Genomic DNA, 121,896 nt, shown 5'->3' with positions numbered 1-121,896 from the left:
TCGCCGGGCATCGCTTTTGCGTTAATAATCGCATATGTTACTGCATATGCGATTATTAACTACGCGAATGCCGTCGATGTGCACCGGGGATTATTGGTGAATCTCGCCCCTGGAGAGGGTTATATTGGGAGGTATGCAGTCACCCACTGCCTCTCTGCCCCCATTATCTCTCCTCATGAACTACCCCCTCTCTGCCTATCCCCTGCCCTCTCTGCCGTCGTCATCCTCTGCCTCTCCAAAACACCACCACCTCCAGTCCCATCATATACATTTTGCAATTGCATTGCCCCTCCTTATTACAAGGCCACACCCACCGTAGCAGGAGCGAGAGTACGTCCCCCACCCTCTCCAGTGTGAAACAGCCCCGCCCTAGTACATCCCGCCCTCAGTATTACCAAATAAGCAGGGGCCATAAAGTTGTTTACATCACTGCCATTGGCCAGCACCCGCCCCCTCCTAATACTGGGCTGACTGAGCAGACAATAACAGCGGAGGAGAAGCCGCTCCGGCTGCTGCGGGCACCGAGCACCTGAGAGACAGCGACTGCGTCCCATCCAGCGGGCTCAGGTGACGCTCCTCCCCTGCCGCCCGATCCCGGGGTTATTCTGTCACTGTGTGCATACAATGGCTGCTGTCCCTGTTTTGGGAGGACGTCACCTGAGACGGACAGGAGGGAGCCACCTACTGGTGACGATGCAGTATGTGCTTCACATGGGGATATAGCGCCACCTACTGGTGACGATGCAGTATGCTTCACATGGGAGGGACGGATATATACACAGATGACACGTGTAACACAAGCAGTGAGTAAGAGTTAGTGGGTGGGTGGTCCCGTATGGCGGGATAATTTTCCCGGGTGCAGGGGTAGCTGTAACTATGTCCCAGGCTGCAGGTGAGTGCCGCAGTGTTATACATGTTAGGTTTGCCTGGGTTATCACAACTGACTACTCCAACATTACTAAAGTTACTGTGCCCAATACATGGCCATGCGGATAATAGTCCCAGGGGTACCAGGTTCGGAACTTGCACACATGTTGCATGGCACTGAGCACATGTACCGCTGCCCCCTCCTCATGCTTATACTTCCCCCTCATACTGCCCCTCCTGTGCCCACTGGCCTCTCTTACTGCCTTCCTGTGCCCACTGCCCCTTCTACTCCTTATACTGCCTTCCTGTGCCCACTGCCCCTTCTACTCCTTATACTGCCTCTCCTGTGCCCACTGCCCCTTCTACTCCTTATACTGCCTTCCTGTGCCCACTGCCCCTTCTACTCCTTATACTGCCTTCCTGTGCCCACTGCCCCTTCTACTCCTTATACTGCCTTCCTGTGCCCACTGCCCCTTCTACTCCTTATACTGCCTTCCTGTGCTCACTGCCCCTTCTACTGCCTTCCTGTGCCCACTGCCCCTTCTACTGCCCTCCTGTGCCCACTGCCCCCTCATACTGCCCTCCTGTGCCCACTGCGCTCTCTCACTGCCCTCCTACGCCCACTGCCCCTTCTACTCCCTATACTGCCCTCCTGCACCCACTGCCCCCTCCTACTGCTTGTACTACCCTCCTGCACGCAGCGGTGTAGCTACGTGACCCGATGCCCGGAGCAAGGGCATGTGTCGCCCCCCCCCCCCCAATTACTACGGGTACATTTTGCAGAGGGAGGGGGGAGACCGGGGACCAGCAAGGGCTATCAAGACCAAGACAGGGGTGAGGAGAGCACAAGGGAGAGAGGAAAGTGGATAGAAAGTAAAGACATGGGGCTGGGGACAAAAGAGGGGGAAGGGAGTGTGTAAGAGAAAAAGGAGCGAGATAGAGGTGAGGTGACAGTATAGTTACAGGGGGTGAGGTGACAGTATAGTTACAGGGGGTGAGGTGACAGTATAGTTACAGGGGGTGAGGTGAGAGCTGGAGTGGTGAGGGGATAGAGTGAGGTTTGATGGGGAGCATGGTGAAAGGGAATGAGGTGACAGGGTGAAGTGATAAGGTGAGGGGGGTTGAGGTGATGTGAGAGTGGGTGTTGGGATGGGGTGAGGTGAGGGGAAGCATGATGAGAGGGGGTAGAGTGACAGGAGGCATGGTGACAGGGTGAGGTGATGGGGGTTAAGGTGACAGAGAGAGGGGGTGATGTGACAGGGGAAGTGGCGAGGAGGAGAGGACGCAAGTTTAATTCTCACCAGTGAAGGCTCTCCTGAGTCCTGACATGTGCTGACAGCTGGGTCTCTGCTCCTGCCACCGCAATAAAGGTTCTCTTTGCAAGCGCCGGCAGCCGCTGGGTCACTGTAATTACTAACACGTAATCTCCTAACACGTGCCGTGCTGCTGGCAACCCCATAGTCCCAGGGACTACATCATGCTGCAGCATGAGTGTGTGACCTGACTCCTGCCTGCAGCAGCGTGGGCGCAGCGGCACACAGCGGGCGGCAGCGGGGGCACACAGAGCGGGCGGCAGCGGGGGCACAGGTGCCTTTTGCGGTGCACTGCTCCGGCGCCCTATTAACTCTGCGCCCGGAGCTTGTGCTACGCCCCTGCCTGCACCCACTGCCCCTTTTACTCCCCATACTGCCCTCCTGCACCCACTGCCCCTTCTATTGCCTATACTGCCCTCCTGCCCCTTCTCCCTATACTAATCTCCTGTGCCCACTGCCCCCTCCTGTTTATACTGCCCCCTCCTATTGCTTATACTGCCCTCCTGTGTCCACTGCCCCCTCTTTCTGCTTATCCTGCTCTCCTGCACCTACTGCACCCATCTCTTGCTTAGTGTGCCCACTGCCCCTTCCTACTGCTTATACTTCCCTCCTGTGCCCACTGCCTGCTCTTACTCCCCTCCTGCGCCCACTTACCTAGAAGAATACAAGGTGTGCTGCTTACAGCCTATGGATACATAGGCTGATCCCCAAATGCTGATCCAGAACAGCAGCGTAACCAGTATCACATAGAGAACACCTTGCTAGTCTGCTGCTCATTGTGTACGTCTGTACTAGGTGTATTTGCTGTGCCGTTAATAGGAATTAGGCCTCACAGTGATATAAATACTACTTGGTAATATATATATATATATATAATATATACCACAGATTGTTACCAATATAACTATTGGCTTCCGCAGAAAGTGTTAAATGAATCAGTGATAGGAAATGCAGATGCCGCAAAACCATATTATATAGGAAACGTAGCAGCAGTAACAATGTGTATATACCTGGGGACATACATCCCATATACCTGGCCTATAACCAGCGGCTGATGTATCCCAGGTGTGCGGATAGACTGTCTCCTTACACTGGAACGGTCCCTTCCCGGTGGCCAACTAAATCTCTCGTACAATGTGGCAGATGTATTAAGCCTTAACAAGAGATAAATGCCAGGATGATAAAGAGAGATAAACATCCAGCCAATCACCTGCTAACTGTCATGTTACAGGCTGTGTTTGAAAAAAGTCAGTAAGGAGCTGATTGGCTGGACGTTTATCTCTCCTTATCACCCTTGCATTTATCTCTTGTTAAGGCTTAATACATTTGCCCCAATATTCCAATATAGCGAGGCGTGTGTCATGTATAGGGTGATCTTGTCCTCAGCGATCTTATCAGATACCAGTATAAAAGTGAATCCTTTCCTCTCGTCAGTGAGCGGTCTCCGCTGCCACCCAGGGGACATTGGTCATTTCGTAGAACCACGGCCTGTATTAATCTTCAGTCGTGTCCCTTTTATCGCAGTGCAGCTCTCTGCTCTATCTCGCACAGGTCAGGCTGCTGTCTGCTAGTGACACCCACACAGTCACTAACTACAGTCTCCTACAAGAGGACGGTCTGTGCTGTGGGCTGTCCCATCTGTTCTAATGTAGGAGGAGAGATTGGGGAGGTGAGAGCTGTCTTATTCTTAACCCTTTTCCTGCCCGAGCCACAGCCCAGTGTAACAAATCCTAAAACATTAACCGTTTAGGGCATTCGTTTAAAAAATCCTGTCTTCAAGGCAGATATGGTATAAAGGGTCAACGCTGTCTATGTAGACATGGAAATGACCGACGCATGAAAAGGCTGACATAAGTTTTTCATGATTTTATTTCATGGTGCCATTTGTAGATTTCATCACCTTAGAAATAATCGGACCTTATACATTGTGGGTGCTACTGTGCGCCTGCGATGTGCTGCTTATGGGTCCGATCCGATAAATCTGTAGTGCAGCAGGTTCAATCTGTAGGTGTCGACCCGATGTGCCAGGGACCGTGCATGGGGTCGGATAGGATGTGTCTACGCATGCGATTTGGTCTGATTTATAGGCCCGATCCGTGGGAATCGGGTAAAGTTGGACCGAATCGCAGTATTGTATGGGGCCTACAGACCTACTGATAACTGCTGCACACTGCCATCTCCATACAAGTCTATCAAAATAGCAGCACATTGTTGAATATGAACCGTGGATGTGCGTCCGCTGGAAAATGTATTTTGGATGAAGGATGATCTGAGGTTCTCTACTATAAAGCAGGACCTGGATACTTAATCGCAGCATTTGGCCCATTGATTTACCATCATGTAATATCTATCTGTCCACGCGGTGCGGTGTGAGTTTCAAAGCCCTTTTTCTATCGTTGTCGCCTCTATATTCTTTATATGTCACAGTTTGTCTGACGGAAACTATTTAATTTTATTATAATAAAGGTTAATTTTACATTTTTAACACAAGAAGACAACTCTCTTCCTTCTTCTCCTACATAATCAGGTAAAAGCCGATGACTGCCAGCAAAAAGATGCCGCCCAGAAAAAAGGAATAAACGCCCCATGGAAAATTGTGAATGCAGCGCGAATCCCAGAACTTCGGAGACTGCTTTCCATCTGGGCAAATGTGAGTTGGTCTGAGGCTGATGGTGCTCTGCGATAGTGATTGGCTGGAAGTGGTGACATCACAGACGTCTGGGCACGCCTGGGTTAGTTCTGGCACTCCCAGAAAACGCCATGTTTCTATGCCAGCTTCCTATCACAATGTGTCTGCTTTAATTCGGCATAATCGTTTGCAATATGAGGTTGCGCGGTGTAAACGCTGCGAGGTCACCTGATAAATGACACACATTGCGTATCTGAGGATGCAGATAGGCTGATGAGTTAGGATGCAGCACAACTCCATCACACGGGATGTACCTATTATCGCATGTAAGGAGAGAGCTTGCAATAAATCTGTCCTTGCGATGGGCCTCCGCAGCACTATTGGGGTATGTTGCACAAAAATACCCCAATGCTGTGCTGCCACCATCGATATCGGCACTGCCCGCCACCGGGGATCGTCTCCTGCAGCGCAGCCGGGCCTTCGGGGCTTCCTCCTTCTGTGGCTTCCGGTGCTGTGAAGTGAGCTGCTGCTTCCCCTGGGATGCAGTCCTTAGGTGAACAGTCAAAAGGTCAACGCTTATATTCTTTCTCTATGCCGACATGGATGGTGAAGTAAGAACAAGCCAGTTAAATAGAAAAAAAAAATCACATTGACCTTTTCATGTGTTGACCTTTTAACCCTGGCGGCCTTTTGGGGTTACGCTATTGATTGTCTATCTAGACACTGTAAATATATCAACTGGAACCAGTCGTTAACAAGGACCTCCCTCGTCTGAACATGCAGGATGAGGGAGGGGATCGTTAAGGATGCGTGAGTGCGGATTGTTAACGATGTTCATTGTACACACTAGGCGATATCGTACAGGATATCGGGCAGAAGGGTCCCTCTGAGCGATTTCTTGTACTGTATCGCCTAGTGTGTTTGGTATGTGATTTATGCGGCAACGCTGATATGTGGGTGTGTTTTTGTGTATGCAAGTTCCTCTTAAATGCTGCTAATGTGAGTATCCAATCATCTAATGAGTGTACACTTCCATTCTCTTTGCCATTTGTGTCGCCAAGTCAGTGTGTCTCATGCAAACAGGGTCACCAGGAAAATGAGCAGCACAGAAGTACGAATGACTATTGACCATCAGTGGTGAACATCAATGCGTGAAATCATCAAAAGGGAACCATCGATGCTTGCACCCATCAATAGATGTCCCTGCTCTGGGGTGGGGCTTAATTGGCCACTGTGGCTGGGCTAGCCTATATACCCCTCAGGCACCAAGAAAAAGTAAACCGAGCACCCCACCGCAGCCATTGATGGCGAAGACCTATTGACCATCAGTAGCACTTTTGGGGTGGGGGATAGTAAGTTCCGGGGTTACAAACGATTGGGTATTTATCAGTAATTAAATTGTTGCTCGGATCCATTACACATTAGCTTAAGCTGCCCATACACACCCCGATACGGGCGTGCGTTCCGTGCTTAACAAGCACGGATCACATTGCATTGCCTGTGCACACGTTGTGCATGCAATGCGATGCAATGTGATGAAAACAAAGTACAAAAAGTGGTACTTGTTTCCTAGAAGGGTGCCCATCGCGGGCATCGCATGTACATCGCATGCCATTATAATGGCATGCGATGCGACCGGTGCGATGTCCGCGATTTTACATAGAAATGAATGGTAAAATGTAAATCGCGTCGGTCGCATCGCATGCGGCCAAAAAATCGCATGCGATGCGACCGACGCGATTACCGATTTTTACATAGGGAACAATGTTAAATGGCCCACAGACCCCAAATAGCCGCCCTGAAGTGTGAAATGGCCCCCCCAATTGTTAACGCCACCCCACGATCAACGTCAACCCAAAGCGTGGCGAGCGGCGGCGGTACGCGTCCTCCGACCTTTTCATACCCCCACTATTCACGTCGGTGTGGAGTTGAGAATAGAAAGTGTGGCGAGCCACCGAGCCCGAAGCGCGACGAGCGGACGCGGAATACGAGCCCGAAGCGTGGCGAGCGCACGCGGAATACATGTTAAGTAATCCGTGTCCCCTCACGCCCCTAGCTTCGGGAGTGTGTTCCGCGTCCCCTCGCGGTGTTCACTACGCTCGCCACGCTTCGGGCTCGCTGCGCTCGCCACACTTTCTATTCTCAACTCCACGCCGACGTGGATAGTGGGGGTATGAAAAGGTCGGAGGACGCGTACCGCCGCCCCTCGCGGGCTCGCTGCGATTGCCACGCTTCGGGTTGACATTGATCGTGGGGTGGCGTTAACAATTGGGGGGGCCATTTCACACTTCAGGGTGGGTATTTGGGGTCTGTGGGCCATTTCAAATTGTTCTCTTTCAAATTGTTCCCTATGTAAAATCGAGGTAATCGCGTCGGTCGCATCGCATGCAATTTTTTTTTGCCGCATGCAATGCGACCAACGCGATTTTTTTCCCTTGCGATGCCTAAGATCAAAATCGTGGGCGCCGTTTTAGGAAACAAGTACCCAAAAAGTATGTGCAAGCACATACTTTTTGTACTGTGCGATGAGGTGCCGCGGGAGCGCGCACCGCAAAGCACAGAACGCACAGCCCAGCATCGCAGCGTGTATGGGCTGCTTTAGATAGAAAATGTTTTTGGTACTTGTTTCCTAGCACAGCGCCAACGATTTTTATCTTATGGCATCTTATGAAATCTGATTGCATGCGATTGTATGCCTTAAATATGGCATACAATCCATACAATCATGAGATCCTGTACAATTTGTTATTTTTTGATTGTATGTACAATATCTCAGCGTATCCAATATATCGGATGCGATGCGATGTGATTTTTTTTTTTATTGTATAGGAATCCTATAAGATTTTTAATTGTAAAAGTAGTATGGGTACTTAAAATGTGAAATGAGCCCCCAATACCCCCCCGATATCAACGTCAACCCGAAGCGTGGCGAGGGGCGGCGGTGCGCGCCCTGCAACCTTTTCATAACCCCACTATCCACGTCGGCGTGGAGTTGATTTTACAAAGTGCGGTGAGCCACCGAGTCCGAAGCGTGGCGAGTGCACGTGGAATACATGTGAAGTAATCCGCGTCCCCTCGACACGCTTCGGGCTCGCTGCGCTCGCCACACTATGTAAATTCAACTCCACGCCGATGTGGATAGTGGGGTTATGAAAGGTCGCAGGACGCGCACCGCCGCCCCTCCTGGGCTCGCCACGCTTCGGGTTGACGTTGATATTGGGGGCTCATTTCACATTTTAAGTACCCATAAGGGTACTTTTAAAATTATAAATCTTATAAGATTCCTATACAATAAAAAAATCGCATCGCATCCGATATATCACATCACATCCGATATATCGGATGAGATGCGATATTGTACATACTATCAAAAAATAACAAATTGTACAGGATCTCATGATTGTATGGATTGAATGCCATATTTAAGGCATACAATCGCATGCAATCAGATCCATAAGATAAAAATTGTTGGCGCCGTGCTAGGAAACAAGTACAGTATTTTTATTTTTTTTTCATTCGGCTTCTGGTGATGCAAGAAAGTGTGTGAAACATTTGTCGTTTGTGGGCTAAAGCAAGAAATTTAGACAGGCTACACCCGGTGCATTCAGGTGCGGTAATGCTAATGGCTGCTGCAATGTAGAAAAACTGAAACTGCTCTTTTGGGCGCCCATTCATATAACTGTCCAGCAGGGGGTGCTGTGTAGCGGCATATACTTGAAATTATAAGCATGCACACAGGCCACTACAGTGGACAGATAGTGGTGCAGTGTAAACAAGTAACCCTGTGTTGATAGGACCTGTTCAATGCACTGGAAAATCCGGCAATGGGAGATGCTCTCATTTCCCTTGGTCGGCTCAGGCCCCACCTATGATGGCGTCACCCGCCTGGCATTATGCCGGGTGGGTACGCGGGTGTAAAAGGGGTCAAAAGCCAGGTTGGACCTGGGTCCAAAAACCTTGTGCAACCCAGCTTTTCGGTGTAAAAGGGGTATTACCTGCCTGACCCTTTCCATGTATAAATCACCTATTATAGCATGCCCCCCTCCACCCCTATAACTCCCTACTATGCAGCACCTAGCATGGTCATGTACCAGGACTCTCCCCCCCCCCCCCCCTTACATACCAGCTTGACCTCAATCACTTGTAGCACGCACCCGTCCACACCCCTGTAGGTCCCTATTATACAGCATCCCACTTATATTAGATTCCCTGCCAGCCGGCCTGTGCTAGGGTACTTTACAAAGGGACAGCGAACACCAACAAAAATATGTTTTTAACCTTTTCAGCGTGCGGTCCTGGAAAATTTCCACCAGTTGCCAACAGTAGTAGCGCTGCATAATGCCCCCGCCAGCTGCCGACAGTAGTAGCGCTGTATAACGCCTGCACCAGTTGCTGATAGTAACTCACACTTTATTTACCTTAAAACCAGGCTGGCAGTTCTCCTCATCTTCTCCTCTTCTCTTCCTTTCATCAGCTCTGCTGCTTACATGTAGCACCGCCCCTTTCCCCCTGTCCCATTCTTCCATGTAGCTCCACCTGTGTCTACAGGGACACTGGCTGCGGCACCCCAGGGGACATAGTACATGTTGACGGTATCCATGTCGGCTGTGTTGACATTCGGGACAATAAACCGTGAAAAACTCATGTCATCTGCTTCAGTGTTGACTTTCCAACTATCGACCTTAGCCATGTCTACCTTTTTCGGGTTTCGACCTAAGCCCTGTAGACCTTCAGTGGTACACCCAATGACCCATATTTTCTATTGGTGCCCATTTCTCATTAAATTTTTGTGGCTTATTCACCAGTCACGCCCATTTTCAGGGGTAAAACACAAATATTTATTAATCCCCAGAATGTATGACCGAGGAACCGCAATAGACATCTCAGGTACCTGCTGCGATCACTTCATTCCCGTCGGCAGCCACGCCCCCCACACACACACAATTACCCGGCTGAGGGTAAATGGCATTGGCGGTCAGCATGGTCGTGCTTGCACAGCACACAGCACACAGCACACTTCGCTCCCCCTTTCCCTGAAGGTTCTCCTTAACCCATTCATCTGGAGCAATCTTGTATTGAAACGTGATTCTGGACACTAACCAGATCACATTTCAAATACGATTATTAACCCTTTCAGTGCCAACATCTGAGAGATGTTCAAAATGCCAGCGTCGCTCACATTTGTTATATAAATTCAAATAACAAATGTGTAAAAATAGATTAGATTTCCTATATAAGGTAACATTACAGGTCATTATGGGAAATAAAAATATTTGCTCTGCAATCTTCACACCTATTGTGATAAATTCACTTGGCACTCCAAAGGGTTATAAATGGGCCTCCTAGAAACGGTCTTTTGACATCGCTATTGCATTGCGTTCTATTTTTAGAAGGAATGTCACCAAGTAGCAGTTCATACAAAAACAATAAGGGCCGTTTCACACACTCCGGCTCCTGCCGGACAGCGAAATCCCGCACGGCCAGGAAGCCGTGCAGTGCACAGTAGTGGTGAATGGACACTATTGTGTCCATTCACACGCCACGGCCCGGCTGTCCGGTTGCAGCCGGATCCCGCCACTGGAAGGGACGGCTGCCGGGCTGTGGCCATCCCCTCCATTATATACTGATGTGTGCAGCACGGCTTCCTGGCCGTGCGGGTTTTCGGCGCCTGGCAGGAGCCGGAGTGTGTGAAATAGCCCTAAGGTTATTATTTTACTATACTTTTTTACAAATAGAAGAAAAGTAACGGATAAAATACAGTTCTACGATATAAGGGCAATGTTTTACAGTATGTTGCAGATGCGCGTTGTCCACTGAAGTGGACACGTGGATAATATCTTTAGTTTTAAGCTTATTTGTGTTTTTAAAAGCCCTGAAGACTGACTAAAAAGTTCTCATGATTCAGGCGTGAGCTAATACCCAAAGAGATGACTGTGTATCCAGTGTAACCTCATAACATCTTATTAGCATAACTCCTGTTTCTATGTAAACATACTGTAACCCTGAACGTGTCTTGTGTCTTCCAGGCAGCTGATGCCGATCTACGGACGTGGACACTTTTGGATCACTAGGCTTTACCAATGTTGGAAGGACATGACAATAATTTGCTGCATCACATTACTTCTCCTCCAAACCAGTGAGTTACATAATACTGTACAAATCCCAAATCTCTGCCCTGTTTCCTTTGTGTGGGTCAGGCAATGTGCAGTGGGTTACTGTACCGCTTCCCGTTATGGCTGGGGAAACTTTCAGCTGCTGTAGCTTCGTTTGATGGCATTTGTAACCTCATTGCTGAGGCGCAACACTTTAGAGGGGGAGTTCAATTGTTTTTCACGTGCTTCCTGCTGTGCCCCTGCTAAACAGTCTTAATTAACCCTCCCCCCGAAATCGCACTCTAAGACAAGTTTTGGGATTAAATCATTGGCCACAGTTTTATTCACAATCCTATCAATGCCGATCATTGATTTTGCGCCGGGGCGTGCCACATACCTACATGGTAGGCCCTCAGCAACGCCAGCCCCCACGGATCACTCTCGCTTGGCGTGCAGCCGATGGCCCGCCGTCGAAAGCTGGAGCCTGGTGAATCTGCAACCTCAGCTGGTTCCCCTCCTCCGCCTGCCTTGCACCACTGAGGTTTCCGGGTATTGCCCGGGTACTGAGAAGACCCCTACCCTGCACAACGCCCTTCTCTCATGCCTCCAGCGCGTCCTGGAGTGCCGACAAGTCAATGTCCGACCAATGCACTCCATCCGCCCTATACATGCCCTTGATCTTCTGGTTGATATCCGCATGACGAATGACCCCCCCCCTCCCATTTCTAACACACGTTTGGCTACCGCCACATTTACTTTCTTCCTGTTTTTTTCAATGGCTCCCCCTTTCTTTGCCCCACGCCATAACAATGTGGGGATGAGCTATGCAAAGCCGTCCTGAAAGCCGCTCATCAGCCGGTATATATATATATATATATATATATATATATATATATATATAACCAGCAGATATATGGCTTTCCCGGCGATGATGCGGGAACGATTGAGGTAAAGATGCGGGAAGGGAGGGGGGTATGAGCAGGGGAAGGTCCCCTGTTGCTATTCCCTCCTTCGGTATGCCAGCATCGGTGTTCTGACCCCCGTCATCCCCAGGTCCCTAACAGTGTGTGGCTTGGCATATATTTGCATTTGAAAAAATAAAGAAATACATTGCGCCAATAGGATAACCTTCTGTTAATGAGCAAACTGACATGAATCATTGGCACTTGTGAAGCGTGATTGCTGTGAAGATATGTATGTCCTGCAGAATGATTTGACACTGTACATGCAGTTACATACAGGACACGGTGACAATAGTGCGTTAGATCTAGAACTCATGACAAGCAAGGTTATATTGTATCAGTAATGACCCGTTCACGTTCACAGGTGTATTACACGTAACCTCCTCTGAGTACAGAATAGATGTGTCTGCTACGGTGGGAGAGAATGTGACGCTGAGTGTGCTGGACAGAGAGCATAGAATTGAGGATATAACCTGGGTCACCGCTGATGGGAACCACATTGCTACAACAGAACCAAACAGTGTTGATATTCGGGATGATCGTTATACAGGGAGACTGAACAGTTCTAGTGACGCTTCATTAATCATCATTCATGTAACAGTGGAAGACCAAGGACTCTACAGGGCGAGTATACGCCTGTCCGAAGAGGAGACCTATGGTGTCATATATAATCTCTGTGTCTCAGGTGAGCTGTAGGTAACCTATACGCACTTAGGGGCCCATTTATCAAGTAACATTTGCGGCTAAATCCCCGAAAACACCCGTTTTCGGGGGGTTAACCGCAAATATTATGTATCACTGAAATGTATTAAAGGGGGACCGCAGCAGGGATCTCCGATCCCTGCTGCGAACCCCCCCTGCAGCGCCGTCGGACGCATCCCCCATAGGTTTCTATGGGGGATGCGAAGCTGCCCGATGTATCCACATCGGGCAGCCCGGCATCTCACCCCTGGGCTATCGCCATTATGATATGGCGATAGCCCATTGTAGCCTATGGCTACGGGATCGCAGTGCGGTCACAGGGGTCGGCGGGGGTCAGCGCATAACCGCGCATGAGCAGACCCCCCGGCTTCCGGGTTAGGGCTTCGCAGGGACGGGCTCCTTTCGGAGCCCTGTCCCTGCGCCCTCAAATTGATACATCCAGGCGGTATCAGATGATACCGCAATGCGATGCCCGGGCGGTGTTATCACGCCGGCATCGCAATACAATGATAAATGCGCCCCTTAACAAGAAGAGTTCATTTCCAGTAGCCACAAAAAAAGAAAATGTGTTTTAGGACATATGTAACAATATAGATAAAGAAAAGGAAATATTTAATTATTAATGGTTAAAATAATACACACACACACCTATGATCCTGAGAGTACCCATAATTAGCTGACTGAGGAAGCTAACCATGCGGTGCAGTGTATATATATATATATATATATATATATCACATGTTTGTGCAAAAAGCAACATTTGATTTATTGTTGCTGTTAAGAATTAGTAATAATACACACAATATAAAAAGACACAATATAAAACACAAGTGGCCATCTGTAAAAAATATACACAACACTATATAAACAATGGTATGTATCTCCTAGAGAAAATGTGGATATTCATTGATCAAAGTTCAGTAGTATTGTAAACAAACATTTGATGTCCTTTAGAAATGACTCATCGACAGTTAATATTCCGGCAGTGAAATGACCCACAACTTACAGTAACACAGACACACATGTCTCCGCCGGGGTTCAAACACAACAAATATAATATAGACGAATACAATATATAGACAGGGAAAACGCAGACCACCCCAAATAACCAACACACAAACCCTCCCAACCCCCCTTCCCCGACAGGACAGGCACCAGTTAATCCGACACTCACAACAGCGCATACACACAACACAACACCGACGCACAAAGACAGACAGTACATACATAGACAGTGAAAGTCCCGACAATACTATCATAAGACAAAGCAAGCAGACCGATGCTAAAAAGACGGACAGCACAGGTATAGACTGAAAAGCCAGTTAAAAGGCCGACCAACACAGACCACTTGCAGACATCATTTAAATCGATAATTAAAAAACCGACCTAATTCACATACTCAGTCTTAACTGGACTTATTTTCCACCTGGACACCACGTCGTCGCAGCTCTCAGCCATCCGGCTAAGTTAAGACGTGACAGTGCTCATATCACAAACCCCGCTGCTACTTCTAGCCGTGGAACTACAGGTCCCGCACAACCCTTTCATCCCAGACTAGGCCTATCAGGGACTCAAGCCACAATGCTAGGCACCCTCACACCCTGAAGCGCACCCCCTCTCCTCCCTCACCCCTGCCCTGTCCCCCCACACCTGGACACCTCTTTGCCACAGCAAGAGCCTTCTAGTTTATTCTGTTACACCCCTTAATTCATTGATGTATTGAAATATGATCATCATCCCCCACAAACACTACTTATACAATATCTGATTTTAATCTGCCTTGAACTACACTCTACCACACAGGCACATTTCATCCTGGGTGTGGTATAGGGTTCCAATAGTTGGGATCCCGACAGTCATTAGCTCTATACTACTCTCCCTCTATGGGGGTCGTGGACCCCCACGAGGGAGAATAGCCGGTGGCCGTCTGGAACCCTGTCTGTTTTAACAGTCGGGATTCCGACGTTGGGTAAATGACTGTCGGGACCCCATCCGGCACCCTTTGGTCCCCAGCAACACATTGGAGTCAGGTCACAATTACGATTCAGAATTCAATCAAAGCAAATCCATTTAAGTACCATCATAACAAAACCATTGTTGACATCTTGTCTCTAGACTCCTTTTGGGGCCTATTTATTTAATATTTGCTGCTAAAGAGGTGTTTTCGGGGGTGAGCTTCAAATATAATGTATAAGCTATGCACCGGCCCTGTCTGCAGGAGCCCCAGCACAAATGAGAGTGCTGCCTGTCTGCAGGAGAGCGGCACCTCCCGCGCAGCTTGCAGGAGACCCAGAGATGGGGAGAGCCGATGACACGTGCCAGTGAATAGAGACCCGGCATTGACGAATGGTGAGGATGGGAGGTGGGGAAATGCCTGGTACAACTCTTTTGAGTGCCAGGATACGCGACCTGTTGCACACTAGCCTCTCCGTAGCCGCTCATACTAAACCTGCAACTGGGGAAACAGGGAAGCCACAAACCTACAGACACCCACAGCAGCGCTGACCTCTGACCTGCTGGACTAAGTGCCGGAAGAACACCTATAAAAGCAGCAGGTAGGTGAAACACTTGGGATCCCGTTCCTGTTGAAACCTTTCAGCTGCTGCAGTTACAACACCCTTCTACCACCCACAACCACAACAGCACTGCAACTGTCCCTCACTCACCGCGTACACCCCCGCAACAAACCACCATACACCAGCCACGTGACACAGCCCCACACGTGTTACTACACAACCACCAGGAGCCCCACACCTAACACTACCTCACCCACCACACCCTTGCACAACACCCTCACCCACCCACACCACACACACACACGCTGCACACCCACATGCAGTGGTGAAACAAACACGCCCCAACCCCACACAAACTACACTCACAGCAAACAAAACGCAACCCCATCCACACCACGTCCGTTACCTATGCCACCACTTCTCCCAATCATTATGCAAACAAATGAAACAGTGTTCCCTCTAGAAATTGTGCCGGGCAGGGCGCCGGGGGGCGGGCCATGGCAGCCGACGGCACACTTGGGGGCGGTCCCGGACCGCCGACGTCACTAAAGTGGGCAGGCCCGCCCGGCGGCGTCACTAAAGTGGGCGGGCCGGGCCGCCGGCGTCAAAGTGGGCGGGCCCGGCCGCGCTGAAGATGCTGGGGGAAGGTGCCTTGATGCCGGGCATCGCCGTCTAACGCAGAGCTGGGCTTCCCCGTGCAAGGAGTCGGGCAGGCACCAGGCTGTTTTAGCGGGGCGCTGCTAGAGGGGCAGGGCGCATTTTGCCCTTTAAAAAACTGGCAGGGCGCAGCGCCCCACTAAAACAGCCTAGCGGGAACACTAGAAACACACCCACCCCTACACCACATTCAACACACATGTAAAAACAACGCCCCGACAACTACCTCACCCGCAGTACACACGCAACACACCCTCCCACAACCATTGAACTAACGCACAACCTCCCCTACCTGTGCAAACCCCACACATGCCACACCCACACCCGTGTCATAAAAACAACCGTAGCGAACATTACCAATATTACTCTAACCAAGAAAAACAAAAAACGATGTACCAAATAAGATTTGGTGATGAAAACAATAACTGCGTAAGCGTTACAATATATAAGTATTTGTAGTATGATAAACTGTGGACAACTAACGAACGACAGTAGCGATGCAAAACCATCCAGACTTTAAGCTAGACATACATTACAACGACCAGCTTGCGATCCTGATTGTGGCAGGATTTCTCTTGAACTCCCCAGCATATCCGGACTCAAAATTTGGTGCATTTTTGACACAGGATGCACCAACGATTTGCTTACAATGCATCGTACGATCCAGCTGCCGCATGCTGTCGATCGCCTCATCGCTGTTCTGATTGATCTATGAATTACAAAAACCTTAACGATAGTATTAAAGATCGGAGCTAAATATTAATAGTGGGCTGGCCTTACTAGGGGGTATATAAAGCAGGTGGCAGTTCTGCTCTGTGACTAGAGACACTTGGTTTTTACCCTGCAGAATGTTGGAAATTGCTTGCTATTGTGCATTGCTTTGTTTTGCCTGGCATTACAAAGTGCTTTATACTACTTGCTATTGTGAGCTGTATATTCTGCCGTCTGTGATGTGGATCCCTGTCGCTATAGAGTTATGATGTCCTATGCTGTGGTGGAGGGGGCCCCGCACAGGAGGAGGAGGTCCTGCTGGACCAAGGATTTGCTGTTGGAGAAGGAGGGTCTAGCCTACATGCTCCTGCTGATGGAGATTTATGAGAACAATCCAGAAGACTACCGCAACTTCCAGGAGTTGCTCCTCTGGTGACCTCCTATATTCAGAGGCTGGATACAAAGTTTCGGATGGACCATCACGGCTGAGGTGAGGTTGGGGGCTACGCTGTGGTACCTGCCTACAGAAAGGTCCATGGCAGACCTGAGTTTGGGACCCATATCTCGGCTTAAGCTTTATGGTGTATTATCCCCGAGACCTGCAGTGCAAGGCTGTCGTGAAGGTGCCTGCAATACAAGTATTGCAAGGTAAGATCAAAAGGAAAACGGTTTTACTAAACTGTAGAAAGAAAGAAAGCATGGGCACATACAATTTTTAAGTGTGGCTAGCTCATCCCCTTCTGCTTTACCCCAAGGCAGCCTTAGATTGTACCCTGCAGGAGCTGGTCACATTTTTTTTTTTTTTTTTTTAGCCCTCTGGGTTTTTAGACGTTTTTCAGTATTTTACCCTGAGCGCAGGCAGCTGCTGGGGGTCACCACTGCATGCGGCGCACGTTGGGGTCCTCCGCTTGCTCGGCAGCTGGGCAGCAGTAAGTATATCCTGGTTCCCAGCTAGAAGGGCGTCTAGGCTAAAAAAAAGGCGGGCAATACAAAACAGGCGCCATTGTAAGGGGGTGGGGCCAGCTGCAGGTGTGCTACACTGCACGCTCTGGATCCCAGCTGCCCCAGCGTTTCCTCCTGCGGCGGCCATCTTATAATGCATGCTGCTAAAGGGAGAAGAAAGTGGAGGTGTCCTGTGACATAGCCTTTTCCTTTGTGCTTCTCTCCTGTACAGTTTTCTTACTATCCTACATTAACAGTGTATAGAGTGGTGTATGTGTGTAGTATGGCATGAGGCACTTCTAAGAAGGTGACCTGCAGGAAGGACCTGCTCTGTGGCACGTGCAGTAGCCCCTCCTGTAAATTCACTCCTCATTCTGAGGTAGCCCTGCTCTGTGACACATGTGCAGCCCCTCCACTCCTCATTAAGAGGGAGCCCTGCTCTGTGACACATGTGCATCCCCTCCACTCCTCATTATGAGGGAGCCCTGCTCTGTGACACATATGCAGCCCCTCCACTCCTCATTATGAGGGAGCCCTGCTCTGTAACACATGTGCAGCCCCTCCACTCCTCATTAAGAGGGAGCCCTGCTCTGTGACACATGTGCATCCCCTCCACTCCTCATTATGAGGGAGCCCTGCTCTGTGACACATATGCAGCCCCTCCACTCCTCATTATGAGGGAGCCCTGCTCTGTAACACATGTGCAGCCCCTCCACTCCTCATTATGAGGGAGCCCTGCTCTGTGACACATGTGCAGCCCCTCCACTCCTCATTATGAGGGAGCCCTGCTCTGTGACACATGTGCAGCCCCTCCACTCCTCATTATGAGGGAGCCCTGCTCTGTGACACATGTGCAGCCCCTCCACTCCTCATTATGAGGGAGCCCTGCTCTGTGACACATATGCAGCCCCTCCACTCCTCATTATGATGTAGCCCTGCTCTGTGACACATATGCAGCCCCTCCACTCCTCATTATGATGTAGCCCTGCTCTGTGCAGCCCCTCCACTTCTCAGTGTACACCCTAATAATATATATGTATCATGAGGTGCCATCATGCTAGGACCTGTAGTTCTACAAAGAAAGACATGTGGTGCCTGATGCACACTCTACTACTAAGTTAACCTTAAACCAAACCAAAAAAAGCCAGCTAAAGCCAGTCCCCTCAGGGCAGCACACAAGTGAATTGATAAGGTATTAGTGAGTTAATAAGAAATAAGCAATAGCTCAGGGTTAAGTGTTACATAAGTGAATATACTAGAAAGTATAATTAGTGGGAAAATAGTGCTAAATGTTATGGTGTGCCAACCCAAGGCGTCGCACCCCAAATCCATCTCTTATGTAACACTTTTGAACCCCTAGCTATTGCTTCCTCCTTCTTTATTGCTTTTCTGTGCGCTTGGGAGACCACTTAGTGTAATTGGTAATTATTATTTATCCTCAAAGGCCACAAAAAAATGAAATAACAAAGGACACTGCGCTATGATGGAATATATGTTAATGCTAAAACATGAATATATATAGTACTAAAAAGATATTCACAATTTATAGAATGGACAGACTTCACTGGAATGGACGTTTTATCCTATACAGTAATAATTATATCACCTTGATGGTAGTGATCGGAACTTTCCACTAGATGTCACTATATACAGTTCAATGCACATACATGAACAGAGATAATGCTCTATATAGGAAAATAATACATTTAATCCATTCTTATAAAAATGCACAAAAAAACAATACACCAAATGAGATAAAATGAGTAAATTAATTAAACAACGTATTTAAAATGCAATAGAGCTCAGTCTTGATTCAGGGAAAGTAGGGGTAATCCACTAGATGTTAGTACTTTTTAGGTTATCAGTCAGACCGTGACAGAAATGTCTCTGCAAGCGGTTTAGTGCTTAGGTTAGTGTTTGCAAAGCAGGAAAGCATTCCTGTTAGTAAATTCATGCAGCACCACAATGCACAGCAAAGCAGGAAAGCATTCCTGTTAGTAAATTCATGCAGCACCACAATGCACAGCAAAGCAGGAAAGCATTCCTGTTAGTAAATTCATGCAGCACCACAATGCACAGCAAAGCAGGAAAGCATTCCTGTTAGTAAATTCATGCAGCACCACAATGCACAGCAAAGCAGGAAAGCATTTAATTATCAATGGTGTAATATCGCTACCACAGTGGTTGTCCTTGTTTAACCCCTTACCGACGCAGCATGTTTTTGCCTTCCTGACAGAGGCCTTTTTTTCAAATCTGACAGGTATCACTTAAGTGGGGATAACTTTTTTTTGCTTTTACTTATCCCAGTGATTTTGAGATTGTTTTCTCGTGACACATTGTACTTTAAGTTAGTGCTAAATTTTGGTCGATACAGTTTTGTTTTTTTGTGAAAAATACCAAAATGTCGTAAAAAAATTGAACATTTTGCAAAATGTTACATTTTCTGCTTGTGAGACAAATAATCATACCACTCAAAATAGTTAATAACTAACAAAGACCATATCTATACTTTATTATTACATCATTATTTCAACCTGCTTTAAATTTTTTGGGACACTAGGGGGCAGCAGAGTCAAAATTATGCACATCACACAGTAAACGCTGCTTTTGGCTGTTCACGTTTGAACAGCCAATCGCAGCGATCGCCCATGGCAGGGGGCATCGCTGCCCCCCCTGGGCAATGAGGGAAGATGTCTGCTGTCAGGGACAGCAGACATCGTCCCTCTGTCTCTAGACGCGGTGACACTTTGAAGTCATGACGTACATTTACGTCATGTGTCGGGAAGTACATCCCGACCATGACGTAAATGTACGTCAAATGTCGGGAAGGGGTTAAAGAAGCATATTTGTGGACGGTCAGGTAGCCACCTGGATGAGATTATAACTGCACGGTCCCCGGCCTGGTTAGCACTCCAGTCTTGCCTTTTCAAGGTCCGCACATCAGGAAAACTAGTACAAGAAGACAACAAAACGATATAACTAACGCGTTTCTCCACCTTCCACACACTCGGCGGCTTCCTCATGAATCATATAGATGGATGGTTTAACATTGCACCTTTTATAAAGGCCGGCTAATTGCCAGTTTACGCTGGCGTGAGAGCAACGCTTCCGCGTCTCATGCCTCGCTTGCAAATGCATTTGTATTACACATCTCGGTTTCATTTACACATGCTATTGGTCCTTGGCTGGTCACGTGATCGGCATTCCGGTGACTCTTGTGCCTCAAGCCTCACTTTCATTGAATCCGATCACATTGGCGGAATCCCGGCCCCATTATACTATATACAGAGTCCCATTCCTGACTTTATTATTTGGTTGGTCTTTTATTATTAAATTGTTTATACATTTTAGATATCTTGGTACTTGTATATTATCACGGCGCCCAATTTCATCTAAATCGCATCCGATTTATCGGCCGATTTTACATAGAAACATAGAATTTGACGGCAGATAAGAACCACTTGGCCCATCTAATCTGCCCCTTTTTTTTTAAACCTGTTACCTCAAACCATATTTGATCCTTATTTTTTTTTAAGGATATCAATATGCCTATCCCAAGCATGTTTACATTGTACTACTGTATTTGCGTCTACCACCTCTGATGGGAGGCTATTCCACTTATCTACTACTCTTTCTGTTAAAAAATTATTCCTCACATTTCCCCTGAATCTTCCTCCCCCTAGTTTCAGTGCATATCCTCGTATTCTGCTGCTCCTCTTCCTGTGAAGAATGTCTCCCACCTGTACCTTGTTAAAACCCTTGATATATTTGAAAGTTTCTATCATGTCCCCCCTTTCCCTTCTCTGCTCTAAAGTATACATATTAAGATCTTTTAGTCTTTCCTGGTACGTTTTGTGATGTAGGCCATGCACCATTTTAGTTGCCCTTCTTTGTACAGTCTTTAATGTATTTATATCCTTCTGGAGATATGGCCTCCAGAACTGAACACAATACTCTAGGTGAGGTCGTACCAATGACCTATACAGTGGCATTATTACTTCTTTCTTTCTACTGCTGATACCTCTCCCTATGCAACCAAGCATCTGACTTGCCTTCTTCATTGCTTTGTTACATTACCTACCTGCTTTTAAGTCCCCTGAAATAGTGACACCTAGATCCCTCTCTTCCTCAGTAGTTTCCATTATAGTGCCATTTATACTATATTGAGTCTTTGGATTTCTGAGACCCAAGTGCATAATTTTGCTGTCACAACTGAAGGGCTGGATGAAGTCGTGTGGTGTGTAGCAACCGGAGACGGATCAGAGGAGGAAGGATTAAATCGTGCAGGTTTAATAATAGAATTCATAAATAGAACAATACACGCTTGAATACTTTGTCAAGTGGCAGTTTAGCAGTAATAAGAATTGAGCCGGCACGGCACTTTGTAAAGAAGAAAAAGTTCATTTAAACAATGACAGTTCAAGCACTGCGGACTGCAGGCTGGGATCTTGGGAAATGAAGAAATCCGGAAAGAGAATGTACTTGATGGTAATGAGGGATCCTTGAAGACTGAAAGAAGATGGATGATGACAGAAGAATGGGAAGTTGCTTGGAAGCAGACGACTTGAAGAACTTAGGCCAGGAAGCTCAGGGATGCAGGCAGAGACCAGACTGTGGAGAGATCTGGCAGCGATGGGGTTAAGCTGAATCGAGACCAACACAGAGCACTGAAGCAAGGCACCAAGTCAGGAGAGGTGAGTCAGAGAGCCGGAGTCAGCTGGGAGCTGTGAACGCCTCTGGAGACTCTTTGTACTGACACTGAACAGGCCTAGGCAGATCCCCTATATCCCTAGAGGGCGGCTGCCATTGGCTGTCAGGTCAGTATGGGCGGAAACCTCAGACAAGGACCAATCTGCTATTTGCCCTTAATCAAGATGGCGGCGCCGGCCTCCCGGCGCCCCTACAGCACATACCACTACACTTGCTGGCGTCCCACGCTGCCTGCTGCCCACCAGACTGCCGCTGCCTGCTGCCGCTGACCTGGAGACCACTACACGCTAGCCGACGGCGGGCGCGAACGGGTGAGTAGTAAGCCCGCCGCGCACCGCCGCGGCTGCGTGTGACAGTACCCCTCCCTTTCTGGGTGACCCCAGGGCACCTACGCACCTTGTGTGGATTTCTTTGAAAGAACTGTCTCACCAGACGAGGAGCATGAAGATCTGCAGCATCAACCCAGGAATTCTCTTCAGGACCGAATCCAAGCCACTCTACCAGATACTGAAGATGGGTATTGCGGCAACGTGAGTCGATAATGCGCCTCACCTCGAACTCTGTTTCTCTTTCCGAGCCAATTTTGGGCGGTTTAGGCACCTTCTTCTGATATAAGTTCAAACGCAAAGGTTTCAGAAGAGACACATGGAACGAATTTGATATTCTTAAGGAAGGAGGGAGCTGTAGTCTGTAGGCCACCGGATTAATCACCTGAGTGATCGGGTACGGCCCGATGAACCGAGGAGCCAGCTTCATGGACGGTAACCGAAGGCGTATATGGCGGGTAGACAGCCATACTCGATCTCCAACCTTTAACTTAGGAGCTGCTCTTCTTTTCCTGTCCGCCATCCTTTTATATCGAGCGGATGCTTTGAGGAGAGCTGTATGGACGTCTGACCAGATCTTTGCAAACCGTTGTAGGGAAGAAGCAGCTGCAGGGACTTCGGACAATGATAGATCTGAGAACTCCGGAGATCGGGGATGCTTGCCAAAGACAGTGAAAAAGGGAGTGGTGCCGGAGGAAGAATGATAAGAATTGTTGTGCGCAAATTCCGCCCAAGGCAGAAGGTCTACCCAGTCGTCTTGAGAGGAAGAGACGAACAAACGAATGAAGGCCTCCAAGTCTTGGTTGACTCGTTCTGTCTGCCCGTTGGTTTGTGGGTGGAAAGCAGTGGAGAACTTGAGCTTGACTTGTACAGCAGAACAGAGGGCCCTCCAAAACTTTGCGACGAACTGCACGCCACGGTCCGAAATAATCTCTTTGGGCAACCCATGGAGTTTGAAGATGGTGGAAATGAAGAGCTGAGCCAACACTGGAGCAGATGGAAGACCTTTCAATGGGAAGAAGTGCACCATCTTTGAAAAGCGGTCGACCACCACCCAAATTACTGTATGCCCTTTGGAGGGAGGAAGTTCGCAGATAAAGTCCATAGACAGGTGGGACCATGGTTCTGTTGGTATGGCTAGAGGTAGAAGAGGACCGACAGGAGACGTTCTGGAGGACTTATGCTGAGTGCACTTTACACAGGAAGCGACAAAGGAGTTTACATCACGACGGATGGTAGGCCACCAGTATGACCGCAATAGGAACATTAAGGTCTTCTGTGCCCCGGTATGCCCTGCGAAACGGGAAGCGTGTGCCCAGGACAGCACTCTCTTCCGGAGATTGAGAGGAACGAAGGTCTTGCCTGGTGGAGGTGAAGGCTGGACTGTTACTTGAGCAAAGACCAGAGGATCGAGAATGGGTCGAGGAGGAGTCTCAAGATCAGCGGAAGTTTCAAAAGAGCGTGAAAGGGCATCGGCTTTGGCATTCATCGTCCCGGGTCTGAATTTGATTTGAAAATCAAAGCGTTCGAAGAACATGGCCCAGCGGGCTTGACGAGCTGTAAGACATTGGGCCTGCTTGAGGAATGAGAGGTTCTTATGGTCGGAGTACACCGTAATTTTATGTCGTGCCCCCTCCAGGAGGTACCGCCACTCCTCTAACGCTGATTTGACTGCCAGTAACTCCTGCTCTCCAATGGGGTAATTCTTCTCCGCTGGAAGAAACTTCTTGGAAAAGAAGGCACAGGGATGAAGCACCTGGTCCTCCCCTCTCTGTGACAAGATTGCCCCTACCCCCTCTGAGGATGCGTCCACCTCAAGAATAAAGGGTTTGTCGAGGTTTGGCTGGAGAAGGATTGGGGCGGAGACAAAAGCATCCTTTAGTTGTTGGAAGGCTTGAGAGGCTTCAGGTGACCACTGACTTGGATCAGAGCCCTTACGGGTTAGAGCAGTAAGAGGTGCAGCAAGGGTGGAGAAGTTCCGGATGAAACGACGATAGTAATTTGAAAAGCCCAGGAACCTCTGGATGCCTTTGAGCGTGGTGGGCGCTGTCCAGTCTAAGATGGCTCTTACTTTCTCTGGATCCATCTCTATCCCAGTGCTGGAGAGGATGTGGCCAAGGAATGGAATGGAGGTAACCTCAAAGACGCACTTGTCTAGCTTGCAGAATAATTTATTTTGGCGAAGGCGCCGCAAGACCTCAGCTACTGTTTGCCGATGGAGATGGAGGTTCGATGAGAAGATGAGAATGTCATCGAGATACAACAAATCTCGAAATATGTCATTTACAAATTGTTGGAAGACGGCTGGAGCGTTGCAAAGACCAAAGGGCATCACCAGGTATTCATAGTGGCCGTCTCGGGTGTTGAACGCCGTCTTCCACTCATCTCCAGATCGTATACGGATCAAGTTGTACGCCCCTCTTAAATCCAGTTTAGTAAAGATGGAAGCCCCTCGGATTTTATCGAATAATTCGGTGATCAGAGGCAAAGGATAGCGGTTCTTGATCGTGATATCGTTCAGGCCCCTGTAGTCGATACACGGGCGGAGGGTTCCATCTTTTTTTTTTCACAAAGAAAAACCCCGCTCCGGCTGGCGAAGTGGACGGGCGAATGAACCCCTTATCCAAGTTCTCTCGAATGTAGTCAGACATGACTTTGGTCTCTGGCAGAGACAAGGGGTAGATGCGGCCCCGCGGTGGGAACTTCCCAGGTATCAACTCTATCGGACAGTCCCAGGAACGATGAGGCGGCAGGGTATCGGCACCTCCTTTGCTGAAGACGTCAGAAAAAGAAAGATATGGTGTGGGTAACGACAAGGGTGGAGCTGGTGAAGATGAAAGACTGGAACCTCCTACTTCTTGAGGATTAGTTTGATGGAGAGGAATGACACGAGGCATGCAAGTAGTTAGGCAGTTCGTACCCCAGGCTGTGATCTCCATACTGGTCCAATCAATATGAGGGTTGTGCTTAGTAAGCCATGGTAGGCCCAGGACTACCTGGTGTGAGGACTGAGGAAGGACAAAAAATTCTAGAGTCTCTTGATGTAAGGCACCGACGAGAACTGTCACTGGATCGGTTTGAAGGGTGATTTGCCCGCTGCTGATGCGACTCCCATCTACTGCAGTGAGAGCCAACGGATGGGCCAAAGGTTGCACCGTCAAGGAATGTTGAAGAACGAAAGAGGAAGAAAGGAAGTTCCCGGCTGCTCTGGAATCTAGTAGAGCCTGGACCTTGATTTTTCCCTGAGGGCACACAAGAGTAACAGGAATGGTGGGCACAGTTGAAGAGGGAGATGAAAGCAGAACTCCTAACCTGGCCTCCCTCGGGGAGGTTAGGAGCGGTCGTTTCCCGGACGCAGTGGGCAGGAAGACAACAGATGAGCGGAAGAACCGCAGTACATGCAAAGATTCTCACGACGTCTACGGGATTTTTCTTCAAAGGAAAGCCGAGAGCGATTGATCTGCATGGGTTCGTCTGGTGGTGTGGTTGTGGAGGGCCCAGGTCTAGGAACAGGAACAGCGTTGGTGGTGAGACGAGGGCGGAGACGGTCGGAGCGACTTCTCTCTAGTTGACGCTCCTGCATCCGTAGATCTACTTTGTTGCACAAGGAGATGAGTTCAGCCAAAGTAGCAGGAGAGTCATGGGTAGTTAATTCGTCCTTGATACGACCTGCCAGCCCATTCCAGAAGGCGGAGACGAGAGCCTCTTCGTTCCACTTTAGTTCCGAAGCCAGAGTCTGGAACTGCACAGCATATTGTCCCACTGAGCGACTACCCTGGCGAATTCTCAGGATCTCAGTAGCGGCAGACGACACTCTGCCAGGTTCGTCGAAGATGTGACGGAAAGAGGTAATAAAAGCTTCGTAGTCATTGAGCAGGGAATCAGCACGTTCCCAGAGAGGGGACACCCAGTCCAAAGCTGACCCTGCTAGGAGAGACACAATATAAGCCACCTTTGCCTTGGAAGTAGGAAAGTGAGAAGACTGTAAGGTGAAATGCACATCGCATTGGTTCAGAAACCCACGGCATCCTTTCGGAGAACCATCATATTTGCTGGGGGTTGGTAATTGCATGTGATGAGGAACTATTGGTCCAGGTGTAGGGACAGGGACTGGAACCTCTGGAGCTGGAGCCACAGAAACTGAGGGAGCCGCCGGGGGCGAAGCCAAGACCTGAAGGAATTGAGCCACTTGACGTTGGGTAGCCTCCACTTGCTCCAGACGAGCCATGATGCTGTGAAGTGCGTCCGCCATGGAAGCCTGTTCTTCACCCGACTCCATCGGGTCAGTACAAACTGTCACAACTGAAGGGCTGGATGAAGTCGTGTGGTGTGTAGCAACCGGAGACGGATCAGAGGAGGAAGGATTAAATCGTGCAGGTTTAATAATAGAATTCATAAATAGAACAATACACGCTTGAATACTTTGTCAAGTGGCAGTTTAGCAGTAATAAGAATTGAGCCGGCACGGCACTTTGTAAAGAAGAAAAAGTTCATTTAAACAATGACAGTTCAAGCACTGCGGACTGCAGGCTGGGATCTTGGGAAATGAAGAAATCCGGAAAGAGAATGTACTTGATGGTAATGAGGGATCCTTGAAGACTGAAAGAAGATGGATGATGACAGAAGAATGGGAAGTTGCTTGGAAGCAGACGACTTGAAGAACTTAGGCCAGGAAGCTCAGGGATGCAGGCAGAGACCAGACTGTGGAGAGATCTGGCAGCGATGGGGTTAAGCTGAATCGAGACCAACACAGAGCACTGAAGCAAGGCACCAAGTCAGGAGAGGTGAGTCAGAGAGCCGGAGTCAGCTGGGAGCTGTGAACGCCTCTGGAGACTCTTTGTACTGACACTGAACAGGCCTAGGCAGATCCCCTATATCCCTAGAGGGCGGCTGCCATTGGCTGTCAGGTCAGTATGGGCGGAAACCTCAGACAAGGACCAATCTGCTATTTGCCCTTAATCAAGATGGCGGCGCCGGCCTCCCGGCGCCCCTACAGCACATACCACTACACTTGCTGGCGTCCCACGCTGCCTGCTGCCCACCAGACTGCCGCTGCCTGCTGCCGCTGACCTGGAGACCACTACACGCTAGCCGACGGCGGGCGCGAACGGGTGAGTAGTAAGCCCGCCGCGCACCGCCGCGGCTGCGTGTGACATTTGCATTTTTTGGCATTGAACTGTAGTTGCCATTCTCTTGACCATTTCTCTAATCTACCTAGATCCTCAATCATTGGTTTTACCCCTCCTGGTGTGTCTACCCTGTTGCATACCTTTGTGTCATCTGCAAAAAGGCACATTTTACCCTCAATTCCATTTTGCAATATCACCAATAAAGATATTAAAAAGCACTGGTCCAAGTACAGATCCCTGGGGTACTCCACTTGTAATCTTTCCCTCCTTTGACTGTACTCCGTTTACTACAACTCTCTGTTTTCTGTCCTGCAACCATGCTTTTATTCATTCAACTATCTTAGAATCCAATCCCAAGCTTTCAAGTTTATTTAACAGTCTGCGATGTGGGACAGTGTCAAAAGCTTTACTAAAGTCTAGATAAGCTACATCTACAGCCCCACCTTGATCTTTTACTTGAGTCACAAAGTCAATAAGATTTGTTTGACATGATCTTCCCCCAGTAAACCCATGCTGTTTTGGATCCTGTAAATTGCTGGTTTTGAGATATTCTACAACTCTTTGTTTTAAGAGTGTTTCCATCAATTTCCCTACTACTGATGTAAGGCTCACTGGTCGATAGTTGCTTACCTCTTCCTTGCTTCCACTTTTGTGCAGTGGGACTACATTCGCTGTTTTCCAGTCCTCTGGGATTACTCCAGTAGCTAGTGACTGGTTGAATAATTCTGTTATTGGTTTTACCAGCTCCCCTTTAAGCTCTTTTAGTATCCTTTGATGTATCCCATCTGGCCCCATTGGTTTATCCACTTTCAGTTTTGAGAGTTCTGTGAGGATTTTCTGCAGATTTTTGGCCGATTTGATCTGCGATGCGATTTTGCGGCCGATTTTCGGCCATTTCCTGCTGATTTGCATGTTATTCCATCCTTGCACACCCCCAGGTACTATGCAATGGTATGCGATGTGATTTTCGGGAAAATGCCCCTGATTGTACAATTAAATATCGCATAGCAATGCATGCCAGCAAGTGGCATGCGATGCGATGTGTTTTGCAATGTTAAATGCACCCCCATTGTTAACGCCACCCCCACTATCAACGCCAACCCGAAGCGTGGTGAGCGCAGCGGTACACGTCCTCCGACCTTTTCATACCCTCACGATCGGCGTGGAGTTGATTTTAGACAGTGTGGCGAGCGCAGCGAGCCACCGAGCCTGAAGCGTGGCGAGCGCAGCGGATTACTTTACATGTATTCCGCATCCCCTCGCGTGGCTCGCTGCGCTCGCCACGCTTCGGGCTCGGTGGCTCGCTACACTATCTAAAATCAACTCCACGCTGACGTGGATAGTGGAGTTATGAAAAGGTCGAAAGGACGCGTACCGCCGCCCCTCGCAGGCTCGCTGCGCTCGCCACGCTTCGGGTTGGCGTTGATAGTGAGGGGGGCATTTAACATTGTAAGCACCCATCAGGGTGATTGTACAATTACAAATCGAATCGCTTCACATGCATCGCATGGCATTATATTGCATGCGATGCACTACGATGGAAATCAGGGGTGTGCAATGATGGAACAGCATGCAAATCGGTCAGAAAAAGTGAAAAATCGGCCACAAAATCGCATCCGATTTCGTGGGCGCCGTGATAATACACAAGTACCGATATCTTTCTTTGAGCTTATATGCTGCCACATCTTACATATAATTAAAATCATTTTCATACATCGGCGTGGAGTTGATTTTATAAAGTGTGGCGAAGGGAAGCAGATTACTTTACATGTATTCCGTGTCTGTTTGTCACGCTTCCGGCTCGATGTCTTGCTGCGCTCGCCACACTTTATAAAATCAACTCCACGCCGACGTGGATAGTGGGGGTATGAAAGGGTCGGGAGGACGCGTAGCGCGTCGCCTCGCTGTGCTCGCCACACTAATCAACTCCACACTGACGTGGATAGTGGGGGTATGAAAAGGTTGGGAGGACGTGTAGCGCGTCGCCTCGCTGCGCTCGCCACACTTCGAGCTGGCGTGGATAGTGGGGTTTCATACGTTGATAACGTAGCTTAGGCTGCCACCGTGAGACTACACAAGTAAGGCCGCCGTTGGGCTACGCTGATAACGTAGCTTCAAACGTAGCGTAAGCTGCCGCCGTGAAACTACACCAGTACCATAAATTGAGCTGCCCTCAGCTTGAGTTTGCTCAGCAGCCAGAAACTGACAAAAACACCCTGCTCCATACAGAACCATAGTTACTGTGAATAATAAAACTTGCTGATTACTGGGAGACACCACTCACAGCGGGATCGAATCTCTATTGTTCTCTTCTGCTTCAAGTAAAGTAAAAAAATATATACTGGGGTGGGCGTGGGAGCAGGCTGGTATAAGGAGATAGATGTGGGGGGGGTGCTTGTATAAGGAAGTGGGTGAAGGTGCAGGCTGGTATTAGGAGATAGATGTGGGGGGGGGGGGCTTGTATAAGGAAGTGGGTGTAGGTGCAGGCTGGTATGAGGAGATAGATGTGGGGGGGGTGCTTGTATAAGGAAGTGGGTGAAGGTGCAGGCTGGTATAAGGAGATATATGTGGGGGGGGGGTGCTTGTATAAGGAAGTGGGTGAAGGTGCAGGCTGGTATTAGGAGATAGATGTGGGGGGGGGGGCTTGTATAAGGAAGTGGGTGTAGGTGCAGGCTGGTATGAGGAGATAGATGTGGGGGGGGGCTTGTATAAGGAAGTGGGTGAAGGTGCAGGCTGGTATGAGGAGATAGATGTGGGGGGGGGGGGGGGCTTGTATAAGGAAGTGGGTGAAGGAGCAGGCTGGTATGAGGAGATAGATGTGGGGGGGGGCTTGTATAAGGAAGTGGGTGAAGGTGCAGGCTGGTATGAGGAGATAGATGGGGGGCAGGCTTGTATGAAGAAGTGGATGAAGGAGCAGGCTGGTATGAGGAGGTGGGCGGTGGAGCAGGCTGGTATGAGGAGGTGGGCGGTGGAGTAGGCTGGTATGAGGAGATAGATGTGGGGGGGGCTTGTATAAGGAAGTGGGTGAAGGAGCAGGCTGGTATGAGGAGATAGATGGGGGGGGGGGGACAGGCTGGTATGAAGTGGTGGCTGAAGGGGCAGGCTGGTATGAAGAGGTGAGTGTGGAGCAGGTTGGTATGAGGAAGGTGGGTGGGTGAGCAGCCTCGTATGAGGAGGTGGGTGGGGGAGCAGGCTGGTAGGAGGTGGGTGGGGGAGCAGGCCGGTATGAGTGGAGCGGGTAGTGCACTGTTTGAGGATGGTATTATGTCGGGGAGGAATGGTAGGTGGGTGGCAGAGTGGGATGGGTAGCCTGTGGAGGGCAAGTGGTCAAGGGTGTGAGGCTTGTCTCCACTGTCAGAAGACTGTTTTGTCCTCCTATACAGCATATCTGATGATAGTCTTTCAAAATGCATCATCTGATTGTCTGGCATTTCACGTAGCGCACCACTGACATACGATGCAAACGGTGCAAATTTGGCTGGTGGTTTTGATAATGCCTCCCTGGCTTTGATCAGAAATTGGTCGTCTTCTGTGTTATTTCTTTTTCTTAAAAGGAGGAGCTGGTGGTGTATGTGGTGATGGAGTTTCTGTGGTGGATGTAAATGTTCATGTCAGGGTTCTGTTGAAGAGAGAAAAAACATAATTTTTTTTTTTTTTTTTTTAGTTCCCTACAAGTATGGAGGACTGGATAGCTATTAGTGACGAGCTTGAAAGGCTTTGGCAGTTCCCTAACTGTGGAGGAGCCATAGATGAAGCATAGTCACATTACCCCACCTGCTAACAGCGAATCTTACAAATACAGCTACAGAGGCTACTTCAGCATTGTTCTGATGGCGGTGGCGAGTGCTGACTACGAGTTTGTCTTTGTAGATGTGGAGAATGGGCGTGCTTCAGATGGTGGCTCATTTAAAAATACTACTTTCGGTACTTGTGTATTATCACGGCGCCCGATTTCATCTAAATCGCATTCGATTTTGATTTTGCGGCCCATTTTCGGCCATTTCCTGGTGATTTGCATGTTATTCCATCCTTGCACACCCCCAGGTACTATGCGATGGTATGCGATGTGATTTTCGGGAAAATGCCCCTGATTGTACAATTAAATATCGCATAGCAACGCATGCCAGCAAGTGGCATGCAATGCGATGTGATTCGCAATGTTAAATACACCCCCATTGTTACCGCCACCCCCACTATCAACGCCAGCTTAAGCGTGGCGAGTGCAGCGGTACGCGGCCTCCGACCTTTTTATACCCCCACTATCCACGTCGGCGTGGAGTTGATTTTAGATAGTGTGTCGAGCGCAGCGAGCCACCGAGCCCGAAGCGTGGCGAGTGGACGCGGATTACTTTACATGTATTCCGCGGGGCTCGCTGCGCTTCGGGCTCTAAAATCCACTCCACGCTGACGTGGATAGTGGGGGTATGAAAAGGTCGAAAGGACGTGTACCGCCGCCCCTCGCGGGCTCGCTGCGCTAGCCACGCTTCGGGTTGGCGTTGATAGTGGGGGTGGTGTTGACAATGGGGGTGCATTTAACATTGTAAGCACCCATCAGGGTGCTTGTACAATTACAAATCGAATTGCTTCACATGCATCGCATGGCATGCGTCACATGCCACTATATTGCATGCGATGCACTACGATGGAAAACGGGGGTGTGCAATGATGGAACAGCATGCAAATCGGCTGGAAAAAGTGAAAAATTTCGTGGGCGCCGTGATAATACACAATTACCCTACTTTCTACAACCGGATTACCACCAAGACCCTGCATTTGCCATCTCGTGAGGACACGGTCTAATTTTCGTATTTGTAGCAGATAAGGCCTTTGCGCGTCACGGGAACATTATGACGCCTTATGGACAAAGTGCCCTAACCAAACCTAAGAGGATCTTTAATTACCGGCTGTCTCGAGCACGGCGCATTGTAGAAAATCCCTTCGGGATATTGAGCAACCAATTCCGGATCTTTCACACACCAATCAACTTGAGGGTGGACAAAAGTCCTCACTGCCTGCTGTGTTCTACACAGAAAAGCCACCCAGCAAAGGGCGGAAGAGGTTGCTCAATTTACATTCATTGCGGCACCAGCATTACCAACAACAGGGAGTGCTCTAGCCTAAAAGGTCAGAGGAATATTTGGCCTACTTTAATGGTGCTGTGTCATGGCAGGAGGACAGCATTAGATAAAGTGGACACTCCACACACACACTACATCACACTGCCTCTGTTATATCCCCTCTCTCTGGTGTATCATGCAGATCCTCTGGCTATCCACTAAGACCATTATAAAATAGTTGACTTTTAAGGTGTATAAAACCCTAATTGCACATATGATGCATATAATAAATTAACGTTTACAACACTTAAAACGTTTCTCACCCCCCAATAGTTTCTCACCCCCCACCACCTCCACTTCGGCTCCCCTCGCTGGGAGGAAGCCCGGGAAGAAGGGTAAGTCACCGGCCGAATGTCCGACCAGATTGGCCGGCCCTAGCTCCACTGCCCCTTCTGCGACACCACCACCGGTGCCTGTCCAGGACCACTCCAAAGGTGTTCCAGCCCTGGATGAGGCAGACCGTGGTGATGAAATTAAAGGAGGTAGACGGACAGGTGCCGGACATGATGGTTGAGTACTTCTTCAAGAAGATGGTCCTGGAGCAAGGATTCTCTGCACCTGAAATGCTCAGCGTCCAGAGCTCCTTCAGAGGCATCTTCTATGCCACCTTTGCCTCCCTCACAATCTGCAAGAGGTATTGGGAAGCGGTGAAAGCGGCGAAGCCTGAGTCCCAGCTCTCTCGCTTTGTGGGCAACTGCCCTATCCAAAGAGAGGAGAGGCTGGTGACGGTTTCAATGCGAAGCCCACACACAAATGTCAAGGACATCATCACATTTCTCAGCCGTGCCTGCACCGTAATAAAGGACCCCTCAAGGATCCTTTGAGAATGGACTCTGGACTGGAAAATGGTCGGTGATTGTCAGGCTGCACAAGGACACTTCGTGCCCAGATGGAGTCAAGCACCTCAGACTGTGCTTCTCCCTGGGGGGAAACTGCAGGACTTATCCACTACGTGGACCAGCTACGCACTTGTAAGTGTGATGGAAAGGACCACTTTGGGAAGGAATGCAAGGTCCAGGCTTGCAGGATTTGTCGACTGGCCGGCCATGAGACAAAGGACTGCCCTACGAAGAAGACCTGCATCCTGTGTGGCACAGTGGATCATGTCTACAAGGATTGTCCAAGTAGAGCAAGATCCTACGCCACAGCAGCATCGAGTGTGATCGTCCCTCCCAAGGTGCCACCCACACCTGTGCAGAGGAAGAAGGTCCCACAAAAGCAAGGTGGTAAGAAACCTTCCCTCACCATTCCAAACACTCCTCCCCTCTCTCCCTCTGTGACAGCTACCCCCATCCCAGCTGCTTGCACCACCCCTCCTCCCTGATCCAACCCACCCTTCCTCCCACCGCCCCCTCCCTGTCCCTCTCCTCTCCGAGGAAGAGTATCCACCACTTTCCCACGCAGGAAATGTACAGCCGAGAAGGAAGAGGAAGGAGTTAGACAGCCCAGCTGCTGACCTAGAATCTTCAAAGAAAGCGGCAGTCGAATCGGTCGAGCCAGACCAGGACTCCTTCACCCTCGAGGAGGAGATGGAGGCATATGCAGAGGTCTTTGAGGAGAGTGGGGTGCCTGAGCTTGACCGCCTCAACAACATCGACCAACTGCTCAACAACATCGAGACACCCCAGCAGGGAGACTCGGTGGCCGACCCAGAGGAAGCACCTCCCGATTGGAGTGGTAACGTATACGGATTGTCACCGTAACCTTTTTCTCTTAACAAATGGTAGCTTTTAACCTTTTTACCATTAATGTGAGGAGTATTAAGGATAAGTGCAGATGTCAATCTATTTTTGCTTTTCTTGACATTCAGAAATGTGATGTGTATATGTTGCAGGAATGCTCTCTCCCTTTCTCCAGGTCCTATAGGCATCTGGCCTGGCAGTGGTCTCATGGTCCGTCCTACTGGTCCGGTGGAGGTGAGTGTAAGTCTGCAGGGGTAGCCATTCTGATTAGGGGTAGTCTCTTCACGTTAGATTCTGTTCAGGAGTTTGTCTGCGACAGGTTACTTGTCGTAGATGGCTCCTGGGCAGGCGAGCCTATCAGGCTAATCTGCGTGTATGCTTCTTCTTTTAAGAATGAGCGTTTGGAATTATTCCAGACCCTGCGGACCCAACTCGCCACCACCAGGGCTGTAGTGATGGCCGGGGACTTCAACTGACCGATTTGAAGGGGATGGCCGAAGCACCTGCAACTTTGCGAAGCTGGACACTATGTCCAACCTGCTCAGGGAAATGGTGGCCGAAGCATCACTGCGGGACGCTGTGGGCTCCATGGGGGCTGGCTCCGTGAATTTCACATGGAGCCGCCCCGATGGCTCAGTGCGTTCTCGCATTGACTTTGTGTTCACATCCCGGGCAGTGCAGCAGGTTAGGCATTCTATGGTTCCCTGCTTCTTCTCTGACCACAGGGCCATTCTCTTCCAAGGGGTTCTGGGCCATGGTTTTCCATCTGGCCCAGGCTCCTGGAAGTTGAACTGTGCCCTACTGGAAAGAGAGGAAGTACTGGCTGAGCTTAAGGATGCCTACATCACATGGAAGAATGACAAATGTTATTTTGACTGTATGTCTGATTGGTGGGAATATGCCAAATGTAACATCCGCAGTTTCTTTCAGGTCAAAGGGCGTATCCAGGCATGCGACCGTAAGAGGAACCTCAGAAAACTGCAGCATGAGCTCCAGTCCCTGGTGGACCTCCAGCGGTGCAGCTGGGACGTGAAGGACGACCTGGACGAGACCAAAAAGAGCCTGAGAAGGCACTTTGAGGGGGAGTCCAAATGTATCGTCTTCTGTTCCAAGGTGGAGAATCTGGAGAAGGGTGAGAAGTGTACTTCTTTCTTTTTCAGGAAACTCCACTCTGGCCATACGCCCCTGACCGACCTGCATGATGAGAATGGCATCCCCAGACAGGGGAAGGAGGGCGCGATGAAGGTCGTCCGCGACTACTACAACGACCTCTACTCCCCTAAGACTACAGACACCGATGAGGCGGATGAGTTCCTGTCAGGTATCACTAACTCTTGATCCTGCAGGTAAATCAGCCATGGACGCTCCCTTGGTGTTGGAGGAGGTGCTCTCTGCCGCTAAATCCTTTAGGCAGGGCAGGACTCTGGGCAGTGATGGTCTCCCAGCAGAGCTTTATGTTGCGCTGTGGGATCTCATTGGCCCGGACCTGCTCAAGCTGTACGAGGAGATGGTGGTTGAGGGCAAAATGCCTTTCTTCACTGAGGGAAGGAATGATCACGATCTTGTATAAGCGTAAGGGGGAGAGATGTGACCTGAAAAATTGGCATCCCATCTCTCTTCTGAACGTGGACTACAAAATCCTGGCAAAGGTACTGGCCAACCGGCTGAAGGCTGTCATTGGGCAGATCGTTCATCCAGACCAAACCTGCGCCATTCCCAGCCGCAGAATCGCAGACAGCCTTGCCCTCCTCAGAGACACGGTCCATTACGTGAAAGACCGTAATGTGTGCACGGCCCTGATCAGTCTTGATCAGGAAAAGGCCTTTGACCGTGTTTCCCATGAGCTGATGGGCAAGGTACTGCGTAAATTTGGTCTTGTGAGCTATTCTGTTCGTATGTTAACCTGATGTACCTTGACATTTACAGCTCGGTGTTGGTGAACGGCTGGAAGACTGGCCCCTTCTCGGTTATGTCTAAGGTCAGACAAGGCTGCCCTCTTTCACCTCTTCTTTTTGTTTGTGTTATAGAGCTCTTCGCTGTATCCATCAGGCAAAATCAAGAGATCAAAGGGATCACCGCACCGGGTCCAGACCACCCAGAGGCCAAGTGTTCCCTGTACATGGATGACATCACTGTGTTCTGTGCAGACCAGAGATCGGTGACGGCCCTCGTCCAGACCTGCGAAGACTTCGACCCTGATTCAGGAGCAAAGGTCAACCTTGGGAAGTCAGAGGCTATGCTCTTCGGAAAGTGGCACCTGTCGTCTTTCGCTCCATTCCCATTCACCGTCAAGCCAGACGTCATCAAGATCCTTGGTGTCTGGTTCGGGGGAGATGGAGCGGCCCTGAAGTGCTGGGATGAAAGACTTGCGACAATGCGTCAGAAACTCGGACTGTGGAGGCTCAGAGACCTTACCATCGAAGGGAAAACCATTGTGCTGCGGAATGAGATTCTTCCTTTTCTTCAGTACACTGGCCACGATCTGCAAGGCAATCACATGGGCCATTTTCCACTTCATATGGGGCTCCAAAATGGACAGAGTGAAGCGGATCGTTATGTACAAAGATCCCCTCAAAGGTGGCAAAGGCATTCCAGATATTCCAACTATGCTGAGAGCCTTTTTGCATGTAACTGTATCTGCAGAACTTTGATTGACAATTGTGCCGGCTCTGCGGGGAACTCCATGTCCCGCTTCTTCCTCCTACCAATGTAGAGGACCCTTAAATGGGACAAGTGGGACAGCTCCATCCCATACAACTGGACTACTCGACTACTGGATTGAAACCCGACTTGTGGAAACCCAAAACTGTCCAGAAGCTCATCAGAGCCAAAGACGTAATGGAACCGATTTCTGGGCTCTCTTCAGCAACTGTCAAGTTTGTCTGGGAGTATGTGGCCTCCAAAAGGCTTACAAATAGACACAAGGACATGTCATGGATGGCCATTCAGGGGGGCTTGCCTCACCGGTCATTCATGCACTCCCGAAACTTGTGTAGGTATAGACATTGTCCCTGGTGCTTTGTGCATGAAGAAACCTCCATTCACATCTTCTGGGACTGCACCTACGCACAGTTGTTGTTGGATGCCCTAGAGACTGAATTCAAGGACTCCGTGCCCAGGAACTGTCTTTCATACCTTTCGGTACTGTATGAATTGTTCCCAGGCACCCACACGTATGGGGCGACCCAGGAAGCCTGGCACCTTATAAACTGTGTTAAGGACTCTTTGTGGTTTGCCAGAAAACGTCTCATATTGCGGAGGGAGATAATGTCCGTTCAGGACTGCCGCAGGCTGGTTCACAGCCTGCTCAGAGACCATTCCATTCAGGATAGCCCTGAGGAAGAAGAGGACTAAACCCCCCTTCTTCTGGTCCTTTCCCCTTGTGTGAACTGTTTTATAAGACTTTGGGACCCTGGCCCCTTCCCCCTCACTTCACAATGTCTGTTGTTTTGTTGATGTCTTTCTATTTATTGCCCTCCCCTTATACGTGTCTGTCTGGTCAATAAAGCTTCGGGCATGTGCCTCCCCCTCCCTCACCCCCCTACCCTCCACACCCATAGTCTTGTATACTGTTGTGTAAATGTTACCGTTAGAATGCATAGTATAGTCTATAGTGTGAGTTTATCTTGTGCTGTATTTTATAATATGTACTATACTGTTTGCATGTGTACTGTGTTTTGGCTGTACTGCGACACGGTATACAGATGGGTCTGTTCCCATCTTGGCAGGGGATGGCGCTGGCGTCGCCAGCCGCCATCCCCCGCCAGCGCCATGGCGATCGTGAGAAGGGGACGCGCGCGCACGAGAGGCGCGCGCTCCCCCTTCCGACGGCGCTTCCATACGTTTCCCCGGGTCCCCGCCGGCTTGCGGGTCGCCAGCGCGTACGTTCTGGCGACCCGCCAGCAAGGATGTGCATAGGCACATACTGTATGTGTGATATTTGTTATCGTCTGTTTTTTGCATTCTTTATGTACAATAAAGACCTGCTTTTTCAATAAAAAAAAAGTGGTTCCTCAGGGTTCCAGGGATGCCTTGGGTTGGTGGACTGGGATCAATTCATATTATTAATTGGCAATGTAACAGGCAAAACTAGTGCTGGTGGCTGCCAATCATAATATATGTGGACAAACAGAAGCAAATCCTGTCCCTCATCAGATAACTGTGACATATAAACTCAATGTACTTTATTTTATTTATTTTTTCTGAATTTCTCGATAAGAAACATTCGGCCCAGGGGTGCCTTGAAAACATTTTGATGCTCTAGGGCGCCGTGATTCAAAAAAGTTTGGGAACCACTGACCTAAGGTATCTTCTAAAAGACATCAAATGTTTGTTTACAATACTAATGAACTTTCAATGACTATCCACATTTTCTCTAGGAGATACATACCATTGTTTATATAGTGTTGTGTATATTTTGTGCAGGTGGCCACTTGTTTTCTATTTTGTGTCTTTTATATTGTGTTTAGTATTACTAATTCTTAACCGCAACAATAAATGTCAAACGTTGCTTTTAGCGCCACTGTGTGGTGTATCTTATTCAGTCTTATTGCTGCTAGTCTGAATAAAGAAGCGCAGTCAGTGGCGTAACTAGATGCATGTGGGCCCCATACCAAAAGTTTGTATGGGCCCCTATTCATCAATAAATGTATATAGCACATGATACTTTGACAGGCAATGTGGGCCCCTCTCAGCTCTGGGCCCCATAGCGGCTGCACCTATGGTAGTTATGCCCTTGAGAGCAGTACCTATTTCAGAAGCTGCATATTCTCAAATGCCCCTTTCAATTTCACCTCCCAGAGGAACAGAGTGTAAGCTGCAGATCGCGGCAAATTATTCATTGTGATCCTTTTATTAATGTTCTTATTTCTTCTATGCAGAGAAGACGGCAGCTGCGGAAATACCTGTAGCCGTTACACAAGTGGCTGTCACCGTGTCCATAACCAGTAAGTGTGATGTAACGGATATGTGTGACTCGGGGGATCTGCACCTGTGGTATGGTAGCGATGTGCCACTGAGCGATCTGCCAAGGCCAGTGTTCTCCACTAGATTATCCATTGTGCTGGATATTAACTGCCGGGGCGATGGCAACGCGTAGGCCGCGCATCGCTATGGCTCCTTCACACGCAGCGATGTAGGGGCATCTAGTGAGATCACTTAGAAAATACCCCTTAATCACTACGTGCGTAGGCCCCATGATACTGGATCCTTCAGGACAGATAATAATGAGGAGCTGCCCTGGAGGAAGTAGTAGAATACCTTGGACCCATTGCACTCTCCGAAACTACCATGGGGGCCTATATAATAGTGTCCGAGGTGCAGAATGCCGGTCGAGCTTGGACATTTTTTTATTTAAGGTGGCAACCATTTACAAGGCATGGTTTTGCCTTGTAAATTATTGGCACTTTAACCCCTTCCTGACACAGCCAGTTTTTGCCTTCCTGACCCCTTTTTTTCAAATCTGACATGTATCACTTTATGTGGGGATAACTTTTTTTTGCTTTTACTTATCCCAGTGATTTTGAGATTGTTTTCTCGTGACACATTGTACTTCAAATTAGTGGTAAATTTGGGTCGATACAGTCTGTGTTTTTTTGTGAAAAATACCAAAATGTCGTAAAAAAATGGAAAATTTAGCAATTTGCAAAATGTTAAATTTTCTGCTTGTGAGACAAATAATCATACCACTCAAAATAGTTAATAACTAACATAGACCATATGTCTACTTTATGTTTCCATCATTATTTCAACTTCCTTTTAATTTTTTTGGACACTAGGAGGCTTACAATATGAATAGCAAATTCTCAAATTTTCAAGAAAATTTCAAACACTGATTTTTTTAGGGACCAGTTCAGTTCTGATGTGACTTTGAGGGACTTGTATGTGAGACACCCCCATAAATGATGCCATTTCAAAAACTGCACCCCTCACAGTATTCAAAACAGCATTTTGGAAGTTTGTTAACCCTTTAGGTGTTTCACAGGAATTAAAAAAAGTGTAGGTGAAATTTCAAAATTTCATTTTTTTTGCAGATTTGCAATTTTAATACATTTTTCTAAGGAACACAGTAGATTTTACTAGAGAAATGTGACTAAAAATTGATTCCCCCATTTCTTTTGTTTTCATAAATATCCTATATGTGGCCCTAGTGTGCACGTTGACCAAACCACAGGCTTCATAATAGAAGGAGCACCTACTTGATTTTGGAGCCTCCTTTTTATGAGATTATTTTTTAGGCACCATGTAGGTTTCTAGGCACCATAAGATGCTAAAATTTAGGAACCCCCCCACAAGTGACCCCATTTTGCAAACTACACCCCTCAGGGAATTCATCTAGGGGTATAGTGTACATTTCAAACCCCCAGGGGTTTCACCAATTGTGGTACAACTGGGCAGTGAAAAGGAAAAATTAAATTTTTTACACAAAAATGCAGTTCTGGCTCAAAATTTTTCATTTTCACAAGGAATGAAGGAGACAAAGCACCCCAAAATCTGTGCCCCAATTTCTCCCGAGTACGGCAATGCCTCACATGTGACCAAAAAATACCATTTGGGTGCATGGCAGGACTCAGAAGGGAAGGAGTGATTTTTGGATTTTGCAGCTCAGATTCTGGTGGAATGTTGGTGGGTGCTATGTCGCATTAGCAAGACCCCCCAAGCACCAATACAGTGGAACCCCCCCACAAGTGACCCCATTTTGCAAACTAAACCCCTCAGGGAATTCATCTAGGGGTATAGTGTACATTTCAAACCCCCAGGGGTTTCACCAATTTTGATACAACTGGGCAGTGAAAATGAAAAATTACATTTTTTTACACAAAAATGCAGTTCTGGCTCAAAATTTTTCATTTTCAAAAGGTATGAAGGAGAAAAAGCACCCCAAAATCTGTGCCCCAATTTCTCCCGAGTACGGCAATGCCTCACATGTGACCAAAAAATACCATTTGGGTGCATGGCAGGACTCAGAAGGGAAGGAGTGATTTTTGGATTTTGCAGCTCAGATTCTGGTAGAATGTTGGTGGGTGCTATGTCGCATTAGCAAGACCCCCCAAGCACCAATACAGTGGAACCCCCCCACAAGTGACCCCATTTTGCAAACTACACCCCTCAGGGAATTCATCTAGGGGTATAGTGTACATTTCAAACCCCCAGGGGTTTCACCAATTTTGATACAACTGGGCAGTGAAAATGAAAAATTACATTTTTTTACACAAAAATGCAGTTCTGGCTCAAAATTTTTCATTTTCAGAAGGTATGAAGGAGAAAAAGCACCCCAAAATCTGTGCCCCAATTTCTCCCGAGTACGGCAATGCCTCACATGTGACCAAAAAATACCATTTGGGTGCATGGCAGGACTCAGAAGGGAAGGAGTGATTTTTGGATTTTGCAGCTCAGATTCTGGTGGAATGTTGGTGGGTGCTATGTCGCATTAGCAAGACCCCCCAAGCACCAATACAGTGGAACCCCCCCACAAGTGACCCCATTTTGCAAACTACACCCCTCAGGGAATTCATCTAGGGGTATAGTGTACATTTCAAACCCCCAGGGGTTTTACCAATTTTGATACAACTGGGCTGTGCAAATGAAAAATTACATTTTTTACACAAAAATGCAGTTCTGGCTCAAAATTTTTCATTTTCAGAAGGTATGAAGGAGAAAAAGCACCCCAAAATCTGTGCCCCAATTTCTCCCGAGTACGGCAATGCCTCATGTGTGACCAAAAAGTGGCAGGACTCAGAAGGGAAGGAGTGATATTTGGATTTTGCAGCACAGATTCTGGTGGAATGTTGGTGGGTGCTATGTCGCATTAGCAAGACCCCCAAAGCACCAATACAGTGGAACCCCCCCACAAGTGACCCCATTTTGCAAACTACACCCCTCAGGGAATTCATCTAGGGGTATAGTGTACATTTCAAACCCCCAGGGGTTTCACCAATTTTGATACAACTGGGCAGTGAAAATGAAAAATTACATTTTTTTACACAAAAATGCAGTTCTGGCTCAAAATTTTTCATTTTCAGAAGGTATGAAGGAGAAAAAGCACCCCAAAATCTGTGCCCCAATTTCTCCCGAGTACGGCAATGCCTCATGTGTGACCAAAAAGTGGCAGGACTCAGAAGGGAAGGAGTGATATTTGGATTTTGCAGCACAGATTCTGGTGGAATGTTGGTGGGTGCTATGTCGCATTAGCAAGACCCCCAAAGCACCAATACAGTGGAACCCCCCCACAAGTGACCCCATTTTGCAAACTACACCCCTCAGGGAATTCATCTAGGGGTATAGTGTACATTTCAAACCCCCAGGGGTTTCACCAATTTTGATACAACTGGGCAGTGAAAATGAAAAATTACATTTTTTTACACAAAAATGCAGTTCTGGCTCAAAATTTTTCATTTTCAGAAGGTATGAAGGAGAAAAAGCACCCCAAAATCTGTGCCCCAATTTCTCCCGAGTATGGCAATGCCTCATATGTGACCAAAAAATACCAGTTGGGTGCATGGCAGGACTCAGAAGGGAAGGAGTGATTTTTGGATTTTGCAGCTCAGATTCTGGTGGAATGAATGGTGGGTGCTATGTGGCATTAGCAAGACCCCCGAAGCACGGTGAAATGATGAACCTAATAATCCATAGATGTGTGGTATATTTTAAAACACTCCTTTATACATAGGCTGGGTTTGTCGGGGCAAGTTTCACAGTGGAAAATAGTTTCCTTTCTTATTCCCTTTTTATAGCAAACTTTGCACCTTTTTTGTGTCCTGCCCTTTCTTGCAGTGGAGGGGATTTCGTTAGGAAAATGCTGCCCTGGTACAATACGGGGGCCAGTACTAGAAGTACTGGGGCCCTCTGCCTGCTGGTTCCCAAATATTAGGCCCTTTATGACTTCCTCTTGAAAGTGCATAAATGTCCCCCTCTGGCTGGTAGAACGGAATAGCACGTAAGCGTTATACAGTGCCATCTGGATGATATACACGGCCAGCTTCTTGTACCAGATTTTTGTTTTCCGCAGGGCACTGTACGGCTTCAGTACCTGATCTGAAAGATCCACTCCGCCCATGTACCTATTGTAATCTAGGATACAATTAGGTTTTGAGGTGTGGGTACTGGTACCTCGTACAGGGATGGAGGTGGTACTGTCTCCATGAATTGTTGTCAGTATAAGGACATCCCTCTTGTCCTTATTTTTGACCAACAACATATTTTCGGTGCATATTCCCCTGCTTTCACCCCTTCTCATTACTTGGGCAATGTGCGTTTTTGGGAGGCCTCTTTGGTTCTTACGCACAGTACCGCAAGCTGCTGTACCTCTTGAACCAAGGGCCTTAAACAGGGGGATGCTAGTGTAAAGGTTATCCACATAGAGGTGATAACCTTTATCCAGGAAGGGGTGTACTAAATCCCAGACAATTTTTCCACTAACACCTACGAGGGAGGGGGGGCATTCTGGCGGTTCAATTCTTGAATCCTTCCCTTCATATACCCTAAACCTGTGGGTGTACCCTGAGGTGCTTTCACACAGCTTATACATTTTTATGCCATACCTTGCCCTCTTACTGGGAAGGTACTGGCGGAATTTAACCCTTCCTTTAAAATGTATAAGGGACTCGTCAATACAAATAAATTTTTCAGGGATGTACATCTCTGCAAATTTGGCACTGAAATGATCAATGACCGGCCTGACTTTGAATAGCCGGTCAAAGGTGGGATCATCTCTGGGTGGGCACAGTGTATTATCGGTGTAATGTAAAAATTTAAGGATTATCTCAAAACGAGCCCGAGTCATGGCCATACGGTAAAATGGGGTGCTGTACAGAACATCTGTACTCCAATATTGCCTAATTTCTGGCTTTTTTACTATGCCAATATGTAACACCAGACCCCAAAACGTCATCATCTCTACTGCATCTACAGGGGTCCACCTAGCAAATGATGACGTGGGGTTTTGAGCAATAAACTGCTGGGCATATAAATTACTTTGGTCCACCATTAAATTTATAAAATCATCAGAGAAAAATAATTTGAAAAAGTCAATTTCTCTGAGACCTGCTGAATCAAATTGGATTCCTGGGATGGCCAATAACTCAGGAACCTGGGGCTCAAAATTGTCTGGTGGTGGGGTCCATACGGGATCAATCATTTGGGGGGGGGGTCTCAGCTGCTCTACGGGGGCGTCTTTGAGGGGGTCCCTCATCAGCAGAGGAGGAAGAGGAGCTTAAGGCGAATCCTTCAAATTCCCCGCTTGCATCACTGGCTGTGTCAGAGTCAGAGGCAAGCATGGCATATGCCTCCTCCGCTGAATACATTCTTCTGGATGACTGGGATGACATTTGGGATGCCATTTTTATTTTTGTGTTTCTGTAAGTGTAATGTTTCAACACGTGTATAGTGTAGGGGGGGTACAAACTTTATTTCAACACGGGGGGTGTGTAGTGTGTATGTAGTGCAGAAAAAAAAAATACTTTATACAGGAATTTGATCCCAATAAAAAAAAAAAAAAATTGAAGGGGTTAAAAAAAAAAAAAGGTCCTGCGCCAAAAATTGAGCACAGATGTTGGTCAGTAACGTCCGTCACTGAACAGCGCTCAAAGGCAACAGGACACCCACAAAAACAACGTGGGTGTAAAAACAAAAAAAAAAAACAATTTAAAAAAAACTGCAGAAAAAAAATGATATCAACCTGTGCCAAAAATGCTGTTCAGTGATTGTACGTCACTGATCAGCGGCCACAGGACACCCACAAAAGCAACGTGGGTGTAAAAACAATTTAAAAAAAATTTCCACAGCACTCTCCAAAAAAAAAAAAACAATTTAAAAAAACTGCAGAAAAAAAAATGATATCAACCCTGTGCCAAAAATGCTGTTCAGTGATTGTACGTCACTGATCAGCGCTCAGCGGCCACAGGACACCCACACAAGCAACGTGGGTGTAAAAACAAAACCCCACTGCACTCTCCAAAAAAAAAAAAACTGCAGATCAGTGATGCAGTGATGCACCACTGATTAGCAGTGAGGGGCAGCAGACACACAACCTGACAGGGTATATATATAAAAAAAAAACCTGGACCCCCAAAAAGTTGCTGATTAATTAATTTAAACTGACCAGCACAAAAGGGGGGGCAGCAGTCAGTTGCACACGCAGCACAACCTTTGGTGCAACTGACAGGTATATATATAAAAAAAAAAAACCCTGGACCCCCAAAAAGTTGCTGATCAGTTAATTAATCAGCACAATCAGCACAAAAGGGGGGGCAGCAGTCAGTTGCACAGGCAGCACAACCTTTGCTGCAACTGACAGGTATATATATAAAAAAAAAACCTCTGCACCCCCAAAAAGTTGCTGATCACCTCAGATATAGTGATCAGCACAAAAGGGGGTGCAGCAGACACAAAATATAGCACTCTCTATTACTCTCTGTCACTATCTGTCCCTATCTCTCACGATCTGTGACTCTATGACACTGCTGCAGCAGCAGCACACAGAAGTCACAAGATCCAGGAAGTATCCAGCTGCTGGCAGCACGCTACCAGCGGTGATCAGGTAAGTTTCAGGCAAGGATCAGGTATGTATCACGACAGATTGGCACGGTGACCGCTCTGCACGCAATTCCAGACCGGAATGGCGTCTGCAGTGCAGTCACCGTTAGTTTAAATCACGCGCCTTGGCTTTGATTGGTCCGTGGGTCCCACGGACCAATCACAGCCTTGGGGGCAGGTGGGGTGAGGTGTCGTCGTCACCGATGACCCCCTCATGCCCCCTGACGCCCGGCGGTGATTGACACCTGTGTTACCGAGCGTCTGATTCGCCGGTAACACAGGAAAACGCTGTGAATGGCTGTTCACACTGAACAGCCATTCACAGCGATCGCCGACGGGGGGGGCGGCATCGCAGCCCCCCCTGGGCATGCAGGGACATGTCTGCTGTCAGGGACAGCAGACATCGTCCCTCTGTCCCTGCGTCTATAGACGCGGGGACAGTTTAAAGTCATGACGTATATATACGTCATGTGTCGGGAAGTACATCCCGGCCATGACGTATATATACGTCAAATGTCGGGAAGGGGTTAAAAAAAAAAAATTTGCACTGCTGTCATGATTTGGCACTTTGCCGGCTATTTAATTTTATGTATGATACCCAGTCTGTTACATGTTTTATAAATATATTATACCTGGTGTTCCACCTGTTTAACCCCTTTTGTGTTCCCTTGTCCCTTTTTGTGTATTTCTATTTCCCATGTGAAAAACAATAAAAACTATTATAAAAAAAAAAAAAAAAAATAATTCCGGTATCTTCCAGCGGCCAACTCGGACCCTATTACCCCGTTAGTCTTATTTTCTTTTTGTTTGTCTTATTTCAACAGTTGGAATATATTTTAACCAAAATAGGCACTTTTATTTTTTAATTTATTTTACTGAAATTTTTAGAACGTGACCTAAAAGTAAATGTGATTTAAAATCAATAAATTGCCTCAAAGAATTACATCCGTCTTCTTTAGGCCACCTTGGTCTTTACAGCAAAATTTGCACTTGAAAATAATGATCTCTAGATCCAATGAGGGACTCTGAGGTACAGCTAGTGGTGTGAGGAGTCCGGCACTTTACACTAAAACTGTTTTCCCATGGCACCTCTCCTATACCCCCAGCTAGCATCGAAGCTTCCGTTATCTAAGTGCCTGAAGGAGCCTCTTGCTGTGTGGCAGGCTGCAGATAGCGGGACTGTATTTTTCCCTATTCTTTATTTTTTTTAACCCTTTCAAGTCCAACGTCTAGTCAGGCTCAACAGCCCTAGCGCTAGTAGCCGATACAGCGGTGAGCCACTTTAGAATAAGAACATTAAAATCGTTCAACATTCAGTGTAGACCATTTTTTTAATTAAAAAAATACATAATTTCAGTTAATTTAAACCAGCAAAGAAAAAAAAAATTTGGACTGCAAAAGGTTAATCCATTCCTACTGGCCATCACTGGAGAGAATCCCAGGGTGCTACTAAGGCTGCAGCTGATCTCTGCACATGTCGGAAGTGGTCCGCATCACTCAGGGGGATCCGGGGAGCCAGAGGAGATCTGTTTTGCACTGGTGTAGAAAGGATCCTCATCTACATGGTGGGCACTCAGTGGGCAGACATGCGACCGTGCCAGGAAAGTGGTTAATGAACTAATGGAGGTGCACACGCTAAACACTGGTAATCCGTGTTTGGAGTGTGCACTTGCATGTTCTTTTTTTTCTGTGTGGTCCTACAAGCCTCAGCATGGTAGCAACCTTTTATATTTAGAGTTAGGGGGTGTGTGCACCAGCCGCACCCCCCATATAATCTATAATGCGTAAACGTGAAGGCAGAGAATCCATCATTTTGGGTGGTATGCAATGTCATTCGAGGTCCCGCAGCCATCTCCCGACGGGGGAGATGGCTGCGGGGCCCTATTCAATGCTGTCTTCCCCGACAGCATTGAACAGGGGTTCTGCGCAGAACGAGCCCGACATCACAAGCTGTCAGGCTCATTCTGCCGAGAAAAGCCGGAAATAGGCGAGCTCCCGGCCGGAGCTCATTTATTTCCGTCCTCATCTCGCGGCCACGCCCGCTTCTCGCCGCTCGGCAGCCGGGATATTGAATCCCGACTGCCGAGCTCCAGGCGAGCTGACCGAGAACAGGACAGGGGCACGGCTGCCGCGCTAGCTCGACAGCCGTGCCCCTGACATTGAATACCCCCCTTTGGATTAGAACCCCTCCCACCTGCCATTGGAGGTTTTAATGCATAGGCCGGTGAGTCCTGGATCAATGTATATAATATGTCAGTGTTGGGGTGTGGGGCCCCCTGGTTGGTGTGTGGCTGCTTAGAAACATCATTATTGTAATAATTAAAGCTTTTTAGCAGGCGCGCTGCTTTTTACTAGTATAAAGTTGTGTACACACGGGGCGAATTCGCCAGAAGATTTTCACTAGAATCCTGTGTGTACACTGTGGGCAATGTCCGGCATCACTATCACCTGTCCAAATATACTGTGCAGGCAAGTCCGCCAAAGATTTTGACTAAGCCAAATCGCTTAAATTGCCCATACACGGAGCGTTTTCCCTGTGTGATGCGCGCGCACATCACATCACAAAAAATATGTGCAGCCCAGACTCTTTGTACTAGATCACATTGCATCATATCAAGTACAAAAAGCACTCTGCTGGAGCACATCGCTCCGTGTATGGACACCTTATGTCAACATCTCACCTTCAAACACTTTGGCCGGTTCTCAATTAACCATGGTAATTTACTGAGCCTAATGACTTGCCCACGGCTATCTTATTAGGCACAATACTGGCACTTATCAGGGATCTTGTTGCCTGGGACTCCATTATTGGAAGCCAGGCTTAGGAAGGTCTTCCCCCATATGTGTACTCTGTTATATTACTTCCTGTAATGTAGGAGCTAATCCCAGACATAAGGACACAACTCTGTCAGGAGACATAAAGTTACTCCACCGAACCGTCGCCACATTGTAAATTTTCTTTTATTTAATGAGTGACATAATTGAGTGCAGCAATTACACTTCCTGTTGCCCAGTACTGCGACCTCTCATCCATACAGCCCCCATCATCCGCAATCTTAAAGTAGATATGCAATGTGCACTCGCTGTCTCTGATTGGATAAGCTGCGTGATGACTTCTGTGTGTCTTGAAGAAGAGGCAGAACACGGCGGCTCCTGGTCAGTCTTAAGCTGGGTACAGGCTGGACGACCTTCTGAACGATTTTGCCGAATCTGAATTGTCGGAAATACAAAACAGAATGTCATTCAGTGTATACGCACTATGTCGCTGAATGTGCGCTCCATTGCGGGCTGCTGGAAGCGGTTTTCCGCTACAAATTTAGATGAGCACCGTACTGATTGTCTCATATTTGCACTACAAATGTTCGGACGGAGTCTGTTACATAACAATGTAGAGCTGAGTATTGAATCAAATCATCTTCTGATTGGCCTACAGGGAGCTCCCTATTATTGCACTGTCAAACCTTCTGTATCTGTTCTGTTTATATTTGACGTTCTCCTGCTAATTTGTTGTTAATAAATGTCTGGATTTTTCCTTTTCGTATTTCAGGTGGCCGTAGAGTTCATACCGTTATTCCAGTGGCGATTGTGGTGTCGATAGTGGTGGTGCTAGCAATATTATTCCGGACTAGGCTATATAAGAGACGTAAGTAAAAATTTTATGTCTTCATTTTCACATTCTAAGGGCCTGATTCAGATTCTGTCACAACTCTGGTGTCGTAGTTGAGCGTAAATCGGCAGCATGCGTCGTGGCCGCAGTTCAAACGTCCCAAGGTGCCTTTACGTTGCCATTCACAGAGAGGAATTAGTCGCTGAGTGATTGGAAAAGGCTGTATGGGGGCATAATGGGGAGTATCTGCAAAAACACAGATGTGTCATGAGCATTTTTCAGGGCATGTTTGGACATGCAATTGTGATCTCGTTTGCATAAAACATGGCTCCAGCGTCGTAGCTCCCGCACCCATTCTGCCCGGCTATGCAGAGACAAGGGGAATCCATGTGCCTTGGATTTTTTTTGTTGCATTTGCTGAGCAAGTTGTGATGGCTTCAGGGAGCATCTGTTTACTTGTCAGCGGCTCCTACATTTGCAATGTCTCGCTGTTCCGTCACTACCAAAGATCGTTGCTGTATTGGGATTGCAACTGCAAGTTGCTCGCACACATTTCCTTCCAAGTGCAACTGGAAGGTGCAGCGCACAAACCACTAGATCTATAAGATGAGGTCCCATCTCCACCAAGCCCAGAATTGGGTCCAAATTTGAATCCCTTTTACACATTAATTATAACACTCCTAAAAATGAAAATCTCCATAAGGGGCAGAACTAGAAATGGGTATTCCCCATAGCAAAATTTTGAAAGGACCCCCTGGGTTAAGGCATGGTCCTGTCCAGAGATGTACCAGCAGACCCGCCACCTCCCAGCGTTCCTGCGGATAGATGTAGATCAGTGGTACAGCAGATGTGCCTGCAGCGATACGCTGCCTAGTGAGTAGGACGAGGAGAGACGGAGCCGGCTGGGACAGCAGAAGTGCCTGCAGCAGCACTCTGCCTAGAGAGTAGGACGAGGAGAGACGGAGCTGGCTGGGACAGCAGAAGTGCCTGCAGCGATACGCTGCCTAGTGAGTAGGACGAGGAGAGACGGAGCCGGCTGGGACAGCAGAAGTGCCTGCAGCAGCACTCTGCCTAGTGAGTAGGACGAGGAGAGACGGAGCTGGCTGGGATAGCAGATGTGCCTGCAGCAGCACGCTGCCTAGAGAGTAGGACGAGGAGAGACGGAGCTGGCTGGGATAGCAGATGTGCCTGCAGCAGCACGCTGCCTAGAGAGTAGGACGAGGAGAGACGGAGCTGGCTGGGATAGCAGATGTGCCTGCAGAAACACACTGCCTAGAGAGTAGTACCAGGACAGACAAAGTAATTAGCACTCTTAAAATATGCACAGTCCGCCCCTATTTCGTCTAGTAAATATTGCTCTGCAAAATGAAATCCTGTTTTTTCCACTGGTCCTTCAAACCGGGAGCGACTGGGCACTTACAAAGGAAAGCCTTCATTATACCCAGTCTGTGTAAATGCAGAAGATCAACACTTGCACTTCTAGATGTACATCAGTAAGTCTTGTTAAAAGGTAAACTTTTATTATTTAATTTAAAAAGTAAGAGGGCAGGATCCCACAACCTTTTCACATATACAACATGTAGACATTTAAATTTGTGCTCCAAAAAGTTTGAAATGGTGTAGATAGAACTAAAAATGTAGATGAGTTGGCTGCGACATGTCTCTTTATTGTAGTTTTGTTAGAGGTTATCAAAAGTCTAAGCCAAGTACTAATAAACTTCCCGGCCTATTAAGCACAGAATATTTGGGCATAGAGCCCAGGTGCTAATATTCCCCATGACTTTTGGGAGCATCTAACAAATCTACAATAAAGATACATTTATTTTCTAGGAGGTAGGGGCTAGGACAGTGGTGGGCAACAGGCGGCCTGCGAAAGGCTCATGACTGGCCCGCCACTCAAACCTGTAGCACAATGACAAGTGGCCTGATGGCTGAGCCGCTTGTCATTGTGCCCTATCTGTGCTGCCGCTGAGGAGAGCAGGGACACACGCTGCACTGCGACCTCGGGCAGGGGAGAGCCAAAGACGCTGGAGAACGACACTTCACTTCCGGCGCAAGGCATCTTGGGCAATGTAGTACGGGATCCCGGCCGCTGGGAGAGCACTGTCTGCTGCTCCTTGGATGCGGCTGGCCGGACGTCAAGATGTCACTCCACTTACATTTTGCGCTGCAAAGTGCGGGGGCAGGACGACACCGCCGCGGCCCGCCAACAACATGTGGAGGTGGCCAGTATGCTGCGCAGCAGGAGATATGTTCTTTGGAGCAGGTGGGTGGCTGGAGTCACGGACGGCTACCCCTGCCGCTGCCTGCTTCTAATGAGGTCGGGAGGGGGACTCAGAGTTTTTACATATGAAAGTTGTGCCTTTCCTCTGCTGCCTCTTCCCCAAATCCCTGCCACCACTATCTCAGAGTAAGTGACCTCTGAGACCTGACAGTTTATAAATATAATATCCATCATGGGAGAAGTGGAGGTTATCAATGGCACGGCTTGCAGCTTAATGATTTCTTTATGTGCTTGGGCATGCACATGACATATGGGGACATTGGAGGACTGGATTTTATTTTATGCTTGCAGCTTTCTTTCTGTGTTTGGGCATGCACATGCCATGTGGGAACATCAGGTTTGTTGAGGGGATGGGCATCATTTTCTCTCTGGAAAGAAAATGGTGTCCATCCCCTTAACAAACATGAAATATGTCCCCACATGGCATGTGCATGCCCAAGCACAGAAAGAAAGCTGCAACATAAAATAATATCCAGTCCTCCAATGTCCCCATATGTCATGTGCATGCCCAAGCACGGGTAAGTTGTCCACCACTTTGCCCAGCTGTTGCCGTTATTACCATGCATGGTGGAGAGAGAGAGAGAGAGGGAGGGAGGGAAGAGGCGGAGGTTTAATCCCCAGTGGCAATGGGCATGTAACCCCTGGCAAAGTGCACAAAACCCTTTTCTTGGCATCTAGCAAGAAACCTGTTCGTGTATAGGAGATTGTATTTGTGGAGTGTATTCAATGCTGGAAGTGTGCCTGTATACAGCAATATGTCATACCAGCATGTTCTCAACACTCACTACACTCAAGGACACCCCCCATTTGAGACCACACCCCCTTTTGCATCGCCACACCCCCTTTTCCTGAGTGCAGCCCTCGACCATTTACTGGAAGTGTTAAGCGGCCCCCACACTGAAATTATTGCCCACCCCTGGGCTGGGAGGTGCTTCCCTACTACCGTATTTGTGAGGTTGGGGGATCCTACCCTCAACCTCACATATACGGTAAACGGAAACAGGACAGCAATATAAAATATCGGCTGTACCTGAAGTATCTGTGGACAATGACACCCTCCCCCAGTGCCTGCCATGCTGCTGATTGGTCAGCCCAGCTGTACACGCCAGCCTGCAGCTGCAGGTTATGCATAAACATTCATTCATAGCCTATGGGGAGACGCCCATATCATTTGATGATCGCCATCCATGGAATGATGTGGGGCGTACACGCAAAACTCTCAGGTGTCTTAGTTTTGTGTGTGTCCTGGAGGGGAACATGGCGGGCAGCTGACATCCGGTGATGTCAGCTGCCCGCTCCCGGCACCCACGTCATCTGGCCATTAGTATGAGACAGCCCAGCATTTTCATGGGAACGCCCATGAAACGCTGGGCGTTCCCATTGGCGCATTTCCCTTTCCACCGCCCCATGCCCCCCCCCCCACCCGCAATGTTGTGTGCAAGCGCCCAGCAAACACTCTGTTTGCCGTGGCTGCTTTCACACAGCGCATGCACAAATGAAAAACATTGCGCTCCCGTGTGAATCACCCTCATTAGCAGCGGCTTAGGGAATATAAGCAAGTAGTTATTACCCGTCCTCCCGGCCCCCAGAGGCTACAGGGAGCAGGCGGTAAAACAGTGAAGCTGTGATGTTCCAGTTAAGTGGTTTAAAGAACAAATGTAATTATTCCGTACAGGTTGAGTATCCCGTATCCAAAATGCTCGGGACCAGGAGAATTTTGGATAACGGATTATTCCGTATTTCGGAATATTTTAATATTTCAATGATGTATTTTGAAGTATCTTGCATGTATGCTGTATAAACACATAATATACACACAAATATATTTTATTACCACATAAAATACACACAAATATATTTTAATTGTTCAAAAAACAAGGTTTCAAAACGTGAAACAAAATGTGTGTACTATCTCAGCACTGAATTTGAATGCCAAGCAATCATTGTCTTGCACATATATAGTGCCAGTTACATATCATGTCCCCAGTGATGCTGTTACAAATGTCCCCAGTGAGTTTTTAGCAAAAAAAATTTTTTTTTTTACTTTCTAGAATGTCCGTATTTCGGAATAATTCGGATAACGGATACTCGGATACGGGATACTCGACCTGTATTACTAAATGACTTCCGGTTTTAATAGTTCACTTTCTTGTCTGGACCCTATTGACACAAATACTTATTTTCCCTTTTAATGGATATTTTATAAACTTTGTCAGTCCAGTCCAGGGTGTGGATAAGAACTCTTTCTTTGGGCTGTTCATTATGTACAAAATGTTCAAAAGTCCTGTTGAGGGTGCTTGAGGACTGAAGTTGGGAACCACTGCTCTATATGATGTGTTATCCCTCTAGAGAGGTTATCAAAGTTATGTTTACTTAATTTATTATTTTTCTCTTTTTAGGTTAAAGCCTGATTTTCATGAACCATAGATTCTCTCTGCCTCTCATTGTCACGGAATGCCGCTAAAGAATTTTTGACTTTTTCCTTTTTTGTGTCCAATTTGTAGGTTTGTGCAAGGGGACCACTAGTTAGCTTACATCGTTATTGTTTCCAATTTTATAGTGTTGCTAGTAACGTATGGAGACATTTTTAGAATGTTTTCGGTATATCCATGTGGCCATGGGTGACTTAAAGTAGACTGAGGTACTAATTATCATTTTTGTGCACTTGTGAAAATAGGAGCTTTTTGTGGTAAGTGTGTTGTGGATGCACCACGTTCATAGGACCTTCTTGGAGGGGGAGGGTGGTTGTGCCCAGTTGGTGGGACCTTCTTCATTCCAGCAAAAATATTTATTTGCAAATAAGCTTACTCCTTTTATGCACAGAATTCACTTTTATTTTTTGTGTATTGTAAACAGAATTACACTATGTACATTTAATTTTTGTGTGCCTTTTTTGCATTTTGGTTTCTTAATTAAACTACAGAAAATAACCCTGCTGGAGGACTGTTTGTGGAATTTTTTCAAGTTATCAGACCAGCCTTACATTATTAATTTCCATTATTAATTTTATGTACGGGTCCACATTATTATCATCTGCTCTTTTATCTGTTGTCTATATATTATTACACTAGGAGGCGGCCATTTCTTTGTTTCTCTTCTGTCCATCCTGGAGACACAACTCAACCTTGGGATGTTGGAGGGTCCGCAGGAGCAAGGCACCTATGCTGACTTCTTTGAGAGGCAGGCTCCTCCCTTCTGCATCCCAGAGTTCAGTTTGGGTACTTGTTTCCTATCTGGGCGCCCAGGTTTTCTACGTACGGCACCGTAATGAAATCGGATCGCATCGGATTCGGTACTCGATGATGTACGATGGTATGCGATGCGATTCGATTTCCCATAGGAAACAATGTGAAATGGCTCAATTTAGCCAAATTATCATAGGAACAATAGTAAATGGGCCAAAAACACCCCTGAACATTGAAATGTCCCCCCAAAAGTAGTTGACGCCACCCCGTCATCAATGTGAACCCGAAGCGTGGTGAGCGCAGCGGTACGCGTCCTCCGACCTTTTCATGCCCTACTATCCACTAGGGCGTGGAGTGAGAATAGAATAGTGTGGCGAGCGCACGCGGATACCTTCACAGGTAAACGCTTTCCTTCGCGGGCTTCCCAGGTGTCCATGGCGACGCAGACACCTGGGAAGCCCGCGAAGGGACGCGTTTACCTGTGAAGGTATCCGCGTCCCCTCGCGGGGCTCGCCACGCTTCGGGCTCGGTGGCTCGCTGCGCTCGCCACACTATTCTATTCTCACTCCACGCCCTAGTGGATAGTAGGGCATGAAAAGGTCGGAGGACGCGTACCGCCGCCCCTCGCGGGCTCGCTGCGCTCGCCACGCTTCGGGTTCACGTTGATGGCGGGGTGGCGTCAACTACTTTTGGGGGGACATTCCACTGCTCTGTGGGTTTTTTTGGGGTTTCTGGCCCATTTACCATTCTTCCCTATGCTGATTTGGGTAAATTGATCCATTTAACATTGTTTCCTATGGGAAATCGAATCGGATCGCATCGTTCAATATCGTGTATGTGTATTTGTGGTATCCGATGCGATCCGATTTTTATACGGAGAATAGCATGGTGCGCAATTAACTTAGCGAGCGCCCAGATAGGAAACAAGTACCGTTTTTTATTTTATTAATTCACTAGTTAATACAGGCTTTTCAGTGTGTTACTTCTACTAGAAGTTCACACACACTGAGAGCGCAGCAGGAGCTGACAGAAGCGCGTCCTGTCAGTGTTCTGTGAGCAGAGAGACACAGCGGCGTCTACTACACAGCGCTTCAACCTCTGTTACAGAGAGGTTTTCCTGTGCCCTGGGGGCATCCTGAACCGGCTCCCTGCTTGGGGGGGGGGGGGGGGGGGGGGATCGTAGGGGACAGCGGGCGTCATCTTAAGGGGTTTATAGGCTGAAATCCAGAAATGGAGTAGAGATGTGCAGGTTCTGATTTACTCTGATTTCAGAGCAGGATCTTATTGGCTATCCCAAATCACATGACAGTTGTTGACAGTTGATAGCCAATGAGATCCTGCTTTGAAATCAGAGTTAATCAGAGCCTCCACATCTCTAAAATAGAGGTGAAGCCTATTAATTGGACATCTCCAAGTGGTCCCGGTCTGAGGGGAGACACTTAGTAGGAGCTGCTGATGGAGGAAAGGGCGCCAACAGGCTTCCCTCCCCACTGAAGCAGAGACTGGGTCTCTCCCTACACTCTGTTCTGGCTGAAGTTTGGATTACACTGCAGAACTGAGTGACAGTCTCTCCTGGGCAGCGCCTTCCCTGGTGATCGCTGAGGGACCATTGCAGCAGCGCAGACAGATAAGTACACTGTTACATTATTCTTAGCTAATGCCTGACATCTATTCATGACTAAAAGGTGTAGTGCTGCTACTCATGGGGAGGGAGCGTCTGCCATGTTAATTATTTGCAGATTTTGTAGTGTTAATTAACAGATGAACAGATGGATCAGGGTGATTTGTGCCCCTCATGTGAGTCTGTGCCCAGTTGGGCTCAAGCCCAGAGGTCTGGGCAGCCTGAACCTGCGTGGGCAGCTGCCCTTGAGCAGGCCTATGATTACCATAGCAGAGAGATGACTTAGTAAAATCTCCTAGTCCTTTTTCCTCCTCCCAACATTCTGTGAGCCCTATTACTTTGGCATCCTGGTTTTCTGGTAAGCTACAAGTGTGTCTTTACGAAGTAAAAGTCAGAGCCACAGCTACTGAAATTTCTATGTAGTATACAGATGTAGCGGGATCCATCTTTGCAGGCGATGGCGTCGCCATCCCCTGCCACGAGGTGCGCGCACGTCCCCTTCCGACGGTGCTGCCCTCGACCGCACCCCCCCACAGTGGCCAGAGGTCCCCCCCAGCCCCCTCGAGCGGGAGGCGGACAGTATTGCATCCGCCTCGCCGCCCGGATAGTGAGACACGCGTGCGTGGGGGACGCACGCGCGTCTCAGTCAGATAGAGGCGCCGTGTTGCTGGCGGATCGCCAGCAGCATGCTGCTGGCGATTCGCCAGCAACATGCTGCTGGCGATTCGCCAGCAACACTGAGGCCAGATTCATCTGTACATACCGGCGGCACTCAAGTAAAAATAAGACACAGAGACCAGCCCTTAGGTTGGCAACGTTTCAATAGAGAACCCCATTTTCATCAGGACACAAAAGTTGGTCTCTGTGTCTTATTTTTACTTAAGTTCCGCCAGTACGTATTATATATATATATATATTTATATATACACACACACACACTATATTACCTATTTCAGCTATCTGTTGCATTCCAACTTCAAATCTCCTATCGCTGTCACCCCCCGCGGTCTCTACCTCTCTCCCACCTAACAACAGCTGTTGCCCCCCATGAGCTCTACCTCTCTCCTACCCAGCCACCACTGTTGCCCCTGTGGTCTCTACCACTTAACAGCCTAGCCGCCACTATCACCACCCCATTGTTTTCAGACTGACTACAGTATCTCTCCCCTTCTTCCGCTATCTCATTACCTGTCAGCTACCTCTCTCCCACCCAGCATGGGAACACCCGTCAGATGATTTCGCCCCCACACGCAAGGCTGCGAATGCATGTTTATGCTAAACATCCATTTGCATGTGTCAATCAGCGGGGGGCACCAACAAATATCTTGCCTAGGGCATCAAATTGTGCAAGGCTCCTGAGATAATTTTCCCCAGGTACCCCTTATCTACACCACCTCTGCTGAATTTACATTCGGATAATGAGGTGTGTTTCTTGAGGACACCTTTAAGGGAAGAAATTCTGATATTGAGGATTGATTCTAGCAGTTAAGCAGGCTTTGATTCTCTCAGAGGAGGATAAAAGTACCAGCGCAGAGTATTTTAGAGACTGCGCAGGGATACAGTTACCTTTCCCCTCGGGGAAGCATGGAAGACGCCTGGTATCAGGTTTCTCATGCCCTAAGGGTTTGCAAACATATGCCTAGTGCTAGATGAGCACATAGGGCGGTATTCAATGAGGCTGATTCGCCAGGTTTTTATGGCGATTTTGTGCTGTAAGGCGAATTTCTGACTAAAACGGTGAATCACCCTATTCAATGACCAGATGGCGAATACATTTCAAGGTTTTTTTCGCCATGATTCACCGAGTAGCAATCGCTATCTTTTTATGGAGAAGTGGAATGTGACCTTTTAAAATAAAGTGTTTTGTTTTTTACATTTGGTGTCAAAAAATCAGGAATTTTATTCTGAGGAGGGGCATGCTATTTTTTTTTTACAGCACATGAATATATATTTAATAAAAAAAAAAAAAATATATATATATATATATATATTTTTTTTTTTTTACACTGACCAGCCAGCAGGGGGCGCCGGAGCCGAGCCGCTCATTAGATATTCATTTATTCACTTCACCCGATCATTACATATGCATGATCGGGTGTAGTGAATATACCCGGTCCCCTGCTGGCACCCCGGGGGGCAGCCTGTGCTGCCTGGCACCCGGGGAGCCCACCTCCCCCTCACAATACGCTCTGCGGCAGGCAGGGAGACTTCCATCTCTCTGCCTGCCACCGTCCTCAGGCTCCCTGCGGCGTCCGCCGCAGGAGCTCATATTCGCCGGTCAGGGGCAGCGAGCCCCTGACTCGTTGAATACCGGAGCCGGCGAGGCTCCGGAACGCGGTGACCAGTGGCGAATGTGCAGCGAATCCTAAACAGGATTCGCTGCACGTCGCCGGTATTCACATTGAATACCGCCCATAGAATTGGGGGAAAAGACCCCTCTGGTGGAGGCCCCTGTGACCAGGTTGTCTACTCACTGCTTTACCTGCTTGTTTTTAAGGACCCCGTAGACAAAAAAGATTGAAGGCTGTCTTACTGTTGTGTGAAAGGGTAGCTTTTACCTTATGCCCTATTAAGGCATCTGCTTGGGTTTTGTAAGGCCATGATAAAGTGACACCGTAACTTTTACTTTGACTGGAATCTTAAAGTGAGCTACAGAGTACGTTTGTGTAGCTGGGGAAGATGGCGTAAAGGAGTGACAGCTACCTCAGTGACAGCCAGGAGATCTCTCTGGTTTGAAGAAGTCTCTAGAGGTTTTGGCCTTTTAGGGAGAAATTATTTTTGGAGTGAAACTCTATTCCACCTTTATACAGGCCACAGGGGGAAATAGCTCTTTTCTGCCCACCACCTCTAAGCATCCAGAGCTTTTAGGCAGTCCTTTCACTCCTCCTTTATAGGGAGTGCCTCCAATAGAGGACAAACAGATAGAGGAAAGCTTCCTTCTAGCATAGGAAAGGCTCCCAGATCATGTTTCGGGACCTTTTGCAAAGAAACACCCTTCCGAATGTGAGTATAAGTCCTCAGCAAGACTGGGTGGAGACTCCCCGATTTGGAGTCCGAGTGGGAGGTCGCCTCCGGCAGTTTTCGGGATAGGTAGAATCAGTGTTCCCGCACAGGTTTTCTTCACTACATCCCTATGGCGGAAAGCCCTCTTGGAGGCAGCTCGTCGCTTCTCAAGAGGGGTGTGGTGAACCCGGTGTCTCAGGAGGAAAGAAAGAAGAGATTCTTTTCTTAGTCCCCAAACCAGCTGGTTCCTTCAGACCCATTCTAAATCTGAAGTCTTTAAACCTACATCTGTGGGTGGACCACTTCAGGAAGGAGTCTCTGAGGTCGGTGCTCTTAAGCATAGAACCTGGAGAGTTTCTAGTGTCAGTGGACATCCAGGACGCTTATTTACACGTGCCTATATGCAGAGACCATCAAGCTTTCTTGCATTTTGCAATAGGAGAAACTCATCTGCAATTTCAGGCCCTACCTTTCGGAATAGCCACTGCTCCGAGAGTTTTCACTAAAGTAATGGCAGTCATGGCATTTTGGCCTGTTGGTCAAGGAACCCGAAAACAGTGTTGGACGAATCTGGAGTCTCTGCAAATTGGGCGTTTTCTACGCTCATGGGATTGGCGGGCTGGCACGACCGATGCCAGTCTCAGGGGCTGGGGGGCGGTGATCCTGCACCTCAGATTGCAAGGTCTGTGGTCCAAAGAAAAATCCAATCTACCGAATACAGTCAGAAATGCCACGGCTGTGGCTTACTTAAACCATCAGAGACCATATTGGGACTCATTGGGGGGGCGTGGCCACGGCGGTGCAGGAGTGAGGAGGTAGGCGTGTGAGCTCCCAGGCAGGTGGAACGCATATACCCCCTGATGGTCTGCAGCCGCCTCCAGCAGCCCTAACCCGGCAGTCTCCGCAGCCACGAACCGGTCGCAGCCTCCACTAAAGCTTACCCAGTGCACCGCATATCGGAGACCCGTGCACAGCCGCCGGAGGTGATCACACTGTACAGCCGTGTCCCGGAAAGGTACCAGAAGGCAAAGCGGCTGGCACATTCACTGACAGGATGCCTGGGGGATCCCAGAGTAAGAGAGCCGTGCGGCGTGCACAGCAGAAGCGCGCGAATCCCACCCTGACTCTGGGGGAGCCTAGGAAGCACCAGGTCCCAGAGGGAAAGTCCCACGGCGCCTGTGAATATCTCAGGACACGCAGCGTGTGCATGTGTGGTCCGGACCAGCCCAGCAGTTGGAGCCGGGGAAAGGAACGGTGAGAGCGCTGCCAGTACCTGTAGCCGGTCCTAACAATAACAAGTACTGGCCTTCGCCAAATTGCACAGACAGTGACTGAAGGAGTTATCCTAAAAAGCAGCAAGAATTGGGTGCAGTATTGACTTTTATTTTTTACAATTATATGCAAGTGACTCTGCTATTATTTCTGGATTAATTCGTTGCTCATAAAGATTGCCAAAGTTAAAGCAAATTATGTGATATGAGGGACTGTGCCTTATAGTAGAGGTCTGCAGCTGTGCTGGAATCGTGCAGCCTCCTCTTTCTGCTGGACTGTGTCTCCTTGTGCTCGACTACATGCGGTATTTAAATTGGCTGTAATCTCCCCACGCCATAGATCTGTCCATATGCCTGTCCATTATAATCAGCATATAGAGTCGGTGACCTACAGTGGCGGATTCAGGGGGGCACCCGGGCACGTGCCCCCCCTGTCATTCATTTTGTAGATGAGGACCAGAGCTTTCCAACGAGCCCAGCCCCATGTCTCTAGCCCCCCGGGAACCGGAGATATCGCCTGGTAAAGCTGTAACATTTTTTCCCCATAGGATAATATGGGACCCGTCAATTCCGACCCCCACCCGGTTCCGACAGCTGCCAGTCCAGTCCCCCCCCCCCCCCCCGGCATCACAGGAGCGGATGGTCCATATAGGTCAATCGGTTCCAGAGATATAGCGTGTAAATCGATTTTTTTATTTTTGAAATGTAATTTCATGGCTGTTCATGTTCTTGAGGGCAGATTACTCTGGAACCAAACATTCCAGTTTCACTGGACCAAAATCATTCAAAGCCCACTCAAAAGTTCTTCAATATGATACTTGTCTCATGTAAATAGGTCAGTTAGTTCCGAAGATATAGCCGGTTAAATGAGATAACTGGTTAAAGGGGGAGGGGTGGTTTTCTCTTCCCCTCACACCAGAAAATGCAGGGACTAGGCTGGTGTAAAAGGGGCCAACCTGGGAATGCATTTTCTGGTGTGAAATGGGTATTATTTCAAATAGCTGGGACCTGCAGTGCTCGGAATACAGCCAGGCTCTGCAACTGTCAGTGGCTATCACTTCTGCCTGGTGGTGGCTGTCCCCCATTTACCACGAGCATGTATTCCCTGTTGGCAATGAGCATGTAATCCCACATGGCAACGAGCATGGAACCTCTGGCAATGAGCATGGAACCCTTGGCAATGAGCATGTAGATAAGCAGCACTTACTGTATGTAGCATAATTTTTAATAGGCATTATGGTGTTTGGCATAATACATAATGGACATCATGCCGTGTAACTTAACGTGCAATGGACATTATGGTGTAAATGTTTAATGCAAGCCTTTGGTGGACAATGTCCCTGTTTATAAAGCGAATTGTGAATTTTGTCTTAATCTGTGTGGCATTATGTGAATTCTGGCTCAATCCGTGTGGCATTATGTGAATTCTGGCTCAATCCGTGTGGCATTATGTGAATTTTGGCTCAATCCATGTGGCATTATGTGAATTTTGGCTCAATCCATGTGGCATTGTTTGAATTTTGGCTCATTCCATTTGGCATCATGTGTAAGGGGCAAGTATAATGGCGTCTAGTATTTTGTTGCATAATGTGTAGAAGTTGTATATGGTGTTGTACACTACACTCAAGGACATGCCCCCTGTTGAGTGGCCACACCCCTTTTCCAGAGCACGCCTTTGGCACGCGCACAACTACATCCTTCACTTTTGTCGCCATGGTGGGCCTGCGTACTTTAAATGCCAGGGCCTATTTTTAATCCCATTGCCACCCTCTCTCTGCAGCTCTCTTAGCATGTACACTGGCACCACTAACTCTGGCCCTTCCCCACCTAAACCCTCTTTTATCATGGTGCCCCCCCTGTCATTTTATCCTGGATCCGCCCCTGCGCACAGTGAGAAAGCACTCTACATTCCTGCATCCGGTTTTGAACGGATGGCAGAGCCTTTAGCATGCGCCCGTTTTTAGCCGGGTAAATGTTGTGATTAAAAATATATCTATATCTATTTCTGCCATGCTTGGAAAATTAATTGTGGGACAGGGAAATCTGCGTGATACTGTCGTATTATTGACCACACTTAGGTTGACAGTCATTAGGTCGACACTGTTGGGTCGACAGGTAACTAGGCCGACAGGGTTCTAGGCCGACATGAATGAAGGTCGATAGGTGTCTAGGTCGACAAGTTGACATGGGTTTTTTCACTGCTTTTTGAGCCGACATGTGCCGACAGGCAGTATTTCATGCCCTACCATCCACTAGGGCTTGGTCGGAGAATAAAATAGTGTGCCGCGCGTAGTGAGGCACCGTGCCCGAAGCAATACGAGCGGCTACGGTTGACTTCCAACTGTGTCAATGTGGACTGTGTCGACATTCAGGTCAAAAGACAGTGAAAAAAACAATGTCGACCTCGCAACCTGTCGACCTAACGCATTTGTAAACACACAAGAGAGAGAAAGATGTCCTGTGTAGGTGCACCAAACAGAAATAAAATTTAACTTTTAATAATTCTTTTTAAGAACTGCGAGATAAAATGTTAACAAATAACAACAAACAAAGGTGGGGTTCACACAATTTTTAAAACCAAGGTGGCAGGCAGATGTTGCAGAGATGTTTTACTGTATTTCACTTTATAGGTAGTGTGCGTCTGGTCTGTCCAGAAATATTGGTCTGGCAGATCAGTAGGCGTGTCTGAGCGTAGGTTGAAACAACCTCTTATTATTATCGCTCCAACTGACACGGGGGTCCACCTCTCTTTACTAGAGGTTTTGTGCGACCGACCCAAAAAACCTTGTACTCGACCTAACGCATTTGTGGACCAAAAACCATGTCCCCTGTCGACCTTCATCCATGGCGACCTAGAACCCTGTTGACCTAAGTGGTAGATAATACGATCCACACCCAAAGCTGCAGCGGCACACCAAAAACTGGTGTGCATGTGAAAGGCCCCATCTGCCCAGGGACGGATTTAGAGGGGGGCGATTGGGGCGACTGCCCCCCTAGGCTTCCAGTCAGCCAGGACAAAGTAAACAAACACTCTGAAGTTAAGTCCTGGCTGCGTTCCCTCCTCTGTCTCCCTGGATGTGAGCTGTTGTCAGCGTCCCCCAGCCGCAGCAGGTCACATCTGATTTACTACCGCAGAGGCATCTAATCAACACTGTTTATTCATTGACAGTCAGGCTGCTTTCATCTTCCCCCAGTATAAGGAAGTTGCTGTGTATTAAATGGCAGGCTAGTGGGAAAATATAGAACAATACAGGTTGAGTATCCCGTATCCAAAATGCTCGGGACCAGGAGAATTTTGGATAACGGATTATTCCGTATTTCGGAATATTTTAATATTTCAATGATGTATTTTGAAGTATCTTGCATTTATGCTGTATAAACACATAATATACACACAAATATATTTTATTACCACATAAAATACACACAAACATATTTTAATTGTTCAAAAAACAAGGTTTCAAAACGTGAAACAAAATGTGTGTACTATCTCAGCACTGAATTTGAATGCCAAGCAATCATTGTCTTGCACATATATAGTGCCAGTTACATATCATGTCCCCAGTGATGCTGTTACATATGTCCCCAGTGAGTTTTTAGCAAAAAAAAATTTTTTTTTCACTTTCTGGAATGTCCGTATTTCGGGATAACGGATATTCGGATACGGGATACTCGACCTGTATAGTATTGGGTGGGTGAAACCAACATGTGCTGTGTACACACATTCTTTACACAGGAAGAGGAATCAGTGTGTGTTCCATTTGTGTCTGTACTTTACTACTACTACTACTGTGTGCTACACTTCCACTCAACTTTGCTGCACAGTGAGAAAGCACGCTACATTCCTGCATCCAGAGAACAGCCAGTCAGAGAGATCATCCTCCTTGCCAGTCACTGTCTGAGACCACTGACCCACTAGCCATCCAGCCAGTAAGTGAGATATCTTATTGATAAATTCCCTAGGCAGGGTATTACAGGTTGAGTCTCCTTTGATATATATACTGTACAACACAGAAGAACAAAAGGTGTCTGTAATAGGGGCATGTATAGGTTTTAAAACAATGTATTTCAAATGATTAAAAATGGCATATCACATCCTTATCAGTGAAATACAAAAATTATAGAGATACAGGTATGCATGTAAAGTACAGAGAAGAGATGTATAAATGCTATACAGGTATATAAGGATTGTTATTACCGTGCGACGTCATATGGACCCTACACACGGGGAGATTTGTGCCAGCGAGGTGAGCAATATAGACACCTTCAGCTTTCCGGTGTCTAGATTATACCCCTTTTACACCGCCGAAAAATCCGGGTCAGCGGCGGGTCAGACCCGGATCTTCGGCGGTGTAAATCCCTAACGCCGTGTCCCTTTACACGGGACTTCTACCCAGGTCCTGACCTGGGTAGAGGGCGGTGTAAATGGGAATGCCGGGTTGGATGACCCTGCTCCCATTTACATGAATGGGGAACGTCCAACCTGCGGACCGCAGGTTGGACTGATTGTCAGTCTGACACTGACAGCCGGCGCTGCTGTCTGCTATACTCTGCACACAGCAGCGGGGGAGGGAGGTGAACGGATGCCTGTGTGCGGCATCTATTCACCTCCTGTGCGACGGCGGGGGGAGTGTGTGCGGGGACTGGGGGCAGCCCAGCAGCTTATCTTAGTGCTGGGCTGCCCCCAGCAGCGTTCCGGTCCGGCGGCGGCCGTGATTGGCGCTTGGAGATTACATCATCCTGTCATCTCCAAGCACCGGGGGGGGGGCGCGTTTGCGAGCCGGGCTGTCCGCCCGGTGTAAATTGCACTAAACGCCGGGTCGCACCCGGCTTGAACCTGGGTCTAAAAAAGCCAGGTGCGACCCGGCGTTTTGGTGTAAAAGGGGTATTAGATTGCTCAGCAAACCAAACTGTGTGCATAGAGATCTGTGCTGAGTGATTTGAAGGGAAGTGAAAAAAATAGGTTCTTTTAATAGCAGATTGCACATCGCAGTACACATGATTTGCACCTGGGCTAAGCGATCTGACTAGATTTATACTGCATGCTTGAATGATCTAGCCTGGTGATAGCGACGTGCGAGGCCATGCATCGCTATGCTCCCTAGACACAGAGCGATTTGTGCTTAATTTATAAAGGTGCCCATACAAGGTGCAATAAGGCAGTGCGATGAGATACACGCTCCTGCAACATCCCATCGCACAGCACATAAAGTCTGTGCTGCCTTTGCTTTTAGTACTAGATCGCATCGTATCTAGTACAAAAAAACATGCTGCTGTAGCACACGGTATGCTTTTTTGTACTAGAAGCTATGTAATCTAGTACTAAAAGCACAGAGTTCATTGCACCGTGTATGGGCGAGTATCTATTGTTCTCTGATATATATATATATATATATATGGAACGCAATTATTGTCTGGCATGGTGTATAAGAGGGAATGGATTTTGTTTTGTAAAAAGTTAATTATTTGTGTTTATTTCTTTTGTTATTACTGAATATTTCTTCTATTTCATTATTTGGTGCTTTTATTGTTACGATTTATAGCTGTTTGGTGTTTTGCCTAAAATAAAGCAAATAAACTGACAATATACTTATTTGTATGATGGAGGAGATAGATCTGGGAAGGTGAGATGCCAGGACTGAAGGGGAGGAGTCGGGACTGAAGTACCCTGTGTTGCACTAGGTATTAGGGATGGGACATCGAAAGAAAACATCGGTCAAATGATGTTTTTCAACATTGGTTGCAAAACATCATTTAGACCTAAACATTGGTACTGTGAACCCGATGTTAACCGATGTTAACCGATGTTTCGATATATTTTTCAATAAACTGGTTAACAAAGCATACAATACACTAATAAGCTTTTGAAATGATAAATAATCCCTCTATTAAGTTTATCTTGTTGGAGGCTTACAGTTTATACACTAACAATGGATATATGATTCATGTTTTGTGGTAAATCAAATTTGTTACGGAAGGAAAAAAACATGAAGCATTAACTATCAAAACTATATTGCAACAACTCACAATAAAAAAACATGACAATGCTGGCATTTGTAATAGCAAGCTATTGCTAATTCATAAAAAAAATACTTTCATTTAAATACATTTATCACGATTGTTTTAATATGGAAAAACTTTGGGCCTAATTCAGAGGTGCATGCAGTTGCACTCTCAAATCCACCACTTAAGTATAAAAGATGCAACATTGCCAACATCAAACATCTGAGCAACCCTATTGTTGCTTAGAATAACCATCAGAACAAAGACGCTGGAGCCAGTGCAACTGCAAATTAATGTTTGAAACACGTCTGCATTTGACAAACCAGCCCCCATCCCCTCCCTCAAATAGAAACTACTGTACCTGTCACTCAGTATCTGCAGCCGCTGTTACTAATAAATCATTGCACAGAAATAAACTGTGCAAATGTCTGCATCCACAACTGAATCAGGCCCTTTGTAAGGTGCTGTGATATGCTTGCTGCATAATAATAAATCAATTGATAGATTGTAAGCTTGCGAGCAGGGCCCTCATGCCTTTGACTGACTGTAAATACCCAGTTTGTTGTATCACTGGCTCCTATTGTAAAGCACAAGTGAATATGCTGCGCTATATAAGAAACTATTAATAAATAAATAAATATGAAGGGAGTTCACCACAATGTCACTACTAGTGACTATCGCATTATACTGTTCATTCTAGCATCCGCTATCTCTGAAAACCCATGCAGTTCCTCTTCCCTGCCTGGAGTGTCGCTGTCTGCTGTAGTGCTTCTAGCACAGTGTGGTCTGTATATCAACACTGATATGCAAACCAGACCTGTGCGACAGTGACTCACAAACAGCTCCAGTTGCAGTGAGGCAGGGGTGGGGCTGTCCTGTGTGCTGCTGCTGAATGGCTGGCCAGACTGTCTTTCACTGTCAGCTACCACCCACAGCAGCAGCACACAGCCACACACACATATGAAAGCCCAGCCAGCAGTGATACTGTCATGTTTGTTAATGTTTTTTTTTTTTTTTTATCAGTCTCTTAAGTTTTTAATGAATATAAATCAAGGAGAGAGTGAGCTGGCTGCAAAGCATTGAAAGCACCACACATTGACACACAAAACAAAAAACATTGGAAGATTGAGAAAAACATCGGGGGAGAAATCTAGCGATGTAGATGAAACATTGGATCCTCAACATTGCAGGGTTAAACATCGAACATTGGAACCATAAATCCGATGTTACCGATGAAACATCATATGATTACCCATCCCTACTAGGTATGGCTGGGACAGGAGTCAGCACAGGTGGCTGCAGCATACTTTCAGACACGAGCCTCTCCAGGAGGGGCACAATGCTCTGCTCCTGGACTTCCCTGTTACTGTATGACCACCCTCACCTTCTTATCAAGTACCCTGTACAGGTGCTGGTAATCATACAGAGTGAAGCCCAGGAGCAGGGCAATGTGTACCTCCTGAACTGGGGCGTGTTGGTGGGTATGTTATACATTAAAAGCCCAGCACAGTTTTTTGCCGTCCGGTCAAAATCAGAGGATTTTAAACTCGGTCCTCAGGAACCCACACGGTGCATGTTTTCCAGGTCTCCTCACAGAAACACAAGTGAAATAATTAGCTCCACCTGTAAGTCTTTGAAAATATGACATTGAGTAATGCATGCATCTGTGCAGCTGCCGGGTGACCTGGAAAACGTGAACTGTGTGGGGTCCTGCCTCCTGAGGACCGGGTATGTGAACCAGTGTGAAATAACAGCTACAGAACAGTATACCAAATAAGGAGGGCGCCCCCGCCCCCTCCTATTACTGGCTCAGGAAACAATAACAGCGGAGGAGAAGCCGCTCCGGGCTGCTGCGGGCACCGAGCGCCTGAGAGACAGAGACAGCGTCCCATCCAGCGGGCTCAGGTGACCTCCCGATCCCGGGGTTATTCTGTCACTGTGTAACGTGTGTATACAATGGCGGCTGCCCCTGTTTTGGGAGGACGTCACCTGAGACGGACAGGAGGGAGCCACCTACTGGTGACGCTGTGGTAGGTGCGTCACATGGGAGGGGCGGATTTACACAGATGACACATGTCACAGGTAACAAGCAGTGAGTAAGAGTTAGTGGGTGGGTGGTCCCGCATGGCGGGATAATTTTCCCGGGGTAGCTGTAACTATGTCCCAGGATGCAGGTGAGTGCCGCAGTGTTATACATGTTAGGTTTGCCTGGGTTATCACAACTGACTACTCCAACATTACTAAAGTTACTGTGCCCAATACATGGCCATGCGGATTGGCCCACCGGGAAACCGGGCCGTTTCCCGGTGGGCCGGACCAGATTTCACTCTGGCTGGACCGCTTACCTGTGTTAGAAGCGGCCGCAGCCCAGCCTGGTCAAAAACGACAGAATTGCCCAAAACAAATATGGCCGCCGCATATATGCATATTGAATGCACACATGCGGCGGCCATATTTGTTATTGGCAATGCTGCACTGTCTGCGACCCCTTGATGCCGGCGGAAGCGCGGCGGCCCCCCCGCACATGAACACCCGCCCCACCGCCTGTACGTCCGCCACCCTCCTCACTGACCTGACAGACCTTTTCTGCTCGGTCAGTTAGTCCGCCCGACGCCCACCCTCCCTGCCGCTTGCTGCTCCGCCCACTCCCGCCCGTTCAAACCCTCCGGTCAGCTCACCCCCCCCCCCCCCCCCGCAACAGCAGGGAACCCAGGTGTAGAAACTTTAAGTGAGTAGTCGCCCACTGCCACCAATGTGTTAATTGTTAAAAGTATAATGCACACAATAAATATATATATATGTATGTAGTATAGGCTAAACATAGCACTTTCATATATATTTTGCAAAATGAAAGGTTGTTCAGCATGTTTTAATTCTAATATGCACTTATATATCTGAGTCCCCATATCTGCTGGTTATATTTGACTTGCAAAGGCACACAGGTCCTTTACAACAGCCGTGTGGAGTGCGGGCTCGCTGCTATCTGTATGTATGTGTATATATATATATATATATATATATATATATATATATATATATAAAATCCGGGAGACCGGCACTCAGGTCTTAAATGATGAAAGCCACTGTTACTTGCTCCGGTGCCCTCCGACGAGAGGGGATGAAGCCTCAGCGATGTATGTGCAAGACAATAAGCGGCACTCAGAGACTAGGTAGCAGCTTGAGCTGCTTATTGTCCTGCATATATATATATATATATATATATATATATATATATATCTATCTTGTGGGGTTGCGGCCTGGCACTCTCCGATCCCTTAGCAGCTGCCCCGTTGCCTTCGCATGGCTTAAACAATAACAAAAGAATGATTGGCGGCACTCAGGTCTTTTCAAATGTATATTTGAGCAGAAAAGCTTGACGTTTCGTTTGCGCTCAGCCTGTACCATTCTATACAGCTCACTGTCTCTGCGCTCAGCCTGTACCATTCTATACAGCTCACTGTCTCTGCGCTCAGCCTGTACCATTCTATACAGCTCACTGTCTCTGCGCTCAGCCTGTACCATTCTATACAGCTCACTGTCTCTGCGCTCAGCCTGTACCATTCTATACAGCTCACTGTCTCTGCGCTCAGCCTGTACCATTCTATACAGCTCACTGTCTCTGCGCTCAGCCTGTACCATTCTATACAGCTCACTGTCTCTGCGCTCAGCCTGTACCATTCTATACAGCTCACTGTCTGTGCAAGGGTATGGGTCATTGGGTCGACATGCATTAGGTTGACCACTGTATGTCGACGGATTCAGTACTGAATCCCGGCAGTCGGGATCCCGGCGTTCAGAATCCCGACAGCGGAAATGCCGACAAGGGGGGGGCGTGGATCGCCCCCCCTTGTGGGCTCGCTGTGCTCGCCACGCAGCGGGCCCGGTGCCTCGCTACGCTCGGCACACTAATTTATTCTCCCTCCAGGGGTGTCGTGGACACCCACGGAGGGAGAATGTGTCGGGATTTTAACTGCATCCCATGTTGACATGGCGAAGGTCGGCACAAGCATTAGGTCCACAATGGTAAGGTCGACAGTCAAAGATGGACATGAGTTTTTCACGTTTTCTTGTCCTAAATGTGAACGCAGTTGACATCGACACGTCAGAGTGTACCACATCCCCTTGCATGACTTGCTGTGCTTGCCAGCATGGCCAGTGCTCCTCAAGTGCCCCTAAGAATAGACTTTGTTAGGTGCTGCGTAACCCTTGTGGTGCCATATAAATAAATAATAATGTATTAGATGTCTTCCTTCCAGTACATTGCCATAAATCAGTCATAGGAAGTAACAATGGTATAATAGTATAAGTGCAGAGCAGCTGTATACCTCATACACATAGTTGCCAAGTCAGCTTATAACAAGCGGATTTGGGCTTGTGTTTTTCGTGAGTTGCTTATTTTTTTTGGAGGGTTGCTTGTTTTTGGGCTTTTAGTAGCTTGTTTTATTTTGGGCTTGGTGTTGTGTTTTTTGTAATTCAGTACAGAGATAAGGGACACAGACAGGTGAGAAGTAGTAGAACATAAGTAGAGGTTGATGGAAATGCTGATGATCTCTCATTATCTCTGTTGCGGCTGTCTGCTGGCTGTGTGTATTCAGTAGGGCTAATCTGATATTAACGATGATACTAGTTGGAAGAGTGTTTTATCTTTACTTAAGGTGCCCATGCAGGGTACCATTTAATGGTACCGCTCACAGCACATACTTGTACTAGATTGTATTGCATCGCGTTCAAAGCGCATGCAATGAGAGCTAGTACAAAACATACGGTGCCTATCTCACGGGTATGGGAACTTTACAATAAATATTTCTCTGTGCATACAAAGGACCACAAATATCTACAGCAGACAATGTTCATTTGAAATTTTTCTTTAGCGAAAAAATGAATGTAAAATATCTCAGCTTCACAATATCTCATATTGGGGCAGATGTATGAAGGAGCGGTATGGGGGAGAAGGGGGTATCAGCGCACATTATGTGCACTGATACTGCTTCTCCCCAATGTAAGAAGGAGCCACTGCATACCTCCCAACATGACCCTCTCCAGGAGAGACAGAATGCTCTGCTCCTGCACTTCCATCTTACAGCATGATTGCCTTCATCTGTGTTGCAGCGCCTTGCAACACAGATGAAGGCAATGCAAGCACATCTGGTATTTGGGTTTTAGTATTGCGCTCTACCCTAATGGCTGTGTGGCGGTGCAGCAAAATCTGGGTCTTGTCCAAGAGCCCGGTAGGATCGATATTGTATTTGAAATGCACACTCTGTGGTTATGATCTGTGCAGTGTGTGTGGGCTTGTGGTTGTGCCAAACACAAATGTTCTGTTTGGTGTGTTTAAACCTGCTTTTTGCTCCTCCGGTAAAGGTCAGGCGGGAAGAGGTAGATACCCTGCCAATAGAGGAAAAGCCGCCAAATCCAGATAAATCCTCCGCATGACGGGGTTCAGGCTACCTGTTCAGGTTTCAGAGTGGGGGTCGCCTCCTGCAGATCCGGGACAGGTGGAACATTCCGACCTCAGACCCTTGGGTCGTTTCTATTGTCACAACAGGTTATCAGATAAATCTCAGGGGGAATCCTCCACGGAGATTTCTCCCAACCCCTTTACCGAGGGACGCCTCTTCACGCAAGGTCCTTTTGGGGGCGGCGTTGTCTCTCAGGGAAAAAGGGGTTGTGGTCCTGGTTCCTCAGGAGGAACACAAGAAAGGTTTTTATTCAATCCTTTTCTTGGTTCCCAAACCAGATGGGTCGGTCAGACCTATACTAAACTTGAAATCTTTAAACCAACACCTTTGGGTGGATCACTTCTGCATGGAGTCCCTGCGCTCAGTGCTTGGCAGCATAGAGCCAGGAGAATTTTTAGCATCCATAGACATTCAGGATGCATAGCTACACATACCTATTTGCAAGGAGTATCAGTTCTTACTTCGCTTTGATCGGGGAAACTCATTTACAGTTCCAGGCCCTAACCTTTGGGCTGGCCACAGCGCCAAGGGTATTCACAAACGTGATGGCAGTTGTGGCTGCGTCACTGAGGCTAAGGGGGATAGTGATCATCCCCTGCCTGGACGATCTGTTATTCAAAGCAGAGGAGAGATTACTGGATCATTTATCAGTAGCAACTCGGTTCTTGCAGGACATGGGCTGGGTGCTCAATCTACCCAAATCCCATTTAATTCGCTTTGAGAGGTTGCAGTTCCTGGGAGTAATCCTGGACTCCCATTTACATTGGGTATCCCTTCCAGAGTCCAAAGCAAGGGACATCAGTCAGTTAGTACTACTTTTACTACAGGCTTCAAGGCCTACAGTCTGGCAAGGGGTGAGAGTCCTGGGAAAGATGGCGACTTTCGAGACGCTTCAGTTTGCCAGGTTTCATTCCAGAAAGTTTCAATGGAACGTCCTTGCCTGTTGGGTGGGAATGCGAAAACCATGAAACAGGAAAGATTACTTCTCTCTCAGGAGACAAAGGAGTCCTTAGTCTGGTGGACGGACATAGAGACCTTGCAGCTTTTTGTGACAGCTTCACCTATTGTGACAAATTCACTTGGCACTCAAAGGGTTATAAATGGGCCTCCTAGAAATGGTCTTTTGACATCGCTATTGCAGTGCGTTCTATTTTTAGAAGGAATGTCACCAAGTAGCTGTTCATACAAAAACAATAAGGGCCGTTTCACACACTCCGGCTCCTGCCGGACGGCGAAATCCCACACGGCCAGGAAGCCGTGCAGTCACAGTAGTGGTGAATGGACACTATAGTGTCCATTCACACGCCACGACCTGGCCGTCCGGTTGCAGCCGGATCCTGCCACTGGAAGGGACGGTTGCCGGGCTGTGGCCATCCCCTCCATTATATACTGATGTGTGCAGCACGGCTTCCTGGCGCTCCTGCGCCCGGCAGGAGCCGGAGTGTGTGAAATAGCCCTAAGGTTTGATTAAGCGTTTTTTATTTTTTTTATTTTACTATACTTTTTTACAAAAAGAAGAAAAGTAACGGATAAAATACAGTTCCACGATAAAAGGGCAATGTTTTACAGTATGTTGCAGATGCGCGTTGTCCGCTGAAGTGGACACGTGGATAATATCTTTAGTTTTAACCTTATTTGTGTTTTTAAAAGCCCGAAGACTGACTAAAAAGTTTAAAATCTTGCACTAGGTTCTCATGATTCAGGCATGGGCCAATACGCAAAGAGATGACTGTGTATCCAGTATAACCTCATAACATCTTATTAGCATAACTCCTGTTTCTTTGGATACATACTGTAACCCTGAACGTGTCTTGTGTCTTCCAGGCAGCTGATGCCGATCTACGGACGTGAACACTTTTGGATCACTAGGCTTTGCCAATACTGGAAGGACATGACAATAATTTGCTGCATCACATTACTTCTCCTCCAAACCAGTGAGTTACATAATACTGTACAAATCTCTGCCCTGTTTCCTTTGTGTGGGTCAGGTAATGTGCAGTGGGTTACTGTACCGTTTATGGCTGGGGAAACTTTCAGCTGCTGTATCTTCATTTGATGGTATTTGTAACCTCATTGCTGAGGGGCAATAGTATCACTTTAGAGGGGGGGTTCAATTGTTTTTCAGGTGTCCATTACTTCATTGTTATGCTGATGACCCTAATTAGTGTTCATGCTCAGGATGAGGTGAGCAGAAACAATGGACACCCACAGGACTTGTGCCCACAGGTAAAATAATTGGATATTGCCCAGAAACAATTGAATTCCTCATTAAGTGAAGGAATCCCATATTTATGTGTGTGGCTGATTATGAGTTGCACACAATGTGTGTCTCAGAAGTTTGCGACTGGGAGGGAGCGGTGTGGTCAGGAGCGCCACTCAGTGCTGAGCCGCACAGCTGGAGCCGGGCAGTGTCTGAGAGGGTGCTCATATACTGCCAGCAATAGACTGTTTATGTGCATTTATCTGTAGGAATTATAGGAAGAGATATGAGTACTACACTTACAAGTTACTGCTGTTGTGGTATGGCATCGCATCAGTTAAGGTGTCACACGCACATCAGGCCGCCCGGACCCCATCTGGTCACAAGTCTGTCTCACCACACCTGATCTTCACAGCTGAAGCGCAGTCTGCAGACAAAGACTCGCAAGATGATGATGTCCTCATCTGTAGCTCCGCAGCAGCAGTGATTGAACACATGCGTGCCGCCTGCTACAGGCTCAGCCCGATAACACCCCCCCTCCCCCCCCTCGTGCCCAGCGATGATGACACCCCTGCCGTGACCCTCCAGAGGCTATGGCTTGTGTTAGTCACTAAGAAGGGGGGGGATTGAGGTTAACATGCAGGAAGAAGGGATAGGGGTGTGAGCAGGGCAAGGTCAGTATACTTGCCAGTCCCCTGTTGCTGGTATCATCGGTATTCTGACCGCCTGGTATTCATCGGTATTCAGTCCCCTGTTGTCATCGGTATTCTGACTGCCAGGTTCCTAACAGCATGGCTTGGGTATATATTTGCATTTGAAAAAAATAAAGAAATACTTGTGAAATGTGATTGCTGTGAAAATATAGATGTTCTACAGAATGTTTGGATTTGACACTGTACAAGTGTGGGAATATGGTGCCCCCGCCTGGTGGCGCTGCCCCCTGCAGCCAGGGCCAGTGTACTCGTACGGTCACTGGCCCTGCTGCTGGTGGGGGCCTGCTTCCTTACCTGGGGTGGCCCGGCGCCACCCCATGGAGCTGGAGGCAGGCCCTCCAACGATAGCTGGTGTGGAGACAGAGGTGAGGCTTCACCGCTGCTCCACGCACACAATGGCACCTTGCAGCCATTTGAATATGGCGCCAAAGGAGAACCAATCAGAGGAGGCAGCGGCGAGCCAATCCCAGCTCGCTGCGTCATAGCTCCGCCCCTGGACACTGGTGTGAACTAATCAGCGCCGGGAACAACACGGAGTTCGGCGGCCGAGAGCGAGGAGAAGACGGCAGGAAGCCCCGGACGGCGGCAGGCGTGTGCGGAGTACTGCTACACGCTGCCGCCCGCCGGGCGAAGTACAGAGTGCCGGCGAAGACGAAGGAAGCCCGGGCGCGGCGGGGTGCAACGCAAAAGAGCTTGCCCCGGTGAAGACTGCAGGAAGCCCGGAGATGGTGGGGACATCCCAGCTGCCCTAGGACGGGTAAGTCTGTATGGCCCCCCACTAGACTACCAGGTGTCTGGGCAGTAGGCCCGTGGGCCCAATTCAGGCACTAGGCCTGTAGCGCAGTTGTCAGGCTATAGGCCCATGGGGCACAAAGGTTTGTTGTTGTGGCCCTTTAGGCCCCTTTTGGTTCCTGGGAATCAGGTCTATATAGTCAGGCATTAGGCCTGTGGTTGGGATTTCGGCTTTAGACCCAAATAGGCGGGGGGATTCTCCTCCCCTGTTTCCCGTACAGGTGCAGTCGCTTCGTAACCAGTGGAGCAAGAGGGAAGTACCGGGACCATCAGGGCCCGAAGGTGAGAGACGGAGTGCAGCGAGGTGAGTATGCTCAGCGAGCGTCAGTGCAGTTACATACAGGACACGGTGACAATAGTGCATTAGATCTAGAACTCATGGCAAGCAAGGTTATATTGTATCAGTAATGACTCGTTCACATTCACAGGTATATTCCGTGTCACATCCTCTGAGGACAGAAGAGATGTTTCTGCTACGGTGGGAGAGACTGTGACACTGAGTGTGCCAAACAGAGAACATAGACTTGTGGACATAGCATGGATCACCACTGGTGGGAACCACATTGCTACAACAGAACCAAACAGTGTTGATATTCGGGATGATCGTTATACAGGGAGACTGAACAGTTCTAGTGACGCTTCATTAATCATCATTCATGTAACAGTGGAAGATCAAGGACTCTACAGGGCGAGTATACGCCTATCCGAAGAGGAGACCTATGGTGTCATATATAATCTCTACATCTCAGGTGAGCTGTAGGTAACCTAACAAGAACCGTTATACCCACAAACACCAGAAAATAAAGATTTAGGGGCAGATTTATTAAGCTTGGAGAAGAGATAAACTGGAGATAAAGCGGAGAAAAGGTAAAAGGAGATAAAGCACCAGCCAATCAGCTCCCAACTGTCTTTTTCAAACACAGCTGATTGGCTGGTGCTTTATCTCCTTTTACCTTTTCTCCGCTTTATCTCCAGTTTATCTCTTCTCCAAGCTTAATAAATCTGCCCCTGAGCGTTAATTTCTAGTAGCCACGAAAAAGGAAATGGTGGCAACCCTCCTACAGTGTTTTAGTACAAATGTAACAATATAGATAAATAAAAGGATATAGTTCATTAATAATGGTTCCAATAATACAATGTCATGTAGTTCTTAAAATATTCACCCAAATGATCAGTTGGCCGGCGCTACCACTAGGCAGGATTAGGCTGCTGCCTAGGGCACTGGCCGCTGGAGGGCACCCCTTGTTCAGCCCAACAAGAAGCCTATCTCTCACCAGGAACAGCGCTATACAGCTGACGGCAGCCACAGGGAGCGGTACCTCCTTGCCTGCAGCAGTGTCTCAGCAGCAGCTGAGCGGCAGGCTGGGGAACAGTAACCAGGTGACGTAAATAGACGGTAGCAGCAGGGAGCAGTAACCCCCCACTAAAACCCGGTCATCGGTAAAATGCTATTTGTTTTTATTGTAACGCAGCCAGTGTGGTGGGCTGGGCAGCGGCAGCAGCGCGGGGACAAGGTCTGCCTGTGCTCGCTATCACTGTATGCTGATCCTGACAGCCGGGTAAGCTCCTCTGCTGACTCCACGACAGTCAGGCAAAAAGCTGTGGCCATTGCCAAACTTTAGCAATGTTCATGGTAAACGGGGCACCCTCTCTTTATTATAGTGCTGATTTTTCCTCCTATTGTTCAGTATAGAAATACGTATGTTCAGCATGCCCCAGTATAGGCAGGCAGGGACAGAAATCATCAGCGCTTCTCCCTCCCCCTCATGCTGCAGTTGGTCAAACAGATAAGTGTTTGCTAGGGGAGCCAGGGACAGTATGTAAACTATATCTCCCTTTCCAAGTGTTTTCAAATAGTGTTGAATACACTTGAATAGTGACATGTAGTTTGCAGACTACCCCTTACTCCCAGAGTTCCTGAGACCTCTATGACCAGGAGAACACAGAAGAGCTTCCCATCAGTAGCAAGACAGCAAAATAAGAATTATGAGTGTGCTGTATGGGGAGTTCTGGATTTAGGTGGGTGCCTCTATCACACTGTGTAAGTGTGTCCCTTTAGCCTATGCTAAATCCAGATGATCTGTGTCCCCACTACTACTCCCACCCAGTATCTTCTACAACTCCCACCCTCCCCTCACCACCTCCCCCAGCTACCTTGTGCCACTATAAATACCCCCACCCAGTCCCTACTACCCTCACCACCTCCCCCAGCTACCTTGTGCCACTATAAATACCCCCCACCCAGTCCCTACTACCCTCACCACCTCCCCCAGCTACCTTGTGCCACTATAAATACCCCCCACCCAGTCCCTACTACCACCCTCACCACCTCCCCAGCTACCTTGTGCCACTATAAATACCCCCCAACCAGTCCCTACTACCACTACTACCACCATCACCACCTCCCCCAGCTACCTTGTGCCACTATAAATACCCCCCACCCAGTCCCTACTACCACCATCACCACCTCCCCCAGCTACCTTGTGCCACTATAAATACCCCCCACCCAGTCCCTACTACCCCTCACCACCTCCCCCAGCTACCTTGTGCCACTATAAATACCCCCCACCCAGTCCCTACTACTACTACCACCCTCACCACCTCCCCCAGCTGCCATGGGTGGGGGGGGGGGGGGGAGTAGGCAAAACTTTTGCCTAGGGTGCCAAGAAACCTTGCACCGGCCCTGGCTGTCGCACTGAATGTGATTGAGATGGTGCCCGTTCCTATTAGCTCTTATGGTGGAACATCGCAGATAAGAAGCCAAAATGATGTGGTCCCAGGTGTATCTTTAATCTGGTGGCTGCTGGAGGTAATGTTCCCTGAAGAGGGTAGCCACAAGTTCTCAAAGCGGGAAAGCATAAACACCAGGCTAGATCCTGGTGGAGTGTCTATGGGCTTCTGGGTATTCGTGTCACAGGCCAGTAAAAGAAGATAATCTAGTGCTGGTTCGGTCACAAGACCATGTTGTATGCTAAACTGTGCAGCTCAAATGGGCGAGGGCTGGGGCTGACGCGTTTCACCGCATCCAAATATGCATCTCAGGAGACGTTACCTCCAGCAGCTACCGGATTAAAGAGACACCTGGGGCCAAATACTCTTGGCTCTTTATCCATGGAAATTCCTCCATAGGGGATTAATAGGAACCGGCGCCACCTCAATCACATTCAATGTGACAGCTGGACAATTGACCATTTGGGAGAATATTTTATAAGTTATGTGACATTGTCTGTATAAATTTTAACCATTATAAATGAAATATTTTCTTTTATTGATAAAACACCAGTGTTTCTAATTACCTTTAAATATAATGGAAAACGCTGAAATAATTGCACGCCAACACAAACTTTTTAAAAATGTATGACAATGCATTGGTCAACTCCCTGTAATCAAGATAGCTTGATTACAGGGAGTTGCAAATGCAGACTAACACAAGAAGTATAAAATCGATTGGCTTATACTTAAACAATAATTTGAAATCAAATCAAAATGGACACCTTCCAAGTAGAGTGATTAGCCATGATAACCTCATACGTTACCCTCCAGCCCCCCCTGCTTGCCTGTTCTTCCTCAACTGCCTTCCCCTCCTTCTCTAGCTCTGATATGTAAACTTTACTCACTTTAATTAATTAATTATTCATTCATAAGCATTGAGTCTTATTGGCCAGCTTTGCCTTCAATCATACTGTCATAATTCACCCAGCACCCACCTTCCTTGTTACTAGGGAAAGATTCAGTGACCTTGGGGTCTATGCATGCATGGCTTCCTTTTAAGGTGGTATCTCATCCTGTAGAGACGAGCTGGCTGTCCACTATACTGTCAACATCGCATTCTTAAACATAAAATCAAAAAATTTTCTACAAAAAAATAACTTTTCCAGCAGTGTTCTGAATCTACAGCCATTTTATTTTTCTGCAAGTCATAGTTGACAAAATGGCTGCTGCATCTAACAAACACCTGCTGCTTAGCGCAAAGGCTAGGCCTCATACGCCATGGCTAGTGCCTTGTGCAACAAGCTAACACTATCTGCAGCAATAATAACAGTATTTGAGGAAACAGTGTAATAAAAGCATAGAATTATTGATGCGTTAATTTCTGTTTTAACATGATCTATATTGTTGCACATGTCCTAAAAACACTGTAGCGCAGCTACAGTACAACCATCTTTTTTGTGTATCCTATTGGACTTCCCCTTTATTACTGTAACATCAGCATCTCTGCAACTTTTAGCAGCCATGATCAGAAGAGCAAGAAAAGAATGACAATGGGGCAGATGTATTAAGCCATAACAAGAGATAAATGAAAGAGTGATAAGAAGAGATAAATGTCCAGCCAATCAGCTCCTTACTGACATTTTTCAAACACAGGCTGTAACATGGCAGTTGGCAGATGATTGGCTGGACGTTTATCTCTCCTTATCACCCTTGCATTTATCTCTTGTTAAAGCTTAATACATATGCCCCATTGTCATTAAATGTTAGTTATTAAAGGTAAATGTGACTGAATTAAATGTAACACTGGGTACAAACCAGGGTTGCCGACCCTCCCGGAATTTATGGGAGTCTCCCGAAAATAGGGTCCCCCCTCCCGGCCCCTGCAAGGGTGGGCAACCCTCCCAGAATCAGGGGGACCCCCACTGAGCCCCCCCGATCGCGGCATTTAATGCCGCAATCCGCAGGTCTCAGAGGAGGGGGCGGAGCTAAAATGGCACAATCGTGTCATTTTAGCCCCGCCCCCTCCATGGAGATCAGTTATTTTGGCTATTTGTCGTAATGGGGACGGGGCTTAATGACGTCACCATTAAGCCCCACCCCCCGAACTCGTGATGAAAGATTCCTCTCCGGGCTTCTCCCGGAGAGGATTTTGTGCAAGTCGGCAACCCTGGTACAAACTAGCTGACCTTTTGGAATGAGAAGCCATACAAATTACCCAGTGTGTTTGCCCTACATGCAGAAATTGTTGCTGGCATCAGTGAGTGTATATGCACATACCGATGCCCGGTAAGTCGTCTGCGATGTCGCTCAGACACACGCTGTCTAGTGTGTAAGCAGCAGAACAGACACTTTTTAGAATAACCGGGCCAAAGGTTCCTAGTTAATCTGAATTCCAAACTCCAATTACTTTTCTCTATCATCCATATGGGATACTGGGTATTCGTCAGAACGTATGGGAGAAGAGAGGTATCCGCAGGAGACAGGCATATAGAAGCACTTTGACTGGGTGTTCTGGCTCCTCCCCTCTACTTCCTCCCCACAAGCCAATTTAAGATGTGCCCTCAGGAAAGCGTGCTCACTGTGAAGCTCCACCGAGATTTTCTTCAGTTTCATTTCTTTGTTATTTTGGGTTTGCTGTTTGGGCTTAAACAGCATTCCTGCATCGTGGGAAACCAGGGGAAGGGTTCAATTGCTGACCTCTTTAGGTACCGAATTGACCCTGCTGCAGGACCACTGTCCTGAGAGGGTGCTTGCCACCACGGTCGCTTAGAGGTCAGCGTAGCTCACCCCCAGCATGCTGCACACCCCTAGTTCAGCCCGAAGACATCAGTGGCGAGTATGACCCGGGGTTCCCTCAGTTGGCACCCCGGTATGTGATGCGGCGGCGATCGAGGTGTCCCTGCACAGGGACAGCACAGCCCTGTCAAAGACTGGAAATAGGTGCTGCCACTGTACCCCAGGGCAGTTTCATCCGCTTGCAGGGCTTATACATGCCATTTTCCAGTATAAATATATTTATACCCCCAGCACTATGCAATGGGCAGGGCTTACTCAGAGCAGGACCTCACACACCTCCTGGGACACGCCTCAGCGGTGGGGAACAGAAGGGAGTTCTGCAGCAGTGACAGCAAAGGTTTTTTAGCGCTTCTAACCTCTTTAAAGGGTTAATAACTGTATATATTTCTCTGTGGTTTATGTATAATTACCAGCTCTCTCCAACCTGTGATCTAGGTTATTGGTGTACAAGACCCCCTCAGTGCCTCTGAGTCTTACCCACAGGCCATAGCTGCCTACCCTCCTGCATTCTGCAGGAGACTCCCTGACATAGCTGCAATCTCCCTCTCTCCCTCATTAGTCTAGCAATCTCCCTCATGTCACCTAGCCCACATTACACAGTTACATTTTGGGGGGAAAAAGGAATGAGAGATAGATACATTTACATGGAATCATCAGCACCATTTCCCAGCACTTTACCAAGTATCATAGCTCTTACTAGCTGCTTTGGGGATCATCTACATTTGGATATAAGTCATTTTACAGGATTCCTCTCAGATGTAGCAGTACACACCCACGCTTCTAGGTGCTACATTCACAATCTCTTTGCACAATCTCTCCATATATGGAACTAGACACGCCCTTTGGGTGGAGCATGGCACGCCCCTCAATAGGGCGCTTTGCAAAATTCTACCAACTATAATCTCCCTGAAACTAGTTTTCAAAAGTAGGCAAGTATGCCACAGGCTTGTTAAGCTATTACACACTTTAGGTTGTGCTACACATAGAGCATATACCTGGTCACATATTGTTATATACCAGTTATGGCTAACCTTGACACTCCAGTTGTTGCTGAACTATACATCCCAGCATGCCCTGCTATAGTTTTACTATTTGGCCATGCTGAAACTGATGCAAGGCATGCTGGGATGTGTAGTTCAACAACAGCTAGAGTGTCAAGGTTAGCCATCACTGATATATACAATCTGTGTGTGTGTGTGTGTGTGTGTGTGTGTGTGTGTGTGTGTGTGTGTGTGTGTGTGTGTGTGTGTAGGCATTTCTCCCATGCTCAGTGGTGTCTCACCCCAGCCCCTCCCTCACTCAGGAGCCAGCATAAAGAGCTTGCTTCAGGATGTGTCCTCACAGTTAGCTGCAAACACTACTCAGAAACAGAGTGAGACCGGGACCTAACTGTCCTGTCCTCCGCAATCCCGGGAACGAGGCGCAAATGCTGACCCTCTTGATACTGATGAGGAGCCAAAGGGGGGGGGGGGGTGATTTAGATGAGCCCTTACAGGACTCTCAGCCTGCTCTTACAGGCACTGAACCACTCATTCTGGCCATTCGGGAGGTATTAGACCTCCCTTTAATTGAGTCTGTGGTGGGGGATCCATTCTTTGGAGCCCAGAAAAAGCAGCCCCTTGTCTATCCAGAACAGGCTGATTTAGAGGACACATTCAAAGTGGCCTGGAAGTCCCAAAAACAACGTTTTAAGTTACAAAATGGTTTGTGTCTGCCTTCCCCTTCGAGCCAGCAGGCCAACAATTGTGGGAGGAGCCTCCTATTGTGGACACATCCATGTCCAAAAAGGTGGTACTACCGGTACCCAGGTCCTCATCACTAAAGGACTGCTCTGATAAAAAGGTAGAAGCATGTCAACGCCCGCTACTAGCGAGTTGCTGGATGGCAAAGGCTGTCCATACTTGGGCCTCCCAGATACAGGAAGGGATACAAGCGGACATGACAGTGGCGCAGGTTTCAGAGAAACTGGGTCACATCCAAGACGAGGCCAAGATGCTGTGTGATGCACAAAAAGAATTAGGTGCCATTATTGCACGCAATTCTGCCATGGTGGTCTCCTGACGCAGGACCCTCTGGATTCACCAGTGGGCAGCAGACACTGATTCTAAGTGTAACATGGAGAATCTCCCTTATATGGGGGACAGAGAATCTCCCTTATATGGGGAAGCAAGTTAGATGATTTGATTTCCAAGGCTACTACTGGGAAATCAACGTTCCTCCCATCTACTCCTAATATGCAGCGTCAGTCCTTTCGGGCCACTAGATTTGCCAGAAGGCTAGGGGTGGCTCCAATGCAAGATGGGTTTTCGGACACAGTTCCGTAAGGCCTCAGCCTGCAGCCCAGGATCGTAGCTCTGGAGTTTCCGCATCCAATCCCTCTGCATGACTGCCCAAACCCACCGTGAGTCTTACTCGAGGTGGGAGCTCGTCTACTACACTACGGTCAGGTGTGGGAAGCGTCCTGTACCAATCCTTGGGTATGGACTCTCATTTCTCAAGGCTACAAGCTGGAGTTTTCAAAGCAACCCCAACACAGGTTCTTTAAATCAGGCCTACCAGCCTTGATAGAGAATTAAACCACCCTGTTACAGGCGATACAGAAGTTCCAACTTATTTGTAGTACCGAAACCGGAATGTTCGGTACGTCCAATTCTAAATCTAAAGTCCCTCAACCCGTTCGTAACAGTGACTACATTCTGAATGGAATCCCTTCGGGCGGTCATAGCGGGTCTAGAGGAGGGAGAATTCCCTACACATCCCATTATGGGCCACACATCAGGCATTCCTGCGGTGTGCCATTTTCCTTTGGTCTGTCCACTGCCCCCCGCATATTCACGAAGGTGATGGTGGAGATGATGGCCTTACTCAGAAAGAGGGGCATAAACATCATACCCAATATGGACGACCTGCTTATAAAAGTCAGGTTGGAGGAATCCTTGAGGCTGGCCATACAGGTACCTACACAGGTCCTCATTGCAAACGAGTGGCTACTGAACCTTTCCTAGTCATTGGTGATCCCAATGCTGCGTCTGCTATTTCTGGGCATGGTCCTAGATACAAGGGAGCAGAAAGTCTTTTTGCCAGAAGACAAGTTTCAAGCGCTCCAGGTACTGGTGAGCGAACTCTTGGCTTTAGTCCGAATCTCAGTACACCATCCCAGTTCTGGGAAAGATGGTTGCCTCTTTCGAGGCCGTCCACTACAGGAGGTTCCACTCCCATGTTATCCAGTTAGACCTCCTGAGCAAGTGGTCAGGGTATCACCTGCATTTGCACCAGAAGATTTTTCTGTGCACTAGATCCAGGGAATCACTGCAGTGGTGGCTCCATACTCCAAACCTGTAGCAGGCAGGAGATTTGTTATACAGAATTGGATTCTACTGATTACGGACGCCAGCCTTCAAGGCTGGTGCCCTGTGATGCTGGAAGTGACCTCCCAAGGCAAGTGGACCCTTTGGGAGTCCAAGCTCCACTTAAACAACCTGGAGTTGAGAGCTCTATTTTATGCTCTCCTGCAAGCTGCTTTTCTGCTGAAAGATCAGGCTGTAAAAGTCCAGTCACACAATGCGATGACAGTGGCTTTAATAAATTGCCAGGGAGGCATGAGGAGCAAATCCTGCATGAGAGAGGTCACCAAGATCCTCAGGTGGGCAGAGGCTCATTTGACTATGCTGTCGGCCTTTTTCATTTCTGGGGTGGACAACTGGGAGGAAGACTTCCTGAGTCATCATGACCTTCACCCGGGGGAATGGAGCCTGAAAGAACGAGTCTTTGCACTCATTGTGGATCGGTGGGGAAGCCTCAACAAGAAGTTGGTCCGGTCTTGCTCCAGGACCAGCGATCCTCAAGCGGAGGTGGTGGATTCACTAACACCCTGGTGCTACACCTGGTGTATATATTCCCTCAGATTCCATTACTGGCAAAGGTCCTGAAAAAAATCAGAAACGACGGAGTGGAAGCAATTCTGATAGCTCCCGATTGGCCTCGCAGAGCGTGGTACGCGGACCTTAGGCCATGCTAGCGGGCAACACGTGGTGCCTTCCTCAAGAAAGAGACCTGCTCACTTAAGGTCCCTGCATCTGCCAGGCCTTAGAGAAACTACATTTAACAGCGTGGAGGTTGACCGGCAGATTTTAGCTCACAAGGGATTGCATGCGTCAGTCATCTTTACGATGACTCAGGCCAAGAAGCCGGTGACTTCTGCACATTACTACCACTTTGAAGGGAGATATGTGGGCTGTTGTGAGCAGTTGAAACTTCCACCAGCAGAATTTAAACTATATTTTCTGCAGTCTGGCTTGGAGTTGGGCCTGCGTTTGGGCTCCTTTAAAGGTACAGGTTTCGGCCCTCTCCATTTTCTTCCAGAAGAAATTGGCTTCCTTGCCGGACGTACAGAGGTTCCTGCAAGGGGTGTTGCGCAGTCAGACCCCCTTTGTGCCGCTTATGCCTCCATGGGAATTATCCTTGGTACAGTCGTCATGGTTTGAACCCCTGAAGTTAAAATTCCTGACATGTAAGATAGCAGTTCTGTTAGCTTTGGCTTTAGCACAGCGCGTTTCAGAGCTTGGCGCTATGTCTTGGAAACGTCCATACTTTATATTCCATGAGGAAAGGACTGAGTTGGGAATGACTTCAGCTGTGCATCAGCTAGGTAACCTGGAAAACGTGCCCCGTTGGTAGATTTCGGGGACCGGTTTGGCCACCCCTGTCTTAGTCCATATGAGATACTGGGCACCCGCCTCAGTGAGGTATCTTGCTGCCTTGTTGAGCCTGAATAATGGATCCTGTTATTGTTCTCTTTGTACAGTTCATATTTGTCAAAAACGTTCTTGGCCATTTGTTTGAGTTATGGGTGTGCTGGTTGCATATCACCACATTTAATCTTTATATATGTTACACATAATTATCCTTTTTTCATATACTTTCTATTCCTTCGGGCACAGTTTTCATGTTAACTGGCTTGTGGGGAGGAAATAGAGAGGAGGAGCCAGTACACCCAGTCAAAGAGCTTCTATGTGCCTGTCTTCTGTGGATACCTCTCTTCTCCCATACGTTCTGACGAATCCCCAGTATCCCATATGGACTCAGAGAAAAGGCTTTACCGGTAGGCATTAAAATCCTATTATTTTTTTGTTTTGGAGGGTGGGTTATATATAGGAAATTTGTTTTTGCGTTGCTGCACATCCATCAGACTGCAGTGTTTGGTTTATAAATAGGTCTCAACAGTAGTTTGTTCTCAAATTTAAAGGTAAAATATTGGTCTGGCGCTCTAGGTGAGAAAATGTCCCTTACTCAGATCTGATCGCAGTACAAATTTGTTCTCAAAATGGGCAAAACCACGTGGGGCAGATGTAACATGTGCAGAGAGAGTTAGATTTGGGGGAGTTATTTTGTTTCTGTGCAGGGTAAATACTGGCTGCATTATTTTTACACTGCAATTTAGATTTCAGTTTCAACACACCCCACCCAAATCTAACTCTCTGCACATGTTACATCTGCCCCACCTGCAGTGCTCATTGTTTTGCCCATTTTGAGAACAAATTTGTACTGCGATCAGATCTGAATAAGGGCCTAAATATCTAGTATAATGGTACCGCAGCTGCACACACATCTATGATCCTGAGTCCCCACAATTAGCTGACTCTCAAAAAAACTACCCATGCAGTCTCTGAAATAGATGATAGATTTAAGAGAGCGCTAGATTAAGTATACACACTAATAATCAAAATTAGTTTATCATGGTGTGTTTATTAAATTAAGATTAATTAAATGAAAATAAATGTTAAATAATTTTTTTTTTAAAACACTATGATAAATACATTTTGATTATTAGTGTCTATACTTAATTTTGCGCTCTCTTAAATCTATCTGCTTTTGGAATCGTTAAGTAATTAACCAAATTATGTGGATCTAGGTGTAAAGTATTCGTAGACATTCATGTTCTAAGAAAAAAAATATTGCTAATTTAAGACATATGAGAATATAAGTATTGCGTCCGATTGTTTTGTTTTATATTAGTCTCTGAGAGAGGTACTGCGCGCCTTTTATTCAGACTAGCAGCAATAAGACTGAATAACACAGTACACCACACAGTGGCGCTAAAAGCAACGTTTGACATTTATTGTTGCTGTTAAGAATTAGTAATAACCACATTATAAAAGACACAATATAGAAAACAAGTGGCCACTTGGAAAAAATGTACACAGCACTATATAAACAATGGCAGTATCTCAGAGATAATGTGAATAATCACTGATCAGAGTTTGGTAGTATTACAAACATGTGATGTCCCTTAACGTACTGTACCTTGTGTCATCCAAACTGCTGTGAACCATTTGGTTGTTTGTATCCTTTAAGGTGATTATCCTATCAAATGTCTAATTATGAACCCCAGGACTTGTGGTGTAACATACATTTGTAGCCCATATGGGTGTACTGTAGTGATCACCCTGTTTCCAAACAGGGCGCAGTGTTTCTAATCAGGTGGCGAGTGAGTAATTTACCCTAGCAACGGGTATCTCACATATAGCAGCTGCAGATCGCGGCAAATGATTCATTGTGATCCTTTTATTAATGTTCTTATTTCTTCTATGCAGAGAAGACGGCAGCTGCGGAAATACCTGTAGCCGTTACACAAGTGGCTGTCACCGTGTCCATACCCAGTAAGTGTGATGTAACGGATATGTGTGACTCGGGGGTCTGCACCTGTGTTACACTGAATCCCACAGGACAGGTAATAATGAGGAGCTGCCCTGAGGGAAGTGGTATAATACCTTGGACCCATTGCACTCTGAGAAAATACCATGGGGGCCTATATACTGGTGTCCGAGTTTATCAGAGGTGCGGAATGCCGACCAAACTCTGACTTTTTTTTTTTTAAGGTGGCAACCACGTACAAGGCATGGTTTTGCCTTGTAAATTGTTGCTGCTTTAAAAAAAAATGTTGCTCAGTCTTTGTTACATATTTTATAAATATACTATACCTGGTGTTCTGCCTGTTTTACCCCTTTTGTGTATTTCTATTTCCCATATGAAAAACAATGAAAAAAAATATTGCCTTTTTTTTTTTTTGACATCAGCTAACTATAATAATGATTTAATATGTTGATTGGGAAAGTCCTGGGGGGGGGGGGGGGGGCGCGGACTGTTGGGGGGGGGAGTGGAGCCAGACCAGACCAGTCCAGTCATGCCGTGACCATACCATCTGCCTTAATGTCTTGAGATCTTGAGGTGTAAAAAGTTATATATTGGGGCGTGGCCTGGCACGCAAGAGGGACAGACGCACCTCGCAGAAGCTCCTGAATTTAACTGCCAGATTCCCCCTTTTTACCCCACCAGACCCTCCAGATCCAGTCCCCACAGCCTTCTCCTGACCCCCCTGGGTGCCCGACTTGCCTGACCCCCAGCCGCGGAGCCGGGAAGCGCTTTTCAGCGCTTCTGCGGGTTGCGGCCTGGTCCGGTGGTTGGAGCCGGGGCCTCGATTTGGAGGACAGCGACGGCGACGGAGACGTGCCTCCTGAAGCACGGAGAACCAGCAGATCGCCGCAGCACAGTACTATCCCCCCTCCGGAAGCATCTGCAGGGCTGGACGAAGAACACCCAGCCTTTCACCGCTGGAGCCGGAGCCTGCACACGGAGCGGCAGCGGCTGACGTCACCCCCTCCTGCACTAGCCGGCGTTGTCTCCCGTAGATACGGAGAGCCTGACCAGTGAGTAACCCCCTGTGGGGAACGTGTCGCCTACCTGCCATATCCACCCCAAAGGTCCTGGCCTGCTGCAGACCACCCCAGCCCCCCTGTAATCGCCGTCGACGGGCAACCAAGCCCAGGCCTCTTATCTGCTTAACCCTTGAGGCACTCTCATAGACCTCCAAACCCGGCCCTCAGCACCAGAAACACCCTCCCCGGAGACCCGGCTCCATCTCAACCCCTGGGCCTCAGGGGACTTGCTGGCTGGGACATCGGACTGCCCTGCAGGATCTGAGCACAGGGGTCCCTATTAGCGTTTCCTACACTCACAAGCACGGCTATCCGTAACTGAGCTTCCTCCAGCTATTTTGATGTGAGCACCCTACCTACATGGCTGCCACTCTGTCGAGTACTACCATCAGCCCCTCACATGCTAAAGTGATCTGCTGCATTAACCCCCTCGGTACCACTCTCTATTCTAACTCAGCATAAGTGCCCATACCCCATCATGCCCCCAAAGAAACCTAAAGACTCTGTCCCTGCCAAGATATCTATGTCTTCCAGGAGACCATCTCAAGTCCCAACTGCTCACATGAGCTCCCCAAAACACATGCCATCCCCTCTGGGAGTACCTGAAGAGCTAAGCCCCCCCACTGGAATAGTGGGGATAGACGCTGACTCAGATGAACCTGTTACAGTAAAATCCCTCTGCCAGGTTTTCTCTGCATTCCAGGCGGAGATAGCCAAGGATTTAAAACTTGCCATACGAGAGGTTAAAACGGAGCTAGTAGCGATTGGCGATAGAACGGATCATTTAGAGCGAAAGATGGAGGAGTTGGTCACGTCCCACAATGACCTTATATCCTCATATGACAGGCAGCAATTGGAAATTACCCAATTCAAATCCAAAATTGCCGATCTTGAAGACAGGTCAAGACGTAATAACGTCAAGATCAGGGGCATCCCAGATTCAGTAGCCAACTCTGAACTCGAGGGCTACGCCACCGCCCTGTTCCGCAAACTCCTGCCCTCCACAGACCCCAAAGATTTGTTGATCGACCGTATACACCGCCTCCCGAGACCCAAAACAATTTCAGCTGACTTGCCCAAGGACACCCTCCTCCGAGTCCACTTTTTCACGGTCAAGGAACAGATCCTGAAAGCTGCCAGAGAATCAAAAAATACTGACACCCTGGGTGGCCTCCAGCTATTCCAGGACTTCTCCCCTGCAACCCTGGCCAGCAGAAGAGCATTCTCCCCTATCACTACGGCACTAAGATCCCACGACATCCGGTACCGCTGGGGGTTCCCGGTGAAGCTGATCGTATACCACGAAGACCTCATCTACAACATATCCTCCCTCGATGCAGGGATTAAACTCCTGCAGGAATGGGATATCTCCATCACAAGACCCCAGGAGCCGAGACGCCCGCAGCCCCTGCGCCAGGAATGGTCCGACACTTGAAACTCCGTGGGCCGCCACGGACACCCCCATCTTTTGCGCAGTGGACTGCACCGTTGTGCCCCCTGCTCTTTTCTCCACTTGGATGAGGACTTGGCGATAAGTATCAATGTTATTGCCTATTTTGAATAGCAGAGCCTTAGTCATTTGGCCTACCGATGCCAACGATATTTACTGTTACTCTGTTGAGTAGTTCTTGTTTACATATACTGTGATTCCTTCTCTATAACCGTAACTTACCTACTTAGATATGTTATGTATAGTGTTAATATTGCTTCTAATGTTTTGTTTGCAATTCGCTAGATTACTAGTTATGTCTTATTCTTAGATTAGCTTAGTTGAATTTAAGAGTGGCGGCCTCTTTCTTCCTTTGTCCCCTAGGAACCAGGCCACCACCACCCCCGAACCTACATATACTACTGCACGAAAACCCCCCTTTCTTTCCCTTGCAGTAGTCATGCGGGTCCCACTTGCTGGACCCTTTTGTTTTTTCCTATCCCTCTACCTTTTTACTAAATTCATTCCCTCCCCTCCCTTTTTCCCCCCCTGTCCTCCAGTTCCCCTCTCCCCCCCCCTGGACACCAACAAATCTCACTACTCCACCCACCGGAACCACCGTCCCCAACATAGTGATACTCAGGCTTCCCTTTGCGATCCCATAACCGCCTGCCATGCCTAAATTTCTCTCATTAAATGTTAAAGGGCTGAACTCCCCGAATAAAAGGAGACTGGCCCTCTCTTACTTCCGCAAACAAAAGGCGGACATAATCGCCCTCCAGGAAACACACTTTGCCTCCCCTAACCCCCCCATTTTCAAGGACTCACATTACCCCACAGCTTACTACGCCAATGGCCCTTTCAAGCGGAATGGAGTAGCGATCCTATTTAACCAACACACCACCTTCGCCCTCCACTCCCAGACAGCCGATAAAAACGGCAGATATCTGATATTAACTGGCCTCCTAGATGACAGATTGACGACTATCGTTTCCGTATACGCCCCCAACACAAACCAGGTATCCTTCCTTCGCAAACTCTTTTCCCTCGTTCAGAGAACCACGACAGGCTCCCTGATATTATTAGGTGACTTTAATTTAGCGCTAGATCCCCTGCTAGACAAATCTCGGCGCCCTTCTAGCCGCCAATCCCCCAGCGACAATCAATCTACAGCCCTACGAAACCTCCTGCTAGAATTTGATTTATATGACACCTGGAGAACAACTTACCCGTCCGGTCGAGAATATACTTTCTACTCCCCGGTGCATAACTCCTACTCCAGAATCGACTTTATCCTATGCGATAAATGGTCCCTACAATATACCTCAGGGGTCGACATCCTCCCAATCACGTGGTCTGACCACGCCCCCGTCGTGTGGCAGTGGAATTTCCACCCGTCCAAACTACCTCCCAAACCATGGCGCTTGTTCCCACATCTATTAACGGACCCTTTGGCCAAGGACACCATCCTAAAAGCAATAAACTCTTACATGGCCAACAATTCGCCATCAGACACTTCCGTTATAAACCATTGGTGCGCATTTAAGGCGGTCACTAGAGGAGCGGCCATTCAGGCTGGCGCCAACTTGAAGCGTAGGACCATAATGACCCAAAAAACATTAGAAAGCAAACTGGCTGCTTTAGAAAACCAAAACAAGACGTCTCCATCTAGCACCATAAAAAAGGAGTTGGCTTCAGTACGCAGCCAACTTCAAAAATTACTCCTCTCCCGCACTCAGGCGGCCCTGAATAGGTTAAGGCACAAATTCTATCTCTCTGGCAATAGATCAGGTAAACTGCTAGCCCGGAAACTGCGCGCCCAACAAGCTAGGAATAGAATTAAATGTATAATCTCCCCCAACAAAACCAAATATAGCAACCCTAAAGACATCGCGGAACAATTCGCGGACTACTATTCTAAGCTCTATAATCTTTCTTTAGACCCCTCCACATTACAGCCCTCCGGTGACAGTATCTCGTCCTTTCTAGAAGGCTTACAATTCCCCTCTCTCTCTCCAGAACAGTTGGACTCCCTTAATGCTCCCTGGTCTATAGCAGAAATCCAGACGGCCATTAAATCACTCCCCCGTAACAAAGCCCCAGGCCCAGATGGGTTCATCACCGACTTTTATATCTCCTTTAGCGACCTCCTATCACCGTACTTAACTGAAGTGTTCAACGAACTGTCCTCCACGGGGCATGCCCCCACGGAATTATTAGAGGCCCGCATAGTAACCATCCCGAAACCAGGCAAAAAGCCCGCCTTCTGCCAAAACTACCGCCCCATTGCCCTACTGAACAACGACATTAAATTATACGCCAAACTAATGGCAACCCGGATTAACCAATTCCTGCCGTTGCTGGTACACCCGGATCAGACGGGGTTCGTCCCAGGGCGACAGGCATCGGACAATACCAGACGAGTGTTTAACCTGGTTGACTCCCTCCCTGCGGATCAAGGCCTCCTCCTTCTATCATTAGATGCCGAAAAGGCATTCGATAGATTAAATTGGGTATATATGCGGGAGGTGCTGTCTAGATTTGGTTTTAAGGACCGGATCCTGACTTCGATCATGTCGCTCTACAGCTCCCCTACGGCACGGGTGTTCAGCAATGGCTTTCTATCCAATCCTTTCCAGATTTCCAACGGCACGCGGCAGGGCTGCCCCCTCTCACCTCTAATTTTCGTCCTCTCCATAGAACCACTAGCTATGTCTATTCGCACCAACCCCAACTTACCTGGTCTAAAAACAGGCCCCTCCACTCACAAGCTCAGCCTTTTTGCCGATGACGTCCTACTCTTTGTGTCCGAGCCCATTAGGTCCCTACCACTTATACATGCCACACTTGCAGCCTACAGTGCAGCCTCCTATTACAAACTTAATACAACCAAGACCGACGCCCTCCCGATTAACTTAGAAAGTTCCATACCCCTCTTGAAATCTATATATAACTACAATTGGCAAGAAAACTCCATAAAATATCTAGGCATACACATACCCCCAAACATGTCCTCTGTTTTTGAGGTTAACCTGACCCCCCTCCTCACCTCCCTTTCCTCCCTTTCTAAGTCCTGGCTCTCATTCGAAATCTCGTGGATGGGTCGAATGGCGGCGTTTAAGATGTCCCTCCTCCCGAAACTAATGTACCTATTTCGCACTATCCCCTATGCCTTCCCCAAAAGGTATCTGCAACTCGCCACCTCTATACTAACGAAATACGTTTGGTCGACCAAACCCCCAGCAATGGCACGTTCCAAAATGTCGATCCCAAGAGCATTTGGGGGCCTAGATCTTCCCGACCTATTCCAATACCAAGCAGCATGTTTGCTAGCGCCAATTAAGCACTACACCGAACGCATTGCCCCCAGAGCATGGGTGACCATTGAACAAACTCAATGCCCCTCGATCCCGATGTCTGACTTATTTAAGATCCCAAAACATCTTAGACCCCCCCTCCCAAACTTACTCCCATCTACGACTGCCACTCTCCACGCATGGGACCAACTGCTTACTACCCTTAGAGCCCCGACAGCCCTCATTTCTACCCTACCCATTACTACAGTGGCAAAGTTAATACCGAATCTTAACCTAAATGTATGGAAAGCCTGCGGTATTACCTCTCTGGGAGACGCCTTGAACGCCCACTCATTACTCCCATTCCCTTCCCTACAAGAAATCTTCCTGCTTCCCGCTTCAGAAAACTACCACTATTTACAAATAGCCCACTGGTGGAAAACCCACTTCCACAACTATCTCCCTTCGGATGCCCATTCACAAGCAGTCCTAGCCCGTTCTTCCGTGACGCACTCTACGGGGGACATCTCCTTCTGGTACAGAACTCTAACAACCCCCCATGAGTTTATCAAAACCTCTGCTCATAAGAAGTGGGAGACAGATTTAGGCGTCCAATTTTCGCCCCTTCATTGGCAACGGATCTTCCTGTCCTCCTACACAATGTCCCGATGCCTCAATCACACAGAGATGCATATCAAACTCATTAACCGTCTCTACTTGACACCCGACCGCCTCCACACTTTCTGGCCATCCTGCTCTAACCAATGCTGGCGACAATGTGGAAGGGTAGCAAACATATACCACACCTTCTGGTCCTGCCCCAAACTCCGGGAATACTGGGAGGAGGTCTTCAAATTAATCTCTACAGTACTCCAAATTACTCTCCTCCCGGAACCGGCTATTGCCCTACTCCAAGTATACCCCCAGGATATCCCATCAGGGAAAACATATGTCCTTGGACACATTCTCATTGCTGCAAGGGCAAATTTAGCCCAGCACTGGAAGCAACCCTCCCCCCCCCCCCTCCTTCAGGTTATCCTAAAAACGAACCACCACTTCCATATGGAGACCGGCTTCCTTTCCCAGTCACTAAAACCTTCCTCTCCACATTCCCGATGGTCCCTTTGGCGCAGATATATGACAGGGGGCGACGGAGCTGGACTCTTCCCCTCTGCATCTCCTGCACAACTGCAGCAGTTCAGCTTGAACGAACAACCCGATTCCCCCCCTCCTTAGGAACATGCTCTAAGAAACTGTTGCCCCCACCTCTTCCCCATACTGTTTATATGATAGAAGTGTTTGTAGTATGTGATCTGGGCCTTATGCCTAAACTCTTATCGCTGTACTGTGCATCCAGACATCCCCGGTGTTATTCTATTTGGTTCGCTCTGTGCAGCGACAAGTTATATTTTATGCTATGCTATGTTATACTGTGTCAGCTGTGATGACTCCAATTATGTTTGTTGTCCAGCCCCTTCCCCTCCCTTTACCCTTACCCTCTAACCACCCCTTCTTCTTTTTGTACCCCATATAACCATTTTGTACCAATAAAAATTTATTGATGGAAAAAAAAAAAAAGTTATATATTAATTAAGAAAAAGATGAGAGAGACCTAGAAATGATTCGGATAGACTGATGTATATTTATACAATGTACATGATACATGGAATATTTGTATTTATAATTTTCTGCATTTTTTTTTTTTGCACTTCAATAAAGGAAACTTAAAAAAAATAATAATAATAATTGTCCGGTTTCTCACATCAGCAAACTTGGACCCATTTACCCCATTAGTCTCTTTCTTCTTATTGTAACACATTTAAATAGATTTTAACCAAAAAAAAAACTTTAACAATTTATTTTACTGAAATTTTAAGAATGTGACCTAAAAGTAAATGTGATTAAAATCAATAAATTGGCGGAAAGAAATATATCTGCCTCCATTAGGCCACCTTGGGCTTCACAGCAAAATGTTCTTGCAGTGTATATGGCTGCAAATGGCAGGGGTGTGGTGTAACACACCAACTGCCGGGACTCAGACAGCAGGGCTAGCGCAACGAAGCCCCTTGCGAGCTTGCCACCTATTCTCCCTCTATGAGAGAATAGCCCCTGTCCGTCAGGATCCCAACTGTCGGGGTTTTAGCAGTCGGGATTTTGACATCGGTGTAATGATGATTTAATCTGTCCTACTGGCAATCACTGGGGGAGAATCCTAGGGTGCTACTGTCTTAGGCTGATCTCTGCACAAGCAGATGTCGGAAGTGATTTCTGTGGTCCGCATCACTCAGGGGGATCCGGGGAGCCAGAGGAGATACGTGTTGCACTGGTGTAGAAAGGATCTCCTCTACATGGTGGGGCACTCAGTGGGCAGACACGCAACTGTGCCAGGAAAGTGGTTATATAAATAATGGTAGTGCACACGCTAAACACTGGACTAGAACCCTTGCCACCTGCCCTTGGAGGGGTTTAATGCATAGGCCCTATGAACGGTGATTCCTGGATAAATGTATATAATATGTCAGTGTTGGGGTGTGGGGCTGCTCAGAGACATCATTAATATAATACTTAAAGCTTTTTAGCTAGTCTGAAGCCGAATACACACGGGCGATTTAACCAGAAGACTTTGACTAGACAGAAGATTATGCAGAATCGCCCTGCGTGGGCGATAGCAATGTCTGGCGTCGCTATTACCCAACCAAATAGACTGAGCAGGCAAGACCATTAGACAAGGCTCTGCACAGTGTATCTGGCTGCTGTACACACAGGCTAGTGGCTGGGGATGGCAGTCATCTGTATCCGGTGGCTACATCTCGATACTGACTAAGCCAAATTGCTTAAAGTGCCCATACACAAAGCGTTTTTCCCGTGCGATGCGGGTGAACGCTCCGTGGCAGCCCTTACTTTCTGTACTAGATTGTATGGTATCTAGTACAAAGCACGCTGCTGTAGCACCTCGCTCCGTGTATGGGCACCTTATGTCAACATCTCCCAGCCCCTTAATGCTTTTTAGTCACTTATGTAACAATTCTAGCACATAGCTTGTACATTTATTAATAGAAAACTTGAAATTGATTTGCCGGGGGCTGTCATATTAGGCACAATACTGGCACTTATCGGGGATCTTGGTTTGCCTGAGATTCCCATTATTGGAAGCCAGGCTTAGGAAGTTCTTCCCCCATATGTGTACTCTGTTATATTACGATCTGTAATGTTAGGAGCTAATCACCAGACTTGAGGACACAACCCGGGTACTCCCGGGTAAGCCCGATGATTGGACAATGGAGTCAGATGACATATCACCTGACCACCCATGTGACCCGCAATACCGGCGATCATATGGGCGAGAATAGACAGAGCCCAAGATGACGCCGATGTGACGCACAGGTCACGTGATGCGGGATGCCGCCCACGTGACCACACGGCGGACCATACAAACTGGGTTAGACAAAGCCCGGGATGACGCCGGGCTTTGTCTGCAATGCGATATGCGGACCACGTGACGCTGGACGCCGCCCACATGATGATGACCGGGGCAGGATTAATATCAAAGGAGGGGGTAACCACTCATGATAATGAGATTGAACAGGTCCAAGATTGGACACAGTATGCACGTGACACCCAGTCAGCACTCTGATTAGTAAACCCTATGAATAAATATGAGCCAGCTGGGACAATCAGGTTGGCCTTGACAAAGCTGTGTTCAGACAGTGAAACGTGCGCGTTGGCATAGACCCAGTCTGAGATACTTGATAGCCCTATTAGAAATGTGATCATCATTCTAAAAGATCCCTATAAGGCAAAGACTATTTGTGGGAACTAAACTGAGTGGAAGGTGCCTGGAAGAGCCCAGCGGTGGGACTCCAGGAACCACCAGCTAGTCCCAAGATATATATTTTATTGTATGCCTTATGATCAGGCTTACATGCCTGCTAAATGCACTCCTGACAGCTACCTAGCTATATATCAGTAAAAATTATATATAAATACTGCTGAATATCCAGCAGATGGCATCAGAGCTCCACCATATATAGACAGTGATAAATCCTGTTATACTATATTGGAGGTGAACTCTGAGACCATCCAGTGCGAAGTGCAGTGTGTATGTTACCATACATATAACAACACACTAAGAAGGGGTCCAATAATTATACAAACCAATCACAGGCTATAATATAAAAAGTTATCTCTCAGACTGGTCTCTGTGTACATTTTAAAACACACTAATTTCTTTCTTTGTACACTTATTTTTTGTGTCTGTATGTCCATGTTTTTACCTTCATTTTTCACTGTTGTGTCAAACTTTCCTTACCAAGATACAGGAAATATTAAATAAAACTAATAAAGGTTATATATTAATTCTGTACACTTTTTCAGTGCGTTCCCCATCAAACAGTCCCTTTTCCTCTTTTCTCTTATACTGTTTTGAAGAAGAGGCAAAACACAGCGGCTCCTGGTCAGTCTTAAGCTGGGTACAGGCTGGACGACCTTCTGAACGATTTTGCCGAATCCGAATTGTCGGAAATACAAAATCAGAATGTCATTCAGTGTATACGCACTATGTCGCTGAATGTGCGCTCCATTGCAGGCTGCTGGAAGCGGTTTTCCGCTACAAATTTAGATGGGCACCATACTGATTGTCTCATATTTGCACTACAAATGTTCGGACGGAGTCTGTTACATAACAATGTAGAGCTGAGTATTGAATCAAATCATCTTCTGATTGGCCTACAGGGAGCTCCCTATTGCTGCACTGTCAAACCTTCTGTATCTGTTTATATTTGACGTTCTCCTGCTAATTTGTTAATAAATGTCTGGATTTTTCCTTTTCGTATTTCAGGTGGCCGTAGAGATCGTACCGCTATTCTAGTGGCGATTGTGGTGTCGATAGTGGTGGTGCCAGCAATATTATTCCTGACTAGGCTATATGGAGACGTAAGTACAAATTGTATGTCTTTAGGGCCTGAATCAGATTCACAACAGGTGTCGTAGTTGAGCGCAAATCGGCAGCATGCGTCGTGGCCGCAGTTCAAACGTCCCAAGGTGCCTTTACGTTGCCATTCACAGAGAGGAATTAGTCGCTGAGTGATTGGAAAAGGCTGTATGGGGGCATAATGGGGAGTATCTGCAAAAACACCGATGTGTCATGAGCATTTTTCAGGGCATGTTTGGGCATGCAATTGTGATCTCGTTTGCATAAAACATGGCTCCAGCGTCGTAGCTCCCGCACCCATTCTGCACGGCTATGCAGAGACAAGGGGAATCCATGTGCCTTGGATTTTTTCGTTGCATTTGCTGAGCAAGTTGTGATGGCTTCAGGGAGCGTCTCTTTACTTGTCGGCGGCTCCTACATTTGCAATGTCTCGCTGTTCTGTCACTACCAAAGATCGTTGCTGTATTGAGATTGCAACTGCAAGTTGCTCGCACACATTTCCTTCAAAGTGCAACTGGAAGGTGCAACGCACAAACCACTAGATCTATAAGATGAGGTCCCATCCACCAAGCCCAGAATTGGGTCAAAATTTGAATCCCTTTTACACATTAATTATAATATTCCTAAAAATGAAAATCTCCATAAGGGGCAGAACTAGAAATGTGTATTCCCCATAGCAAAAATTTGAAAGGACCCCCTGAGATAAGGCATGGTCCTGTCCAGAGATGTACCAGCAGACTCGCCACCTCCCACCGTTCCTGCGGATAGATGTAGATCAGTGGTACAGCAGATGTGCCTGCAGCAGCACACTGCAGTGCTTAGAGAGTTGGAGAAGGAGAGATGGAGCTGGCTGGGACAGAAGTGCCTGCGGGCCTAGAGAGTAGTACGATGTGAGCCGGAGCCGGCTGGGACAGCAGATGTGCCTGCAGCAGTGTGCTGCCTAGAGAGTAGTACGATCTGAGACGGAGGGGCTGGGACAGCAGATGTGCCTGCAGCAGCACTATGCCTAGAGGCTAGTACGAGGACAGATGGGGCCGGCTGGGACAGCAGATGTGCCTGCATCAGCACGCTGTGTATAGAGTAGTACAAGGGGAGACAGAGCTGGCTGGGACAGCAGATGTGCCTGCAGCAGCGTGCTGCCTAGAGTAGTACAAGGAGAGACGGAGCTGGCTGGGACAGCAGAAGTGCCTGCAACAGTGTGCTGCCTAGAGAGTAGTACTGTACAAGCGGAGATGGAGCCGGCTGGGGCAGCACATGTGCCTTCATCAGCGTGCTGCCTAGAGAGTAGTACAAGGGGAGATGGAGCCGGCTGGGGCAGCACATGTGCCTTCATCAGCGTGCTGCCTAGAGAGTAGTACAAGGGAAGACTGAGCTGGCTGGGACAGCAGAAGTGCCTGCAACAGCGTGCTGCCTAGAGAGTAGTACAAGGGGAGACAGAGCTGGCTGGGACAGCAGATGTGCCTGCATCAGCACGCTGCCTAGAGAGTAGTACAAGGGGAGACGGATCTGGCTGGTACAGCAGAAGTGCCTGCAACAGCGTGCTGTCTAGAGAGTAGTACAAGGGGAGACGGAGCTGGCTGGGACAGCAGATGTGCCTGCAGAAACACACTGCCTAGAGAGTAGTATGAGGAGGGATGGAGCCGGCTGGGACAGCAGATGTGCCTGCAGCAGCACACTGCCTAGAAAGTAGAATGATCTGAGACGGAGCGACTGGGACAGCAGATGTGCCTGCATCAGCACGCTGCCTAGAGAGTAGTACAAGGGGAGACGGAGCTGGCTGGGACAGCAGATGTGCCTGCAGAAACACACTGCCTAGAGCATGCGTCCTCAAACTGCGGCCCTCCAGATGTTGTGAAACTATAATTCCCAGCATGCCTTGCCACAGTTTTAACACTCCCTTATAGGAAAACTGTGGCAAGGCATGCTGGGATTTGTAGTTTCACCACATCTGGAGGGCCGCAGTTTGAGGACCCATGGCCTAGAGAGAAGTATGAGGAGGGATGGAGCCGGCTGGGACAGCAGATGTGCCTGCAGCAGCACACTGCCTAGAGAGTAGAATGATCTGAGACGGAGCGACTGGGACAGCAGATGTGCCTGCATCAGCACGCTGCCTAGAGAGTAGTACAAGGGGAGACGGAGCTGGCTGGGACAGCAGATGTGCCTGCATCAGCACGCTGCCTAGAGAGTAGTACAAGGGGAGACGGAGCTGGCTGGGACAGCAGATGTGCCTGCAGCAGCGTGCTGCCTAGAGTAGTACAAGGAGAGATAGAGACGGCTGGGACAGACTGGCCATTTAGAAAGGAAAGCCCTCATTATGCCCAGCCTGTGTAAATGCAGGAGATTAACCTAAAGGGGAAAAGGGTTGCACCGCTAGACGCACACCAGGAAATCTTGTTAAAATGTAAACTTTATTATTGCATTTAAAATGTAAGAGGTTAGTATCCCACAATCTTTTCACATATACGGTAGTAGGGGAGCACCTCCTAGCTTGGGGTGAAATGTTAGGGGTTACAAATTAACATTTACAACATGCAGACATTTAACGTTGTGCTCCAAAAAAAATTAAATGGTGTAGATCAGGCATGTCCAACGTTGGCCCTCCAGATGTTTTGAAACTACACACCCCAGCATGCTTTGCAATAGTTTTAGCATTCTCTAATAGCAAAACTGTGACAAAGCATGCTGGGATGTGTAGTTTCACAACATCTGGAGGGCCAACGTTGGACATGCCTGGTGTAGATAGATGAGTTGGCTGCAAAATGTCTCTTTTTTTGTAGTTTTTTTTTTAGATGTTCCCAAAAGTCTTAGACAAGTACTAATAAACTTCCCGGCCTGTATTGAGCACGGAATATTTTGACATAGATCGCAGGTATTAATATTCCCCTAGAATTTGTAATTCTATCTGCACCTTTTCAAAAAATTTTGAAGCACAACATTAAGGAGGAAATTTACTAAGATGTGTATTTTACTTCACATGTGATATTGCTATGGGCAACCAATCAGAAGCTACTATTTATTTCTTTAGCACCATCTAGAAGATAGTAGACCGGATCTGATTGGTTGCCCTTAGCAACATCACATGTGAAGTAAAATACACATCTTAGTAAATTTCCCCTGAAATGTCTACATGTTGTAATTTGTCAATTTGTAACCCCTAAACATTTCACCCCAAGCTAGGAGGTGCTCCCCTACTACCGTATATGTGAAAAGGTTGTGGGATCCTGCCCTCCTACTTTTTAAATGAAATAATAAAAGTTTACGTTTGACAAGACTTAGGGCCAGATGTATCAAGCTTCAAAAGTGATAAAATGGAGAGTGATAAACAACCAGCCAATCAGCTCCTAACTGACATATTACAGGCTGGGTTTGAAAAATAACAAGTAGGAGCTGATTGGCTGATTGTTTTTTCTCTCCACTTGATCACTTTTTGAAGCTTGATACATCTGGCCCTTACTGGTGTGTGTCTAGCAGTGCAATCCTTTTTCCCCTTTATGTTATTTTAGTATCTTAGTTGCCAGGACAGCACCCCCGCCACAATATTAAAATAAAGGCGGTGGAAAATGCCCCCAAATTAGTGGCATTACATATTTGTGTGCAGATCTCTTCCTTCTCTTTTTGACGTTCATGCAGGAGACTAAGGGGCACATTTATCAATGATCGCATTTACAATGCGATCTGGGCGGAATATCACCGCCCAGGATCGCATTGTAAAATGCGATTACATCACTGGGATGTGTCATCCCTGACACTGCAGGGACAGGGCTCCGAAAGGAGCCCTGTCCCTGCGAAGTGCTAAGCCAGAAGCCGGGGGGGGTCTGCGCATGCGCTGTAATGCGCTGACCCTCGCCAACCCCTCTTACCGCACTGCCCTGCTCAGGCAGTGCGATGTGTAGCCATAGGCTACAATGGGCTATCGCCATCCCAGAATGGCGATAGCCCAGGGGTGCGATGCTGGGCTGCCCGATGTTGATACATTGGGCAGCTTCGCATCCTCCATATGGGGGAGGCGGCCGGCGGCGCTGTAGGGAGGATTGCAGCAGGGATCGGAGATCCCTGCTGCGGTCCCCCTTTAAGACATTTAAGTGAAACTTAATATTTGCGGTTAATCCCCGAAAACGGGATGAATACAGATTATAATGAATCTAGGGGTGTGCTACCACCGACAATTAGAATGCAAGACTTTTATTGAGAGAAAGAAAAAGGATTGTCTTAAGGTGGTGCACCATTTATAGAGAATTGAGTCATAAGATATACCTTTTATTAATTTTATTTAAAAATGAAGAACACGAAATATGACATACAACATGTAACATAAACACAAGTGAAAACAGTGTGTTTAAAAAGCACGTGCGGGTTCCAAGAGCAACTACCTCAATCATGTATTTATCAGTGACACTACTATTAAACTCCTTCTTGTCTTAAAATAATTGTTCGAGGAGAGAGAGGTCAGATTTGAAATCAATTTTATATGTGTTTATATGCACATTTTTAAACAGCCATATTGATAGCTACCTTTATATAGTTCTTTAGCACTCAATATGTTACAGTAGACTGATAGATCAATTAAGTATCAGAGTGTCTGGCGTTATGCCTATTGTATCACTCCTGTTTCAGATACAAATTGGCTACAGTAAAGTCTAAGTAACTGGGTGTTGTCACTCATAAATTTCCCGTTTATCTGGAGTCACTTCTTGTAGTAAGTGCTGCAGAGCGGGCTTTTAGGTGTACATAACCTCTCCTTTATGTCATGGTCAGCTGTGCTGATGTAGCAGTAACAGTATGGAATTAAGACAACGCCGCAAATTGAGTGCTATTTTGTGGGTTGATTAATGGGTCTAACGTCCTCCTCTGCGCCGTTTACCTACTGGTATTTATATCACCGCGGTCGCAAGGGGACACTCGGACCGAATCAGTTAAAGTATGCCCCGTATTGAGACAGGCGCTCCCTGAAAGGGAGATAGCTATTACAATAAGAGACTGACGGACGTGGTCAGTCTTTCCCCGTGCTGCCGACCTAACACACTGGTCGTTTGCGGCTAGCGGGGAAACCGCCTGTACTCAGTCCGATGGTTAGCTATCTGCGTGCACTCCCTGTCCAGGGACAAATGCCGCAGTCAGCTTGCCGTACGGCGTTAGTCCTGCCCTGTGCCACTGTCAGCTTGTGCTGCTGCTGATGTGGTCTTGGGGTGACTCCTGACGAGAGGCTGCTAGTTACATTAGAGTCCTGAAAAGGACTGTTAAGTACATTCAATAAACACAATAAACAGGTTGGTAGTGCTCGAGGAACGTGCGCACGGCTGGCACTGTTTTCACTTGTGTTTATGTTATATGTTGTATGTCATATTTCGTGTTCTTCATTTTTAAATAAAATTAATATGTTGTTTCCATCTGTTTGTGAGCCAGAATCAGGCCCTATATCTGGATATTTGTATCTTACTGTACATGTCCTGTACGTTCATCAACACTTGAAGCCACAATATGCAAATATCATTTTAATTTGCCTCGTTTTAGAAGTTGCGATGAGGACAGAGAAAATAATCCTCATCAGTGCAGGTAAGTGCCGTCTCCCACTGCCCTTCATGTATGATACATCCTTTGTACAAAGTAGAGGGGACACCATGAAGGTCGACATACATTAGGTCAATGAGTCGACACATGAAATGGTTCGTCATGGCTAAGTTCAGAAAGTCGACGTGGGGTTTTTCACCCCTGTTTTTTTTTGTGCCGACAGGCGGTATTTCGTACCCTACCATCCACTAGGGTGTGGAGGGAGAATATAATAGTGTGCCGAGCGCAAAGCATGGCGAGGGGACGCGGTACACTGATATAGTGTCCATGTCGACATACGTCGACATTGGGGACAAAAAAAGTGAAAAACTCATGTTGACCTTTTCTATTGTTGACCTTCTGACCCTGTTGACCTTAGCCATGTCGACATATTTCATGTGCCAACCCTGCGCAGAGCTGCACTTGTACCTGAAGTATCTGTGGACAATGACACCCTCCCCCAGTGCCTGCCATGCTGCTGATTGGTCAGCCCAGCCGTACCCGCCAGCCTGCAGCTGCAGGCATTGGAGACCATGGAATGATGTGGTGCGTACACGCAAAACTAAGACACTCTCAGGTGTGTGTCCTGGAGGGGAACATGGCGGGCAGCTGACATCCGGTGATGCCAGCTGCCTGCCCCCCCGGCACCCACGTTGCTGTGGCTGCTTTCACACAGTGCATGCACAAATGAAAAACATTGCGCTCCCGTGCAAATTCTCATGGGAGCGCATCAATCAGATCACCCTCATTTGCAGCGGCTTAGGGAATATAAGCAAGTAGTTATTACCTGTCCTCCCGGCCCCCAGAGGCTACAGGGAGCAGGCGGTAAAAAGTGAAGCTGTGATGTTACATACAAATGTAATTATGTATTACTAAATGACTTCCGGTTTTAAAACTTTCTTGTCTGGACCCTATTGACACAAATACTTATTTTCCCTTTTAATGGATATTTTATAAACTTTGTCAGTCCAGTCCAGGGTGTGGATAAGAACTGTTTCTTTGGGCTGTTCATTATGCACAAACTCTAGATCAGGGGATCCCAGGTACTCCCCATCCCCCCCCCCCCCTCCCCTCCCCCCCAACCCACCACGCTGTGTGGATGCGTGTAATGTTACGTAGGTGAGTTTCCCGGGTCAGTAATTCTCTTCCAGACAGAATTCCTCAGTTAATGTCCTATTGAGGGGGCTTGAGTCGGCAACCACTGCTCTAGATGATCTGTTATCACTATAGAGATGTTGTTAAAGTTATGTTTACTTAATTTTACTATTTTTATCTTTTTAGGTTAAAGCGCAGAACACCTTTTTGTGCCCAGATTGCAGCTTGGGTAGGATAGTAATCGGTGCTTGGTCATGAAGTGTTCTGCAGCGCTGCATGCTTCATTAACTGTGCAACATACCCACCCCTGTTCCCTGCTACCCTATGTTACCTGTAATGGTTCTTTAGGGAGCATCTCTCCCCTGGAATCCCCACCACTTTGTTAAAGAAGGTGTTAAGCTGCCCATACATGTGCCGATCCCGGCATGCGTTCTGGGCTTAAATAGCATCCATCACATCGCATTGCATGCCTTGTGCATGCAATGCGATGCAATGTGATGAAAAGCAAGTACAAAAAGTATGTGCAGCACATAATTTTTGTACTGTGCGATGAGGTGCTGCGGAAGCGCGCACCTCAAAGCACACATTGCACCGCCGGGATCGCAGCGTGTATGGGCGGCATTTCAGTTAGACATATGTGCAAGGACTCTGCTTGTTAATACAAAGGGTGGGGGTTCCCCACCAGATTACTATTACAGGTAGGAAGAGGGGGTTTAGAGCATGGTACCTTTTTTATTTTGAAAAGCTGCTTGAAAATGTTTACAAAGTAATACAATCACCCCATCAGTTAAATATTACCCATAGTGCATCTCTCAAGAATCATCAGACGGAAGTTGCTGAGCTTGCGGGCCCGGTGCCTCGCTACGCTGGGCACACTAATTAATTCTCCCTCTATGGGTGTCGTGGATTCCGGCAGCGGGATTTTGAACGCCGGGATTGTAACTGCATCCCCCTCTTGCATGCAGCAAAAAGACAGCAGTTGTTAGCAAAAATCACTGCGCTGTGTTAATGGAAATTTGATTAATTAGTCATTTTATGGTCATTTGTTCGTGTTAGAGACACATCGTGGAAATATGGCATTAATACTTATATTTCCCACCTCTGTTGCAGTGTGTGAGAAATAAAAAGCTGGTTTGATAAAAGCAGAAAGTTTATGCAAAGGCAAAAGAATTGTCTCTATGTGGTGCACCTAAAAATTTACACAATAAGACGTAACTTTTAATAAATCTATTAAAATGAGTAGCGAAATAAAAGACACATATTACATACTAGAGATGTGCGGGCTCGGATTTCAGAGATCCGAGCCCCCACGGACGTCATCATTCCGAGCCCGATTCCGAGCAGCGCTCGGAGATTCCCGCCTGACTCGGTCCGTCCGCGTGATTAGAACGTCATCTCCCGGCGTCGGATTTCGCGAGGCTTTATAAGCGGCTGCCGCGCCCCGCCATCTTCACTCTAGTCAAGTAGTGGGTTGGGAGAGGCTGTGTTGGTGCTGCTGCTGGGGCTTAAACTTGAGGTTGACCTTGAGCTTTTGCAATCGCTGGTGCTGTCTATCAGTGCTGCTGTGTAGTAGTCTAACTGTGTACTTGTAGTACTACTGTCTCCTCTGTGCGATCTACCTCTGGTGTGCTGCTGTGCTGTAATTATTTTATTTGCTGGGGCTGTCTCCCTCAGTGCTGCTGTGTACTATGTTCTCCTCTGCTTAGGAGAACAGTCTAACTGTGTACCTGCCTGTAGTACCACTGTCTCCTCTGTGCTGGGGCCTACCTCTGGTGCTGTGCTGTAATATATATTATATGAATAATTAATTATATTATATATAGTCCACTGGTGCTGCCTGCACTGAATCTGCCAGTATTATTTAGTTACTCAGTCCACTGTTGCCACTGACAGTGCTACTGCCTACCTAGTGTACCTACCTAGTAAATACTAGGCTGCTACAGGTAAATCTAATTTAATTCAAAAATAGTTACATGCTGCTGGTGCACTGACGTGTGCCACTGCCAAGCAGTACCTAATAATTAATTATTATAAATTCTGCTGGTGCACAATAGTAGTATTGCTGACGTATCTATCTACCTGTCTTGTGCCTAGTAGTACTGTCTTATCTACCTGTCTGGTGCCTAGTACTGCCATAGCTCCCGTCTGGTCTGGGGCTCACTGCCTAATACTGCCGTATCTACCGTCTGGTCTGGGGCTTACTGCCTAATAAATACTGCCATATATCTACCTTTGTGGTCTGGGACTCTCTGCCTAATACTGCCGTACCTGTCTGGTCTGTGGCTCACTGGCTAATACTGCCGTATCTACCGTCTGGTCTGGGGCTCACTGCCTAATAAACACTGCTGTATATCTACCTGTGTGGTCTGGGGCTCACTGCCTAATACTGCTGTATCTGTATAACTGCCTGCTGGTGCATACCCACTGACATATATTAATTGCACTCCAGTGGCGCTGTCCTGTGCCATAACTCCGCTGCAGTGCCACTCTTACATGATCTACGTGTTTGTGCCGCACACTTGTGTGGCTTAGCATAGTTATCCAGCTACCTCGGTGCAACCTTTTGCCCTAAAAACAATATTGTGATGTGTTCAGAATAGACTGGAAATGAGTGGAAATGAATGTTATTGAGGTTAATATAGCGTAGGAGCAAAAAAAAACACCCAAATTCTGCGATTTTAGCTGTTTTTATACTTTTTTAACAAAAAAATCAGAACCCAAAAAAATCCAAACACAAAACACTTAGGAGGTGTTTCGCCAAAACCCATTAGAACCCAAAACCTCAAGGTAATCAGAACCCAAAACCCGAAAAGTGGCCGGTGCACATCTCTAATACATACATACATACATACATACATACATACATACATACATACATACATACAATGTTGACACGGACATGTGTTGAAAAGGATATTTCTACCCTCACAACGTGGGGCGCCAAAACCCAAATATGGTATTAATGCATTCAATTATTACTTGAATAGTGTGAATATAATGCTTTTGTCTGTTTTAACGGTTTATTTACTGAGACCGCTGATATATTTCCTACTTCTGCCTACCGCCACTAGCTGAGATATTGGACATTCTATCCAATATTGCTCCGCAGCTTAAAGGAGTACAGCTCATTATTTAATGCGCATCCTCGAGCACAGTCACCTGTGAAAAGTATTAAAAACAGACGAAAGCATTATATTCACACTATTAAAGTAATAATTGAATTCATTAATACCCTATTTGTGTTTTGGGGCCCCACGTTGTGAGGGTAGAAATATCCTTTTTATCACATGTCCGTGTCAACATTGTATGTATGTATGTATGTATGTATTATGTGTCTTTTATTTGGCTACTAATTATAATAGATTTATTAAAAGTTACGTCTTATTGTGTAAATTCTTATGTGCACCACATAGAGACAATTTGCATAAACTTTCTGCTCTAATTACATGTCCAGTGGTAGCACACCCCTGTAGCAAAGATATAATCCTCTCACTATGGGTACCTAGGGGTCCACCAATTATACCTATACTATCACTAACCTGTGCGATTAACTCTCTCTTTTGTTTGGTTTGATAAAAGCGCACTTGTGCACAGGTGGCCACCTGAGGTAATGGTCTTGTAAGACTGTTCCTTGGTTCGGTTAGCACTCCATCCAACCAAGGAAGAAGATATAGATGGCCATTGAACAGACACCCCCCGGGTGGCTGACAATGATATAATTGGTACCAGGACGGTCCCCTGGCGCGTTTCTCTGCCTCAAAGCAAGTTGTCGGCTTCCTCAGAAAGTATGTGTGTTGTTTAGTTGTATTGGTCTGCTTCAAATAGCCCGTGTTATTCCGCCGCGTATACGCATAATCTGCTCGCTTCCGCAATTCACGTCTCGTTGCCGATGAAATTTGCAGGTCAAAACGCCCAATTAACCCACCATGATGTTACGGGTTGGCAGCGTGGAGTTTGCCGATAGGCCGTTGTGCAGGTGAATTGCCGTGTATGGTAGTACCCCTGCTGCATTGCTGATTGAGGAGAGAGGCGTTTTCTGGTTTGTTGTGGCCTGTCATACTTTATGTATGTATGTATGTATGTATGTATATTTATTTATAAGTTACTCCTTTTATGTACAGAACTTTATGTAAACAGAATGACACTACACTATGTACATTAAATATTTTTGTGCCTTTTATGGATTGTGGATTCTTAATTAAACTACAGAAAATCACCCTGCTGGAGGACTGTTTGTGGAATTATTTCAAGTTATCAGACCAGCCTTACATTTCCATTATTAATTTTATGTACGGGTCCACATTATTAATATCTGCTTTTTTTATCTGTTGTCTATGTATAATGACACTAGGAGGCGCCCTTGTCTTTGTTTCATGTGAGGTCATTGATTGGTGCCGCAGTGGCTTCTATCAGAGCAGACTTTATACACACCTGATTTGGTGGTAAGTTTGGACTATGAAAGTTACGCCACACACCCCGTACTCTAGAAAGAACTCTCTGCTGCAGAGATGGCCGTTACATTCCAGATTCAAGTCATTAATTGACAAATTCCGGATTAGAACCATCATAGGTGGTGTTGGATTAATGTCTTCCTTCCCTCATGCACAAATCTTAAGTACTAGTTACCAGCCCATCAGAATGATGAATAGCATAACAATAAGGTGCGCGATCAGCAGCTGGGATGGGAATTGTCGTTCCTTATTATACAATGCAAATAATAAATATATACCAGTGCGGGCTGTAAACCCAAAATAGGTCAATAATCAAGACTATCATTATCACAAAAATGTTTATGCACTAAAAACCTGTATATAAACTATATTTCTCATTAAAGTGACAGTTATGTATATAATTGCACACAGCCACTTTGCAGGTTGTCACCGGAAGTGCAACTTTAATCATAAGATGATTGTGTCTGTAGCAGGGGTGCATTGCACATAATAGGTATAGACTATTCCTGGAGTTTGCATTTGTACAATAAATAAGTGCATTTGATTGGGGTAGTTACAGTGGTTGTTGGCTTTCAGTCTATATTAAACATACACACACACACACACGCACATATATGAGAAGCCAGAGACTTACTCGGTGGCTGTGACGTCACACACCCTACCCTAAAACACTTTGGCACACCTACTTTTTCCTGGGCACGCCTACTAAATGACCGGTTCCCAGACCCCTACTTCCTGTCAATCGCCTTGCAAACGACCAGCGAAGGAAAAAAGTTGCAGGATTTCTTCTCTGGCGGGTGTGACAAATAATGGATATGCAGGCTCCGTGACTTTTTCATTCAGCCGAATGATAAAATTAATTTCTTCTTCATCCACTAGGTGACAGTGGAGTTCACAGTGGGGAATAGAAGGGTGACTACCAGGAGCATGGGCTGACTCCTCCCCTTCTACTTCCCCTTCGCAGGCAGTCTTAGATTGTGCCCTGTGGGAGCTGTGCTCTTGTGTTGCTCTCTTCAGGGGGAATAGAAATGTTGGTACTTGTTTCCCAGCACGGCGCCCAGATTTTCTACTTACGGCACCGTAAGGAAATCGCATCGCATGCGATGCTATATTTTGCTTTTTTCTTTTTAAATATCTTTTTTTCTATGGCCATTGTACCCCAGCATATCGCATGTCCCGCAAAATCACATGCGATCGCATGCGATTTTATAGGGCGTGAAATGCCATGACATTAGGTATACAATAATCACCACACTTCGGACTCGTGGCTCACTGCGCTCGCCACACTATATAAAATCAACTCCACGCCGACGTGGATAGTGGGGTATGAAAAAGTCGGAGGATGCGTTCCGGATAGTGGATAATGGGGGGGGTGCGTTAAACCTATTTTTGGGACATACGATCATATTATTGTATACCTAATGCCATGGCATAGCACCCTAGAAAATCGCATGCGATTTTATGGGCGGTGTGATGCCATACGATGAGATGGCCCTGGGGACACAAGTGAAGTGAACAAATTAACAAAAACAATCGCACCGCATGCGATGCGATGCCCTGGGGATAAAGTTAATAAATTAACTTCAAAAATCGCATGCGATAGAAATCGCATGTGATGCGATTTTTCTAACGCAGAATAGCCCTCTACGCAATTAACATAGTGGGCGCCGTGCTAGGAAACAAGTACTGAATTTTTATTTACAATTATGTGTTATTTTGTGCTACTTTTACCTGAGGATAGACAGGCAGCTTATGCCACTGCCTGTCTGCACCGTGGGAGCTGCCGGTGGGTCCCCAGCGACACTTCTTGTGGTTTGTGCCAGGGTCACGTTTCTCCTTGACCGAACACCGCTGCGTGCGTCGCGGTCCTTTCAGCCTTACCACCACCGGCCAGCAAGGCATTTGTAAGTATATCCCGGATCCCTGTTAGCAGGGGAGTCTGGGAAAACTGGCGGTATTAGGGACATGAGCAGCCATTTGAAATGCACACATTTACAGGGGGAGGAGCTTAGCACTGCAGGCTCCCAGCTTCCCCTCACAGAAGGCGGCCATCTTACACATGTGCTTCGGTATCTCTGCAGGGGACAGGATCTGCTCTGCTGCTGCTGGCCTTGGATGGGATCCGTTTGCCACTGGCTTCAAGCCCGCATCTGTGAGTTACAGGGGGGACTTAGAAGCAATTATAGGAGAGATGTGTAACAAATTTTAAGTCATAGCGCTCCTGTGTTATATGCCATAGTGCAGTACTGACTTGTGACAGCCTCCTTTTTCTAACTCTCCTATCCAGTCCCTTTTACCCTTTTTCCATACTCTATTGTGTGCATAGTGTGTATTGTGTGGTTGTACTATGGCAGGAGGTAACTCCACAAGGTGACCTGTAAGAGATGTAACACCACGTATACACCACAGTCGGAGGGTACAATAACAATGTCGGGGGTTCCCAATCTTTTTTTAATCACTGCACCATAGAGTATCAGATTTTTTTCACGGCACCCCTAGGCCCCCCAAAAAAGCAGAAAAAATATAACATTAAGTAGATTGGGTTTATATGCAATTCTTAGGGTCAGTTATGTGGTGAGGGTAGGATTTGCATCTTTTTGTACACATATTTTATGATTAGCAGCCACCAGCACTGTTTTTCCCCATAAAATATTAACCACAAATAAGTTGTATTGATCCTGGACCACCAACCCGGGGCACCCTTGCAAGTGTCCCAAGGCACCCCAGGGAGCCACGGCACACTAATAAGTACAAATCCCATTATTAGTTGTATTATCACCATGTGCCGGGCTGGTTGCATCGTTCCTTGCACATAGCTGTGGTGAGGTCACCGGTTTGAATCCCAGGACCAGTGTTGTTTAGCTAGAAAGAGAACAGAAGAAGATGTGGCTGTGCGCTAGTTTACACTTTGAAGGAAAACAGATCTACTAAACTCTCCACTTTAATAAATCTATTATAGTAAGAGACCTCAAGTCAGTGCAGCAGTCAAGCTGTGGGTACTTAACCACAGCATATACACTAAAAAAAAGGGGAAAGTGGGAGGACTGCGCTGAGACCCAGGTCCCTCTATATAACAAACACACCTGTTGCAGAATTTTTAGCCCACCATTTGAGATCACAACAATACATTACTAATTTAGGACCATAAATGCACCATAGACTGCTAAAAATAAATAATACATTTTTATCATAACTTATAAAAAATAGATAAAGAATAAATACAACAAACAATATAAAATATACAAAAAAACAATACACAAAACCTGCTGCAGGTTTTTTCCATCTAGTTGGTGTTGCACCAATAAATAAACAATTGCAACACCTAACACAGAGATGGCTGTACCCTGCCTGAGGGTACAACCATCTCTAACCAGCCCCGGGTGCTCTGCGTCGTGTGGCTCTAGCATACAAGGTGGTGTGAATTTGCCCAGGTCTAGTTGTGTCTCGAACTGCACAGTGATAAATGTACACTAATGGGCCCACACTCCTAGCCGTAGCAGCATCACAGCCAGCCTTCCAACTGTGCCACCACACAACTAAGAATATTCTGAGACTATTACCTATATCACCCTGCAGCCATTATAGTCAGTCATGTTACAACAGGCAAGATGGCAGCGCCCATGTTTGGAAACTGGAGGGAACCCTTATCATACCTTTTGATAAAGCTGCCATGTGCAGCAAAATGCATCAGCCAGTGCTTGCCCACTCTCCACCACCAAATTGGGATTGCAGTCTGAACCAGCCCAACAGGACCGAATTCTCACCTGGACCCCACATTCCATCTTTGGGGTGCAACCTTTCCTCACCATCGTGCACCAGTGACATCACCTTGGTTACACGGGACATACCCCTTTCTCTTTTACTTCAACAAGTTTGCCAGTGGACTCCGGTAATTTGTGCCAGTTTTGGACCGACCGCTTGAACTTTGGACATAACCTACAGCCTATCTTGTTTATTCAACTAGGAGTGGTAATAATATCATATCATCTAACTGTTTGGGCAAATGTTTAAAAAGGGGGTGTCTGGATAGCGGGCTAACACCTACGCGTTTCGCTGCTATCTGCAGCTTTTTTCAAGGAAAAAGCGAAACGCGTAGGTGTTAGCCCGCTATCCAGACAGCCCCTTTTTAAACATTTGCACCCTACCAGAGGACTTCACGATTTCTTATCCGGAAAAGGAACTCCACTTCTGCCGTGTTTGAATATCCACCTGCTTTACCTTGAGTGAACTCCTAAAGGACCCCACTACCTCCATTCCCACTGTGAGGCGAACTATCTATCTGGAGGCATGCCACCTCCTAAGAAGCCTGATCTAAATCTGTGGTGTGGACATACAAGTCGACTCTGAGAGGTAATATCCCCATACAAGTGGATTACAAAAAGGTGCTTTATAAACGAGGCCAGAATCTTTCAACTTTAGATCGCCACATTATTGGACATTTCAAAAAAGTGGAAAAAATTGAAAGACCTATTCCCGTACGGATCAACCTCTGGACAATTTTGTGGGTGACTATTATTCATTTTTAATTGTCTGGCTGCATTACATGTTTTTTTAACATGCCTTTTATTGTGTTTCAATTGTGTCATTAAATTCTCTTAAATTTTCACACACCTGATCAAATTTTTATTTAAATTCTTATTTTCATATAAATACTGTATTTTCTAAATTATACTTCAGTACAGCGCAGTCACACCTCTTCCTACTTTTTCTCTAGATCTGAAGATAGATCTGCGTGTGTATGGCCACCTTAACAATTATGGCTTTTCCTGGACTCTCCAAGTGTCTTGACTGCAGCATCTCTCTACTGCTCAGTGTCACCTTCTTCATGCCGTTCTGCAGTTGCACCTGTGCATGAACCCTCACAATGCTCCAAACTTGTAGCATCTCCATTACAGTCTCACGCTGCAATCAAACGGATTTACCTAATTTGTCTGAGCGACCATGGTCTTCCAGCCTGTAGGAGAAAATATTCCAGTCATTTGTTCCCAAACATTACCGGTGTTTTGTGCCCACCAGACAGGTTGGACAGATCTTTAGGTGCGTACTCAACTGAAGTGTGCTCTGGGGATCGAGGTTCGGAATGCCTGCATTATAGGGAATAGTAAAGCAATAGCCCATATATTACCAACACTGCACAGATGGGTCTCATACGATCTGCACCAGATAAATCGCACAGACGTTCCCCGTATTACAGGCTCCTTTCCTGCCTCTCCTCACTCTTACTGATCGTAATGAAAAAACACAGGAAATCAGCTTAGTTGGTAATTAGTTTATTACTGGCTGTGTGCGCTAACCATGTAACAGCACGCCATGCCCATAAATCCCCTGTACTGGTACATCCGCTACATAGTCCCTATACAAACAATAACAATACTGTACAAAATAATATCAAACAACTAATCAGTCACTGTTAGAATATCACAAGTACACTATATGAGGATGATGAAGAAAACAGGCTAGTAATCAAGCATAAAGATGGCAACATAAAATATTTTTATACATACAATTTGTTACACATATCATGAAATTGTCATCAATCCATAGTACAGGCGATATTTCTAAAACTGCTGAATAATCTCACTGATTGGCTGCATTGTCATGTAAGCACCGCCCACAACATGGCTGCCATGACGGTTTGTTGCACTGTAATTGTTAGAGGAACCATCCACCACAGCTGTAGTTACGCGGTACAGTCATCACTCACCGCTGTGTGATATAAGTGTCCGTGAGATATATCCCACAGCTGAGTGCGATGAATTTATCTTTAAAGGCGCTGATTGAATTTGTTCTGTTGAATGTTTTTATTGATGTTAGAATTGTCATGTATGATGTCTCTGTATGGTGCTTGTAGTTTTGCATCTTACTCTGTACGCTGAGAAGATTCTCCATCCAAGTCAGATCTCTGGAAAGTTCACACCGGTCCAACAACTCCCGTGCAAATCCTGACGGCTGACTACTGTGCATCTGATGCATTTAACGTGGGTTAAGACCAGATGGACAGGCATCTATGTCCAGTGCCCCACGGCTTCACAGGTATCACTTAAACTAATGTCCTTATCTTCCTGATCTAAAGGGGCCTACACACACAACAATTTGCTGAGAGATTGGATAGAGCCAGTGTTCTCTGATGAGATCACTGGCCCCTGCACGGAGATATTACTAGATTTATCCAGCTTGCTGGATATTAATCGCCGGGCGATAGCGCCGCGTGTGGCTGCACATCACTATCGCTATGACCCTACACACGGAGTACAAAATGCTCCTAAATCCCCCCCCCCCGTGTGTAGGCCGCGTATGTCCAAAGAGAAGGTGAGAGATAGAAGGTACAATGCAGAAGGCTGCTTAGATCTATCTATATCCCACCTCTATGAGGTGAAGTATCGCCAGTGACCAGTAGAGGCCATGCAATGGACCAAATTACTCCTTTGTGTGCTAAAACATGTAATAACAGAAAGTGAAAGCACTTTTCGAAGGGACACTGATCTGTTTCTCACACTTGCTGGATATGGAGAGGGGGAGCTGTGAAGACAGATTGTAGGTAGGAGCAGATAGGGACTGGGGTGGAGAGTTTGTGGGCTAAAAACTGTCACTGCTCAAAGTGAAAGTAAAACTGGTCACAGCTCACAGTGAAAGTACATTGCAGAAGCTGTCATTTTTACAAGCTTTTAACTAGTACCTTTATATTGGCACACTGCAGACATAGGACCACGATCCCTTCCCTGCATTAAAAGTTTGTACTAAATTTGCTCCACGTGCAGTGTAACATGGTTTGGCCCAGATGCTCCACGTGCAGTGCAACATGGTTTGGCCCAGATGCTCCACGTGCAGTGCAACATGGTTTGGCCCAGATGCTCCACGTGCAGTGCAACATGGTTTGACCCAGATGCTCCACTTGCAGTGTAACATGGTTTGGCCCAGGTGCTCCACGTGCAGTGTAACATGGTTTGGCCCAGATGCTCCACGTGCAGTGTAACATGGTTTGGCCCAGGTGCTCCACATGCAGTGTAACATGGTTTGGCCCAGGTGCTCCACGTGCAGTGCAACATGGTTTGGCCCAGATGCTCCACGTGCAGTGCAACATGGTTTGGCCCAGGTGCTCCACGTGCAGTGTAACATGGTTTGGCCCAGATGCTCCACGTGCAGTGCAACATGGTTTGGCCCAGGTGCTCCACGTGCAGTGCAACATGGTTTGGTCCAGATGCATGCTGCACCACTCATTCAGGTCCATTCAATGTGTCTAATAGATGTAATAAAGCATATAGGCCTAGGCCTGACCCCACTTTCGTTGTTTACAGGTGACAAAGATACTGTACAATTGGGAGTGGTTGTACTAGACAGCCACATGGATCATACAGTTGCATTTGCACCACAGAAACACATACAAGAATCATAACAGTGAGTCCGAGTGAACTGCTCAGATACTGACCTAATTATCTGACCTGTCTCACCGCTGCAATCACAGAACATGAACAAACATACTGTAATGCTGTGTACACACGAGGTAATATGATTGCTAGCAATATATCCCCAGCAATCATATTGCTCAGTGTCTCCTTTTCATCAGCGATGAAAAGGAGACACTGCTACGGGGCGGAGGGGGAGCGCAGCAGCAGCAGCAGACGCTGCTGCTGTCACTTTGATAGGAGGAGGGAGGAAGCAGCGGCACGGGGCTGGGGAGATCAACGCTGATCTCCCCGGCGCTGACCTCCCCGGCGCTGACCTCCCGGCACAGCGATCGCCGGGGAAAGACGCTGGTCGCAGGAGCATGCTCCTGCGACCAGCGACCATTAGGCAGTGCACACGGGAGCGCTCCAAATCACTGACAATATGGTCGCTCAGCGACCATATTCCCAGCGATTTTACAAGAAATTGCTCCCGTGTGTACTCACCTTAAGAGTCCCATATCCCACAGTATACCTCCAGCCAATTGGCAGGATTATACAACTACTCATACTTACTGCTGTGGTGCCTGGTGACAGTGTGTTATAGTTGTCTGCCCTAATATAACAATTCTATATTGTTTGTATATGAGACTGAAAAATCAAATTTATCTGCAGAAGGGAAATATGTTAAAATGAACTATATCTATAAAACTGCAGTAATATAACCACTTCTACAGTAATAAGAAACATGCAGCCACCACATTCTGTGCCCAATAGCTTAGGTTCTGCTGCTGAGGACAAGACCTGATGGGTGTAACCACTTCATAAGCTGGGTACACACTGAGCGATATGTCACCTAGACAGGTGGTTCGGACCGACATGCAGCTTACATCGCCCAGTGTGTATGCACAATAAGCGTGTAACTGCGGTCGCATCATCAAACCTAGCAATATGTTCCTTGTTAAGTCTGTACGGCAAACCAGGCAAACAATGATCTCTCAGACCAATCTGACTTCCTCGTCATGCCGCTCCCTAGAACATGAAGGTCTTTCTAGTCTGTACGGGAGCAACAATTCTGGTAATTCTGTGCTCAAGGTAAATTGTCAGTAAAGTCGGAAAGATTGGCGGTCGCTCCAGTGTGTACCCAGCTAGCGTGGACCCAGCTTTACAGTCAATGCACAGAAATGATTCCTAACGTGTGTGAGTTCCCTGATGTCTCACAAGACTGTGTTTGTGTGTAAACCATCTCCCACACTTAGAACAAGAAAACGGTTTCTCACCTGTGTGAGTTCTCTGATGATTAATAAGATGTGTTTTCATTGTAAAACATTTCCCACACTCAGAGCACATAAATGGTTTTTCACCTGTGTGAGTTCTCTGATGTCGAACAAGTATCGATTTCTGTATAAACCGTTTCCCACACTCAGAACATAGAAATGGTTTCTCACCTGTGTGCTTCCTATGATGCGCAACAAGAGAGGGTTTAGTTGTAAAACATTTCCCACACTCAGAGCACGGAAATGGCCTCTCCCCTGTGTGAGTTCTCTGATGTATAATAAGTTGCCCCTTGTCTGGAAAACATTTCCCACATTCAGAGCACGGAAATGGCCTCTCACCTGTGTGAGTTCGCCGATGTTTAAGATGTTCTGATTTGTTGGTAGAACATTTTCCACATTCGGAACATGGGAATAATCTCTCACCTGTGTGCATTCTCTGATGCTTAACAAGAGAGGATTTCACTGTATAACATTTCCCACACTCAGAGCACGGAACCGGTTTCTTGTCTGTGTGAGTTCTCTGGTGTTTATTATGTTGCGCTTTGTTTATAAAACTTTTACCACACTGAGAACATGGAAACGGCATCTTGTCTGTGTGAGTTCTCATATGTTTAGTAAGTTGCACTTTGTTTCCATAACATTTGCCACACTCAAAACACGCAAATGGTGTCTCCCCTGTGTGAGTTCTCTGGTGTATAATAAGATGTCCCTTGTACGTATAACATTTCCCACACTCTGGACATGGAAACAGTTTGTCACCGGTGTGAGTTCTCCAATGTACATGAAGTTGCTTTTTGTTGGTAAAACATTTCCCACACTCAGAACATGTGAATGGTTTCTTACCTATGCAAGTTCTCTGATGTTTATGAAAAGATGATTTAGTGGTAAAACATTTCCAATCCTCAGAAAATGGAAAAATGTTGTTATCAAAACTAGCTGCATTAAATGTAGGACTATGTAAGTTATCAGGGCAATATGTCTTATCATTAGAGGTATCATATTTATCTGCACTGGAAAGTATTGAATATATATTTAGTATAATAGGTTTCTCTCCTGCAGCATCTTGAATGATGTTAGATTCCATTTTAACAGCTGTAGATAAAAGTTTTCCCTCCAGGATATCCCCAAGGTCTCGTCCATCTGCTGGAATTAAATATATGGAAATAAGCTTCTTATTTTATAATGTCTAAAATGCTAATACAATATGACTATCCAAAAAGTCCAGTTGTGTCATTGCATTTATTTAAATATGAACAGTTAGGGGGACATTTACCAAAATGGATTCGTAGAAAAAAGGTGTATTCGTAGGGAGAAATACACCTTTTTTTTACGAATTTGTATTTTCGGGATTTACAATCCCAAAAATACAACAATTCGTAGTCCTAAAGATGGAACATTCGTATTTGTAGTTACAAATACGAATGTCTACACCATCGATAGAATACGACAGAAATCACCATTCAAAAGAATGGTGGTTTCTGATTTACTAAGCAGCCGTACTGACAATACGGCTGCTTAGTGGTGTGAAACACCCACGCAAATACGACAGGAAAATAGAACACCATTTTCCTGTTCTATTTGCGTTTTAGCCTGCACGGATCAGTCAGATCCGTGCAGGCTTCAGTGTAAAAAAAATAGAAAAATAAATAAATAAAAAAAAAAAACGGCGTGGGGTCCCCCCCACAGCCATAACCAGCACCAGGCTGAAGGAGCCGGGGCCGGTAATTAAAAATCAGGGAGCCCGACAAATAGGGGTTCCCCGATTTTTAACAACCAGCCCCAGGCTCCAGGTCCGGGGCTGGTTCCCAAAATACGGGGGACAAAATGAGTAGGGGTCCCCCGTATTTTAAGAACCAGCCCCAGGCACAACCAGCCGGCAGGGTAATGTCACAGCCGGGGGACACTTATAATATAAGGTCCCGCGGCCAAAACATTCTCCCTACCGACCAGTCAGCCTGGCCAGGGGCCCTGGGGGAGTGGGGACCCCCCCAATAAAGGGGTCCCCCCCCTCCAGGACTTACCTGACCAGGCTGAAGCCTGGTGCTGTCCTCGATGCCCCTGGGCGGTGGGCATCGAGCTGATAAATGTTGTAAAAAATAGATAAACCATTGTTTTTTACTGTGGCACTACAAGTGCCAGCAAGCCTCCCCAGCAAGCTGGGACTTGGAGAACCACAAGTCCCAGCCTGCTGGGCATTAAAGGGCCCGCTGGCACTTGTAGTTCTACAGTTAAAAAAATAGTGCACAAAACACACTGACACACTTTTAAAATAAAACTTTATTACACACAAAGCCCACACACACTAATACTTACCTATCTTCTCTCCGTAGGTAGCCCTGATGTCCTGTGTCGGCGTCTTCTGGTCCTGTGTCGTCTTCTTCCTCCATGTCGACGTCGCTGTCGGCGATGGTGTCCCCGTCCGGATCCGAAGAAATCCATTTGGGAAGCTGTGGAAGGAAACCATACTCACCTGTCCCAGCGCGACGTAGTCCAGGTAAGGGTCTTTGCAAAAAAATAAACCGAAAACCCCGAAACCAAACCGGACACGACGGAGACGCACGGTGTGTTTACATCGTGCGGCTCCGCCTCCCGAATGCCGCTATTGGCCGCCTTGCGGCCTAGCGGCCAATAGCGGCATTCGGGAGGCGGAGCCGCACGATGTAAACAAACACACCGTGCGTCTCCGTCGTGTCCGGTTTGGTTTCGGGGTTTTCGGTTTATTTTTTTGCAAAGACCCTTACCTGGACTACGTCGCGCTGGGACAGGTGAGTATGGTTTCCTTCCACAGCTTCCCAAATGGATTTCTTCGGATCCGGACGGGGACACCATCGCCGACAGCGACGTCGACATGAAGGAAGAAGACGACACAGGACCAGAAGACGCCGACACAGGACATCAGGGCTACCTACGGAGAGAAGATAGGTAAGTATTAGTGTGTGTGGGCTTTGTGTGTAATAAAGTTTTATTTTAAAAGTGTGTCAGTGTGTTTTGTGCACTATTTTTTTAACTGTAGAACTACAAGTGCCAGCGGGCCCTTTAATGCCCAGCAGGCTGGGACTTGTGGTTCTCCAAGTCCCAGCTTGCTGGGGAGGCTTGCTGGCACTTGTAGTGCCACAGTAAAAAACAATGGTTTATCTATTTTTTACAACATTTATCAGCTCGATGCCCACCGCCCAGGGGCATCGAGGACAGCACCAGGCTTCAGCCTGGTCAGGTAAGTCCTGGAGGGGGGGGACCCCTT

The 121,896-nt window shown here is 47.3% G+C and overlaps 3 protein-coding genes and 1 long non-coding RNA gene across 8 annotated transcripts in view; 2 read left to right on the top strand and 2 right to left on the bottom strand.

Annotated features, from left to right (window-relative positions):
* Positions 1–410: 410 nt before the first annotated feature.
* Positions 411–54,713, top strand: LOC146049961 (uncharacterized). Of its 2 annotated transcripts, none has more exons than XM_083166673.1 (7): positions 411–567; positions 4,708–4,830; positions 10,836–10,945; positions 12,228–12,548; positions 39,236–39,301; positions 49,435–49,530; positions 54,178–54,713. In XM_083166673.1, exons 2-7 carry the CDS (start codon positions 4,781–4,783, stop codon positions 54,180–54,182), a joined length of 648 nt encoding a protein of 215 aa, XP_083022799.1. In that variant the 5' UTR covers positions 411–567; positions 4,708–4,780; the 3' UTR covers positions 54,183–54,713. The 2 variants fall into 2 exon arrangements, with proteins under 2 accessions (XP_083022799.1, XP_083022800.1); XM_083166674.1 differs by lacking the exon at positions 411–567 and adding an exon at positions 870–892.
* Positions 48,831–68,820, bottom strand: LOC146049962 (uncharacterized). Its single transcript, XR_014466242.1, has 2 exons — positions 68,632–68,820; positions 48,831–49,097 (listed from the first exon to the last, which is right to left on the bottom strand). It is a non-coding gene; the product is annotated as an uncharacterized LOC146049962 (long non-coding RNA).
* On the top strand, positions 68,304–108,448 carry LOC146049959 (uncharacterized). Of its 4 annotated transcripts, none has more exons than XM_083166669.1 (7): positions 68,304–68,891; positions 74,145–74,254; positions 76,454–76,774; positions 88,127–88,192; positions 98,811–98,905; positions 104,415–104,456; positions 105,732–108,448. In XM_083166669.1, the coding sequence occupies exons 1-6, from the start codon at positions 68,818–68,820 to the stop codon at positions 104,424–104,426; spliced, it is 678 nt and encodes a 225-aa protein (XP_083022795.1). In that variant the 5' UTR covers positions 68,304–68,817; the 3' UTR covers positions 104,427–104,456; positions 105,732–108,448. The 4 variants fall into 4 exon arrangements, with proteins under 4 accessions (XP_083022795.1, XP_083022797.1, XP_083022796.1 ...); XM_083166671.1 differs by having other exon boundaries at positions 68,308–68,766; XM_083166670.1 differs by having other exon boundaries at positions 68,308–68,895.
* Positions 108,449–115,250: 6,802 nt separating this feature from the next.
* Positions 115,251–121,896, bottom strand: part of LOC146050607 (uncharacterized) — a 22,044-nt gene continuing 15,398 nt past the window's right edge. Inside the window, exon 7 of the mRNA XM_083167690.1 lies at positions 115,251–119,798. Within this exon, the coding sequence (XP_083023816.1) occupies positions 118,570–119,798 (1,229 nt within the window). The 3' untranslated portion in view covers positions 115,251–118,569. The remainder of the gene's footprint in view (positions 119,799–121,896) is intronic.

This window comes from Crinia signifera, chromosome 12 (assembly GCF_055691185.1).
Source record: "Crinia signifera chromosome 12, ASM5569118v1, whole genome shotgun sequence".
NCBI classification, from domain to species: Eukaryota; Metazoa; Chordata; class Amphibia; order Anura; family Myobatrachidae; genus Crinia; species Crinia signifera.
This window is presented reverse-complemented; position numbering and strand designations above follow the sequence as displayed.

Excerpts from the sequence above, each read along its gene's own strand:
- LOC146049961 (XM_083166673.1), top strand. The coding sequence starts at position 4,781 with ATGCAGCGCGAATCCCAGAACTTCGGAGACTGCTTTCCATCTGGGCAA. Across the intron at positions 10,946-12,227 it reads ATTACTTCTCCTCCAAACCA|GTGTATTACACGTAACCTCC; the intron begins GTGAGTTACATA and ends TCACGTTCACAG. Across the intron at positions 39,302-49,434 it reads TGTCACCGTGTCCATAACCA|GTGGCCGTAGAGTTCATACC; the intron begins GTAAGTGTGATG and ends TTCGTATTTCAG.
- LOC146049959 (XM_083166669.1), top strand. The coding sequence starts at position 68,818 with ATGGCGGCTGCCCCTGTTTTGGGAGGACGTCACCTGAGACGGACAGGA. Across the intron at positions 68,892-74,144 it reads CACCTACTGGTGACGCTGTG|GCAGCTGATGCCGATCTACG; the intron begins GTAGGTGCGTCA and ends TGTGTCTTCCAG. Across the intron at positions 88,193-98,810 it reads TGTCACCGTGTCCATACCCA|GTGGCCGTAGAGATCGTACC; the intron begins GTAAGTGTGATG and ends TTCGTATTTCAG.